General features: G+C 35.1%; 2 protein-coding genes across 4 annotated transcripts in view; both read right to left on the reverse strand.

The window, feature by feature from the left end:
- LOC145246045 (armadillo-like helical domain-containing protein 3) overlaps positions 1–40308 on the reverse strand; it is a 148580-nt gene extending 108272 nt beyond the window's left edge. For both annotated transcript variants that reach the window (XM_080107884.1, XM_080107883.1), the window contains exons 1-3: positions 39909–40308; positions 23264–23421; positions 18232–18288 (exon numbers count right to left, since the gene is read on the reverse strand). In XM_080107884.1, the coding sequence (XP_079964010.1) occupies positions 18232–18288; positions 23264–23383 (177 nt within the window). In that variant the 5' untranslated portion in view covers positions 23384–23421; positions 39909–40308. The remainder of the gene's footprint in view (positions 1–18231; positions 18289–23263; positions 23422–39908) is intronic.
- Positions 40309–58528: 18220 nt separating this feature from the next.
- On the reverse strand, positions 58529–117750 carry LOC145246046 (uncharacterized). 2 transcript variants are annotated; one of them, XM_080107885.1, is made up of 2 exons: positions 116483–117750; positions 58529–60848 (listed from the first exon to the last, which is right to left on the reverse strand). In XM_080107885.1, exon 1 carries the CDS (start codon positions 117552–117554, stop codon positions 116493–116495), a length of 1062 nt encoding a protein of 353 aa, XP_079964011.1. In that variant the 5' UTR covers positions 117555–117750; the 3' UTR covers positions 58529–60848; positions 116483–116492. The 2 variants fall into 2 exon arrangements, with proteins under 2 accessions (XP_079964011.1, XP_079964012.1); XM_080107886.1 differs by lacking the exon at positions 116483–117750 and adding an exon at positions 84691–86216.
- Between the last annotated feature and the right edge of the window lie 26429 nt (positions 117751–144179).

Below are 144179 nucleotides of genomic sequence, written 5' to 3' on the forward strand. Positions count from 1 at the left end.
CTGACAAACACCGATAGATCCACTTGTAGCTACTTTTATACCCAAGCAGAAGGGAAGCTGGTTTTTAGCACATTCTGGACTTGTTCCACATATTGGTGCAGTGGGAAACACGTTCGGTTTAACTCTAAGTGCCCTCTATCAGGCATGAGCACCTCCTTTGGATTAGCAATACACATGAAAAAAATTTAATTACTAGAATAAAATAAAATACGCATCAAGTGTACTTGAAAACCAAATTACGCAATTTTATGAAAATAAACAAATATTTTACTTGTTTGAAATTTATGATTTAAATATATTTCGGAGTTAAACTCCATCCTCAGTATTCTGTTTGTTTCTTTTTTTTCTTCTTTTTTCTTGCCATGTTATAAAGTTGGAGAAAGAAAAGTCAGTAGTAAAGATCCACGCGTTGTCTCTTAGCGGTTTTATTTTGGAATGCAGGGAATGGTGCATTGGCTACGCAAGATTAACGCCAGAGGTGTGAGTTATATACCTCGAAAATATATTTAAATTATAAATTTCAAACAAGTAAAATATTTGTTTATTTTTGTAAAATTGCATTGTAATTTTGCTTTCAATCACACTTGATGCATATTTTATTTTATTCAAATTAAATCAACGCTTCTATAACTGAACTTACACCCTTGACGTAAATTACTAGACTTTTTAACCCATAAAAAAATTAGCAAAAGTTATAGTCTGTTAACTTATAATAAGTGCTTTAACCAAATTGATCATTAAATATATTTAAATCTATGCACAGTTTTCCATCAAATATTAGTCTGTAATAGACTTTAACGACGTATTGAACAAATATTATAATACTTAATTTTCTGCATCTTATAACGACAACGTCCAATACAGCATTTATAGCAAGATCAGCTCAGTAGTTTCCAACAAAAAGTAGAACTTACATACTAATCCTTATTAATCCTTAACTGTACATCGAACAGATACTACAATAGTTTGCTACACATTATTATAACAAAGATCTATGCAAAATTTGAGCCAGATCGACATTGACTCAGTAGTTACTGAGAAAAAGTTGAACTTGAAAAAGAAATCTCTATTAATCCCTAATTATGTATCAAACAGATACCACAATATTTAGTTTGCTGCACTTTATCATAACGGGTCATACAAAATTTCAGCGAGATCGATCCAGTAGTTTCCAAGAAAAAGTTGAACAGTTAGACAAAGAGAAATATAATATAGATATCTTAATAATGGCATATACAGAAAGAATTTGATGATCTAAAAAAAAAAAAAACTGATGCGAACAAAAGTAAAAGAAAATGCTTTAGTTCCAAACCAAAATATTTTCTCGAGTGACCTTAGTGTATCCAAGAACGTTTTCATTTTTTTTTTACATAGGAGACCACTCGAGGATAAGAGTTAATGGTTGTACATTAGTCAATGGGATTATAGCATAGTAATCGTAAGTAGTGGAAATTTGGTTAATTGGATTACTTAGGGGGACGGTTCATCCAGAACTTGTTTACATTGGACTTGATGACAATTAAATTGTAGTCAGCTGGAAATCAAGCAAACGGAAAATGGTTCTATAGGCATGCAGTTCTAAGAAAGAAGCTTTGTTCATGGAATCTACGTTTACATTTACGCACAGATAAAGAGTGGGGGAATTATTGATAGTGGTTTTGGCTAGACGAGTATTTTTTGTGAAAGTTTGTCGAGGGGGACCATAGACTGAAACTCAGACGAGCACTTGCCATGAAAATAATGCTAAAGCAGAGACAGGCTTGCAACGTCTCTTCTGTAGGAAAGAGGTTGCAAGGAAGAGAAAAGGGCATCCCCCACTAAGCTACAAAGTCTATTTGGAACTCTGTCAAGGCAGGATAAGCTACCTCTAGCAGCTCCTTTTTTTTTTTTTTTTTTTTTTTTTTAAAACAAAGGAGTCTCCATTTATCAAGGCCCAGAATCCACTCGAGGATAAGGGTTAATAAGCACACAGGGGTCAATGGGACAATGTCGTAGTAATTGTTAGTAGTGGAAATTTGGTAACTTGGATTATTTAAGGGAATGGCTCATCAAGAACTTGTTTACATTAGACTTGAAGACAACCATATTATACTTAGTTGGAAAGCAGGCAAATGGAAGAGAGTTCCACAGGTGTGCAGCTCTAAAAAAAGAAACAAGAAACTTTGTTCATGGAATCTACGTTTCAGATAAAAATATGTGGGGAAAATTGTTGACAGTGGTTTCAGCTAGATGAATGTTTCTCGTGAAAGTTTGATGAGGGAGGAGCATAGATTGGAGTTCAGACAAGCACTGGCCATGAAAATAAAGATAAAGGCTTGCAATGTCTATTCTTTGAAAAAGAGGTTGCAGGGAAGAGGAAAGGGCATCCCCCACTAGGCTACTAAGTCTGTTTTGAACTCTGTCAAGGCAGGATAAAATCTTTCTAGCAGCTCCTGGCCAGATGTGTCAACAGTACTCCATCCTTGGACGTACCTGGCTTATATAGGTAGAAAATTGCATCAGCAGTGAGATATCTAATAGATCAGTAGAAGGATCCCACCATTTTCCCAGTGACCTTGGCAACCGATTTTCAGATCAGGACTAATGCTCAAGCCCAGGATATGGAGTCTCCTCAAGATGAGAGCCATTCATTTCAATTGATGCCAGATGGGGATCAGAACACTGATGATATAAAAACAAAAGCTTGGTTTTAGATGCATTAAAAGTAACCAGCCACCTCTTTCCCCACTGTATCACATGCTCAAGATCAGAGGAGAGAGAATCAGAGAGAACTTGGTCATTTATGGCCTTTGATGTACTGCCATAGATGATAGTGTCATTTAGTATAAATGTCTACAAATGATCTAAGGATGTGATTTGGAAAATTATTGATGTAGATTAGGAAAAGAGTTGGGCTCAGGATGGTTCCCTGAGGAACACCAGCATTAATACTGTGAGCTTCTGATTTCTGCTAATCAATCACTACTCTTATGAACCTATCAGAGAGAAATGATTTAATAATTGAGAAGACATTTCCACCTATACTGTAACAGGAGATCTTGTGAAGTAAACCTTTATGCTATACTCTATCAAAGGCCTTTGATATGTCAAGAGCAACTGCCCTAGAAAGGAAGCCTCTGTCAAGAGATTCGCTAATCCTATGAGATATAACCGTAAGCACATCTGATGTAGATCTAGCAGAATGGAAACCACATTGTATGTCACTAAGAAGTTTATTTTTGCTGAGGTTGTTGACTATTTCTCTATTTAACAGATTCTAGCAACTTACTCATGATGTATAGGAGACTTATTGGTCTGTACTGAGAGGGAGATGAGCGATCACCTGAATTCTTAAATACAGATGAGGTTTTCCAGGGTGACGGGAAGTAATTCTCCTTAAGATAACGCTTAAACAGCTTTGTAAATATGGGAGCTAGTTCTGGTTGAAGCTTTTTTAGCACTATAATAGGAATGCCGTCAGGGCCAGTTGCTTTACTGGAATCAAGGTTTTTGATTAGCTTGGCAACATCACGCACAGATATTTGTATGTCGCATAGAAATTTTTCTGATACAGAAGGAAATATTGGGGGGTTGGTAGCCTTGGTCGCATAGGGTAGAATTAGCTGCAAAGTTCTTGGCAAAGAGTTACTTCAGGTCCACTGATAATAGTTGGGATAGAGCACACGCTTCTGTTCAGGATTCTGTTCGCTATTTGCCAAAACTGATGGAACCAAGCCACTGCTTTGGACTTGACGGACTGAGCATACAACTCTCTTGTGTTCTTTATTATACATTTTTATCTGCTTATTTATAATGTGTGCTTATTAACAACTAACTAGTCTTCAACACAAAACATGTAAGTTCTTTCATTTAGTGAAAAAAAATTAAAAGCAAATCTCACGGACATAGTTGTGAAAAGCATACAAAAAAATAAAGTAACTTTCTTTATAAACAAGTGCTTGCTATAAAAAAACATAGCTCAAGTTCATAAAGATGGCGACTATGTTTTTTCAACAATTTTCATTTTGTTGTTTCATGTAACTTGTTATGACTTGTTTTTATTATTTCGATATTTATGAAGAGATAATACGATGCTAAAATAATAACATTATTAAGAAATCTATTCTTAATATGGGGATGGAATGGGATTGGTGTTTTATAATTATTCTGTACTTTTACTTAACAATTAAATCAACAAAAGACACTGTAAAACTTGAATTTAACTTAAAAATACTATCAGAAAATAGCACAGTACCTTTCTTGCATAAGCAGAATTATTCCTTTTAAAAACATGGTTTTAATAAATGAAAAGGTTAAAAACAATGTAAAAACTCATTTCACTAAAGAATTTCTTTGGCTGAAATAGGAATTCCACTTATTTATTTGGTGTAAATAAACTTTGTTGAAAAGAAAACCGAGCCTATATCTCGGTTCTTTCATTTTACTTAAAATCCTTCGATGCATATGTAATCGATTGTTAAGAAAAAGCGTTGAAGAGAAAGATGTTTACTTGCCCCACCACCACTCAAATAATATGACATATGTACCTCAAAGAATTGATGATTTAAAAAAATCGTAAACTTCCTTGCATATGTAATCTATATAGCTATAAAAGAGAAAATGTGTGTGTGTGAGGACACTTCTCAACCTATATACTCAACAAATTTTTGATTTACAGACTTGAATAGAATATTCAGACATGTGAAAAACTTTTTAATTGGTTTCATTCGGAAAAAATGACTGATAATTGAAAAATTGGTACATGGGCATAGTCAGATTTTTATCTGTTTGTCAACTGTTTCACGACTGTGCATGCGCGGTTGAGAAACAGGTTCGTTATGTTAAGGATAAGTAGGTTTAAAAATACATTTAAAGATCCTGTCAAGCTGGTGTAATGGTTATTGTACTGGCTTCACTGTTTTTAGGTTTTGATTCCGATCTCAGCTCAAGTATTATTTTTTACTTATAGAAGTGAACTCTTTAGAAAGAAATAATACTTGCAGTTTTGACATTGTTTTTAACCTTTTCATTTATTAAAACCATGTTTTCAAAAGAAATAATTCTGCTTATGCAAGAAAGGTATTGTGCTATTTTCTGATAGTATTTTTAAGTTAAATTCAAGTTTTACAGTATCTTTTGTTGATTTAATTGTTAAGTAAAAGTACAGAATAATTATAAAACACCAATCCCATTCCATCCCCATATTAAGAATAGATTTCTTAATAATGTTATTATTTTAGCATCGTATCTTCTCTTCATAAATATCAAAATAATAAAAACAAGTCATAACAAGTTACATGAAACAACAAAATGAAAATTGTTGAAAAAACATAGTCGCCATCTTTATGAACTTGAGCTATGTTTTTTTATAGCAAGCACTTGTTTATAAAGAAAGTTACTTTATTTTTCTGTATGCTTTTCACAACTATGTCCGTGAGACTTGCTTTTAATATAATTAATATAATCATAAATATAAATAATAATGATAAAAATAAATATAATCATGTTAGTAGTAGCAAAAAAATCTGTAAAAACTTTGTAAAAATCTTTTATCATAGACAATCTGACTGTTCAACAGATCTGGCTTGTTAGGACTTCAGATATATCATTCTTCAGTGCAAGGACCCGAATGTATATTCATATAAGTTGTACCACTAGTTATATAGGGTTCGAAAAAGAGTCTCCAAACTAAATTAGGGATAGTTTTCTCAGTGCTACGGACATCTCCAAAGAAGACCCCAAACATCGGTACATATGCTTTAGAGTAGCCCTTTCAACACAGCATTTATATTTGCCCTCTACCATCCCCATCATGATGGAGTAGCTATCTTTGAGAACATTGTTATACAAATTGATAATACCTTGTCTGCTCATATCCCAGCTATCATTCACATCTATAATAATGTTGAATGGCTAGACCACTCAAACACGACAAATGATGATGGGAGGTTCTGTCATGATTTCTCCCTTGCTTATGACTTGACACAGATTATTAACGAACCCACTCTGGTACTCTAACGGTATACTCGGAACTGCGCTCATACTGAGTTCTGTCTACGCTAGGATCGTTTTATCACTCAGTTGTTTTAGTAATGATAAAAGCAAAGTATAACAAAACCTCATCGAACAGTATATAGATAGTCAATGGCCGACTGGAACGATTTCTGAATGTTCATATCGAGCCTACCCCTACACAATGTTTAAAACGAAAGTATCCAATATAGTATCCGACTTAACTGTCAGCATAGACAGCTATATATTCTCCAAAACCTTTCAACAGGAACCAAGCAGCCAATCATGGTACACCCCTGAATGTGCTGCCGCCATCATAGATAGAAACTACATTAATTGTTTTAAACGTAATAGATGTTTTGAAACTAGATTGGCCTTAAAACTGCCAACACTCACGACCAAAGGATTATAGAAAATGCAAGACAGTAAAATGCTCAGTCTATCAAGTTCAACGTAGAATAATACAAACTTGACTCCCAGGAGTTTTCGCAAATAACAAGATCTTGAACAGATGCATATCCTCTATCCTAATCATCATCAATGGGTCTGAGGTGATTTTGTCAGTATCTGACAAAGACAAACTCTTTGCCAAGAACTTTGCAGCAAACTCAAACCTATGCTATCAGAACTACCTACCTCCCAAATTTCCTCCCAAGACCAAAAATAATCAGTGCGACATCTACATATCTGTTTTTTAATTTGCCATGCTAATCAAAAATCTTCATGCCAGCAAAGCAACTAATCCTGACAATATTTCAGTAATAGTACTCAAAAAGCTGCGACTGGAACTAGCACTCATGCTTGCAAAGCTGTTCAATTGATGCCTAAAAGAGAAATACTTCCCAACAACTTGGAAAATCTCATTTGTCTATCCAGTATTTAAAAATACTGAAGATTGGTCTTCTGCATCTCAGTACAGACCTTGAGCATATGGTGCAATGTGGCAAAAGGTAACTAGTTAATTTTAATGAATTTAAAACCAAGCTTCTACCGTTTCACCACCCATGCTTTGAGCCCCACTTGGGCCCCAATTGATATAAATGGCTCTCGTCTCAAAGAAGCACCCCACTTCTAGAACTAACCGTCACTCCAGACCAAAAATGAAAGACTTATATCAAATCTATTGCCCAGGTTGCTGGAAAAATTGTTGTATCATTCTACCGCTCCAGAATGTATCTAACTCCCGACTCAATTCTCTACCTGTAAAATAGCCAAATACAAATAAAATAGAGTACTATTGCCACATCTGGAGTGGAGCTGCTCGGGGCACCCTATTCTGCCTTGATAGAGTCCAAAATCAGCTTCGAAACCTAGTAGAAATGTCCTTTTCTGCAACCTCTTTCCCACAGAAGAAATATTGTGAGCCCGTCTCTGCTCTACCATTATTTTCATGTTAAGTACTCATTTGCGCTTCAATTTATAGGCCCCCCCTCTCCTCCCCCCGGTGAAACTTTCACGAAAATCACTCATCTAGCTAGAACGACCATCAACAGTTTCTCCCAACTCTCTATCTGTATTTAAATCTAAACGCAGATTCTGAGAACAAAGCTTCTTTCCTAGAACTGCCCGCCTGTGGCACTCTGTTGCATTGGCCTGCTTTCCAGCTGACTACAACATGACTATCTTCAAGTTCAATATAAACAAGTTCTTGTTGAGCCATCCCCTTCAATAATCAAATTCTACCTAATATCTACCACTAACGATCACTATGCTGTTGTCTCAATTACTACTGTACACTCATTAACTCTTATCCTCAAGTGGCCTTCAAGTCTTGATAAGTGGTGAATCCCTTGTAAAAATGAAAAATATTGGCTAATCCCCAAGCTCTGACCCATAGCTACAACGTTGCATCCCTACGCTTGTTTTATAAGTACTTTAATGGAATGTGTTCTGATGAACTCATAGCACTTGTTCCCTCTTGACCTTCACACTCTCAACCAACCCGACAAGCAGCAAAATTCCACTCCTTCATTGTTCTTTCACAGGAACCCCTCACTCAATTCACTGTCCCATGAGGCTGGAAAGCCTTCTACTCTAATAGATTCTTTCCTCGAACTGTAAGATTTTGGAATTCCCTCTGTTTCCTGCTTTCTTAACTGTACTCTTATATAAAAGTTTAAGTGCAATATGAACAGACGTCTCATTATTCAACTTCCTACAATTCCCTATTAGATACAATTCCAAATAGTAGCCCTTACAACCAAGAGGCAATACACCGTTTAAGGTGAAAAGATTTTAAAAAAATAATAAAAAAAAATAATTAGCTGTTGCTAAACCATCTCACAAGCTTTGAAAATTGATTTGAATCAGCTGGTTAGATTGCATGATTTATGACAAATGTCCTATCGGCTTACAGTCATGAGACTTAATGATTAAGAATGATAAATGCAGGTGTGGTGGAAAGGATACAGATTGATCGCTCACATCTATCATTTACTTATAATGGTCTCCTTATGTCAATAAAAAAGACAATGTTAGATCAACAAAAAAAAAGAGATCAAATTTTTTTTTTAAGAACATGTTAGAGCAGGAATTCCAAACCTAAACTTTTATTTTCATTTATATAATTATAAAACTTTGAGGACTGTTCGACCGCCCTTGCTTGTATCTTGTCTATATAAAACATTGTTGTCACAGAAACCAGTTTGCATTTCATAAAATTCACACTATTTTCCACAGTTCAACCATATTAGAGTGCAAATAAACTTCAATCTTTGCATAATTTGTAGACATCGTTTCATTCATGAAACTATGTTTTGTTATGTTTTGGTGTTATCTGCTAGTACTCAAATCATATTTTATTTTTACTTTTGAAATCATAACTATATATTGGATGTAATATAACATGAAATTATTGACTATGATAATAAATACAAAATTTGTATGAATTAAAACATATTTAAGTGTATTTTATGACCAGGTAACGCAAGGTACCCTTGCTAGTTATATCTAAAACTTCTAACATGAGCATATAGATCTTTGCAAAATATTAACAATGATACTAAATTTATTTTAGTAATGCCTAAATTATCCACCAAATTATAACCGTTCAAACATGGTTGAAAATTTGTAAATTTATCATCTTGTGTGCTATCAGTTCACAAATCCATTTCCACAGGGTGTAATTAAAAATACAGGTTTTGAGCACAAGTAAAATCCTTGTATTATGTCATCTTGTGGTAAATTAAAATTAAAGAATTGAAACAATAATCTATACTCCTATAATTTTTTTTTGTTTTGTGTGTACTAGCATTTCAGCCCGGCGTTGTCTGGGTGTTTGGAGGTGTATGTTGAGCAAAAAAAAAAAGCGCGGTTAATTTTTTTTTTAACTTTGACCCCTAATATGACCCCTTAACACTTATTGTTTTGGGCTCAAATCAAGTTATTAAGTTAGATCCATGTCCAAAGAACCTATATCTAAAATTTCAAGTTTTTAGACAAAAAATTGGCGTAGAAGTTTGGTAGAGTTTTCAAAGGTTAAATTGTTGAGCTTTGACTCCTTACTTTCTGGCTGAAAACCGATTACAAAGATTTTCCCAAATCTCAGTACCCTATATATCAAATTTCGAGTCTGTAGACTGAAAATTGACAGATATTGTGTAGGGAAATGTACACAGACAGACACACACACAGACACTTTTACTTTTATAGATATATAGATCGATATTCATATTAAAAACTCTTTTTTCTATTTATTTAAAAATGAAATACAATTTTGCTGTATAAGGGTTATGGAATTGCATTCATCTGCAAAAGATCTAGCTAATTTGCATATTCTTTAAACATTCATTTTAATTAATTCTCTATTATTTTTTTTTATTTTCTTATGGGATGATCATCCTTAGTTAACTATTACGTGTAATTCTATTCATGCAGATATTCTACATGATTTATACTTGCGTAATATTTGTGTAAAAAGGTTATAGCAAACACAAACCTCTTTCTATATATATTTATATATGCATATATATATGTATATGTTTAAAAAATTTTGCCTACCAAACTCCTGTCAATTTTTGGTCTACGGACATGAAACTTAATATATAGGGTATTCGAACCCATGTGAAACTTTATATTTGGGCTTTACTTGGGGAAAATCGGTACAAAAGAGTGAAAATTAAAAAAACTGGAATTTGCCAAGTGAAAGTCAAATGATGGCATTACAAACATGCATGCGTAACGTAATAGCTATTGGTTCATGTTTTAATTTTTAGCCTTGCAACAAACTTGTCTTCAAAGCTCAGGAATTAATGTCAAAGGAAAAAGTAAATCGTAAGCTAAATGTTTTGGTTTCGATTCCTGGTGGTGACGCACAAGTCATTCTTTTTTAACTCCTCAAATCATGTATTGGGTCGAATATAATATAATAATAAATATGAAATCTGCATTAATCAAAATATCATATTTAAGCGTCTTTTACAACCGGGCAATGCCAGGTGGCCCACTAGTTAATAGATAAAGTCAATCAAAACATTGGGCCAACCCATTACCTTTCAGAAAACAAAAAAACATACAAAAATGACGCATGGAAGCAAACTTTGTTCATATAAAATTCATTGCAACAACTTTTCACTGAATCTTTATAATAATGATACATAGTAATATAGAGATCAAGTTAGGTTTTCTTTTAATGGTAAATAAATAACTGAAATTGTAATAACTGGTTAGAACATATGCACTGCTTAAGTACTGAATAATTATGCCTACAGCTTAGGATCAGTAGGTATGGAATGATTTGCTAATAATGTTAAACTATCTGGTAGATAATTATAAAATGGAATAACACACAAACAAGTTGTAATATTGGGAAGATACTTGGAAATTAAAGTTGAACATATTGACACTCATGGGATTAGTTTTCTGAATTTTTAAGATGAGGATTGATTATTTATGATATGGAGTATTCAGACTACTGTTTTCATCTTGAGTGTTATTTGCACAATGTTTCCGACAATGCAACCTCCAATCTTCTTCAGGTGTATCTTGTTGAACTCGAAAATCTTGCTGTCAAACTCAGGAATCTGCACGGAATTTCAAACAGAACTCATTTAATTCACAGGAGTAGCATGCTCTCGTTCTGCTGGCCATAACTGGGTAAAAGTCTCAAGTAATTTGCAATTGTATTCTTAGCATAAACTGCACTGACGATTGACCTTTCAACCTCCAAAAGAGTTTCACTTAGAACTGAATTTTACCTAATACTTTATCCATTATGCCACAGGTTTGGTGAATAAAATGAAAGAGATTAATATATGAATGTTTACACTTAACACAGCAGCTGTCACTTGAATTCGACTATCAAGCCATACCTAGGGTTAAATTTAAACAAAATAAGATACAATCTCAACATAAACACAAACTATAACCTACAGGTGCAGTTCAAACAAATTCACAGTGCGCCACACACAAAGACATCTGTTGACTGCCAGTCAATTAGTCTTGTAGCAAAAGGATTATCAAGTTCTTTTTCATGATTTTGTCCAGATTAAAATAGGTGTTGGACCACTGATCATTGGAAAATTAGTGTTGTGCATGTACTACATATTGTATTCAGGAATATTAAAATCGAATTTATACTAAACAACAGTATATTGTATTTATTTGCTTCCCCACCAAAGCAAATTAGGCACAAAGCCGTTTTTAATGTGGGGTAAAAACCAGCTCCCTTAAAAGTAGGCAAAAAGGGGGCACTCTGGTTACCAAAAATAATAATTGTCCCAGTATAAAGGGTTTCCCCTCCATTGACTGGGACAAATTATCTTAAGTGCAGCATCTGCAGAACAGGGTATTTATTTGCTCCCCCACCGAGCAAATTAGGAACAAGGCCGATTTTTAATGTGAGGAGTGAAGGGGAAATGGGGACCAACTCCCCGGGGAGTAGGGGAGCTGGATAGTGACAATTGGTATGAAGGGTTGCCCCTACATTGACCAAGGTCTTATATGTGGGATTGCCCCCACATATGGTCTTTGCTTGCAGTATCTGCCGGAACAGATACTACACTTTGAGATATTAAATCCTTTATTCATGTTAAAAATATATTGAAAATCAACAATGAACAAAAAACTTAGGCACATGGCCAACTAAAAAGGGGGGGGGGAGATTGTGGGTGTCGTTGGTCATCCTTGTCAATCCAGAACTAAACAAAATTAAAAGTTTCTCCCAGCTAGTATCTTTCACCATAATACCGCATTCACCCTTTCATACTGGGGGGACATCCTACTTAACTCCCAATTTTTAAAACATTTTTTATTGACGTGTAAAAAAAAAAAAAGATAACAATAAAAATGGTACAATAATTCATTTGTGTAGAGGGCGGGGGAAAAAAAGGTGGGGGGTGATTAGTAGGACCCTCCCAACCCCGTCTAGTTGATAGACTGCCCGTTCCACTAGGTTTGTAAAAGGAACTTGGCTTCTGCGGGTCAGTCTCTAAGTGAGGATGCCCTCTAGATGGTGGTGAATGGAGAAAAGAAAATTTTGTGGGTAAGGAATGGGGGTTAGTTTTTATTTCTTTCTCTCAAAGATGAGTGAAATTTAGAGGAGGGGGTGAAAACAAAAATTGCAAGAAGGAGGGGGTGGGGATCTTGGAGGCTTCCTAATCAGAGAGGGATGGAACACACACTCAGCTAGCTGAGAGGCTATTTGTTAAATTTTACTTTACGGAACTGAGCGTTCCACACCTAGGCGAGGAGCACGTATTCAAATTTGGCTCCTCTTCATACACACAGACTTGCTACATGTATCCATCTTCTGTCAAATGCCGCGCGATGCAGCCTTCTTCTATCACATCTGATCTTCACCCATAGTTGGTGTTTAAAGAAAGCGATCAGATCCTGATCAGAAAAAGACAACACCCCCCAGCAACCTTGCAGACGCGACGTCCAAATCACCATTCTCGCCACGGCCAGGATTGTAACGTAGACCATTTGTCTTTCCCGGTCCCACGGTGGCCTCACATTGTCCACGACATTGGATACGGTAATTGGGCGAGGATGCTCAGGATCGATGCGAGCCGTCACCTCACTGACATATGACCAGTACCGACGGAGTTTGCGGCAATTGAAGAAAGCATGATCAGTCGTTTCCACAGCCGTTGTCCCACAACGGGGACAATCAGGCGACTCCAAAAACCCAGAACTGCATTGTACGTTGTTGAGTGGAAGTGCATTTCAGGCCAATCGCCAGGTCAGAGAGAACTCCGAATTGTTCATATGACTCAAACCTGGCACCTAGCTCCACGCGGAGCAGAATTCACTCTGCTGCCAAGCCAAACGCGTGCATAGCGGGTCGTCGGCAGCCCCCTTCACTAGATCCCTGCGGAGTTCCCTACGGGTAGCAGTCACAAGGTCGCTAGACCTTGGTAGTCGTTTTAGCGCGGCTCAGCACTCTTTCATGTAGGCAGATTCTCCCCGTGGCCTGCGACGGCTCTCAATAAAAGGGTCAAGAATGAGGTCGGGGAGACGGCAGTAACCACGGGGTGCCACGGTTGGTCATCTTGCATATAGTGGCTCAAGAAGGCCAGCCTCTCAGCGTCTCGATGACACTTCAAGCCTTCCTCACACGGATGTTGAATACAGACCTGTCTGCTCACCCAGTGTCTTCCTCTGTCCCAAAGAAGCGAGGACAAGAGTTCAACAAGAGCTGTTAGGTGTTGTGCAGGCAGGGGAAGTACGGCCAGTTGGTAAAGGATGAGAGGAAAGACGTAAGTGGCACACGCCTCAGCTCTACCCTTTAAAGAAAGTTTCCTAGGAAGCCACGAATTGACTGCAGCCTCCACCTTTGACTGTACCTCCAACCAATTTTTATCAAGCTGGAGACCCGGTCCGAACCACACGCCGAGGATCCGAACCGGGCCATCTGTCCAGCTGAAGGGCACCGGGAGGTTGGCGTTGCCACTCCAGGCACCCAACCGCAGTCCTACCGACTTGCTGCGGTTTATCTGGGTCCCTGTAATTCTTTCATACTGAGCGAGCGCCTCCGACACGATCTCGATGTCTTTGAAGCTAGACACAAGACCGTGACATCATCGGAGAACGCGAATACCTTGGCAGCTGAGCCACCGGGTATTACAATTCCGTGCAGGGCCGAATTTGTCTCCCCACGTCTCAGTAGATACTACACTTTGATCCCGGCCCGAAGGCCAAGTACTAAACAACAGTATATACAAAACATATATGGAGAATGTGACCTGTGGGAGTTAGTTTTGATGAGATATTTAAAGCAAATAATTATATTTGGTTTATTGTAGGAAAATTATTATTTCAAGAGACCCAGGTATCTATCTAAATGAACAGATGTGAAAGTTATTTTTCATTTATCACATCTATATTATCATCAAAACAGTTTACTGCTATTTAAATCAATAAAAAAACATATTTTTAAATATTGTACGTTATAGTACTCTAGAAGTGTAAGCCATTTTGAGTTTCAGATGGTTCGCCGTTACACACAAGTCCTGGTAGGTGACTTGTTTGTAGTAGACAGTTCCACAGAACAAAATATTTTTACTGTGTCGAAACCCGGGAAAAGAACATGTGAAATTGCTCCAAAAAAGGTTTAATATTTATGAAGCAATTCTGGTTTCTGATTGGTTGGTAGCAGAACGTGAATTAATTTGATTCGTCAGTTCTTAGCAGCATCGTTAATAAATAGAATCGTCCGACTGTTTGGGATCATACCCCATTAACATGTCCAAAATATTGCAACAAGTACAAACAAAAAAAACTTAACTGAATGCCTAATTTGCATAAATATTCTTTTAATCAGTTCATAATAAATTAATGTTTGTGTTATTCATTTATAATTTTATTGTCCTATTTTATTTCTCTCTATATATGTATGAAATAATTTTGTCAATATAAAAAGCAATTAATTAAAGTTATTTGAAAAAAAAGAATTTTTAAAAAATGAAAGAGTTCCCCGTATCCCCTACATAAACAAATCATTACTCAGGCGAATTGATTTCTCTATTTATTGTATTATGACTATATTTAAAAGAGAGATGGGGTGCCTGGCATTACCCGGTCATAAAAAAAAAATACGAAAAAGTAAAATCTGCTTAAATATAATATTTTAATTTATAAAAAAAAATTATGACTAGGGTGTCATCAGCCAGAATGGAAACCGAAAGCAAAATTTGTATGCAATAAAAGCAGATAGATAGACAGACATATTGAGTTTTTCTGGTCGTGAAGTAATAAATAGAAGAAATGGAGGGTAGAGTTGGTAAGTACACTTTAATTTGAAAAACAAAAGATACAGTTAAAAATATGGAACGTGATTATTGGGCAGTTCGAAAAAGTTCAAAATAAACGTTTTTATAGTTATCATGGTAAGGCTATCCAATGATAGAAAAAAACTAAACAGAAACAAAAAAAAAAGATGCGTGCCGGACGCGAACTCGCAAAAGAGAAGTCCATAAGCGAGTATGTTATTCACCAATGTTATTACTCGTTAGTCTATTATATAAAGAAAAGTCAGTTATTAGTGTGTATGTCCAGCTAAAAGTAAGAAAATAAAAAATGGACCACCATGAATATGGTACCAACTGAAAGAACAAGGATCCAGATGTATAATCTATATATCTATAAAAATGAAAATGTGTGTGTGTGTGTGTGTGTGTGTGTGTGTGTGTGTGTGTGTGTGTGTGTGTACATTTCCCTATCAAATAACTCACTTTTCAGTTTAGAAACTCGAGATTTCACATATGGGGTACTGAGATTTAGGAAAATCTTTTTAATCTGTTTTCGGCCAGAAATTTGGCTGTTAAGGGGGCATACTTCAATGATTTGACCTTTGAAAACTCTACCAAACACCATCAATTTTGGGTCTAAACACTTGAAATTTTAAATGTAGGTTACTTGGACATAGATCAAACTTTTTCATTTGATTTGAGCCCAAAAACTAAATGTCAAGGGTTAAAATGGAGGTCAAAGTTTAAAAAAAAATTTACCTCTGCAGTCTCTACTGAATTACTCAGCCAATTTCTGGTTTAAACATTTGAAATTTTACATAAAGAGTATTCAGAGATAGAGCAAACTTTTTAATTGGTTTGGGTCGAAAATTTGAGCTGCCGAGGGGTCAAAATTCAAAAGATTTGACCTTTGCGGTGTTTAGCAAACCAATTTTGGGTCTAAACATTTAAAATTTATAACGGGTATTCAGACATGCAAGAAGCATTTTAATCAGTTTGGGGGCGAAAATTTGACTTCCAAAAGGTCAAAGTTGAAAGAGATGACCTTTACAGATTGAAATTTTAGATGAAGGTAAGTAATATGGACATTTATTTTGATTTCACACCAAAATAATAAATGTTAAGGGGTCAAAATTAGGGTCCAATTTATAAAGAAAATAACCTCTGTGGTCTCTATGAAATGACTAAAATTATTTTGGTCTAAACATTTGAAATCTTACATAAAGTATATTCACATGTAGGGCAAGTTATGAACAGTATATAAGGGCCCGAGCAAAGCCAGGATGAACTGCTCGTATGTAAAAAAATTTTTTAAATCAATTCTTTTAGGTACATATGTCATTTTATTTGACAGGTGGGGGCAAGTAAAAATTTTGTCTTCAACACTTTTTCTTAACGATTACAATCATGAATGCTTTTCATTCCTACCTTCATTTTAAAAACATAAATTTGCAACTTCATAACGTCGTTTTGATGTTAACCAAATGGATAGCATGTTCACTTACAGTGTTCACTTTTGAGGTTCGCGCCCAGTACGGGTACTTTTTTCTTTTTCTTTTAACTAGCATGGGTGCCAGGCATTGCACGGGTGTTTTGGAGATGTAAAAGAAAAGAAAAACTTTTGGTAGGCAGGTATGTTCGAACCCAAAGCCTTGAGGCGAAGGCAGAAAAGAAAGTGATAGCCTGATAACTTACCTCGACGCTACGAGGGTTGAAATTAAAAAGTTAAGTGAATGAGTTCACACATGTGCGTAAATTTAATGAGGTCAAACATAACGCCATAGGGGAATGAAATCCCGCACTTAACTTTGGCTGTGAGGCAGTTTTTTGGTTTTGTTTCCCCAAGATGTTCGATAGTTAAAAAATGGCGGCCGACTATCTCTTTCATATGGTAAGTTTGGAAAAATGAGTTAAAAATAAAAAACTAGTCAAAATACTGTTAAAACCCGCTGAATATATATCTGCCTATGTCACAGTAACATGTATTGAGCGAGTTTCTAACAGTATTTTGTATAGTTTTTTATTTATAACTCATTTTCCCAAACTTATCAGCTCAAAGAGAGAGTCGGCCACCATTTTAAATTTTCCAATACATCGGTAAACACTGTTTTTCGAGCTGAATAAACGTGTTACATTAAATATAAACACTAAAAACATATCCAGTTAGGTAGAAAAGTAACTTATCTTGCCTTTGATAACATTTATTTGTTATATATTTGTTTTTTGACAACTTTTTCAAATTTATGTGTATAGTAATACAAAAGAGATCTTCATACATCTTTTGATTTGGAAAAAACATTTGTGGCTGTTCGCAGTAAAACATTGTTTTAATTCGTTGTTCAAAACTAATGCAATGAATAAAAGTGCATGCAAGCTATATATCTACAAAAGTTTATTTTGTTTTTTTAACCATTTTAAGCGTTTTTTTCGTCCGTGTGTATTACTATATTATATAAAGGTCAGTGTGAGTATGTCCAGCTAAAAGTCCAAACTACAAAACAAGCATACACAAAGTTGGTATATTCTTGATGAATAATATGTAAAATTTAGAAAAAAAATTATTCATTATTTGACTCCAAACTTGTGCAAATTTGTTTGGGGCATATATAAACCAGTATATATGCATTGTTGTCATCAGATTATTTGTAGACAAAATCAGATTTTGATGTCAGTTTATAACAACGTTTATTAATCAGACAGTAATAGCCACAGAGAAAATCCAACACTAAAGTACCAGGTTGTGTGTATATATAAGATTGACAGATAGAGAGCTTGTCTCTTTACACCTAGCTACACTGTGCGAGAAAATTCCTTCTCTCCTGGAATTCATATTATTCCTGTTTTACTGAGCTCACCTTCAACTCCTAAATGTCATTCAAACTTTTCTAATCAAATAATGGCCTTCTGTTATATAATAGCTCTTGCTGAATGGGTCAGACAGCTGAGCATTGGCTATTACAGTTTTCAAACATTCACATCAAAAAAATTGATCAAAGTTTTAATTTAAAATCTAATACTTTAAAATGGGAAGCAAAACACAAAAACTTACCTTTAAGAGAAATAATTCATCCCAAAAGTTTGCATTACCAGTGGAAGGGTCTTCTCCCTGAATAAGAGAAAAATCACACTGAGAAAACAGTCAAAATTTTATAAAAAAATAATTAGATTAGTAGGTGGTGTAATAGTTACAAGTACAAAATGGGGGATGTTCAACTTCATGAAAGGATCGTCTGAAAGAAGGGGAAGGGAGGTACAGTTGCCAATCATTACTGAAGTCATCATCATAATAATTATTATATAGACATTATCTTCTTTCTTTTTCTAAAGCTAGGGTCCAATGATTTCTGCCAATTTGCAATCCTAATCTCCAAGTTTATCAGCCTTGTTGGTCGATTCTGTTAAAATTCTATTGTTGAAAATCTTGGTTGATACCTTGCATCCAATTTTTCTTTGTTTTATGACAAAAGGTAATCTACCCATAAACATTGATATGATTCACCATAGTCATAGCCCCCATAATTATGACATGTATTTCTGCAACTTGTTTTTGCTAAATCACTTTTTGTTAATTATACCACTGTTTGTTTTGCTTAATACCAGCCTGCAATACTACTTACTGTGATCATCCCATCTTCCTCCAGTCTTCCATACCAAGATTCATGCATTTTTATAGCCAAATCAACATAGCCAATAGATAGTGAGGAGCTTAAAACCTGATGAAACCCAAGAGAGTCACACCAGCGTCAAATATAACAAGACGTGCCCCACCGAGAGGAGGTTGACTGGTATATGAGTTTGTTTTAGGCTTTTTGATCACGTAACACCCCAAAAGTTTTTCTAGTCATCCAGAACAACTCTCACAGCGCAACAGCTTGGCCTTGATCATCTACACAGTAACAGGGTTCATTGGTCACTTCAGCTTTCTTTGTTCTCTTCTTCCGGGTGTCCATGGGTGATGTAATTGATCATCTGTAGTCTAAAGGTAACAAAACATGATTAGGTTAATTTCCATGTACCATCACTTGGACTTAGGGTTAGCCGCTGCAACTAAAGGCATATATATTACTCTATACAGGAATCAAGAAAAGCACCAAAGAAGCCATTGATAAGTTTCTACAACTATAGGTTATAGTAACACAGGTCAACGATCTAATTACAAGTCAATTATAATACAATGGTATAAAAAAGTGTAAATGTGTGTATGGATGTTTGAATTGTGACGCCCAAAGACTATCCAAAGAAATACCCTTTTTATTTTTTGTAAAACTCAATAGTGATGGGATAATGACAGACACAAACATGTGAGTTTGTTTCTTCTTTCTTTTTAATGTTGTCACCAAGTCTGCAGATATGGGGATACGGGGAAGACCTTTGTCAATGATAGTATCAAAGCGATGAATGCCCAGCAGCAGAGGGTTTTAGCAAGCCACAATTCTATTTTTGTGTAAGTACCATATATAACAAAAGTACTCAGCTTGCGAGAGAGAAGAGTTGACGGCAGTATTCAACATTGGCATATATTTCTAAACAACTTTTTCACATCCATCTCTCGAAATACATTGTTTTCTTAGCAAAACAATGTTAGTATCACGATATCATTATCAATCCAAAATCTGCTAACTGAAGCCATTTTTCTATGGTTTTGTTTACATCATTGACCAAATAAATAGAGTCAGAAAGACAATCGAGAACTGCCCGGGCTTAGCTCTATTATAACCGTTAATAATGTAAAATTTGACTACCATAGGTGGTTGGGTCACACGCTGATCAAACTTTGCTATATTCAACCTGAAAAAAAAGCTGATATGCGAGGTCTGATCAGATTCAACATTGCATATTTAACTGATCATGGCTTTGTCATTTAAGTGAAGATTGCCAAGTGAAAACTGGGTAGAAAATCATCATCATCATCATCATATCCACTTTATCATGTTGATTCTCTTAGTCAGGGGCCGGATGCTTTCTGGGAGGCTGAAATCCCAGTGTCCAATCTTTACCATTAACCTGAAGTATAGCTGGTAACAGAATCCCCCCCCCCCGAGAAAAAAAAAATGCACCAACACACACGTAGAAACATGATAGATTTAACACAAAAAAAAAGGAGCTGCTAGAAGCAGCTTATTCTGCCTTGACAGAGTTCAAAATAAACTTCATAGCTTAATGGGGGATGCCCTTTTCTCTTACCTGCAACCTCTCTCCTACAGAAAAGACGTTGCAAGCCTGTCTTTGTTTTATCGTTATTTTCATGGCAAGTTCAGACCAGCTTTGCTTGGGCTCTATGCACTGTTCATAACTTTATGTGCATATATATATATTAAAATGTTTGACTTATGTCCAGGTACCCTACATCTAAAATTTCAAGTGTTGAGATACAAAATTGGCAGAGGAGTTTGGTAGAGTCTGCAATGGTCAACTCTTTCAACTTTGACCTCTTGGCAGCCAAATTTTCACCCAAAAACTGTTTAAAAAGCTTGCAGCATGTCTGAATACCCTTTATGTAAAATTTCAAACGTTTAGACACAAAATTGGCTGAATAGTTTGCTAGACACCACAAAGGTCAAATCTTTTGAACTTTGACTATTTGGTAGACAAATTTTTGGCCAAAAACCGATTAAAAAGCTTGCTCTATGTCTAAATACACTTTATGTGAAATTTCAAATGTTTAGACCAAAAATTGGCTGAGAGATCAAATTTTTTTTAACTTTGACCCTAATTTTGACCCTGAACATTTACTGTTTGCTGAAATCAAGTTAAAAAGTTTAATCCATGTCCAAGAAACCTCCATCTAAAATTTTAAGTGGTTAGACCCAAAATTCATGAAGGAGTTTGGTAGAGTTTTCAAAGATCAAATCGTTGAACTTTGACCCCTTGACAGCCAAATTTCTGGCTGAAAAACGATTAAAAAGATTTTCCCAAATATTAATACTCTTCATGTCAAATCTCGAGTCTGTAGACTGAAAATTGAGAGAGTAATTTGGTAGGGAAATGTAGACACACAGACAATTTCACTTTTATAGATAGATAGATAGATAGACATACTTAAACTATACGAAATACATGTTAAAATATTTCATAGTTTTAGGATTGAGTTATGTTGGAACAAATCTTCTTTTAATATTCTACTGAACTGTAATTTGCAATTAACTCGGCAAGTGACACATCTCTTATTAAATGTCTGTTGATCACACTGACACTGTTCACTCTGGTTGACACCCTTCTCCCCTCTCATTTTATATGCTATCACTCTCATTTCCATCTCTCTCTATTTGTATTAACAGTCAAAGGTAATAAAACTATGAAATTAAAGATTGAAACAGTATATTATTAACAAAAGAAAATATCATCATCAGTAATAATACTATTTAACCAATGACCGGAGAAGGGAACAGACAAAAAAGAAATGGGGGATATCTAGTAAAGAGAAAGAGACTAATTTTATATCACATCTGTATCTTTTAACATTTAAATGGCTTTGCAAGCTCACTTTTTCCTGATTTAAACAATCTAACCTGAGCTACTCAATAGGTGACTCAACAAGTTACATTTTCGCCAGTAAATCATCATCATCATTATTATTATTAGGTGATGGTGGTTAAGTGGTTAATGATATGAACTGATAACCTGGATGTGTCAAGTGCAAAACTTAAACACAAAACCTTGACAGTATTATGTTGTCTCCTTAACCAATATCAAACATGGCGACTTCTACATATGAAGAAGTTTGGCAGTTACATTAACCGAAACGTTGCGCAAATAACATTCAAGATGAAAACATTAGTCTGATTAATACAAATAAATCAATTTTTCACAGTTTTGTCAAATAGAATAGGAACCACAGGGCTCTACATTGTGAGTGAAACAGTCGCATTTGCGATTGATTTTTCGAAGTGGCGATTGTTGTTTTTTTTTCACCAACAATCTTCCAAAGCTCATTACTGAGTGAAAACTTTTTTGCAACTTTTTTTTTTTAATAAATCAAGCAAAGTCAAACTATTTAAACAATAAAAGGTTTAATAGAACAATAATACTCTTTTTTTTTAATGAAGTTTGTTCAAAAAAATGTCTGAAGAAATGTAGATCTTTATAACTTTCTAATCTCAACATAAAATTCAATGCATATTTAGAATTACACTTATTAAAAAAATCAGAAAAATCTTTATGATGTATGAACTCGTCATGGAACGAAGGTGTCATATTCCAAAATTCATGTGGATTTGGCTAGTAACTTTTCTATTTGGCTAGTAAACAAAAATATTTAGTTGTTAAAGGTCAACTTAAGACAAATTTATCCATAGAGCCCTGAATCATAAGAATTTAGTAACACAAAAATATAAGACAGCAAGACAAGTTGGTTCAGCTGGCAGGCACTGACTATACAGAGAGAACTGATTTCTGGAGTTCCATCTTATCTTTAGCTATGCTATGGAAGTGATGTTGGTCAAGTGGTTGATGATATGGACTGTCGACCTGGGTGCACCAAGTTCGAATCTAGTTTGTTCCACAGAAACACTTTCATTTAAAGATGTTGGCACCTATCATGTGATCCGTCCCGTAAGTACTTAATGTCTTTTTAGAAAGATATCAGCAAAATGAATGCCGACAATACTCATCTGATTTATACGAAATGAATGATGCTCAACAACAAAAATCATCATCATCATGAAATAAACAGTACATATTATTGTGGTTGTTTATTGGACCACAAAACAGTATCAAAAAAAAATAAATAAATAAATTTGGATTATTTAAACTCTTATTCTCATCGTAGTTATCAATTTAACGTTTAAGTCGATCTTTAGGTGAATATTTTTAAACTTGAAAACCTTTATGTCAAAGTAAAAACCCTGGGTGGAATTTCAAATTGAACCCTTTATTTAATCCATCAAAGTAGACTGTTCATGTTGTCAGCCATGACTTGGTAGAAGTGTTAACTATTATATTATTATCACCTGCAGCAAGAATTGAACCTTCAACCTTTAAAAAGATTTTCACTTAAAAATGACTGTTTATCAACAGCTTTTAAAAATTTAGCCACATGTGGTAGTTTATCCAAAACTGAAAAGCAAAAAATAATTGTTTACCTGAAAAAATGCTTCATAGATCTGAACAAATTTCTCCTTTAGTGGAATCTTGTTTGAAGAGCCCCTTCGCAACAAGACAGACGTTGTTCGTTCTTTCATAGCAGATGGCTCTTGTGCCATGGTCTTACAGAAAAGAGGTCATCACAAAAAAAAAATCCCTGAAACAAAAATAAAATGCAGTTAATGTCAGCATATTAAAACTGAACCGTACTGTTCTTTTTACTTTCATTTCATAATTTACTAGCCTGGATGCCCGGGGTTGCCCAGATGTTTGGAGGTTGCGTTGAGCAAAAAAAAAAAAAGAAGGAAAGCGGTAGCAGGCAGGCTCGAACCAATACCATGAAGGAGGAAAAGAACGTAAAAAAAACAGTACATCTTTGCCATTGTGTCCATTGCCAAACCGGAAGTGGCAATGGTTTAAATTAAGGCGAGTCAATTGAAAAGAGGGATGACTTGAAAATATCAATGAAAAAAGCAACCCCTCCCTGTAGAAAAGTGCCCAATTGAGGGTGAAGAAATTAATGTTTTTAGCCAATTTTTCGATATTTGTAGTCCGAAGGGTCGAGCTTCAAAATGATACTGATTTCGTGAAAATCTGTTGCCTTTGTCGAAAGTTTTAGACATACATACATTTAAACAGACAGGTGAGATTTATAGTATAGACTAGCCTGGGTACCTAGTATTGCCCAGGTGTTTGGAGGTGTGTGTTGAGAAAAAAAAAAAAAAAAGTCAGCAACCCATAATGCAAAGGAGGAAAAGAATGTGAAAAAAAAAAAAAAATGTGATGCAAAACCAGAAGTGACGTAGCTTTAAATTTAAGGCTAGACAATCAAAAAGAGGGGATGACTTTTGAAAATTTCGGCAAAAAAAGCGACCCCTCCTGGTAGAAAAGTGCCCAGTTGAGGGTAAAGGAATAGATGTTTTTGGCCATTTGTCATCCAAAGGGTCGAGCTTCAAAATAATACCGATCTCATGAAAATCTGTCGCCTCTGTTGAAAGTTTTAGGCAGATATACAAACATACATACATACATACATTTAAACAGACAGGTGAGATTTATATTTATAGATGTATCTGAAATACGACTTGTTTGCCTGCAAAAGGATAATATTTGGATTATGAATAAACGTTCAAGAGATTTTGTGTCCCATCTAACAAGAGTAAAAAAATCAACTATTTATTTGTTTCTTTCCAATTTTATCAACAGTGTTACATATTATGAACCCTACATCATTAGTGATTAAATTAGAAAAATTTTGACAAAAGTCATATTTAGTGAAGGTCATAATAACCTTAATATGCAAACAGAATCATTCCTAGAGACAGGTGACATAAATTTGAGGCAGAAGGTAAAATGCTATAAAAGTAAACAGAGACAATGAAGAATGATATTACGCTTTTAAGCCGAGATGAAAACTCAGATTTTCATCACAGTCTCTCTGGGAAGCTGTGCGAACAAGATACCATCAACAATATAGGAAACTTATCATCTAAAGTGCCTGTCTGTCTGCATCATTCATTTCAGTAAGTTAAAAAATTAATGTTAAGAAGAACACAATTAGCTAAGATAGCATTAATCTTTCTCTCTCATAAGTCTATTCTCTTCAAATAAAACCTTGAAAACTTAGCGAACGTCTCCTTGTGTTTTTCTCCATGAAAAGAATTTTATTTGTTTTCGTCAAAGAGATGAGACGATCAATGGCTACTCATCAAACAATGACAAAGAAAATAAAAAGACTTCATATGAACACGATGCACGTATGCTTTATTTGTTATCGAAAATATTACAAAAGTAAAAAGAATTTACAAAAGATTTGGAGCTCAGAATATAACATTTCTATTCACCTGAAGCAAGACAACTTTCCACAAAAACCTAAAAGGTTACTGTGAATTAAGGGGCAAAGTAAGCAAGGAGTTGTGTAATGATATTTATTCACATTACATTTGAATTTTTGCATGTTGGTATAGGCAGAGAAATGGAGTAGAGAAGGAATTTAAAAAGCAAGCAGTTTGAGGAAATTAAATTATTAGAGTAAAAAACTATCCTGCTTCCGGGGCCCTATATACTGAAAGGGTGATTAATAAACGTCAACAAAATTTTCACAGAGTAACGCAATATGATCTGTCTAGTGTCAGTTCTTGACAACAAATTTATGATCAACATTAGTCTTCTTTGGATCAAGATCACAGTGTAGTATCTGTTCTGATGCTACACTTCACTTTTTCTATACTTACTCAGTGGAGAAGAAATCCTTCATGACTGAGACAATTTTTATTTTTGTTCCTTTCCAGAGTACCTCTTTGTGGGAGCTGAATTTTCCCCACATTAAAAACCGACCTCATGTCCAACTCTGCCCTAATTGAGAGGCAAGTAAATAGGAACAATCACCCAAAAAAACTGTTAAGAAATTTGAGATGATCCAGTCAATGGTGTAATTTAAAAGTACTGGCAAAAAAAGCAATGTTACATACCAATGATTAAATTAGTTGAGTGGGTGACCAGGTTTCATTTCCATACAGCATTACACTTCTTCCCATGATCAATAGTGGTAGCTAATGGCAAAAGCTTCTTGAAGTTAACTATCTATTCCTAACTTTTGTAATCACCCTACTACCTGCTCCACTCTTTGCTTCAATAGTATCACCAAGGTGACAAAAGGATAATTAATCATATGTCATCAATATTTGTACTTTTCAGAGATATCTACAGTCAATCATAAAGATTGGAGTGTATTTCATATATTACACCTACTGTCTGATGTAAATTGACAAACTAATGTCTCAGTTTTCAATACATTATGAAAATAATCTAGAATGGACGTTTACAATCAATTTCATCTACAGGGTGACTGAAAAAAAATCTACCCACAGAAAAAAAAGATAGATTTTAAAGAAAATGAAAAGGATAATGAGAAAATGCATTAACAGAATCATTTAGAAGTATATTCAGAACCAAAGTAACATACCAAAGTTCAAAATAGACACCTTTTGTTTTGATCATTTCCTTAAAATAATTTGTCACTAAAACATAAGAACATCACACCACTTCCTTATCTAACTTGGCCCAAAACAGAACAAACAGCTACGTTCAATGAGTTCAGATTGAGACACGTTCAAGTTGAAACATAGTTTTTAAGATGAACGAGATTGCAAAGTCCATACAATTGATGTTGAGACTTGAGAGCAGTCATATTACTTTGTCCTAAAAGCCTTGAAAGTGGTTTGTACATCAACTTTGAGTCACATTAGTCACGTGAACTGGCAGTTCCTCTTTAATGAAGATGAAATAAGTTCCAAGTGATTCATTGAGCCAAGGAAGGACTTTATTCTGCAACATATTCAAATAAATTTGGTTGTTGAGTTTGATTCCTTCATCAATGACAACCAAAGCAGACCAAATCATGACAAAAGTAGGCTTTTGGTGTTTCAAATGGCTCTTAACATTTACAGACAAGTCCACAGAGCTACGAGCATAAACTATAACTCTGCCTGTTTGTCAAAGTCTTAATCAGATCATCTTCACGCCGGACCAAATGAAAACCTTGTCTTGAGAATGTTTGATCTCCTACAACATTCGTGTGTTGTTCAGCCATTTTTTTCATTGAAGTCTCTGAAATTAGCTGTCTAAATTGTTTTTTGTATGAAGTTAACTTTAGATCCTCCATTAGCTTTTGCATTGCAGACTTTGAAATAATCCTCTATTTTTAAATTCTTCTAGCACATCTTTTCAGAATTCGGTCAATCCGCTTTTTCACTGCAAAAATAACACTTTTGATGCAAATTAACTGCTTTCTTACTGGAATTGGTTTACTTGAGGTTGTGCATGACTGTTCATGTTGTTTCCAGATATTGTAAGCAGTTTTGCAACACATGTTGAACTATTTGACAATATCCTTTGTTACAAACAGCCACTTCGACATCAAATACTGTTTTATTATTATGTTGGTAGTATAGAGTAGGTATTTGATTGGCATGTTCTGACTGAACGAGAATCCACCAAAACCCAGTATTAAAATCAGTCTGGAGAGATTCTCTTTCCTTGGCTGAGGACGGAGAGAGTGACGTGTGATGGCGGAACAGTTACTACACTGCGATCCGATCTCGGAAGCAGAAAAAAAAAACACTACGGATTTCATCACCCACGGAGAGAGAGAGAAATAGAGAACGAGGGAGTTGAAAAACGTTCAATCGACGTTAGCACCAAACACCTCCCACATCCTCCAATATGAAGGCAAGTGGCAGGTCATCCTTTAATCAGCGTACGTGGTGACCTCGTTGCCCCAAGAAGCAGAATAAGGAAAGAACAGAATTTTGTCAATTCTATTTTTAGAATCAAGGGGCGAAAAAAATAAAGGAAAAAATAATTCTCTCGTGTACGGGTAGTTTTGACCAAAAGTCCGACCGTGTAAAACGTGTTTCTGGATAACCAAAGCGATATGTCACATTTCCGAAGTTGGCAAAGATGGAGAAAAAAAAGATATCTAAATTAATCCCTCGATAAAGCTATTCTGGATAACCTAAAACGGATGCCGACAGGCATGTTTAAAAAAAAAAAAGAAACAAATCAAAAATATCTGCGAAGTCATCGTTTGGAAGTTATGTCTCCCACGCGGAACTGAAATGTGTCGCACGGCGTTGAAAGCCTGGATTTGGTGATTGAAACTTTCTTCCCTCACAGGAGAATTTATTTGGATTAACTGTAGCCACTGCAAATTGTCAAAAGAAAAGAATTGAATTGTAAGTACAAAAAAAAAAACTTTACTTTCTTTCTTTGTCGAGCTGGAGATCGGACTTTTCCTCGTGTGGACCGGTTGCTGCCGTATACCTTTTGTCTTTCTGTTATAGGATTCTCTTTCAGTTAGTATGTTAAAAATATTCCCCAACCCCATTAGCTTTGAATATATTTGTTTTTGTTAAATCTTTCTTTCCCCTTATCATTAATAAATTTAGTTTTATATGATTTGAAAGTGTTTATTTCGTTATCTCTGGCAAATCTTATTGTGTTTGATTTTTGTGTTTATTTTGTATCCGCCTGTCTCACAGAAAATAATTGTTGTTTCAAACCTTTTTTGTATAAAAAAGGGAAATTGAACCCAATCTGGGACCTATGAACATACCCCTAATGCATAAGATTTATCTGCTTATGATAAGCATTTGCTATCCATAAATGCCCATCCATACCCCTGTGTTTGCATTTTATTGTTATATTTAAATATTGCCCCGGCCTGGCCCGTATGTAATACCTTGCTGCTTACGCCAGCACTCTTGAGGGCAAAACTCTGATCACACTTCACCTTGTAAACCATAACTTCTCAAATATCTGGAGTAAACGCATGAAAAGTTGGGTGAACATTGTTAGGTATACGAGGATTAAAATCGTAAAATATCAACGAAACACAACGTAGCATCAGGTCAATAATGCGGTTTAGAAATGATAAATCTTTTTAGGCCACCCCGTATTATTCAATCAAAGCTTTTGTTAAGTAGTCCTGATTACAAACTCATATTTTCATGTATGGTATAAATTAACCTGCTAGCAATAAACTATTCCCTTCTCAAAGAGAAGGTAAAGTCTGGGAGGGTGGACCACCTGAACAGAACTATACCTAAACACCAAAGGCACTGTCAGACTTAATGTTGAGAAAGTATCCCAACTGAAATGAAAAACACCTGTCCAAGCTGTGCCAGAGAATAAATGAAGACTTCAGCTTATAAATTCAAATAAATCTTTAAAAATAACTTGGTTCAAATATAATTTTGTATTTACAAAAGATTGTTGGTGATAAACGAAAAACAATTTGGGCACAAATAGGTTGAAATAAGCATTTTAATATGAATTCAAGATTTCAAATATTCGTTTTATGCCTTATTTTTCAATTTAAAGAAATAGGATTTGCACATTTTGCATTCAAACTGTTCAGATGAATTTTTGAAGTTAATAAATATTCATGTCATAATAAAAGGTTTCTCAGTCTGTGGAAAATGTGTATAATCATAAAAATTGTACAAAGTCGATTGACATAGGATTTGTTTTTTGTTAATGAAACACGAATATTGTAAATGTATTGTTTATTTTTTTTTACTTATTGATCTGTGAGGTTAATTTAAAAATAAATGTGACCTACCTTTTATTGAGGAATCAATAACAGCTGTGTATTAAAATTAGTGTTCTTATATATTGAGTTTATATTTTTTTGTTTTAATGTTTGTTGTTGTTGTTGTTATATATATATTAGTGGAAATGGTAATTAATAAAAACTGAAGAAAGTGCTCAATACTGTTGTAGAGCAAATATGCGTTTTATTTTTTATTACCGTATCTTTCTGTTAAGCTACATTATTGTTTCAGCTACTTGGCCGTTTTTTTGGCCGTCTGTAGCTTCCTCAGACTTTTACAGAAATGTTCGTTATTATGGGATGAAAGAGTGAATGAGGTCAGGGGGGGGGCGAGGAGGGCGGAAGAAAGAGTCTGTAAAAGTCTGAGGAAGCTACAGATGGCCAAAAAAACGGCTGGGTAGCTGAAACAATAATGTAACTTAACAGAAAGATACGGTAATAAAAAATAAAACGTATATATATATATATATATATATATATATATATATATATATATATATATATATATATATATATATATTCATCTGAAACAAGACACTTTACCATATAGATGTAAGGGGCTTCTATTTATTTTTGTTTTAAAAAATGTTTTTATATTTCTTTTTTTAAGTTGTTTATTTTTATCAATGGATCAAAAGTGATTTTCTCAATATTTAATAAAGCCAAACAAATTTGCATAAAATTTCATCTCTTGCAATCAGGGCTGTTTACCTACTTTATTTCCCTGATGACTGAAAACATTTTGAACAATATCCATATACCTGTCTGGGATTTTGACAAAGTTATCAAGAACCTTGATACCAGGTCCTGACAATATTCCAATTGTAGTGATTAAAAATCTGCAAGTGAAACTACCTCCTATTCTTTACAAAGCTGTTCAATCATTGCTTAACAGAGAAAAGCTTCCGATCACCTTAGAAAACTTCATCAGATTGCTTAGTATTTAAAAATACTGGAGGTCGGTCTTCTGCATCTCAGTACAGAAAAATCAGTCTGTGTATCATAAATATGTTATACATGATAAATAAAGTTGTCAGCTACCTCAGCAAAAACAATCTACTCCGTGACAAACATTATAGATTTCATCTTGCAAGATTAACAGCTGATATGCTGATTATAATATCACACAGGATCAGTGAATCTATTGATGGGGGTTTTATTTCTAGAGCAATAGCTCATGATATACCAATGGCTTTTGATAGGGTTTGGCAGAAATGTTTGCTTCAAAAGCTTATTAGCTATGTAATATCTGTTTATAAATGCAGTATTTGATGGACAGAACTTGAAGCACATTGTATCAATGCTGACATGCATGTACCGATTACCAAATTGGCTGATTACCAATTAATCGGCCAAATTGTCAAAGGCAGATTAATAGGTTTTCTAATTCCGATTTATCAGCAAAATTTGTTGTCACAAATGATACTAATATTAATTAAATTATATTGTAAATGAAGACATGTTTACTCCCTTTTTTGCTTGCCCGTGAAAATTTATCAAAGAGACATGCATTGTCCACACCATATTATCAAATAGCAAGCTGTTAACATGCAGACTTTTACAACTGTACTGAATTTTAGGCAAATAGATGTAAGTATATGGAAAATTTTTCCTCCTTTCTCTTCCTATCGAATTAACATTATTTTTTTGTAGTTTAAATCACTGTCAAAGAAAATTATTATTTCATCTTTCAGTTTTCATGTTGTACAGTAAATTGCGACGATGTGCGAACTGAAAATAAATTATTCTTCATCAGTCATACTCTTATTCTTCATTTTCGGACTTCTGCTACCATTACATATATATGTTTTATTTTTCTGGTTTAGATAATGTATGTTTTATTGAGATAAATTACTAATTTAATATCAGACGTAAGTAGTTTAAGTATATAAAAATTTAACTAAATATTAACAACCTTCAACCTTTATGGCAATCAGTTTCTGCTGGAAATATTTTGATGTCAATCCCAACTGCTTGCAAGTTATGTCAAACCATCACGTCAAAGGGTGGCAAATCAGCAAAAACTTTTACAATGACTAGTATGTTAAATCATCATAAAAAGGTTCATTCAAAAGAAGCAAAAGTTGCAAATAAGAAAAGGAAGCACAAGGAATATTCAAGGTCAGACATTCTAGGAACAAATGGTAGCAACTATGAGCCTCCAGCAGAAACAATATTAGCCAAAAAGAAAGCTTGAGATATTAATGACCATAAGTCACAAGAAACCCGTTATCTGAAAGGATTGTTGTTCATATTAAATCATATACTGTAACATTTGACATTGGATTTATTAGGCTTGTTGCAAAAAGTACTTCACTGCAAAATTATTTTCCATATATTTACAAAAATAAAGCAAAAATTCAACTGTCTCTTGCTAAAATTAGCAGCATTTCATGGACTACAGACATTTAGATAGCTACAACAGATAATGTTCTTTTTTTGAGTTCAACAGGCCATTGTCTTTCAAATGATTTTGAACAGTGCAGAGTTGTGCTTAGAGTTGTTCCATTCCCTGATACACAAACAGATAAAGAATAAGTGAAGAATTGCACAATGTTCTTGATTAGTATAAAATATTTAATAAAGTTTTTTTTTTAGTTTTTCAGGATTCAAAAGCAAATATGGTTGCTGGTGTCAGAGAATATGATTTAGAATAGCTATAATACGTAACTCAGGCTGTGAAAATAATCATTACGTCTAACAAAAATAGTCTCTCACTTTAATTGCTTTCTATTAGCAATTAGCAAATTAACTGAAATACAGAATCAGCTTAATTTAGACAAACAAACTCATTCAAGATGTGACTACATGGTGGAATTCAACATATTATATGCTGAAAATAAATTAAGAACAATGAAAAGCTCTTGTGATGTGCACTGTTGATAAGATCCTTAACTTGACAACTTACCAATGGGGACTTGTTCAAAAAAATATCTAGTTCCTGTGTCCAATTTTTTTTTTTTTAACAAATGAATCACCACTTATCAAGGCCTGGAGGCCACTCGAGGATTAGGGTTAATGGGTGTACATTAGTCATTGTGAATATAGGGTAGTAAACATAAGTAGTGGGAATTTTGTAAATTGGATTCCTTAGGGAGATGGTTCATCAAGAACTTGTTTACGTTGGACTTGAAAACAATCAGATTGTAGTCAGCTGGAAAGCAGTCAAATGGAAGAGAATTCCACAAGTGTGCAGTTCTAAGAAAGAAACTTTGTTCATGGAATTTGCATTTAGGTTTAGGCACAGATAAAGAGTGGGGGGAAATTGGTGATAGTGGTTTTGGCTAGACGAGTGTTTTTCGTGAAAGTTTGGTGAGAGGGGACCATAGATTGAAGTTCAGATGAGTACTTATTATGAAAATAACAATAAAGCAGAGACAGGCTCGCAACGTCTCTTCTGTGAGAAAGAGATTGCAGGGAAGAGAAAAGGGCATCTCCCACTAAGCTACAAAGTTTATTTTGTCAAGACAGGATAAGCTGCTTCTAGCAGCTCCTGCCCAGATGTGGCAACAGAACTCCATTGTTGGCTGTACCTGGCTTTTATAAAGGTAGAAAATTGCATCAGGAGTGAGATATCTACTGGAGCCGTAGAAGGATCCCACCATTTTCCCAGCAATCTTGGCAACTGACTTGATGTACGTATTCCATGTTCAGATCGGGAGTAAAGGTCAAGCCCAGAAGTTTGTCAAAACATGAAGTCTTCCAAGACGAGAGCTATTCATTTCAATTGATGACAGATGGGTATCAGAGCATTGATGATGTAAAGATAGAAGCTTGGTTTTAGATGTATTAAAAGTAACCAGCCACTTTTTTCCCCATTATACTACATGCTCAAGATCAAAGGAGGGAGAATCAGAGAGAACTTGGTTGTTTACAGTCTTTGATGCGCTACCATTATTGGTAGTGTCGTCAGCAAAAATGTCTATGAATGATGTAAGGATGTGGTTTGGAAGATCATCGATGTAGATCAGAAAGACAGTTGGGCCCAGGGTGGACCTCAGCATTAATATTGACAGTTTCTGAGTTCTGCCTATCAACCACTACTCTTATGAACCTATCAGAGAAAAATGATTTAATAATTGAGAAAACATTTCCAGCTATACCATAGCTGGAGATCTTGTGAAGTAGATCTTTATGCCATACCTTATCAAAGGCCTTAGATATGTCAAGAGCAATTACTCTAGAGAGGAAGCCTCCGTCGAAAAATTTGCTAATCCTATGAGATATAACTGTAAGTATGTCTGCTGTAGATTTAGCAGGACGGAAACCATATTGCATATCACTAAGAAGGTTATTTTTGCTGAGACGGTTGACTACTTCTCTATTCAGCACAGATTCCAGCAGCTTACTCATGATGCATAGGAGATTTATTGGTCTATACTGAGAGGGAGATGAGCGATCACCTGAATTCTTAAATACAAGGCATACTGATGAGATTTTCCAAGGTGTTGGGAAGCATATCTCCTTAGGCCAATGCTTAAATAACTTTGTAAGTATGAGTGCTAGTTCTGGTTGAAGCTTTTTGAGCACTATAATTGGAATGCCGTCAGGGCCAGTTGTTTTACTGGAATCAAGGTTTTTGATTAGCTTGGCAACATCACGTACAGATATTTGTACGTTGCAGAGCGTGTTTTCAGATACACAAGGAAATACTGGGGGTTGGCGGCCTTCATCGTAAAGGGTAGAATTAGCTGCAAAGATCTTGGCAAAGAGTTTGGCTTTGTTTGACGCTGACAAGATTACCTCCAGTCCATTGATGATTGTTCGGATAGAGCACACGCTTCTGTTCAGGATTCTGTTTGCTATTTGCCGAAACTGATGGGAACCAAGCCGCTGCTCAGCTACCTTGGACTTGACGGACTGAGCATACAACTCTCCCGCCTTCTTTATTACTTTTTTTACAGTGGTTGCTAGCTGTCCTGGAAGCAGTTTTAATCTCAGTATATCTATTACGTTGGAAGCAATAGAAAAGGTGATTTCTGTGTGCACTGGCAGCAGCACATTCTGGAGAGAACTACGGCTGGCTGTTAGGTTTTTGCTGGAACTTTTTGAGGGTATAAAATGGTCTATACTTATAATTAACCATTCCGCCAGGTCTGGTACTATAGAGGACATATCCTTTTTAAACATGGAATGCAAAGGTAGATCTGATATAAACGTATGGAAGCTATCCCAGTTAGCCATAGAGTATCGATATACCATACAATGGAGAGATACGTTTGAGGACCTATTACATTTTGTTTTTATCTCAACTAATACAACAGAGTGGTTGGAAGATCCCAGTGGAGACAGAAAGGAAGATGAAATCACCAAAGAAACAAGTCACAGAACATCAATTATATCAATGAAAGCTACAAATTTAGCTCTGAGGTTATTTCTGTCCAAAGTTGTTCAATCTAATTCTAGTATTTCTGACTTTAGCAGAATCCTTCTTACAATTCTTGAACAATTCAGGTTATCAATGGAAAGAAGATTTTCATCCTATCTAAATATACTTTTAACTAACGATAATGAAGCAGGATCAGTAGGATACATTACCCTGCTGAAGATGAAAAAGCACGAACATGTGTAAATTACAACATTGCAACTTTGGAACCAACCGACAAAAAAGTAACGAGTAAAAATGTCGCAAAAGATGCTTTCATCACTCTTAGTATAAGAAGATAATAGGAAGTAAAGGTACAATCATTTCTAATTCAATTTCAGCCTTCATTTTCGAGGTGTGAAAAATGAACATTGCATCATTTATAATAGCACTGATGGAAATTTTTTAAAGTATCATCGAATAAAACTCAATTAAACGACAGTAAATATGAACATTCAATATAATTCTATACATAACGATTATTATGCATATTTTTTAAAAACAATTCCAGCTGCAACTTACTTCATTATAAGCCAATAAAAATGCTGATATGTTCAATTTTGATGGCGGAAATAAAGTATCAAATATCATAAACACATACGTATTTCAAAATCACATATCACAAAAACTATAAAAAGACACAGATCTGGAATATTGCATGCCGAATCAATACACATTGTAGAATGCTATATCCGAATGTCAGCTCTTTACACCATGTATTTCTTAAATAGTACCCTCAAGAAAATGTAATAATTTTAAGTAACGTTTTTTCACTTTGTTTATCATGGCGATGTAATTAAGTAAACATGAATGGTCAACATCGATTTAACTTTGATAAAAAGAACTACTGATTATCAATGACAATTCGTATTTTCTTGCGATTCTGTTGAATTCTTTACTTAGCACTAGTCAATTTGAGGTGGTTCCCTTAACTCCTTCCCTAGTCAAACACACACAGAGAAAAAAACTATATAGATATAGATAGATATTTGAAAATAGATATTTCCAACCACGTGACACATTTTGTCTCTGTTCCCGGCCGCCTGATTTGATAATAAAAAGTTAGACTTGAACATTTTACGAAAGCTGGTGGTAAAATCTCAGATGAAGACCATCATTAGTGATGATTTTTGTTGATTTAAAGAAAACACAGTAACCAACATCTACGACTGTCTTGTGGTACAAAACAATGATGAACTAGCAAAAATAAAGAATTAATCGACAGATCATCTTTGGATCATTCATCATGGGTTTGATCTACCAATAGGATCAAGTTTAACTTTTATGTCTTTGTTCTAATCATTACATTTCATATATGGAATCGTTCAAGCTTAATAGATCACCTAACAAGTTTAATGCGCCAATGATTAGAAACTAAATGCGTTTATGTAATAGAAAACAAGGAGGCCATACAATATTGCTTCTCATATTGTGAAACCTGGCCAGCACAGGTTGACGACATGCACCGCATCAAAAAAAATGATATAAGAATTCTGTGTAATGGATATGGAATGTAAGTCTTAAAGATAAGTTCAAATCTGATGACCTCTGGACAATATAGGGAGATATATGCAGAACAGAATGCTTCTATGATGTGAAAACATTGAAAGAACAGATTAGTTTCCGGATTAGTAGATGAGAGTTCCAACAGATATCAGAGTACGACAAAATACATCTAAAGAAGGTTGGGGGTTATACCAGCCAAAATGTGAACAGTTGTCCGAATAATCTAAATAATACACAAATTTTTTGATTTTAATATATGTTCAATTAATCTTTTATATAAATCTCACCTATCTGTTTGTTTGTATGTATGTATGTATGCCTGCCTAAAACTTTCGACAGAGGTAACAGATTTTCACGAGATCAATATCATTTTGAAGCTCGACACTTTAGACAACAAATATTGAAAAATTAGCCAAAAACATTATTTCTTCCACCCCGGACACAGTCCCACTTCTTACGAAATAAACCTTTTTGTTGTTTTGTTTTAAAAACAGATGTTGGTTAATTATTCTATGCTTTTGTGTTTCAAATTAATATTTTATTAAGGGTTTTGTGCACTGACGCATATAAACTTCCTAAACAGTCAGCCAGCCATATGACTCTTTTTCTTTTTTCAGTGTGTAGAATTACATTTATTTTGAAAATATACAGAAAAATCTTTGTGTTAGTAATTGATCCGCGCTATTTTTTGATATCTGTTTTTATTAAATTGTAAGGTTAAAGTACAGAATAGGTACAAAACACTCTCTCCTCCTCATGTTAAGAATGCTTTTCTAAATAATAATGTTATTTCAGCACGGATCAATAAGTGCACTAGTACCAAAATCTTTAAGTGTATGTACTAGTCATGGAACGAAGATGTCATATTCCAAGAATCACATAAATTGATAAAGCAGTTTGTCTTTTTATTGACGAAAGTCAACTTTTACGAGTTTTAGCAATTAAGTATCTTTGGCAGTCATTGATGATCTCTTACTCATAGAAAAATAGAAAAATTTTATTATTCGAATTAAGTTGTCCGCCCTTGAATTTAAATGCATCCTAGACAAATATGGCAAGTGGCTGCTCTCTTATCCGGAACATCATAAAATTTGATTTTAAATAAATAAAAAAAATTTTTTTACATGGGGTAACCACTTATCAAGGCCCGACGGCCACTCAGGGATAAGGGTTATTGCATGTACAGTAATCAAGGAGATAGTATTGTAGTTATCATTAGTATTGGGGGTTTTGATAGTGTGTCTTACCTAAGGGGGTGGTTTGTCAGGAGTTTGTTTATGTTGGACTTGAAGATGTCCAAGTTGTAGTCAGGTGGGAAACAGGCAAGCGGCAGAGAGTTCCACTGGCGTGCAGTTCTAAGAAAGGCTTTACTCATGGAATCTACGTTTGGATTTAGGCACAGATAAAGAGTGGGGAAAATTATTGACAGTAGTTTCAGACAGACGGGTGTTTCTCGTGAAAGATTGACGAGGGGGGGGGAGAACGAGGGATTGGAGCTCAGACGAGCACCTGATCAATTTGCATTTTTTTTTAATATGAAATCCTCGTTCCGTGATGGGTACGTACGTCATAAAGATTTTTTGGTACTTATGCATGCACTCATTGAACCATACTGAAATAACGTTATCATTTAGAAAGCCATTCTTAACATGGAGAGAGGAGGGTGTTTTGTAACTATACTGTACTTTCACCTAACAAAAAAAAGGTATCATAAAACTTTAATTTAAATTGAAAATACTATTTAATTTAAATAGTATTTTCAATTTAAATTAAATAGTATTTAAAAATAGTTCGGTTTAATAAGTGCGCAAGCACCGATTTTTCTACATTTTCTATATATTGCTTTTTTTCTTTTTTCAAAATAAGTGTAAGGTACCTGTACAGTTTAATCAAGACATTAAAAAAATGAAAATATCGAAAAAAGGTTATATTGTACATATCCGTTTTGAACTGAAGATCTTCGAAAAACATTTTTCACTTAATTTGATCGAGTACTTTTTTGTTTTTGTTTTTTTTTACAGCGGAAAAACACGTTTTTATGACAGCACGTTGAAGGCAGACATCTTGGATTTTTTTAAATTTTTAAATTTTTGTTTGGATTTTAGAAACGCCGACAGTCCCTCTCCATCTTTTAATACAAGCTTTTCTTCCTAAAAATCGAACCTTTTGCTCGTTATAATAACAAATTGTTTTTTCGCTGTAAAAAAAAAAAATTACTTGATGAAATTAAGTGAAATTTTTTTGGAGAACTTCATTCCATAACAGATACGTATAATTTAAACTTTTTTCGGTACTAGTGCAGAGAGTGATCCGGACGTAAATAATAACTTTATTATTCAAAAAGCCATTCTTAACATGGGGAGGGGAGGGTGTTTTGTACCTATTCTATACTTCAACCTTACAATTCATTAAAAAATATATCATAAAGCTTTAATTAAACTTGGAAATACGATTTAAAAAACAGCGCGGATCGGATCACTCTCTGCACTAGCCCCCTTTTTTCGATAATGTTTTGATTAAACTGTACAAGTACGAAGTGCAATTCTAAATAAGTACCCTTTCTTAATTGTTGGTGCTAATGCACTTACTGATCCGCGCTATTTTTTAATCGTATTTCCAAGTTTAATTAAAGTTTTATATGTTTTATAATTCAATTGTGAGGTTAAAGTACAGAATAGGTACAAAACACCCTCCCCTCCCCATGTTAAGAATGGCTTTTTTTAAATAATAACGTTGGTATTTCAGCACGGATCAATAAGTGCATGAGTACCCAATTTTTTATTATATTGAACCAATTGCTAAATAGACAGTGGGCGGTCATGGAAAGGGTTTATTCAAAAAGTAAGGTAACTTTGAATGATGTCATTATTCTGTAGACAAAAGTTGACAAAAACCGTCAGAAATTCTTCTTTTGTGGAATGAGGTATGCTTCGGTGCCCCGTCTCACACATTATCGCCTACCCTCTGTAGTGTAGGCGGGGCCTACACCGGCCCTACCGAAGAATGACGATGGGTCCATTATTCTCAGCTGTTTTGGGCGTCAACTAGAGTGTCCACCTCTGGGGAGGGAGATGGATCCTCACCTTCGGCCTTGTGCCACATCCTGCTGCAGCCTGAAGCTAATAAATACCGACTCTTCTTTTTTTGATGCTCCGGGCAACGCCGGACGACCTTGCTAACAGTATATTATTTAACATATAACAGTATATTATTTAACGTATAAAGGTAAGTCACGTAGTCACGACAAAACACGCACGCGAGGTGATCACACATTTTTATTAATATACAAATGATACATACATATATTTTCTAAAAAAAAAAAAATTATAAAAACAGTTTCTTTTTATTGATTTAAAAAATAAAACTATGGCGTTTGAAAAGTGGGGGATCAATTTTCAACGCATTTGTTTATTGATTTAACCCCCCACTTTATAGACACCTGTCATCTACTTTTTTTTTTCCAAAAATAAATATTGTGAGATAATCAACACAGGTCACATTCATCTAAAACTGGATAATTTATAAATTAAATTTTAAATTGTGAATTTAAAATTTAATTTGTCAACAATAAACTTTCATTTTAATACATTTAATGACACGCAAGCTTTTTTTTCTTTGGACATTGTTGTTATATATTATCATTGAATAATAATCTTACCTTTTATTGCGGTTATCTACGGCAAGTTTATTTCGCTCGTCTACGTTGACATTTTCCTCCCTATTACCGAGATTTAAAAAGCAAAACTCCTTTAAAATATTTTTTATGTGGGGGGAAATATTTAAACTTCATAAAAATTTATAAGTTTATCAACGATAAATCGTCGTAATAACGACGCCAGACAAAACAAGTCGAAAAAGAAAAAAAAATACGAATGTGCGGCTTAAAAATCGAAACTTCCGGTGAAGAAAAAAATGTATAAAATATAAAACATTTGTCGAAATAAAAACAGATGCATATTATTTCAACTATTTATTCACTGATTTCGGATTAAAACAAAATAAGAAAGCTGATGATTAATTTACAAACGGAGATGCTCTCTGCCACAAGCGAAAATGTCGACTGCTGTAACTGGTTATCTGCCTCTGCCTAGTTATATGAATGGGTCCCTACATCTAACAGCTGTGATGCCTGCCTCGCCCTGAAATAAAACTGCCATTTTGTTCTACTAATAAATTTCTTTAATAAGCGTGAAATACCATAGTTCCCAATCTGGGAGTAAGTTAACTTTTAAAAACAAACTTATTCCACACACACACACACACACACACACACACACACACACACATATATATATATATATATATATATATATATATATATATATATATATAGAGAGAGAGAGAGAGAGAGAGAGAGAAAATTAGTGTTTCATGCTTATTCAATCATCTGTGTAGGAAGTGATAATTATTACTGCTGGTCAGGAAATTGTAGCCTAGTCTCAAAGTCAACCTTGGTTTTGTAGGCACACACACACACACACACACACACACACACACACACACACACACACACACACACTTTTAAGGACTTTAAATATTTCCATTTCCTTTTATCTATATTTTTCTCCACAAAAATCCTTTTTCACTCCCAAGAAAAAACTTTCCGACTGTTTTTTTTTTTTTTCAAGGAAAATGCATTGTTTCTGATGAGGTGTTTAGTGGGCTTCCACTATTCAACAAAACATGACTAAGACATACTTCATGAAAAAATGAATAGAATACTATGAGACTAAATTAAATACATTTTCTGGTTTGAGAATAATAACTAACGATATATACAAGTTTTGATTGAATATTTAAAAGAAAAATATCAGTCAAGATTTAGAGCCCCCCCCCCCCTTCCTCTTCCCTGTCCTCTTTCTCCTACCCGAAATCATCAGCCCCCACCTATATTAATGTGGACCGATATCTAAGAAACTATCTATAGACACGACCTCCTAAAAGGACTGGATTTGTTGGCGACGTATAGCAAATTTATTTATTTGTATTCCTTGTCATCATAATTTGCCATGACTTTTCAAAAACTTATTTTTTTATATATATATCTGAGCCCTTTAACTATGCAAATTTAGATCCCTCTCTAAGCTTTCTATCTTTTTTTTTTTTTTTTTTTTTTTACAAGGGTGTCACCACTTATCAAGGCCCAGAGGCCACTCGAGGATAAGGGTTAATAGGTATACATTAGTCATTGTGATTTTAGCATAGTAAACAGTGGGAATTTTGAAACTTGGATTACTTAGGGGGACGATTCAATTAGAACTTGTTCACATTGGACTTTTTCTTTTTTTTCATAGGTATCAACTCATTATCAAGGCCAAGAGGCCACTCAAGGATAAGGGTTAAAGAGTGTACAGTAGAAATTGGACAATATAATAATCATTAGTAATGAAAATTTGTTAAATTTGATAACTTATATGGAACGGCTCATCAAGAACTTATTTACGTTAGACTTGAACACAACCATATTGTAGTCAGCCGGAAAGCAGGAAAACGGAAGACAATTCCACAGGCGTGCAGTTCTAATAAAAAAGCTTTGTTTATGGAATCTACGTTTAGGTTTAGGCACAGATAAAGAGTGGGGGGAATTATTGATAGTGTTTACAGCTAGACGAGTGTTTCTTGTGAAAGTTTTGCGTTCATGAGAAGGGGATCTATCTCAAAACTTCTTTTTCAAAATACTAGTTATGAACTTTACTAAGTATAAAACAGTTTTCTTCTTTTTGTTTTTTTCAAAGAAGAGTAAAAAAGGGATTGTGGGTGCATTTTCGGCTGCCCAGAAACTCTTGCTTCCTTTATTTTGTCACTCAGTTCTCATGAAAAGGGGGGGGGCAAATGTTATATACTTGGTCGGCAGTTTTATACGAACATTAGCTAGACATTACTAAATACAGGATGTCCAAAAAGTCACTGAAGGGTTTTGAACTTAATTAGATTTTTTTATTTTTCACTAGCCTGGGTGCCCAGCATTGCGCGAGTGTTTGGAGGTCTGTGTTGAGCAAAACAATAAAAAAAAGTGGTAGTAGACAGGTAGGCTCGAACCTGTACTGCGAAGGAGGAAAAAAATGTGAAAAAAAAAATTGACATCTTTGCTGTTGCGCCCATCGCTAAACTGGAAGTTACATAGGTTTAAATAAAGGCTAGGCAATCGAAAAGAGGGGATGACTTTCGAAAATATCAACAAAAAAAGCGATCCCTTCCTGCAGAAAAGTGCCCAGTTAAGGGGGAAGGAATTAATGTTTTTGGCTAATTTTTTGATATTTGTCGTCCAAAGGGCTGAGCTTAAAAATTATATTGATCTCGTGAAAATCCGTTGCCTCTGTCAAAATTTTAGGCAGACATACATACATACATACATATACACATACATGCATGCATACATACATACATACATACATACATACATACATACATACATACATACATTTAAGCAGACAGGTGAGATTTATATTATAGATGACATCTTTCTGTAATGTTAACACAATTATACTAAGACATTGGAAAAAAATTTTTTTGTAAAAAAATGCAAAATTCAAACAATTTTTATTTATGAAAAATAATGTCTTTTAAATGTTGCCCATTTTCAGCTTCGCATATTTGTGCTCTTTCCAAAACATTATTCATGACAGATTGCTGATTCTTTGGATTGCTATTTTACTCCCGTATTTCGTTCTTAATGATTTCTTTCAATTCTTACAAGGTTTGGGGTTTGACGTTTTGAGGTCTGCTAGCACGTGGAATGAAATAAGAGAGTTAAATCGCAATTCAGAGATTCTGCAATCTGTGATGAATAATGTTTTGTAAAGAGCACAAATATGCGAATCTGAAAATTAAAAAGACATTATTTTTCATAAATAAAGATTGTTTGAATTTTGTATTTATTTTTTTAATTTTCCAATGTCTTAGTAAGATTGTGTTAAAATTACACAAAAATATCCTCAAAAATAAAGAATCTATTTAAGTTCAAAACCGCTCAGTGACTTTTTGGCCACCCTGTATTGTTTCCATTCTGTTCTTGTTGTCATATTACTAAGAAGGATGCTGGAGGTAAACGTTTTCCTGCAGAGCTGCTCAATCGATGTCTGAAGATGCAATTCTCTACATGCTTATATAAGTAGAGAATTGCATTCACAGTGCAATATCTACTGGATTGGTAGAATGATCCTAAATACTTTGGAAAATCTCAATGTACTGACCATCGGTCTTCTGCATCTTAGTACAGTCTAATGAAACTTCAGTGTGCCATGAGTAAGTTGCTTGAATCCATGCCATATAGAGAAATTGCCAACCCTCTCAGAAAAAAACAACTTACACAGTTACAAGCAATATGTTTTTTGACCTGCGAGATCTACAGCTGATGTACTGACTGTAATTTTACATAGGATCAGTGAATTAATCAATGGGAATTTCCTCTCAAGTGCAATAGCTTTTAACAGGTTTGTATTACTATACACAGATTAAAAAAGTTGTCAAAAAACAAATATATAACAAATAAATGTTATCAAAGGCAAGATAAGTTACTTTTCTACCTAACTGGATAATTTTTTAGTGTTTTTATTTAATGTACATGTTTATTCAGCTTGAAAACCATACAGTGTTTACCGATGTATTGGAAAAGTGAAATGGCGCCAGACTCTCTGTTGAACACGGTAAGTTTGAGAAAATGAGTTAAAAGTAAAACCTATACAAAATACTGTTATAGCCCCCCACCCCTGATTATTTGTCAGTCTATGTCACAGTAACATATACTAAGCGAGTTTCTAACAATATTAGAAGAGGCAAGTACTGCACCTTTATTCTGTTGCCGAGGTAGCTACTAGCACAGAACTTCCCGCTGGCTTGTTTCCCTGACTCTGAGGTCAATACCCTGCAATGTGGCCCAACTTTCCATAGTTCTAGCACCTTACTCTAGATAACCCCTTACAATCTTTTATAAAGTGCAGTCCTCAACATCTGAAATACTGAATACTAGTTACTCCTTTATTTCTCTGATTATTGCTTTGTGCACTCGCTGCCACTGTTTAAGTCTCTCAAATTCTTTTGCTGACTAAAAGCCGTGTCTTTGGTATTAGTTTGTAGATGTCCATTCTCTCTACGTAGAGTAATTGTTGTTGTGCTACAGATACATCATCTGGAAATCCCATGATGAAAGCAAGTTTGACTGCATGATCCAGCCCTATCTTTAGGCATCCTGCTAGTCCAGCCAATCTTTTGATTGCATTGGCATAAACATCACCTGACTCTCCTGCCTACTTGAATCGCTTTAGTTTTTTATGTGCTTCAAAAGGTTCTTTGGTGAATGTCATCACTAGTTTCATTTCTGCATCTAACTGATCTTCTTTGCTCATCTCAAGGTAGAGAGCCAGCACATCTCCATGGAAAAAGAGGGGGAATAAGACTCGCAAGGTCTTACACTTTCTTTAGCTTAGCTACTAATTGTACCTTTTTGATACACGCAATCACATCACCTTCTCCACTTAAAGGTGGTATCATATCTTTTCCCAATCTCAGTTGTACTGAGATCATGACTCTTTAAGCCGAAATAGCTTGTGGTTAAAATAATCAAATGTTAAAGCTGACACACTGCTGCTAAAAACTTGCTACACCAAATCTCAATGCTCTGCTGTCAAAATTCAATTCAAAATCTCGACAGTCTGTTATTGAAAACTTAACTCCAAATCTCAACAGTCTATTGTCAAAATTAAACTCTATAACACAACACTCTGCTGAAACACTTGCTACTCTGACATCCAAATCCAAAATCAAACTGTCTCTGAAAAACCAGGCTTTTTATATCCAACCAGAAGCATCTCATTTGCATGACAATATCACAATCATATAAAGAGAAAAGGCGGCCATTTTTTTTTTTTCATTCTTTTTGTCTACATGGAACCCTGTAGAATTCACATAAACAGGTTTGTACTAATTTTTAAGTGCTTGATAACAAAAATGCAACTCATTTTGCATTTGGTAGTATTTTAGACCACACAATGGATAACAATAACAAAAGCAGCAAAAACATTTAGGAAAACCCTTGAATGCAGAGACTAAGTGCTAACCGGAAACATAGAAACTGCTAAAATAGTGGAACACAAATAAACACCATAAAGAAATATTTGACTTGTTTGAAATTTATAACAAATATATTTCGGAGGTAGACTCCATCTTCAGTGTATTGTTTTGTTTCTTTTTTTCTTTTTCTTTTTCCTTGCCATATTGTAAATTTGGAGCAAGAAGTCTGTTTGCATAGAGCTATGCGTTGTATCTAGCGGTTGTATTTTGAAATGTTTGAACTGTGCGTAGGTAACACGAGAATAACATCAAGAATGAGAGTTCATATAGAAACGTTGTTTTAATTTGAATAAAATAAAATACGCATCAAGTGCACTTGAAAGCCAAATCACAACGTAATATTAGGAAAATAAACAAATATTTTACTTGTCTGAAATTTATCACAAATATATTTCAGAAGTATACTCCATCTTCAGTGTGTTGTTTTGTTTCTTTTTTTTCTTTTTCCTCTTCCTTGGTTTCAAAGCGCACTTGATGTGTATTTTATTTTATTCAAATTAAAACAACGTTTGTATTGGACTATCATTCTTGACATTATTCTCGCGTTACCTTGTCCATTTACAAACTCGTGTAAACACGGGTTACCTTCTCCAGTTACAAATGCGTCCAGCTACAAACTCATTACCTTGTTCAGTTACAAACGCGTTACCTTGTCCAGTTACAAACTTGTGTAAACACACAGATCTATAAAAACATTGTTCAAAATTGTGTTGTGCCAATCATACGGAATTCAAGTTTCGATAAGGCTACAGTATATAATACACATGTATATAATCAAATAACATTTAAAATAACACCATAATGTGGGGTAAATACCGTAACCAGGGTCCGGAAAAACATGGTATCCCATACCATAACCTGAAAAACATTATCCTAGAGCCACCGTATCCCAGGGGTCTACTGTAGAACTTTCATTGTTTTACAGGAAACTACTAAAGGATCAGCATCCAGCATCTCAAACTGAAAGTTTTCCAGCATTACAACCGTTGAATATCACGCTGGTCTTGGTAACATTCACCCTCAGAACTCCACGTTCCTTATCTTTTCTCCAAGTCTTCAACTTAACAAGTAGACTTTTCATTGTTTTACATGCAAGTACTAAACGATCAGCATCCCGAGAATGTATACAAGCATTTTTGGACGCTTTTTAGAGATAAAATGTATTTAAATAAGTATTTATAGCTAATCAATATTTTTGTCATGTGTCACAGAAAATATGCCACAAATAATTTACAGTGACCAATAATAAATTCACAGGAAAAATGCTACAGTTAATTTATAATCGCAAGAAACACATGTTACAAATAATTCATAGTAGCTAGTAATAAAGTCACAAAAGTACTCCAAATGGTTTATAGTGGCCAGTAATAAAATCACAGAAAATATGTTATAATTAATTTCAATTAATTAGTGTACCAGTTCTAGGCAATGTTGAGTTGTTCCCCTTGATTTTACCAGGAAAAGAGTCAGAGAGTATTTAGAAACCATGAACGTTTTCCACAAGTGTTGCAGAATGAAGAATATCTGGATTCTTTCAATCTATATTCCTGATTTTTTTTTTAAGTTAGAGTAGAAACTAATGTCTTCTCATGGTTTTGCTGGACTTTATAAATATTAGCTGTAAATAAATTGGTTTCAGTCGCGTTGATTATTTGTTTTGATGAAAAGTATGTTATAAATGCATGTTTAATAAATAGGCTGCAAAATAAAATTTACCTTGTATTCAAACAGATCATTAATTACACACAGTTTCCTAGTTGTTAAGTTACTTAAGGTTGCACCAGCTGCGTTTTGATGCCAGGCTTTTATGCATTAATTTTGTAGACTAGGCTGAGTTATTGATTTATCATACCTTTCTCTTTATTAGGTAGACTAGAGTGGCATGTTTAGTCACAAGAACTGTCAGGATTCTATTGTGTGCTTTTATAGTTACCAAATCTCAGATATAGTTGGGATCTAAAAACCGGCAAAACTTCGCGGTTTCGATATCCCACAAAAGCCCTGGCGTATTCTCTCATTTTTTCACGGTGATTATTCGTGTTAACGACAGCTGCCTTCCTCTTCAGCCTTTTTCTTGTTAGCCCCGCTTCCTTCAAAAGTATGCAAACGGAGGTTTGATTCGGGGTAAATCCAAATTTTTCTTCAAACTTTGTTTGAATCCCTTTTTGAGTTAACGACTGGTCTTCATTAATAATATTTTTAACCTTGTTTACCAAGTCAGGATGCTGTGTTGTAGGTCGCCCTGATTTTCCATAATTCTCAGAATAAGAGGAATCTGGATTTTCTCTTATCTTTGAAACTCCTTTATACACAGTAGACTTGATCTGTCCTATCATCTGCATAATTTCCGTTGCAGGTACATTTTGCCCAACAAGCCTTTTTATTAACTCAAAAAGAGATTCATTCATCATTACTCTGGGTTTTTTGTCAGCAGAACCATCATTCATATTGTTCTCCATACCTTGATTTGATTCTACCATTAAGGGTAAAATTTAAAAATAATTTTTTTTTATATCTGAAAAAGTCTTTATATTTTTTAATAAAGTCTCTTGATTTTTGAATAAAGTCTTTATATTTTTGAATAAAGTCTTTTGATTTTTGAATAAAGTATTTATATTTTTGAATAAAGTCTCTTGATTTTTGAATAAAGTCTCTTGATTTTTGAATAACCCTGTAAAAGGAATGACATATTCTATTTTAGCAAGAGTTAACAATTCTGCAGAGGTGACAAGAGAGACAGTTGTTTCCTGGTTCACTGCTGTGTTCAGCAATGACTGATATATAATGAAATGGAAATAACAGAATTTTAAGAAATAAAGTATATCTTTTATAAAAAAAAAAGACAAGAAAATCTCTTGTTAATTTTTTATCAAGTCATACCATTCTTCAGTTGCAGAATTCAACAATTCCTCAATTCCTTGTCCCTGAATTCAGGAGAATTAATAATTAATGATCAATGTTAATCAAAGCTAATATCGCCTGAATGAAGTAATTCTACTTTCAATAGGTCTTGGGGATTTATTCACAAAAAAAGAATTAGGATCATTGACAAAATATTAATCCAAACAAATAAACTTTGTGATTATAGCATAGAATAAGTGCCAGATAGTTACGATGGTGTCTATGACAAAGATTCTACCCAAAGACTCTCCTGAGTCACAATAGTGTTAAATAATTAAAATTATTGATACCAACCCTTCATTTTTATATAGTAGAATAAATAATGCCTGTGACTCGGTATTAAGCTACCATTAATCAATATCTTGACCATAAGGGGTTATTTTAAACATTGGAAGTGACGATGTTACATAGGTTCGTCCATAAATCTGTTGAAAGTAGCAGCAGCTGTAAATGTTGTTCTTCTGATAGACAAAAGCTCAAATCAGCAGTTTCTTTCAAATAATCAAAACACAAGAAATATTTAGTCCCACAATCTTGTGCACACTATAACCCTGAAAACACAGTTTTCTTTCTTTTCTATATTCGGTATTATCAATCAGAGTTAAGACATGTGCAAGCAAGAAATTAAATCTAGGTTCTTTGAGGTCAGAGCCCCTCAACAAATGCAATGAAAGACACACAAAGTTTGATACCCTCAGGAAAACTCAAACAAACACTCATAAAACACACATACACAGTTCTTACATACATTCTCTCCCTAAAAAGCACTAATATACACATATATCTCATTTATACACATGTAAACGTACATGGCACTAGGTTAAAGGAATATTTCTGTTGCACCTGGGTTTATAGAGCAGGTGTGACATATTTGTTTTCTCTGGTTCTGGCTAGTTTTCCTACAAGCTGAAGTTTGCCTTGGCATCATTTTGATCACCTAAAACTGTCCTGAATCATCACCTGCTTCTTTGTTGGGAATGAGGTAAGATCCAGTTCGGTCTTGCAAGGTGCATCTTCCTAGAGATTACCTCCTTTGCAAGGAGTAGTCTCCTGAAATACCACTACCGGGGAATACTGACAGGTCTGTTCTTGGCTATTTTCGTACTAGAGTGCCCTCTTGGGCGAGTTGAATACCCCTTCATGTTAAACTAAATTCATATCTAATCTTACTGCAGTAAAATAGCAGGTAAATAGAGGGTTTTGTTCCTTTATGATATTCACCTTCTCAGATTAAATTAAAGCTTTTCAGGCATTGTTTGAAAATTCGAACAAGCTTGATAGAGGTGAATATCTCACCTTTGTAAAATGTTTTGATATGAATACACCAAATCTCATCTCTTCTAATTGCTAGTAGACTCAAAAATATTAATCTTTTATCCCTATCTCTTGTCAATCTCTAATTACAACAGACAGTTCAAAATCCACAGCATTCAGAATGCAAACCATAAAGTCTTCAACTAACTTGATCAACAGCTGAACGATACAGCAATGCATGATGGTGAAGTGCCGCATTTCGGCATCATGGTGGCACTGAACATAAATAAAAGAATGAATTAATGTTTTTACCAACCCAAAAGGCACTTCTAAACTGATGCCAGGCCAGAGATGTCTAATCATTATCAAAGCATTCTAATCCAGGTTCCCAAGACCAGATTGAATGTAGCTCTCTCCATCGCCAAACCAAGCATTTCAATCTTAACATCTGAGAAGTGTCTCTTCTCTATGACACTATGTAATTCTCTTTTGAACAACAACTGAGTATCAGAGAGACTGTCTTTCTTCCATAAAAGAAATTTCAGGTCCCGATGACACTTGCAATAAAAGGAGTGCATGCCTTCCCCTCATCCAAATGCACACATTTTAAGGTCAAAAAGGCATTCTTAGTGCCTTCTTTCGAAAATCCACCGTTTGACTCACCAGGAGTAGAGATTTTAACCAGGTAAAATAGTCGTAGCATGTGTTGATAAGTCTCAATACCTTCTGAACATTGATGGAGCCATCCTGGGACAAGTCGCCAACATCAAGGAGGAAATTTAGTTCGGCTATGCTACATAGGGATGGGTGGATTTTATCTCTCAACCGATACCCATTTGTTTTTTTTTCTTCTATTTTGATTTTGCAGGAAGAAGAAGGAAAGATTCATTTTGGGTCCTCAGCAGATTTTAATGATTTCCTTTGGCTTTGTTACTTTAGGAACTACCATTTGTTCATTTTGACTTGACGTCCCCTGGGGACTTTTGGGGCTAAATGGGGGTGGGGTGGGAGGATGCTGAACATAGTCATTTTTTTATGCCTCGTTCACTGTGCACTCACTGGGCACCATGCATGCTTCACTTGTTTACTGTGTTTTAACAGTACAGTGAACTAACAAACAAAATTATATAGAAATCAGTTAGGTACAACCTTTCAGAAAGTTTTATAAAAATCCAAGGCTTCAATTTTTTTATCATCAATTAGTTATTGAAAAAAGTACGGACAGACGAATGTACGAACGGACGAATGGATAAGGGTGAATTTACAGGTCCACCCTCCTTTTGTCGGGGAACCAATAAATGAACTTTTCATTGTGATAAATAAAAAAAACAAAACAATTCCATGAATTTATCATGAATCAGACAAGATCAAATATTCAAAACATTAGAAATGCATTATACTCACCATGTTATTTTGACACAACTTCCTTGTTAATTAAAAGAATAAATAAGTACATTAATACTATACTAATATACATATTCGATTAAATGAACACTATCAGCAAACAGTTCAACATGCTGCTTAAAAAGTAAATAAATAGACATGTCACCGTGGTGGATAACAAAACCACTTTAATGTTACATGTTTGTCTTTTGCTTCATTTCCTATTAAATTCTTTTATAGAACTTTGATGTCTTTAGCTTTTTGGGATGCAGCTAGCACTTTATTCATTATGTGTTTTAAAGCATAGGTTCCTGCTGCTACCACTATACCTAGTTTTGTCAGTGCTTTTCACCGCAACTTACTCGCGAAACCAACTTCTACAGGGTGTAGAATTGAAAGACAGGTTCACTTATATGTAGCAGGAAAATGGTGCCTGCTTTTGTTAAGTAGAAAGATTGTCGCATGGTCCCCAAGAAATGAGTACATAAAATTCGCCGAAATAGCTTGAAGTGTTGAAATAAATGTTTTAACTCGGCGAATAAAAATTTTTTTTTAAATACGTCGCTTGTACTAATGTGTACAAAAAATAACTAATAGCTTCCCTTGATTTCTCAATTCTTCTTCTTTTTTGACGTCGTTGTTGCTGTCACAAAATCATGATTACATTTCCTTCTCTTTTCCTTGTACTGGACATATTCCGGGTTCGAATGACGGTGGTTCTTGTACACATCATTTTGTAACCACAGTATTGTTAGTTCCGCTACAGTACATTTATTTACAGAATGGATACAGGTGTAATGTTATGCAGTTCATTACCGAAAAGGTATAAGAAAACACTACTTGCGTTTTTGCCTTAAGATTCCTTTACGAGAGTTCAAATGTGTTTTGTGTGGGTGCAAAACAGGAGAGTAGTTTCGACACGATCTGCATGGTCTGAGGTTTGAGGAAGAAAGAAGATAACGATATGAACTAGATGTGGAAGTAGGCTGTATCACCACCTTGTGGCAAAGAATGGCATTGCTAGAATTAAAGGGCGATAATTGTTATTACCTTAAAGTCACAAGTTTGTATTCGTATGTTCACTTGCATGTGGAACTCGTTTCCCATATATATAAAACGCTTTTAGTATGCTTGTAGAAAAGAGGGTTAGCATCAATACTGGCAGGTTCCCCTTGCTTCCTTTGCCTTTCTCAAGCATTGTGTTAGAACTGCCATGTGCTCCAGGTAGCTTAACATACGGGCGACTTTGTCTTTCTGGACTGATGTATCAATATAGTCATTTTCAAGAATGATATTTGAAAGAAAGCTTGTGGCATTTTTTAGGTTCTCCTCATAGAGGATGAAAGATGAGTAGCTAACCCACCTTGCTTTTTTTTCTGCCATTCCAGAATGCAATTGTGTCCAGTGATAAAACAAACGACGTTGGACATATTATCCATACCAAATATGGTTGGATTATACAAGGGATTGTAAATTTATTTAATGATTCTAAGTGGGACATCTTTTGGAAGGGGGGATAAATCTGCAGAACCATGATAAAAAATGGCTGATATTTGTTTAGTATTGTGACATTTTATTATTCTAAAGCAAAAACTAAGTTTTGCATATATATATATATATATATATATATATATATATATATATATATATATATATATATATATATACTAGTAAAAGTACCCGTCGTTGACTGGGTTCAAAAGCAGCCTACAGAAAATGGACTCTGATTTATGAAAGTATGATAGGTTATGAAAAGAAAGGGTTGTAAAGAGATAGCTTCGAATTTGGGGGTATCAAAACCAAAGCAAAATATGATGAAAGTAAAAATAAAATAGATAAACCCCATAATTTATTATACCATAACTGTTCACATTCAAACACTTATCACAATATTCTGTGGATCTATATAAAAAAACCTTGTTAAACTTTGTGACATATTTCCATTCTATGGAGGTCAGGTGCAAACGAACACCCCATATTTTTATTATACCATATTTCTTCAAACTGAAACATAATTATCAAAGTATACTTACGCAGATAGATATGAAAAGTCTTTATTAAAGTTTGTGCCTATATCCATTCTATGGAGGCCAGGCGCGAACACAGACCCCACAATTTTATTATACCATCCCTATTTAAGTTGAAACATACTTATCAAAGTATTATTATGTACATCTATATCAAAAACACTTGTAAACGTATTTTTTTTAATTTTTACAATTTTTTATTTCCATACTTTGTGGACTAGGCACGAACACAGACCCCACAATTTTAATGAACCATCGTTCTGCCAGATCAAACATATCCATTTCCGTGTCTCGATACATCTTCTATCATTATATGTAATCAGTTTTTTAAAATAGTCAACCATATAGGAGCCTATTCGTTACCAGACACATACACGCACACACATTCAGCTGTATATATATATATATATATATATATATATATATATATATATATATATATATATATATATATATAAAATCAGTGAGAGAGACGTTGAAGTAAGTTGTTTATTAGATGCTCCTATAAAAGTAGAATATTTGATATTTTCTTTTATTGTTTAATCATGGCGACATTGCCATCTATAATATAATTTCACCTGTTTGTTTAAATGTATATATGTATGTATGGATGTATGCCTAAAAATAAAATAAAAAAAGAAAAAAAAAGAAAGAAAAGTCCTATTGGCGATGGCTGTCCATATAAACAGGAACAGAAGATATTATGCTAAACGACACCCACTCCAGCTCTGATGCTGGAATGTGAGAACACTTATTGACAATGGTAAAAGACTAGAACGGAAGACTGCAATTTTGACTAAGGAATTGCAAAGATACAATATAGACATTGCTGCACTCTCTGAGACACGTTTCGCAGGTGAGGATCAACTGGTTGAGCGCGAGTCGGGCTACACGATCTTCTGGTCTGGTAGAGCTGAAAAGGAGAGGCGTGAGGCTGGTGTTGGTTTTGCAGTTAAGAACTCCTTAATTGACAAGATCGAACAGCCAGTAGCCATAAATGACCGTGCAATGACATTGAGAATGCCCCTTGCTGCTGGTCGTTATATGAATTTTCTTTTTGTCTATGCGCCGACTCTTACTTTGCCTCAAGACGATATTACGTCCTTTTATCATATGCTTAGATCTGTTATCACCGGTTTGCCAAGCGCTGAGAGTTTGGTGGTTCTTGGTGACTTGTGTGCGCCAAATAAAAAACAAATGGTGGTCTAACCTCTCCAGGGAGATACAGACTGCCTACGATCATAGAGATGTCAAGACATTCTACACTTTGCTTCATCAGGCTTATGGTCCGAAATCCTCTTCAACTACACCACTCCTGGCGAAGGACGGGAAAACCTTGCTGAAAACCTCAGATGAAATTAAGCATCGATGGCATGAACACTTTCATGATCTTTTTCATAACCCATCCAATGTTGATGTTGCTGCAATAGAAAGTATCCCTCAATGTTCCTTTTGTCTGGAACTTGATGTTGAACCGACTCTTGTGGAAACAGTTGACTGCATAAAACAGATAAACTCGAACAAAGCCCCTGGGCTGGATGGCATCCCTGTTGAGCTGCTGATACATGGTGGTGTCAATGTACATTGTGTGGTCCACTCTTTGATACTGTCAGTATGGCAGGGTGACCCGGTTGCCCAAGATTGGGTAGATGCCATCTTGGTTATGTTGTACAAAGGAAAGGGTACAAGATCTGATTGTGGAAATTATCGAGGTATCTCGCTGCTGAGTGCGGTTGGAAAGGTGTTTGCACGGCTCTTGCTAAACCGATTGGAAAAGTATGTATGTCCTAATATCCTTCCAGAATCCCAGTCTTGTTTTAGAGGTGGGCGAGGAACTGTGGATATGGTGTTTTCTGCTAGACAGCTCTTGGAAAAATGTATTGAACAGCGTATGCCTCTTTGCCAGGTGTTTGTGGACTTAACCAAGGTGTTTGACACAGTCAACCGTGAGGCTCTCTGGAAAGTGCTGGAAAAATTTGGCTGTGCACCTGCTTTTACAGACAAGTTCAAGCAACTTCAGCATAGTATGAAAGATCGCGTCAACTTCAATGGTCAGCTTTTGGAAGAATTCCCCATTGATAATGGTGTGAAGCAGGGTGATATAGCTGCACCAACATTGTTTTCGCTCTATTTGACTGCTGTGCTCTGGTATGGTTTCCACGATTGTGATATGGGTGTTTATATTAGATTCCGAACGACTGGAAAGATGTTCAACCTCAGAAGATTCCAAGCCAAAACACTTGTTAGTGATGAACTTGTTAGGGAACTGTTGTATGCTGATGATGCTAACCTGGTAACACACTCCCCAGTAGATATGCAACTAGTGATGGATCTCTTTACAAATGCTTGTACCTGCTTCGGACTGACAGTTAGCATCAGGAAAACTAAAGTTATGTACACTTCCGCTCCCAATGATCTGTATGTGGAACCTGATATCTTCGTCTGTGGAAAGCGCCTTGAAGTCGTAAAAAATTTTGTCTACCTTGGGAGTGCCTTATCAAATGATGGCACTCTTAATGCGGAAATAAGACAGAGAATCAGCAAGGCATCTAATGCTTTTGGAAAGCTACAAGATAGCGTCTGGTCTGACGGTGATCTGACTCTGACAACTAAAATTTCAGTATATCAAGCATGTGTAGTACCATCCCTACTCTACGCATCTGAAACTTGGACCTTGTACCGGACATATATAGAATTGCTCGAGAGGTTTCATCAGCACTGCCTTAGACACATTCTTGGTTTAAAGTGGTATAGCTTTGTCCCTGATACATATGTCTTAAAAAAGGCCAAAACAACCAGTATTGCTACCATTGTTATTAAGAACCAGTTGCATTGGGTGGGTCATCTCATCCGGTTTGAAGACTATCGTCTCCCAAAACAATTGTCCTATGGTGAGCTCTTTCTTGGAAAAAGACCCCAGCACAAGCCCAAAAAGCGTTTTCGTGATAGCATCAAGGAGAGTCTGGTGAGCTTTCATATTCCTGTTGGCAGTTGGGAGTCCCTAGCGTATGATCGCAAGCAGTGGAGGGGTGCAGAACATTATGAAGCAGCCAAAATAGACCGAGAGAAGCTTAAGAGAGCATGTAGGAAATGCCAAACCTTGCTGCCCAACCATGGAGATCTCTGGATCTGTAAGGTGTGTGATCGGGCTCTGTTGTCGAAGGCAGGTTTTGTTAATCACATGAAAGTCCACGATAATACAGGTTCCGCTGCTGTTAGTCTCATACAAATCAGTGAGCGTTTTCAGTGTCATGTCTGCTTGAGGGTGTGCAAGTCGCTGGCAGGGCGAAAAAGTCATATTCGGGCACATGGACTTTTAGTGACTGAGGGAGTGGCTCTCGTCTGACAAGACGTTGCAATCATCATCATGCCTAAAATTTTCGTATGTATGTACACTCGTGAGCAAAAAAAATGAGCCAAACAAATTTTATACATTTTATTGCACTAAAAGCTATATTGAACAAAGAACAATTGAACAAGGAAACTTAAACGAGACTAATAACACAGAACAAGACATTTACTTTAATAAATGCTTAGGATGGAATCTCATTCCCTTTTGATTTCTTTAAAAGATCAATCCTTTTAGACATGCTCTCAACCAAAGTGGAACACTGTGAAGAGGAAATGCTATTCCATTCGCTTTGCACAGCTTCCTAAAGTTTGTCATTGTTCGAAAAGGTTCTTCCATCCAATGCATGAGATATTATGGACCAAATATTCTCGATTGGGTTTAAATTGGGGCCTTGACCTGGCCAAAATATCACTTTAATTGAATTATCAGAAAACCATTTATTGTGACTTTAGCAGTGTGTGCAGGGGCACTATCGTGTTGAAAAATAATGTTCTGAGATATTCCCAGCTTCTGGATATTTGGTAACAGTCCTGTTTCTAATATTCGAATGTATTCCTTTGAATTGATTGACTTCTCACATCTAATAAGTTCCCAAACTCCTACTGCAGTAAAAGTTCCCCATACCATTATTTCTCCATTCCCGTGTCGTTTTCATGCAACTTGGTAATCTTTCTCCAGTTCTTCGATTGCACCAACTGGGAGCATTGGGAGCATCAATAACAAGACAAAAATCTTGATTCATCTGACCAGAAAACATTCCTGAACCAGTCTGTATCTTTCTTGCAATAATACGAAAAAAATCTCTTTCTATCGTTGATGTTCTTCTTAGATAAATATGGCGTCTTTGCACACCTTTTAGAAGAAAATCCAATTTCTTTCATTGGTTTAGATATTGTATATCTAGAAAGAGAATTTCCAGCCCCTATTTTGAATTCTTTGCTATGGTCAACATAAGATTTCTTTCAATCCTTCAAAACAGTTAATTTAAGCCTGTGGTCGTCCTTTAAAGTGAATGCTCTAGGGCGACCAGATCCAGATTTCCTTTTTATCAAGCATTCGACTTCGAACCTTTGGCCAATATGCTTCACTACAGAAAGAGATGTTTTCACTTTTTCTTTTCTTAAAATATCAAAAATCTACTTGTAAGTCATTTTGGACTGTCTTAATCCTGCAATTCGGTTTATCATATCCTCGCCAAGATGCAGTCCTACCATATTTAGGATTAATTTTTCCACTTATAATAATAATGATCTGCAAAATAGAAATTTTCAGTTAAAATTAACAAAAATGCATGGAAAAATATTGAAAAATCGATTTCTTCCTTTTTTCACTCTTGGCCCATTTTTTTTGTTCCCGAGTGTATGTATGTATGTATGTATGTATGTATGTATGTCTGCCTAAAGGCAGACATACATACATACATACATACATATATCCAAAGGGCGAATGAACTCTTTTCTGGGTCAACGGCCAACTAGCACCGTGTATATTTGTGTTTGTGTATATGTGTATTGGGGTGGAGAGGGCTCCCGTAAGCCATGGTGAAGGCAACCTTTCTAGGAGAAGCAAATCTCTGATTTAAAAAACCATAAAGCGGAAGACCAGTACCCGCATTAAGCTGGTCTGCAGTTTAATTTGTTTCTGGCTATCTTGCTCTTGCTTGTTGCTGGATCTCAAAATTTTGAACCGAGAGAGAGACTTAGCTGTTGTACAAAGCTAAGACTCTGTAACATCATCTTTGTATAGATACTCCCTCAGGCATTTGGGCTCATGAATTTTAAATGTCTGAGGGAGTGGCACTCGTCTGACAAGACGTTGCAATCATCATGTCTGCCTAAAACTTTCAACAGAGGCGACGAGTTTTCACAAGATCGGTATCACTTTGAAGCTCGACCCTTCGGATGACAAATATCGAAAAATTGGCCAAAAACATTACTTCCTTCACCCTCAACTGGGCACTTTTCTACAGGGAGGGTCGCTTTTTTGCCGATATTTTCAAAAGTCATCCCCTCTTTTCGATTGTCTAATCTTAATTTAAACCTATGTCACTTCTGGTTTGATGATGGGCGCACCAGCAAAGACGTCATTTTTTTTTTTTCACTTTCTTTTCCTCCTTCGCGGTACGGGTTCGAGCCTGCCTGCCTACTAACACTTTTTTTAGGGGGGGGCTCAACACACATCTCTAAACACCCGGGGAGTGCCAGGCACCCAGGCTAGTGTCATATAATTTAGAAAGTTGGAATATAAAGAGAAAAATGCAATGACAAAGACATAGCAACAATAAAATAATGGTTATGTTTACATTTATACATTCATTTATTTCTTGTAGAGAAGTTTTGTCAAGGCAAACGTAAGAGCAACATAATACAATATAATACATAAAAGGAGATGAAGATTACAGACGTAATTACTAATGAAAGTGTTCACATTAAAAGTATCTAAACACAATCAACTTAAATATGGACTGCCAGGGTAAACAAATTATAGAGAATGCATGTAAAGTAAATAAAACTCATTTTGATCTTATCTAGTAACGATTCTAAAACGAATTCTGTGACCAGTAGAAAAGGTCCATGATGAGATGAATAATCTTTCTGGACGTTTCATCTAAACTGGGATCAGAAGTGAGATTTGACTAAATAACACCAGCAATGTGTAAACAATGTAAAAATGTAGAACTAAGTGGAAACACATCAATTTTGTATGAAGTCTATTGCTAGAAAGAGAACAAACCTTGCTTTCAGTCCTGAGCATGCATGGTCTAGGATTTTTAATATCTTTCATAAATGAAGAGTTCATTCTCTAGTTGCTCAGTATGATTCAGAAGAGATAATTGAATATAGTTCAAGGGGAATAACTCTTAACAGCTAAATGAGCTGACACTGTCCTATGAGAAGTTTCATCCATCGGTCTGTCTGTTTATTTGTTGAAGAAAAAGAATAATTGATAAAAATGCCTGATATGTTAAGTATTTGTGACATTTTATTATTCAAAAGTACTATCCATTTAAATTTTAAGTTTCTATTACATATTTATATATTCTTACGTAACACATATGACAACCCAGGCCCCTCCTCATACAAAAACATTAAATACAAAAACCAATGATGTTGATTAGTAAAATCCAAAAATATTGTGATTCTGAATTGATTTGATTCTTGTATCCGTGAAAATCCTCCACTTGCATTGCTGTTTTTTTTTCTTTTTTCATTTTGTTGGGGTTATACAAGTTAACTCAAATTAAATGCCACCCATAAAATCGTCAATAAAATTCACAGTCCTTTCTACAATTCTACCATATATAATACAAATAAACTTCAGTCTATGTCTGACTTGTACACCAAAGTATAATAATGAATCTTCAACAGTCTTTGTTTCATTACCGTTCAAGGATAAGCACACTTGGATATGATATTCAAAATTGTCAATAATTCTCATGTACTCCTTCATTAACACTACCTTGATTTTGATTGTGGTAGCCCCTTCAGTTCAAGAATATTTTAACTAGTAATGGGACGATTCCAATATTTTCCCGATTCCAATAGAATTACTGATTCCATGCTAAATTACCGATTCCGATTCTTTATAAATCACTAATTATTTAACTATAAAATTGTTATTTTCCCAGATTTTCATAAAACACATGTTAAATATGCAGATATTTTCCTAAACGTTAAAATACACTTGTAGAGAGTGATCTATCGATTTTAGCTTTATTGGTAATTTAAAATCAATAAACATTTATTATTTTATCATTATTACCAGCAATCGAAGATTTTGCTTTAAACAAAATCAAATAAAAAAGAAAATTAAAAGAATCGTTTTGGCATCGGAAAATAGGCATCAATTTTTCTGATTCCGACATCCCCAAATTTTTCGATTCCTGATTCTGATTCTGCTTAATCGTCCCAACACTAATTTTAACCCTAACTCAACATTTTCTTTGAGATAACACCATAGACAAAAGTTTAGAGAGTTAAGATCTAGTGACTGTGAATTCCATTTAACATCACACCTAATAATGAGACAATCACCAAATTTTCCTCGATGCCATTTCAATGGGTTATTTGAAGTGTAGGAATTGACCCATCCTGTTAAAACCATTGTTAATTAAACATCTACCCAAAGTTGCCTAAAATATTTTAATGACCACTCAGTACTGATTGTTTCTGATCGTACATTCTCATCATCAAATCAGACCCCATACTTTGATATTGTAATCCATGCAATTAGCTTAACAGAGTGCAGCAGCATTTGCAGACAATATTCAACTGCATTCTTTGAATTCTCATGTGCACACAACAGAAAATGATCTTTATCAATGCACAAATGCACATTTGGTGTATACTATTGGATGTTTCTAAAACAAAGACTGTTGGGGTTTTATATGAAACTTAGTGGACAAGTCAAAGAGAGACGGAAGTTTACTTATACCAAATAAAGTTGGGTAGCAGAAAGGATTTTGGAGTTTATTAATGATTCAATGGGTGGCGTTTTGGTGGAGGCTCACCGTATGCAAAATGTTCAGGTTGCATGGTTTCAGTAGAATCACACAGAGCTTGTTTATTTAGCAGGTCACCAGTTTTTCAGTTTATTTTCTTCTCTGGGGAACCTAGAAGAAAAACAAAAAATATTTCCAGCATGAAGGAAACAGAACAGAATAAAAACAAATCAATCGTAATGTTTCTTGATCTATACATATAAATAAAAATAACACAGAACAAGAACTATCCATTTACACCCTCTATTTTATTTATGAAAATCGAACTTTGATACTTATAGATGATCGAAGTCTATATGATATTCCTGGTGTTTCTGTCTGCCTGATATTTGGTGAGGGAATTGAACAACAACAACAACAACAACAACAACAACAACAACACTATACAAACGTCTGCTCAGTATCTTCAAAGTTATTTTCATTGAACCATGTCGAGTTATCTCCCCTGAATTTGGTAACAATAGAATGCACTTTTAAATTATAAAATAGAAAGAAAAAAAAAAACACGCTTTCAGCATATACAAGATCTGAAAACGAGGTTTATCCGCTTTTTAGCAGTGAGCTTTGAGCTTAGTGGACGTGGTTCTCCTAACCCTATATATTTAAATGTTTTTCATGACGTCATAGTTATGAGTCCAAACTATCATTCACAGATAGATATTTAACTGTGGTCCTCTGAGTGATTTCAGCATTGCTTCTTTTCTACTAGTCACGGATTAACATAATATCAAAGTAAATTGCATTTACTTTACTTTGCACAAATTATTGTTATTCAGAACAATTAAAACGGATTTTTTTTTTCAATATTCAATTTCAGAAACAAAATATAGATTAGCGTGTATTTTGGGTGATTAAAAAGCCTTATTGAAACAAATGTTAAGTGACTAAATGAAAAATGGAATATATGATTTTCAAATTCAAGATTGTGCTAATATTATGCCCCCTAAAAATATTTAAAATACTCTAAAGTATGATTTTTTCATATAACTAAATTAAACTAAATACAGCCAACATTATGATCCATTATGTCTAGTAAATGTGTTCTAAATGTATTTTCGGTTAATTAGTTTGTAGAGTGAAAAGAACAAAATCGTATTTACTTTACATAAACCACAAATTCTTTATAATTCGTTTGCCCTAGCAATTCATGTTTATCATTTATATATGTGTAAGGATTATTAACATGGACACTTTCATTAGTAATTATGTCTGTTATTTTCATTCCCTTTTTATGTAACATTGGGAGAGGGCGCCATTCTTTTCTTTGAATTACTCCACTTACTCTTGATCCACACCTTATAATGTAGTCTGTCAGCAAGGAAGTATCAAGTACGATTTTCTGAGGATTGAACCCTGGTCTCTTGAATCATTAATAAACATCTAAACATTATGCCAAATATATATATATATATATATATATATATATATATATATATATATATATATATATATATATATATATATATATATATATATATATATACACATATATTTATACATATACACATATATTTATATATATATATGCACACATATATTTATATATATACATATATTTATATATATACATATATTTATATATGCATATATATACACATATATTTATATATATACACACATATATTTATATATATATACACATATATTCATATATATATACATACATATATATATACATATATTTATATATATGTATACATATATTTATATATATATATATATATATATATATATATATATATATATATATATATATAGAGAGAGAGAGAGAGAGAGAGAGGGAGAGAGAGAGAGAGAGAGAGAGAGAGTTTATCTCAAAGGATAAGGATGAGTCAGTTTCTGTAGAAAATCCTTAGTGTGAGAGCTCAATGCGAAACAGAGTATGCATAATGGTTAAGTGAAAGAACACAACACAAACTAAACCGATTCTCATTATAAATTTATTTCAACTCCAAAACAGGCCTTTTCTAACGAGCTGGCCTATTCAGATTAGCATCTGGTTTCCACATCCGGTGAGGTATTACTCTGACACTTTTTCCTGTCCTGAAAGAGTATAAAATCAACTTAGAAATTTAGCATAGGATTATCTCTTTCTATTCTTGCAACCCTTTTCTCACAGAAGAGACGTTGTTAGTCTTTCTCGACTCTAGCATTATTTTCATGCTCAACCAAACCTCAATATCTGGTTTCACTCGGTAAAACATTCACAGCAAAACTCCTCTACCTTCACCCACTGAAAAGAATTTTCCTTTGTTTTTCTGTGTACCTGAAACTAAACATAATTTCCATGAACAAACTTCCTTTCCTAGAACTTCCCATCTGTGGACTATAATACCACATGACTGCTTACCACCTGAATACAAAATATTCATTTTTAAATTTAATGTTAATAAATTCTTGTCAAGCCAAACAATTTAAGAATCAAGTTCTGGCCATTTCAGCCACCGTTTCCAACACTATCAAAGTGTTGTTCATCGCCAATTGACAATTTCATTAATATTTATCCTTGAGTAGCTTTGGAGCCTCGATAAGCTGCAGTACAGAAAAAGAAAAAGTACAGATCAACATATGACGAAAATGAATGACCAATCAGATTTCTTTTATGTAGTTTATTTTTGGTTAGAAAGCTATTCTGGTCAATGGAGTAAGGGAATTCTTTACTCTATATATGACTAGACTTCTATCCTCTTTAAAAAATGGACAAAAGTTATAGCCTGTTGACTTCGAATTAGTGCTTTATTCCAAATTGATAGTTGAATATGGTAAAATTTGTGCTCATTTTTTCATTGAATGCAAATCCCTATTAATTAGTATTAATTCCTATTAAGCCCGAGCTGTGCATTGAACTAATCCCACAATAATTCGTTCGCTGTACCTCATCATAATAATTATCCATACGAAATTTCAGCCAGATCGGCACAATAGATTCTGAGAAAAAGTGAAACTGGAAGACAGACAAACCGACTAAGAGAAATATGATATTGATAAATATTCTTTTAGTTTCATGTACGATGTTCGCAGTGCAAACATCAACTTATTTTATTACTTTTATATACTTGTTATAATATTATACATAAATGAATCACATTTTCATTTCCATTGCAAATTGTTGTAATCTGCATCAGTAGGTTTACTACACGCTAAGAAAGAAGACCACATATGCAAGGTGCTCGACTGAGCTCTAGTCTTTGGTTTATTCATGGAAGGCATTCATAGCAGGTGCTCATCTTCTCTATGACAACGAAAAACGTTTTTCCTTTCTCCATGTGTCTTTGCATCATACTGAATTTTCAAGGTTTTTGCATTTGTGGAACACATTACCATGGCACTGCTTCCCTACTGATTACAGCTTAATCGTTTTCAAATCCAATATCAACAAATTTTAGTCACAGTACAGCCCATAACTAATCCAATCATGCATGCCATTGTTAGAACTCCCATAGTGTTCTTCATCTTTCAACTGGCAATCATTGTCATCTCATTAACGCTTATCCTCCCGTGATGGTATTTTAAAAAAATAAAGCTACTATCTGTGGCGCACATTACCACAGAACTGCTTCCCTGATCACAACTTGGTCGTCTTTAAATCCAATGTCAAACACGTCTCATCAGAGACTGAGTTCTTGCAATTGATCAATGTTAGTACTGACATAGTGTTCCTCATCTTTCAGCTGGCATTCATTCATGTCTCCTTAATTCTTATCTTCGAGTGGTTCTTGACCTTGATAAGCGGTCACTCCAACAGCAAAAAAAAAAAAAAAAAAAAAAAAAAGCAAAAGTTTGATCGTGAATAATGTTAATAATTTCTATCTTCTCAATGATTATAGTAGAAGTTTTCTGCTTTTAATGATGTTTGAAATGTTAAAGGCAAAATATTTGTTTAGTTGAAAGCTTTATTGACTTTGTTTAATGGACAAATCATCTTTGAATAAACACGAACGAAACAGCTGTCACACGGCATCCTGACTTTTTCCCAAAGTCAATGATTATCAGTTTGGACTGTTTATTGCTCCAGCCTGAGGTTGCCAACCAGTGGTCCTCAGGCCACTACTTTTTTATTACCGTTTTATCTGCTTAGTTACACATGTTTTGGTTACCGAATTGTATCAACGATCCAGTAACTTTATCAGACTTTACAGAAACTAACTAAGCAGATAAAACGGTAATAAAAAATATATATTTACTCTGCGATACTATTAAGCACTTTCTTCAGGTGTTTACTAATTACCACTTTTGCTATATATATATATATATATATATATATATATATATATATATATATATATATTCAGATTAAATATGTTTTTAACTCATTTCAAAGTGTTTTTTAACATGTTTTATTAACTGTTTGTTCGTCTTATAAGCTCTATCTCCTATTTGGTTTTATTGAGCTTTTACATCTGGCTGAGATAACTTTATAAATATTAATTCTTTAATATTTATAATATGCTCCCAGGTCCACTCTGACCTGGAGTGGTAGTACCTGTTAGGGTTCCAACTATGGGTTAAATAGAAACCAACTTGAAAATTACAAATATATTCTATTAAAAAAAATTTTCTTCAAAATCACTGGATTCAGCATTTAAATAACCTGAAAAGGGTTGATATGCCATAAAACAAAAACAACCAACCAACTCCTTAATATATTCAGTCATGGATATGCAGACGACTATATAAAGGTTAACTAATTTATATATTTTTTGAGAAACCAACATTCATTAATTAATTATTAATATTTTATGATTTCTTATTGAATGATTAGATTTATTTATCTATTACGTTCAGTTCTATTGATGCATATTTTCTACATTGTGCATGATTGCATAACATTTAGAATGCAAATGTTCTAGCCTACTTTTTCTATTCAAAAATTATTAAAACAAACTTCTTAATATTACCCAGTCATAAATATGCAAGCAACTACATGAAGGTTAACTAATTTGCATATTTTTTTTTTATTATCATTACATTTTCACCCCAAATAAGGCACATTGCCACTTTGGTGTAGGGGGCTACTATCAGGGACATAAGCTACTGGGGTACTATGTAGGGAGTTGGGCAGCAAGATGTCGGTTAATGTTACACTTGAACTTCTGCGTGTCAGTACAGTTGGAGAAGTTGGAATTCCAAAGTCTAGCGGTTCTGGGAAAGAAACTACTGAAATAAAAAGCTCTCTTACATCTAGGGATCTCTACTGTGTAGGAGTGGGATTTAGCTGCTTGTCGGTTTGTCGAAGGTGTTTACGTCATGGGGACACAGGTGCTTGAAGTTTGTCAGAGCATTTACCATTACTTGTAGAACAGGCAGAGGGATGCAACATTTCGTCAGTGGGACAGAGGCTGAAGCTTAGATGACAGTTCAGGACTTATCAGGTTGGAGACTCTTTTTTGGACCTTGTCCAGGAGCGAGAGACTAGTAGCAGATGCACCAGCCCAAATATGACAACAATACTCCATACATGGGTGAATGGTGACCTTATAGTGATACAGGATACTTTCGGGCATTAGCAGCTTTCTAGCATGGTAAAGAGAGCCTACCTTCTTCGCAGCAGTCCTGGCAATGCTCTCAATGTAATTGTTCTAACTCATTTTTGCTGTGAACGTTTGGCTGAGGAGTTTAAAAGAAGTACTTTCAGATAATTTCAGAATATTTCTTTTAAAAACAAGTGTTAATTAATTACTTATTCATTTTTATGGGTTCTTATTAGATAATTGGTTTCATATGACTATTATGCTGAATTCTCTACATGTTTTCTAAATTCTGCATAACTGTGTAGAATTTAAGATGAAAACGTTTCAGAACATGAAAATATTTATATATATATAAATATATATATATATATATATATATATAATTGACCTTGTTGGTGTGTGTGCAAAAAGTCTCCACCAAACTCCTCTTGGAATATGTGATCTACAGAGTTGAAATTTGATATATAGGATATTTGGACACAGTACACTTTAGATTAGATTTTAGCTGATAAAAATTGCTGATAAGATGTCAAAATTGAAAACAAAGCAGTTAATCTTGGCAGGAGTAATCGACTAAACTTGTTTACATGCACAAATCTATATTCATAAGTTAAACAACCTCATTTTTTTTAGCTATTTATTATATGTATAAATATGACTCAGGCTAAGGAATCAGGCTGGAGAGTTGTATGTTTTGGTTTCGATTCTAACTGATGGCATCTACATTTTTTTTACTTTTGAAATCATTACTATGTATTAGGTACAATATAATAATCGATAAAGAATCGGCTCTATAATAATAAAAATGTAATCTGCATGAATTAAAATATAATATCTAAGCGTATTTTATGACTAGGCAAATTTGCGCGCGCGTCTGTGTGTGTGTGTGTGTGTGTGTGTGTGTGTGTGTGTGTGTGTGTGTGTGTTGGAATTCTTTGCACCTTTTAAAAATATATGAAAAAAAAACAAAAAACTTTTAATCCCAAGTTTAAAATCTTGTGCTTGTAAGTCAATTAATTTTTATGAGGTGCATGGATTACACCTTATAAAATAATCAATTAGTCGAACATGTAGCACAGGATAAATAAGAAAACCTCTTTTAAAACCTAACAACAAATGTTTATTTTGGCAGTCGAAAGTTGAACTGCATCCGAATGCAAAAGAGAAAGGTAGGAAGTTAGTTGGGTGTGTAGGTCAAGTAGCAGTACTTTGGGATGTCCCATGTTATCCTCAGTAAAAATTGTGTATGTTGGAATGTCCAGTAGACGAGAGAGAAAGGAGAGAGTTCTGTCTTTGTTGCTGGCTGTGTTCTCTGTCCTGGCTGTCTGTGACTCCTAAAGGGGCTAAAAAGCAGTTCCTTGAGGGACAGATGGAATCAGTGTGTTCTGCCAACCAGCTGGTCAGTGTGTGGACAAATCATTTGACGGGGGTGGAGGTTGGTTGATTCGTGAGAAAAAATAAATCTTTTATTTTATTTGTGACTGATACAAATCTCTTGTAATCATTGCATTAGTTTGATTCCAATATTATTGTAGGAATCATCAGTTGTTTACCATAAAACTTTTTGAGGATTTAAAAATAAAACCGTATTTTATCTCATAGCCCCACAGCAGTGTTGATCAAACACCTCCCTTAATTAAAAAAAAAAAAAACCAAGAACAAAAACTTTCCGGATAATGGATTTAGTTTTTATTCTCCAAATTAATTTTACCTGAACTTCATAATGGTAAATCTCATTGGCTGGTGTGATCAAGTGGAAGTTATCTTTTGTGGTTATGTTCTGCCAGTAGATAACCTTTGGTATGAAACAGCACATTCTGGCCACAATTTATTTTACAGTTCAGTGGAATTACTTTCCTATACCATTCCCAGCTCGGGTATACAAGCAAGGATATCTTGAGTTTACACTCCGCTCATTTGTAAACATTCTAAATTCTTTGCTATGGAAGGCTGTGTCATTATTTATGATTAGTTCATGCGGTGAATCACACTAAAAAAAAAAATACCAATACCATTTGATGAATCATGTTTGCTAAGTCCTGCATTGTCAACTGTCTCCACACAAAAAACTCCGATGGGTCACAATCTGTGATTATTAGGAAATGGTAAACAATGTCAATTCTCAAACTCTGCTAGTTACTGCTCACCTTCTGTTCTCTCTTTTCTCATCGGTTTTGTATTCCCTAGCCGTCTGCATAGTCGACTTAATTGTTGCTTTCACTATCCCTGAGCAAACTCTTCTAGCAAAATAAGTGTTATGTCACATTCCTGGGTGCCCACTGCTTTTTAAATGGCTATGATTTAGACAGTGCCTAGCTCAGCTACATGTACCGAACTGGTCAGGGGCTTAAGTCCCCTTTCTTTCTTCATTGTATTGAACGGCCTAGACATCTCAGTCTATAGAAAACTAACAAACAAAATATCTCATACATTTCTACACACACACTACAATCACAGAATAAAATCTGGAATACTTACAAGCTCGTTTCCTCAGAGATTTCAGAGTTTGTAGCCCACTGTAAGGGTGCCTGCACGTGAAATTTTTGTAGCAAGAGTTCCGCAATCTCCAGCCGCACCCCTCCTGAGTCAGCATTGTTAAATACTAGTCGCAAGTGGAGGTTCAGGTCGACTGGAAACAAATGCCGAGGTAAGCAGAAAGCACATACAGTGCCTAGAATTCCAAAATGGTTACCCATCTGGTACTAGCCAGGCTCAACGTTGCTTAACTTCAGTGATCTGACGAGAATTTGTGTGCTAATGTAATTATACAGCATAATCGCATTGACACACCGGTTCTCATCAAATCACTGAAGTTAAGCAACGTTGAGTATGGTTAGTTCCAGATGGGTGACCATTTGGGAATTCTAGTTGCTGTATGTGCTCTCCGCTTATCTCGGCATTTGTTTTCAGTCATCCTTTACATACACTTCACTTGCCACTATGTTGACTCAGGAGAGGTGTGGTTAGAGATTATGCACTTCCTGCCACAAAAATTTCACATGCAGGCACCCCTTCATAAGTATCCATAGTCTGTAAAAGACTAAAGAAGCCTGTTTTTTTTTTGTTTTTTGTTGTTTTTTTAATGAAGAAACCTACGTTAAGAGCAAATACCATCACTTTTTCATTCACAACGAAATGCCAAGCCTTTAATATTCAAAACAGGAAACAGAATAACATCACACAAATTACCTATCTTCACAGCGCCACCAGCACAAATTACACAGAAACATTGATAAAAAATAATTCTGATATAGTTCTCATTACTAATCTCATACCTACTTTCTTATAAAAACAATGAAACCTAGCCTAAAAATTGTAACGTCAACGGCAAAAACAATTAAAAATTTACTCAACATTAAACTCTATTCCATCTACTTTCTGATAACATTTCTTCCTTAGCAGACATAGAATAAAATATCCCTCATGTCCGATGTTTTATACCGGAGAGACAACCAAAATACCAAATCCCACATATATGAACACAAAAATCCTACTAACGTACTAGTTATACACAGGAACACTTTTACTGACAAACTGCATCCTCCTCAAGACTGAATCCTCTTCCATGCCACAAATGCATCGAAAGTGCTTTGAATCTTGTTTCATTACCATCAAATGTAAATCTTAGGCTTGGCTCTTATTTATTAATCAAACACCTGATAAAACTGGCACTCAAAGAATGTAATCGTACCTTGCCACTGCATACTAAAACTCTGATCTACATATTGTTTTACTGCATTTCATTGATATTTTCATTTTCCTTTTCTTTTTTTTCACATTATTTTTTCCCATTTAACATCTTTTTATCACAGATCGGTTATAATTCAATTCTTACACACGTGACAAAAGCATCTGATTTTGCATCTTCTTCCTTACATTTTGCCAAATTCCTTGTTTGAGTTTTTCTTCATGTGTTTAATTTAATTTTTCCTCATATAACCGCACTGATGAGCTGTAAACAGCAAAACAGTATTGCCCATGGATGACAATATTTACCCCTTTGTTGGTAAAGTTATTGTAAGGAAATAGATGATGGACTACTACGCTTGAAGCATTTTTTTTCATTAGATAAAAACTGATCAGAGCCCTCAGGCTCGCTAAAAGATTTTTTACATGCGTTAACATCGAGATTTCTGTTACTTTTGGCAGGTGCTGGATAATGGCACAGGGATAGACTCTCAGCTCCCCAGTCGAGTTTCAGTCTCAGTTTAAAGCACTTGCTTGTCTAACCACACTGATGAACTTAAAACAGCAAAACAGTACTGTGTGTGGATGACTATATATATATATATATATATATATATATATATGTATATTAAATTTGGCCTTGATTCTTTCTAAAGCTTTATTTTCACCTTCAGATCACCTTTGAAAGAGTCTTCATGCAAGTTGCAATTTTATACCCGGTTCGTTTTTATTATTTTTTACATCTCCTACATTTTTTCACTCATTGTTTTTTTTTTTAAAGGACATGTACATTTTTGCAATTTATGACTATAATAAATTGCAGTTTCATTTAATACCGTAATCAGCAAATTCTAACATTGCTACAAATATAATTTGCTGATTTCTTTCTGTCCTCTGATTAGAAGAATAGCAAGAATAGCATTCTTTGAAACTCTGCGGAATAAGGTCTTTGTAAATTGTTTTTTGGAGTATTCAGTCAAACAATAAATTTGATTGTAAATTTCAACTTACACTTTTAATTTCTTTTCTCTTATAATAAGCTCTGTTATCTATTGTGTGTGTATTGAGCTTTTTATTTGGTTGGGATTAAAATATCTATAATATAAAGCTGAACATCTGTGAGTATATCTGGTCACGAATAGGCTCCTATGTGGTTGACTATTATAGAAAACTGATCACATATAATGATAGAAGATGTATCGAGACACAGGAATGGGTATGTTTGATCTAGCATAATGATGATCCATTAAAATTGTGGGGTCTGCGTACGCGCCTGGTCCACAAAGTATGGAAATAAAAAATTAAACAATAAAAAAAAACGTTTACAAGTGTTTTTTGATATAGATGTACATAATAATACTTTGATAAGTATGTTTTAACTTAAATAGGGATGGTATAATAAAATTGTGGGGTCTGCGTTCGCGCCTGGCCTCCATAGAATGGAAATAGGCACAAACTTTAATAAAGACTTTTCATATCTATCTGCGTAAGTATACTTTGATAATCATGTTTCAGTTTGAAGAAATATGGTATAATAAAATTATGGGGTGTTCGTTTGCACCTGACCTCCATAGAATGGAAATATGTCACAAAGTTTAACAAGTATTTTTAATATAGATCCACAGAATATTGTGATAAGTGTTTGAATGTGAACAGTTATGGTATAATAAATTATGGGGTTTATCTATTTTATTTTTACTTTCATCATATTTTGCTTTGGTTTTGATGCCCCCAAATTCGAAGCTATCTCTTTACAGCACTTCCTTTTCATAACCTATCATACTTTCATAAATCAGAGTCCATTTTCTGTAGGCTGTTTTTGAACCCAGTCAACGACGGGTACTTTTGCTAGTCTATATATAGATACTTATTTATTATTATTTTTTAAAACAGTAATCTATGGACACGGGTGTTTCGGAGCCCTACTCCTCATCAGCATAGCTTGACTGTTGGTAGGATTCGAACCTTGGGCCTTATGTATTTCAGTCCAGCGCCCTAATAAAAAATATGTCCAAATAAAAAATGGGTGACTTTCTAAGAAACACCAGTTCTCCGAGGTGAAGACATTAACCTTATATCATTATATAGTTTATCATTGTTTATATATGGTAAATTTGATTTCACTATATATATATATATATATATATATATATATATATATATATATATATATATATATATATATAAAATTACAATTTAAATAACTCAAAATCTCATTTCAGTCTGACTTGATAATCTCTTTCTACCTAAAACGAACTAAGGAATGTCCCACTACAAAATTCAAAGCAAAAATTAGAGAGAGAATGACGTTTTTATATTTGGAGATTGCATACGGATTTCAGTTTCTTTCATCATTTTTTATTGCTTTCTCAAATTTCTAATCACCTTCCCCTTGAAGAAAAAGAAATTTTTAAGTGGGCAGTGAAAAAATATAAAACTCAGGAGGCTGCAAGCCCATTACTGAAAGCACTAAATAAAATTAAGGAAACCTCCAGAGCACGAATAAAACCATACTTTTAACCTCCATCCTACCAGAGAAATTATTTTTGAAGTGATCATTGAAAAAAAATAAAATAAGATTCACGAAGCCTCCAGAACGCTACTTGTAGAGGGTGGAGCACGTTAGTCGTTCTTGTAGTGAGTGAATAGTGCCTGCTTTTGTTATATAGAGGAATAAAAAGATTGTAGTTGCATGCTTCTCTAGACAAGAAATGAGTACACAAAATAATTACAACCGAAGTACATTTAAAGAAGCATCAAAATAAACACGCCAAAACGTGTGTGCTTACATTGCAGCTAGACAAGAAAGAATCTGTGTTCCCATCGGCGGCTCGATATAGAAAGAAGTGGAACAGAAAGTTGGACAAGTGCCACCTGTTGACTAAAACAGAAATAACGACAAGGGCAGGTAATCGGTGTGTAATTTAAATTGTGTGCGTGTGTATGATCTGTGTAAATATGTATCAGTTCATAAAGGTATATGCCCATATTACTTCCCCTCCAGTTAGCCGAAAGTTAAGGAGAAAAAAGGTTGCGTCAGGAAAAAAATATCAACAAAGTGAGTTCAAAGCTTGTGTAACTGTGTGGAAGGTCATACGACGATGTTGTGAATCGTAAGTGTGAGTGATTGCGATTGTAGACTGTATTTTTGCAGAGTCTAGGAAGCGTATGCAAGTGGACTGGACATTGACTGAGTTTGATTGAAGTTAGTTTGCATTGGTCGCAAGTGAATCTGCAAGGAATAGATCCGTTTGTAGAAAAGCGAGTTGTCAAGACTAGCACTACAGTGATAGCGCCAGGAAATGGGTCCATTCGTACAAAGGCATGGTGTCAACATTGTTCATATGATCGGTGTAACCAGTGGGCTGATTGGATTGTGAATGAGTTTCGTAGCATGCATTTTTGCAGCTTAACTCATGTTTGACTGGAGTAACTTTTGTCAGTGAGGTCGTTGCGAGTTCCAAGAGTTTACAGTGCTTGATGAGTGTCTTTATAATTTTGCTTGTTGTGTTTGTTGCCAGAAAGGGTAGATATGCTACAAGATATTGGTGTAAAGGGTTGATATGCTGTAGCATGTCGTTATAAAGGTTTGATATGCTGTAACATGTTGCTGAGCTTGACTTTCTTTAAAATTTTAAATATGAAGTCGGTGTTGTTGAGATGATGTATCATGCATGAAATAACACGAGTCACGCATATGGCATATTGTTCGTTCAAGTACTATTGGTTGAATCGGTTTTAGTAGTGGTGGACGTATGTTTTCTTTTCTTTCCTCTAGCTTCCAGCTAACTAGGGAGGAGTACTATGGGAACCGGGTTCCCTATGCAAACAAACACATGGACACAAACTGATAACTTTAAGGTAACCATGATTACCGCCCTTTAACTCTGGTAATACCATTCCTTGCCACAAGAGGGCAATAAAATCTACTTTCACATCTGGTTTATGTCATCTCTCTCTTTCTCCCTGGGTTTCACAGCATGTAGATGTGATGAAAAACAACCGCCAAACTGCCATTCGAACTCTCATCAAAGACTTTTGAGACAAACATGCAAGTAACGTCACTTATCATCTTAGCTATGAACTGTACGACTCTCTTCTTGCATCAATACTGTAAATAAATTTACTTTGGCTGTAATTATAATATCGGCCTATTTTGTGTACTCATTTCTTGTCTAGAGGAACATGTGACTATAATATTTTTATTCCTCTTCTTAACAAAAGCGGGCACTATTTGCCCACCGGAAGGATGGCTAACGTGCTCCATCCTCAACATACTGAAAACACTAAATAAAATTAAGGAAACCTCCAGAGAACTCCAATTGTAACGATACTGAGAATTTTAATCAGAAACCATTGTTCCCTCAAAGCAGTATGACCATTGCAATTTGAAGCAAAGGTCACACTTACAGTAAAACATTGTAAGCAAGTATTGACAAAAACAAACTTCTTGAAAGACAATTGAAAACCTTTGAGAGACTCCATTGCCTAAAAGTAAAAGATTAATACAGGCTAATGGCTAATCAAGCTCTTCCTCCTAACTATTTTTAGTGATAGTTTTATATAAACATAGTCCGTGGCCAAAAAATGAAAGTCTCCAGACTTTATTATAATCGAACTCTAATAGAAAATGATGCTGAGACTTCCGCTGAGTTAAAGTTTTAAAAGGAGTATTGGAGTACTCACCTTTTCTTCAGATGCTGCACTTTAATTTCTTGTTCTCTGTCAGTGGAGGAGAAATCCTTCACGACTGAGACAATTTTTATTTTTGTTCCTTTTCTCCACGTTAAAAAGCGACCCTGGTGTCTAACTCTGTCCCGTGGGGAGGCATTGTAAATAGGAACAATGAACTTAACTATAAAGACGGTGTTATGTATGGTTATGCCAACTTGGCAATGAGACAATCACACTCTTTATTTGTTGTGTGTTCTTTTTTTTCAATACATTTTTTTTTCATTAAATTTCCACTTACTAACGATCACTACAATATTATCCCATTGACTACTGTACACTCATAAACCTTTATCCTCGAATGGCCTCTGGGCCTTGATAAGTGGTGGCTCCTATGTACAAAAAAAAAACAACAAAAAGAAATACTGAGTTGTTTCTTACCAGTTCACAAGAATATTCCTAGTGAAATTTTATATTGGCTTTCTCTTACAATTAGGCAGATTTATTTGCTAATATCACCATAGTAATGCTTTTTTTTCTTTATTCGGTAATATCTTGTGTAGTATTTGGCCAGGACAAGTATCAAGGGAAAGGTCTATCAGGAATATGTATGATTATTGACGTGAAGCCTGGCCGCTTAGGATTGAAGATATGCATTGCATTGAGAGAAATGATATGAGAGTGATGCAATGTGTTATATGAGTCTTAAAGACAGGCTTAGATGACAGAGCAAGATTAAATATGAACAGTATAAGAAGATATGCACACAAGAGGAGACTTTGTTCATTTAGTATGTAATCGCCAGGCAACGCCAGGTAGAAAGCATTATTCACCTATCTATCTCTCTTTTTATCTATATATTTAGCGAAATAACAAAGTTGAATCTTGGGAAATGATAATGAGTGAGCATTGCAGGTGCAGAAGGGTCAAAGGGTCATGCTGTGACATGAATCAAACTTTGTGACCGATCAAGTTGCACCAGGGGGAGGTGCGAATAGGGACTGGATCTGACATGTCAGGGGTTCCGGTTTTGAGTAACAGTTAATTTTAGTAGGTATCTATTTGCTTCCCCACGAAAGCAAATGTGACACAAAGTCGTTTTTAATGTGGGGGGAAACCCTGCTCCCCTAAAACAAGAGCAAAAAGGAGGCATTCTGGCAGTATCGAAAAGTAGTAATTGTTTCAGTATGAAGGGTTTCCCCTACATTGACCAAGGACCAATTAACTTACGTGAAGCATAAGAACAGATACTACACTTTGAGATATAACACTTTGATCTTGACCCGAAGGGCAAGAAAGGAAAACGGCAAGCCTAATTGGATTCAAGATATCAAAGAGACAAGTTGTGTTAAAGCGAGTCTCCCCATAAGGGTGAGTCTCCCCATAAGGGTGAGTCTCCCCATAAGGGTGTGACGAGTTCCAAATGGAACCACAAGCCAAAGATCGCCATTCGCTCCAGTTTGCTGCGACAAAAAATCCTGTGAGTGAATAGAAAATATATAAAAACAACCTTTCGTGTTGAGTTCATGTCTTGCATGCGTCTTTGATTGTAATGGAATCAGCTTCATTCATAGAAGGTATATCGTCATGTATATTTGTATGATATGTCCTGACACTCACACACACCCACATCTAGAGACTAGACGAGCATGTCGTTAAAATAAACATTAACAAGACGATCACAGGCCTGATAAATAAAACCTTTAAATAAAGAAGTTAGAGAACGAATACACAAACAAATAGACAAGTAACAGACCTTTTAAAAATACATGATATAAAACATTTGGTCACATTAAAGAATGGATGAGAGTTTTAAGGTTAGTAGATGGAGAACAGCTAAGTTGCAGATTCAGTTTACAGGTGAAGGCCAAAGAAAACATGAGAGGAAGTGAGAAAGAGGGATAAATAAAGTCCTGGGCTGAGGTAGGTTAGTTTGGAAGTCAATTTCTAAAAGCCGTCCAACAGATGTCAGCATGTAAAACCGATGTTAAACCGATGATGATAATGATGATTTTGGCTCATGATAAAAAAATGGCCGATATAATACATAATTCACATCGCATCGAGGATGTAGCCCTGGAACAAGTTGATTGAGATGTTTATGGGGATCTTTAGCAAGAAAACATTTGCATCTAATTCTAAGCAAGTTGTCTCAGCTGTGACATGTATCAGTGATGATCGATCAGCAGGCAGGTGAGCTATTAAACGCAGGGAAGCATTTGTCTGCAACCACAAATGACGGGCCAAAAACATTACCTGGTAATGTTTTCATAATAGCTATAATATACAGACTTTTTGATCTTGAAGTGTTTTTTTTAGCTCTTTACAGCAAATGGCTTTATGTCTTGTCTAGAGCGATTTCTGTAAAAAGAAATTGTTATACCTAAGAAAATAGGGGGGGGCAATGATTAAGAATATGTTGGCTACTTATGGTACAGTGATACACATGGCACAATGAAAAAAAATCATTGATTCACCATCAGCTCCAAACGATAGTCGTTTAGAAGTTGATGGTTCAGTTCTTATTACAGCCAATAACTCAAAATAATATAATATTTAATACTATTACCAGGTCATTGTTGATAGAAGCTCATAACGTTCAAATTTTCAAAGTTTTCAAGTTGTATGCTAACTAGCAATTCTACATTATTTTATTCTAAAGAAAAAAACCTTATTATGGAATGAGGAAATACTCGTTTGTATTCTGTATTCCTTGTTTTTGAAGAGTAAATTTTGTAAACGTTAATTTGCATAATATAATTCTGCTCAAACATTTTAGTTTAGATAATTACAGGTTGTTGATGATTTTGTTCATCTTTAGAAGTATCTGCCTCTTTCCTGCCTTCTTTTTCAGTTCTCTATACTTTTTATTTATTTTTTTTCACTCCAGATATTCTTTATTTTTACTGTTTTCACTTTGCCGCCATCCCATTCTACTATTATATAAAATTTGGATTCATCGGACTACTGTTCTCAGCTTGAGTGTGATTTTCACAACGTTTTCAGAACCCTTTATTTACTTCGCAGGGGTAGCATACTCTTGTTTCATCAACCATAACTGAATAGAGATCCTAAAAAAAAAAAAGTAATTCACAATTGTATTTTCAAGTACTCTAACCACTTGCGGACATGTGGCACAGAGGTTAGAATACTTGGAAAAATGAATTGTAAAAAGCGATATTCTCCTGAAGGTTGAAAGTTCAATCCTCAGTATGGGCGACCGAAAAATACAATTGCAACTTACTTAGGACCTCTATTCAGTCATGGCTGATGGAACAAGAGCATGCTACCCTCGTGAAGTAAATAAAGGGTTTCGCTCGAAATTACATCCAAATTCCCGAGTTCGACAGAAACATTCCCGAGTTTGACAAGATACACCAACGTTTGTGAAAATCACACTCAAGGTGAAAACAGTAGCCAGATGAATCCAAATAATACGAGTAACCAATCCTCATCTCAAAACTTCAAAAACTACATATTATGTAAAAGGAACTTTGTGTGTGTGTGTGTGTGTGAGTTCGTTCTCTAAGGCCTCAAAAACGACTGGGTCGATTATTATGAAAGTTCACGCAAAAATACCTATCAGTGCTCTTAGATAGGCTTTGTAACCTAATGTCTTCAATAATCGATAATCCGAAAAAAATCTAATGAAAGCATGAGCGATTTTGACCAAAGTTAGCACCTTATACAGCCGAAGATTACAAGAGCATTTGATAAGTTTTATTACCTCACAAGCAGAAAGGCTCTGCATATAAAATCAACAGTAGGATCTTTGATATGACAGAGATGCGTTCGAAATGAATGTTTCCGGTTAGAGTACAATTGAACCACAATACTTGACTTTTGCATTTTAAACTTTAATTCAAGCCATTATATAAAAAAGAAATTTCTAAAATCAACAGTAGGTTCTCTAAAGTGCAATGTAGATTACAATGTACTGTGAACTATGTCACTGCGAAGAGACATGTGAAGCTTCCTCTTGGTGAACTGAGATGCATTCTAAACTAGAGCATGCAATCGATTTGAATGAATAATAGGCAATTTCACCGATTTCGAACACAATAAAAATTTGGAAGTGCGAAACATTCATTAATCATCATTCGAAATCGCCTGTTCTTTTTATCATCACATTTTTTTCAATTATCGTTTATCGATACTTATCGAAGACCTTCTGATACAAAAACTATTTAATAACACTGTCAGATACATAAAATACATTTAAAATTTCATATAAATCAGCAGAGTACATAGGGAACGAACTCACACACACACATGCACGCACACACGCACGCACACACACACACACACACACACACACACACACACACACACACACACACACACACACACACACACACAAAGTTTCTTTTATTCTATAACAGTAAACAGATAGATAGATTATATATATATCTATATATCCATAAAAATGAAAGTGTCTGTATGTGTGCGTGTGTGTCTGTGTGTGTGTGTGTGTGTGTTTCTTTCTGAGTACATTTCCCTACACAATAACTCTATCAAATTTCAGTCTACAGACTCGAAATTTGATATACAGGGTATTGAGATTTGGGAAAATCTTTGTAATCGGTTTTCGGACAGAAATTTGGCTGTTAAGGGGTCAAAGTAAAACGATTTGACGTTTGAGAACTCTACCAAACTCCTCCGACAATTTTAGGTCTGAACACTTGAAATGTTAGATATAGGTTCTTTGGACATGAATCTAACTTAATAACTTGATTTGAGTCCAAAACAATAAGTGTTAAGGGGTCATAATAGGAGTCAAAGTTAAGAAAATTGACCGCTTTTTTTTTTTGCTCATCATACACCTCCAAACACCCAGGCAACGCCCGGCTGTAATACTAGTATATATATATATATATATATATATATATATATATATATATATAATATAATTTTACATCTTATAATTAAAATTCTGTGTTTTAAGTTTTTTAACTCCAACTTTTAAAGAGTTCCTACCTAAAATAAAAATCCATTATTCATTGAACATTTGAATAGTCAAGTCGCTGCCTGATGATATCTGTTGTTTGATTGAAACAAGTGGCTGTTTGTAGCAGCGGGATGTGAGCATGTTTACATAACAATAAACAAGTATATATATATATATATATATATATATATATATATATATATATATATATATATATATATTATAGTATAGTATAATATACACAAAACCGGAAGTGATGTAGGTTTAAATTAAGGCTAGTCAATCCAAAAGAGAGGATGGATTTCGAGAACATCGGCGAAAAAGCGCCCAGGTGAAGGTGAAGTGATTAATGTTTTTAGTCAATTTTTCCGTAGTTGTCGTCTGAAGGGTCGGCTTCACAACGATACCGATCTTGTGAAAAACCGTCACCTGTCAAAAGTTTTAGGCAGACAAACATACAGACATATATACATACGTTTAAAAAAACAGGTGAGATTTATATTATAGATTATATTGAACGCAATATATAGTAATGATTTAAAAGGTTTTTAAAAAAATAATAAAGACTCGTGCGCCACCACCGAGAATCGAAACCAAAACCTTTAGATTACGACTTATTTTTGCCTTTGTCGCTAATGACTGTGCCATGACTACATATTTACTACAAGGCTAAAAATTAAAAAATTAACCAATAGCTACTACGTTATGCGTTCATAATAGCGGCATTTGACCTTCACCTAGCAAATTTCATTTTTTTTAATTTTCATACTTTTGCACCGATTTTTCGGGGCTAAAACCCAAATATAAGGTTTCGCATGGATTCAAATACCTTATATATGAAGTTTCATGTCTGTAGACCAAAACCTCTAGGAGGAGTTTGGTAGGCAAAATTGTTTAAACAAAAATATATACGTATACTTAAATATATATGGAAACAATTTTGTGTTTACTATAAACTTTTTACGCAAATATTATGCAAGTATAAATCATTTAGAACATCTGCATTAATATAATTACACATAATAGTTAACTAAAGATGATCATCCGATAAGAAAAGCGAAGAAAGTAATAGGAAATTAATTAAAATGACTGTTTAAAAGAATATGCAAATGAGATTGATCTTCTGCTAGTGAATGCAATTCTACGCCCCATACATAACAAAATTGTATTATCTTTGTAAATAAATAGAGAAAGGGATTTTAATATGAATATCAATACATACGCTTGAAAAAAGAATTTATAGGAGTATAGATAGATAGATAGACTAGCATTTCAGCCCGGCGTTGCCCGGGTGTTTGGATGTGTATGTTGAGCAAAAAAAAAAAAGTGGTAGTAGGAAGGCAGGCTCAAACCCGTACCGCGAAGGAGGAACAGAACGGGGAAAAAAAAACCTAACGTCTTCACGGTTACGACCACTGCCAAACATGAAGTGACTCATGTTTAAATTAAGGCTAGACAATCGAAAGGAGAGGATGACTTTCAAAAATATTGGCAAAAAACGACCCACCCCTGTAGAAAAGTTCCCAGTTGAAGGTGAAGATGTTAATGTTTTTAGCCAATTTTTCGATATTTGTCCTCTGAAAGGTCGGACTTTAAAACTATACTGATCTGTCGAAAGTTTTAGGAAGACATACATACATACATTTATATATTTTTAACTAAAAATTTTCGACCCAAAGCGATGAAAATGCTTGCCCTACCTCTGAATACTCTTTATGTAAAATTTCAAATGTTTAGACCAGAAATTTTCTGAGTAATTTCGTAGAGACCGTAGAAGTCAAATTTTATTTAACTTTGACCCTTATTATGACCCCTTAACATTTATCGTCATGGGCTCAAATCAAGTTATTAAGTTAGATCCATGTCCAAGGAACCTATATCTAAAATTTCAAGTGTTTAAACCCAAAATTGTCAGAGGAGTTTGGTAGAGTTCTCAAAGGTCTTAACAGCCAAATTTCTGTCCGAAAACCGATTACAAAGATTTTCCCAAATCTCAGTACTCTGTATATCAAATTTTGAGTCTGTAGACTTAAAATTGACAGAGTTATTGCGAAGGGAAATGTACACAGACAGACAGACACACAGACACTTTCAGGTTTATAGATATATAGATAGATAGACTAATGGATTAAATAAAAATATATACGTATACATAAATATATATGGAAACAATTTTGTGTTTACTGTAAACTTTTTACGCAAATATTATGCAAGTATAAATCATGTAGAATATCTGCATGAATATAATCACACGTAATAATTAACTCCAGATGATCATCTCATAAGAAAACAGAAAAAACTAATAGGGAATTAATTAAAATGAATGTTTAAAAGAATATTAAAATTAGCTAGATCTTTTGCTAGTGAATGCATTTCCACAACCCATGTATAAGAAAATTGTATTTTCTTTTTGAATAAATAGAAAAGAGAGATTTTAATATGAATATCAATACACACAAAGGAAAAACGAATTTATAGGAGTATAGATAGATAGATAGATAGATATATAGATAGAGAATTATTTACAGTTCATAAATATTTTTAATATCACTAACACCACCACCGAGACAGTAGACCGGTGAACATGACAACGTAACGTCACTCCCTGGTCAACTTGTGGGTATAGACAGCTTCCGGTATTCAACCACATGGTCACGCTATAGGCATAAAAAATATGGCTACTGATTGTGTTACCAATTGTCCATGGCTACCAATATGTATTACTGATTGTTCATGTATGTTCTAAAGAGAAAGAGCAATTATCCATTATGATAATAATTATTATAATTGCACATTTGGAATAATTTTAATCTAACAAAATATAGTAAGTGAACTCGTGTTTGAACTTTTATTTTTCTCGGAGAAAGTCGAATATTTCATTTTATTTATTTATTTATTTTTTTTACTGAAAAACAAACAATTTTTATATAATATTTTTCAGCCCGCTCTTTTAATAATAAATAAAACTTTTCACTGAGTATTTCCAAATCTTTTAAAGTTAGTATTTTTCACAGCAGTTTTTTTTTCTTTACGATCGGTGAATTTTCAATATTTTAGCACCGTTCGTAATTTATTTCTTTGAAATATATTTAAAACTTCAAGTTTTTGTTTTTATAACACTTTGATTTTTGAAGCGATTACACGTTTTAAAGTGAGTAAAACTACTAAAAAAACCTTTCCAAATAGGTAGAAGAGTAACTCATCTTGCCTTTGATAACATTTATTTGTGATATATTTGTTTTTTTGACAACTTTTCCAAATCTATGTGTATAATAATACAACCCCCTAAAAACATATCTTTTGCCTTTGATAACATTTATTTGTTCTATGTTTGTTTTTTGACAACTTTTTCGAATCTATGTGTACGGTAATACAAACCCAAAATTTAATTTAACTTGAAAATAATATTTAAAATACACGTGTGGACACTGCACAAGCACCCTTATTATTATCATAGTACTAATAGTAAGAATAATGAAAAACTGGTGTAGATGACATCGACTGGCACAACACCACACCAACTAGTTGTGAAGGGTCAGGGAGGATGGAAAGACTGAGGTGGGAGAGCACTGACCAAATCTCCTCTGGAAGTGTGCAGTTAAAATCTGGTACCTTGGGGAGGCATTTTGTCACCCAAACCTCAAGAAACACCAATGGCCCGATGTCAACGAAAAATCAGTGACAACGGCTGTTGCAATAACATGCAATCATCTACACAAGTGGTCAAAAGATGCAAAACACTGTAAATCTGGGGAGACTTGTTGTCACTTAGTCTCCAGGGAACACCACAGGTTACGGCCAGTGATGATGGCCTGTAAGATAACTAATACGCTCTGCATTTTGATGAAAAACACGGGGGGAAAAATGGACATAGAAGAACAGAAAACCAAAACTTTAAATATAATTACTGTATTTAAAAGTAATAGCTATTTAAATATTTCAACATATAATCTTGTGGGCAAAATTCAGCTTCCCAATCAGGGGTGCTCTGGATAGGAACAAAAATAATCTCAGTCATGAAAGATTTCTCCTCCACCAACCGAGGACAGAAAAGGTAAAGTGTAGCATCAAAACAGATACTACACTGTGATCTTGTTCCGAAGGCCAAAAGATATTTGTGTTTAATGTTTCTTTAATTGTTTGTTCCCTAAATTCATAATTCAGTTTTATCAGTATTAAATTTTATATTGCTTTAAAATTACTTAATTTTACATAGATAATATTTATATTTTATATTGAATAAAGTTCAGTTTAAGTATTAATCGAACTGTGTACCTTTTTCTTTTTAAAAATGTTTTATTTCTCTTTTTCAAATGGCCCTCATATAGTACTGACAGTCTGACAAATCTTACCTACATTGCCTGGAGACACTTTTCAGTTAACAGGCCTTCTTCTTACTCTCAGTGGCCGTGCTAACACTCACCAGTATGATTGAACTCTACCGCTGGCAAATCAATTCGAACTGTGGATCTGAATATCTCGATAAAGCCAAGACAGGCTCGCAAAGTCTCTTTTGTGAGAAAGAGGTTGCAGGGAAGAGAAAAAGGCATCCCCCATTAGGCTACAAAGTCTATTTTAAACTCTGTCAAAGCAGGATAAGTCCTTTCTAGCAGCTCCTGCCCAGATGTGGCAATAGTACTCCATCCTTGGACATACCTGACTTTTATATAGATAGACTTTGGCAACAGATGTGATGTACGTGTTCCATTTCAGATCAGAAGTAAAGGTCAAACCCAGTAGCTTGTCAAAACATAGAGCCTCTCCAAGACGAGAGCGATTCATTTTAATTGATGCCAGATGGGGATCAGAAGCCGTCATAATTACATATATTGCGATTTACATAGTAAAGACTGGCCCTTCTATTTTTAGTTCGTTGTTGTTTTGGGGGATAGAGACAAGTAGAACAATTCAATTGTTTACGTAAAACCGTTTACTTAAATGCTACGAGGAAGTTATCTCTCTTACACTAAGTATCGCACTCTACAGAAAGGAAGAGAATTAGTGAGAAGGTACAAAGAGATAGATAAATAGATAGATAGATATATATAGAGAGAGAGAGACAGACAGACAGACAGACAGACAGACAGAAGACAGAAAGCGATAGAGAGAGATAGATAGATAGATAGATAGATAGAGAGAGAGAGATTATATATTAAAGAAATATTTACACGTTTACCTCAAGTATTAGCAATTCTCAAACGTAAATGTCTCTGTAATCGTGCCTTTGTAGACTAAATTTTCCTTACAGAATGTTCTTCGGGGTTGCTGTTTCACAAAAGGGTAGATATGTTCAAGTTTCGTACACGGGACGTTAATATGCCATCTAGTTACCGCTTCGTACCGATGGGAATAAGTATTTGTAATACAACTGCTGATGTCATATTTCTTTCTCAAGAATTCTTCCATCTGCAAAGGGCAATTAAGGTATGCACCCTCGAACGGACGGGGGCGTAATGGAAATACGAATGTAAGTTTGTACGAAGTGCCCCTTTCACCATGAGTAGTGTCGTATAAATGTGTTTTATTGTTATTCCAGAAGAAAATGTCGATGTAGGGCCACCGGAAAGTACGTCCTTGGATGTTGGTCGAGAGATTCTGATGAAAGAATTTCCATTGAAAATCTATCCTGGTAAATATTTGAAAACCTGGGGATTTCGCACCTACTTGTGCTAGGAGTTCCTTCTGGGATCCGTTTATATACACGTCGACATCATCATCCCATGGTATCAATCCGTGGTGCCGGTACGATCCTATCAAAGAGCCGTCTTGCAAAAAGTAAGTGATATTGTTTTGCGTACAAAGGTCAATAAACTTTTGAAACAGATACAAAAATAAGATTTTATCTGTTTCACTAATAGTTGGCCTGAAAATAGTTTCCAAGGGAAATTTGTCAATTGGCCCATCCCAGCTGATGGGACGTATAACTCCGATGTTCTTTTTTTTAATTCTTACTGTGCGGTTGAGACGAAGTTGTTTGAAAACCGTGTAATTCGGTCGATTGGTAAAATCTTCCTCGATAAGAAGTTTGCCGTCCAAAACGATCCGGAATTTTAAGTTACCGAAAGTTGCTTTATCTATACCTTTAATATTTAAAGAGCGCTGCAGAGAAAGCATAAGGAAATCGCTACTTAACCAAATGGTGCAACAGATAGAAAATAAAAGAACTATTAAGCACGTCATGAAAGTAAATGTCTTTTTCATTCGTTTCATCGTGAAATTATAAAAATTATCAGAAAAGAAATAATAGAACAATGATCAAACCGTCTATAACTTCGTACGTCGGCAGCTGTTCACGGCAAAGGAAAGGAAGTTTTCTTGCAATTTTATCTTTATGCAAATTAGTCTTATCATTTAGAACAATCATGAACCCCTTTGTTTTTTGTTTTTTTTTGTTTTTTAATCACTAATAAAAAGAGAAGTATTTCGATCAACGAATCCAGTGTAATTTTTATCAGATAAAAATCACAGATTGTTTCCGAATCGTATCTTTGAGTGGATCGGGTTTATAAGAATCCGTTTTTCCTTTGTATTTCCTTGAAGAAAACGACAGAACCATCGCTAGAAACAACATCGGAAAACAACGTTCTTTTTTTCCCCAGAAGTTTAGATTTCTTCGTTTGTTCCATCGTAAATTGCAGATTTTCGACCATACACTTCTCCACTCCACGTGTTGTCAAGAAAATATAGTTAGCTCCACCCTCGTGTAAATTTAACTTGTCATGCTGACTAAATGGATCGATCTGACTGGTTAATTTACATTGAATAATTTATTCAAACGTTTATAAGTTTTCTCATGTTTGTACTATTAATCTTTTCATGCGCAATATATATATATATATATATATATATATATATATATATATATATATATATATATATATATATATATATATATACTAGCAGGTCGCGCGGCATTGCTCAGCCGTAAAATACGCTTAAATATGATATTTTGATTAATGCAGATTTCGTATTTATTATTATATTATATTGGACCCAATATATAGTAATGATTTTTAAAAAATGACTCGTGCACCACCACTGAGAATCGAAACCAAAACCTTTAGCTTATGATTATTTTTTTCCTCTGCCGTTAATTACTGAACTATGACGACATGTTTGCTTCACGGCTAAAAATTAAAACATGAACTGATAGCTACTACGTTATGCATGCATATTCGTAATGCCAGCATTAGACCTTCACTTGGCAAATTTCATTTTTTTAATTAATTTTCACCATTTTGTACCGATTTTTCAGGCTAAAATCCAAATATAAAGTTCCGCATAGATTCAAATACCTTATATATGAAGTGTCTGTAGACCAAAGACTCTAGGAGGAGTTTGATAGGCAAAAATTTCAAACAAAAATATATACGTATACATATATACATACATATATGGAAAGAGTTTTGTGTTTACTCGTTCGGTACAAAAGAATCGTAGGAGCCAAGGAAGATGGCCCAGTTTGTTTCGGACCAGATCTCCAACTAAAAAAGAATTGGTCGGAGATATGGTCAAAGGTGAAGACTGCTGTTAACTCATGGCTTCCTCAAAACTTTCTCTAAAGGGTAGAGCCAAGGCATGCGCAATGTACATCTTCTCTCTCATCCTTTACCAACTGGCCGCACTTTCTCTGCCTGCACAACATGTAAAAGCTCTTGTCAAACTCTTGTCATCCCTTCTTTGGAACGAGGAAAACACTGGGTGTGCAGACAGGTCTGTATTCAATGTCCATGTGAGGGAGGCTTGAGAATGCCAGACTTGAAATGTCATCAACATGCCAAGAGGCTGGCTTTCCTGAGCCGCTACCTTCAAGAAGATCAACTGTGGCACCCCACGGTTACTACTGCCTTTCCTGACGTCATTCTCGACCCCTCTATCGAGAGCTGTCACAGACCATGGGGAAAATCTAGCCTTCCTAAAAGAGTAGCGAGCGGCACTAAAATGACTAGCAATATCCAGCGACCTTGAGACTGCTATCCTAGTGAGGGGAGAGGCTGCCGATGACTCACTATGTATGTGTTTCGGTTGGCAGCAGAATGAGATCTGCTCTGAGTAGAGTTGAGCACCAGGTTCGAGTCATCTGAACAATTCGTTCTTTCTGACCTAGCGATTGGCCCAAAATGCACTCCCCCTCAACAACATACAATGCAGTTCTGTTTTTTTGGAGTCGTCTGTTTGTCCCTGTTGTGAAACAACGGCTGTAAAAATGACTGATCAAGCATTCTTTGATTGATGTAAACTCCGCCAGTACTAGTCATATGTCAGCAAGGTGACAACTTGCATGAATCCTAAGCCTCCTCGCCCAATTGACAACGTGAGGCTGCCATGGAACTGGGAAAGACAAATGGTCTACATTACTATCCTGGCTGTGGCGAGAATGGTGATTCGGATGTCACGACTGCAAGGTGGTCGAGTGTGTTGTCTTTTTCTGATCAGGATCTGATCACTTTCTTTAAACACCAACTACAGGTAAAGATCAGATATGATAGAAAAAGGCTGCATTGTGCTGTATTTGAAAGAAGATGGATACATATAGCAAGTCTGTGTATACAAAAAAGGAGCCAGATGTGAAGCATGCAGGTACCCGTGATCTAACTTTTAGCCTCTTAGCTAGCCAAGTGAGTACTCCATCCCTCCCCGACTAGGAAGCCTCTAAGACACTCCTAATTGAAATTTTTCTTTTTGTCCCCGCCTCCTGAATTTCGCCCATCTTGGAAAGAAAGAAATCAATCACTAACATCCCCCCTTCACCCACCAATTTTTCTTTTCTCCCTTGCATCCCATCTAGAGGCCCTCCCTTCTCACTTAGAGACTGTTTCACAGGACCTCAGGTTCCTTTACAAACCGAACTGAAATGAGCGGCCAATCAATTAGACGGGGTTGAGAGGATCTTACTAATCATATTTTTATTTTTTCTTCCTCGCCCTCAACACAAATGAATTATTGTATCATTATTGCTATCTTTTTTGTTTTTACACATTAATAAAAAATATTTTAAACAATTGGGTTCTAAGTAGAACCCCCCCCCCCGTATGAAAAAGTGAATACGGTATTTTGGTGAAAGAGGATACTAGCTAAGAGAGCCTTTTTGTTTAGTTTTAGAGTGACAAGGATGACTAATGACCCTCATTTTGAGTTGGCCTTGTGCCTAAGATTTTTTGTTCATGTTGAATTTTTATTGTATTTTAACCTGAATAAAAGATTTGATGCCTCAAAGTGTAGTATCTGTTCTGATGCTACACTCAAGTTAATTTGTCCTTGGTCAATGGAGGGGAAACCCTCTATATTGAGATAATAATTATTTTTAGTCCCTACCAGAGTACCCCTTTTGCCCTTCTTTTGGAGAGCTGGTTTCCCCCTCATTAAAAACGACCTTGTATCACATTTTGCTTTCATGGGGAAGCAAATAAATACCAATAAAAAAACCCTGGCCCATGGAACAAGATCAAAGTGTAATATCTGTTCTCAGATAGTGCACTTTTGTCTAGCTTGGACCTTTTCTATTTATCTGCTTCTTTGGCTCTGCTAGAGTTAACATTTCCCTTTGACTGATCCCATTCTTTGGGAGTTAAGTCTAGGGACCTACTAATTATTTTTCGTTTTCTATTTCTTTCAGGTCACTCTTTCTCTCAGTAGAACTTAAGCAGCTGGCAGGTTCAGGGAAGCCCAAGTACCCGTAATTCAGTGACGGTCTCCTCGCTGTGAATCAGCTGGTTCCTGCTAAGGATTGGAGCATCATGGAAAGGACTTCTCGGTTCTTTTCAGAGAGGGTTGTGTTTTCTGTTGTGGGGGTTGCCACACCCAGTGGCGTCCTAGTTGGGTCGATTGCGGTGGTTGCTACACCCGGTGCGCCCCAGTCTCCATTTGGTCTGATGTGTCTGTATCGAGGGCCGCCGCCTTGCTCTCAGCTTTCATTTGGGGCTTGCTACACCCTGTGACACCCTATGATCTGTATTGAGGTTCCCCGGTAAGATCTCAAAATCTGTTGTGAAGATTGCCACATGGCACCCCAAAGTCCATTGTAAGGGCCGCCACTATATCCAAAAAGTCTGGATTTCGCCAGGTGGCACCCCACTGTCTGCATCAAGGTCCCCCAGTATGCCCTCAAAAGCCGCAAATCCGACCGGACTGAGCTCAGGCTCTAATGTCTATATTGTAAATATGGACGTTGGAGTAAGCCAAGCAAAAGAACAAGTGCTGACCGTGAGCATTGTCCTGAATACTCCAGCACTAAAGTGCCCAGACACTGTGACTCCTGGTAGTGCCATCCCCAGGAGTGTCGAAGATGATAGGCCAGTTGGTAGAAGTGATCCAGATTGCTGGATTTGCTTGCCCACTGGTCGAAGGGTTTCAACTGTCAGTCCTCCTGCTCAGCATATATAATTAAAGCTGCCCCAGGTGTGGTGGAATGATTAGCGAGAAGAATAGCATTGCAAGTTACCACCAACACTAAGAAGAAAGTATTGACTGGGGTCAAAAAGGAAACCATAGCGAATTAAAGATACCCGCCACCTATATCTGCTAGTGTAGGCTAAGGAGGCTGGGCCCCCTTCCCCACTCCTAAAGTAGAAAGAGATGATCATCTCTTCGGTTCAGTCCCCCCCAAACATCCAACCCACTGCGGAATTGATAATCCTTTCCCTCTTTGATTCTTCCCCAGCCGGCATATGTTCTCTGTACCGAGAAAAGCCAGAGTCTGAGAGCAGTAGGAGCAGTCTCGGCTTCACCCGTTAGACGAGTAAAAACTAGAAAGCTCCCCTTCCTTCCAGGGTACCAGATTTGTGAGGTCGATCCTCACCATGTGGCTGCCAGCATCAGACTGAGGCAGCATGGGCTGTTGCATCCATTGCAACTCCCTGCTAATGTCCACGGGAAAGAAGTGGAAAATCCCCCCAATTACCCAAACGCCCTCTTATTGACAACATTCATCTGCCACACCAGAGTTGGGTGCACCAAGACGTTCTCAAATACAGTCAGAGTGGCCAGGGGGCAATATCGAGATTCAAATTAGTGGAAGAGGGGCACGACAACCTCAACCAACTGGCAGGATGCTGTTAAGGGAGGGTCCCTATTTATATCCCCCCCCCTAGTTTTATAGGGCCCTTAAACTCACTTCCCTGCTGGACGTCGGTGAACTGGCTTGAGATGGACGGGTTATGTCTGAATTGCTCACAAGCAATCTCAGGTAGTCTTGTGGCATCTTATCCCTATAGACTTCAGGCCGGTGGTTGACAATACAAGGATTATATTTAGGGGAACATTCACAAGCCGATAGAGGCGATAGAGGAAAAGATCCTGTCTTTTATCACTTTCGACCTCTGGGAAAACCGTCTCAGGGGTCTGAAAAAGGAGGAGATGGCAGAGCTCCTTCAAAAGCTGAATGTAAGTGCCAAGTACATACATCAGAAGAGCTTTGCAATGTGGAACAGGCTGCTCCCCAATGAAGACGACGTGGTGAGACCCTCATGCAGGAAGCTTAAATGCGGGGGAGTCAAGCTGCTCCCAGAGTACCAGGGTAGCAGAAGATCCCAGGTACAGATTTTCAATGCTCCATCCAACCTACACACAGCACTATAGGGGTCCTTCCTTATCCAGTTCATGAAGGTAGAACAGGTGAACCCGGCATGCTCCAAAAACAGTGTCCACCTAGGCAGCTACACAGTTACAATGAGGTTGAGAAGAGAGGGTTTCTTAGGCATGCGGGCAGCCATAACTTTCTATGATAGTGGTTGTTGAGGGTCGACGCCCTCATTGTTGGTTTTGTCAGAAACAAGGCCACACGGCAAAGAACTGCCCAAAAAAGCTCCAAGCCAATCAATGCCACAAGTGAACACAGCACCAGCAGCAAAAACTACCACTGAAGTCAAGAAGTCGCCGACTCAAGCCCCAGAGTCGACAAAATCCAGTGAAGAGACTAGTGCAGTATGGTGGTGAGGAATAAACAGAAGAATGCATCCATCCCACTGCAACCTCACCACCTACTCAACAGCAGTAGTGGCAACAACAGTCGCCGCCCAATGACAGCAATAGCAACAACAGCAGCAACAGCAACAGCAGCAGCAGCAGCAGCAGCAGCGAGAGCAACAGTAACAGCAGCAACAACATCAGCAGGAGCATATGCAGCAAGAGCAGCAACAACAACTTCAGCAGCAGCAACATCATCATCATCAGCAGCAGCAAGAGGTGTCAGCACTATGGAGGATACCACACCAACATCCTCCAACGGGGGTAAAGGGAAGCTTCTGGACTTCCCATCTGAGTTAGAAGAAGAAGCAGTGTCTGAGGGAGAGGTTAAGACTAACAGCTCGGCTAGGGCGGGGAACAAAGACAAGAGGGGGAGGAAAAAGCATAAGAAGAGCAGAGATGAGGCCCTTGCCCACCTCCTCCGGAAGACAACAAAGACTTTGAAGGTGGAGAAACCTCAGCCCTCAAACACCTCTCAAGCTGAGAAGACCACCCTGCCTCCTACTACAACTCCCCAAGACTCTTTAGACACTCCTTCCAAGGATAGACCTCCGAACAAAAAGCTAGAGCCAGAGAGACCTAAACCCACCCCTCCAGTCCATATGGAATGGACAAAGAAACTTCCGTTTCTGCTGGGTGACAAGTTACATGAGATGGACCCTCTGCAAAACTACCTAGACTTTAAGGGCAAGCAGAAGGTGTCTTGTCTGGGGCGGGAGATGTGGACGTGGCATGCTAGTGTGTCTTCCCATCTGAGCACTTACCTGAATCGGATGTTAGTCAGAAAAGGTGATGTAAACTTCCTATCTTGCCTTACATTCCACGCTTTAGGACATTTGGCCATCTGAACTTAAGTGCTAGGCCTAAACTAGCCGGATACTGAAAGTTTAAAAGCTCTTTGCTGGAGCTAGAAGACTTCCAGCAGAATTCAGCTAATTCAGCGGGCACTAGTGGGGGTGGTAATGGGAAGTAAGTGTTTTGTTAGCACTAAGACTAAGATTAGACGCCTCTGTGTCCAGTACAGCCAACACCTCACTCAAGATAGGGCTAAGGCAAAGGAGCGTGTAGACAATAGGCTGACCCAGGCAGTGGCTAAGGGGATCCTCTAGAGATAGCACTAGCTAAGGACGACCTTCACTACTTGGCTAGTGACTGGTATGAAGGTCAAATAGTTATAGTTAGGTTAATGAAATATTCTTATGAGGCTCTGAACATTGATGCAGTTGAGCATAAAGCTGCTGTACATCAGATGGGTACAATCAGAAAGTAAATGACCTGGAAGGACATACCCTCATATTAATGCGGGAGATCTGTGAAGGGTTTCAGGAGCATTTATCGGAGTGCTTCACCCAACTACTCAGACTCAGGGTCAAGGAGTTTGGCAGCTATTTGGCTGACTCGCCCCTGCCTGATGGCAGCTTGAGCGGCTAGCTGTGATGGTCCTGACATGGAGCCTGAAATCATTACTGCATGGAAGCAAGTCAGCTACAAGTATCCAGAACTTGATGGTCTTCCCTATGAATTCTAGTTGAGGCTGTCACCCATGTTGGTCCTTATTCTGAAGGATGTGTTCAACCATTGGTTTGCTCAGGACTCCATTCTCGGGCAGGTGACCAAGGGTGTGATCACATTGCTGAAGAAAGATCAATGGCATGGTGGGAAGGAAATCTAGATGACTTTTGGGCTTTGACTCTGCTAAACACAGAGTTGAAGGTTTTAGACAAAAATTCTTGCAAATCGCCTGCAAGTCATCATCATTGACTTGATCGAACTGGACCAGAGCTGTGAAGGGAAGATCGACTGAAGATGATCTGTAGTTGCACCTTTTTTTCTTTGATTACAGGTCTTCCCTCACTCACACCAATTTCCCCCTTCCTAATATTTTCTATCCTCATCCTCTAGTACATAACCCTAATTCCAACTAGAGACCGTCTTGCTTGTTTTCAGTTTCCCGGAAAACACTGGGTGATCTAATACTTAGATTAGGGTCAGGAGGGGCCATACTAACGTACCTCAAATGGGCATTTTATTTGTTTCAATCTGTTTTGGGTTTTATTAGCTTTTCTCCACTTCCCACCACAAACTTTCTAATAAATATCATTTCAAATTTAAAGACTTTTTTAAAAATGAACTTTTTTCAACTTATCATCACATTTATTATCACATATTTATTTAAAAAAAAAAATGTTGTCATACACATACACGCATATACTTCTTGTATATAAAACGATAGGGTATTTTGTTAAGTAGGTTTAACTCCACGGAGTAAATGTGGTATTGTGGTAAATGGTGCCAGTCAAGAGTAATCTCCAAAGTTTCATAGATAGAGCCCTGCACCCATCCCCATCCCCAATTCCTTGTAGGGCTTCATGCCTAAGTTTTCTGATTTGTAACTTTTTACTTTTGATTGTGAGACATAAATTGTAACTTTTTACACATTAATAAACTATATATACAAGATCAAAGTGTAGTATCTGATCCGATGCTACACTTAAGTTAATTTGTTCTTGGTCAATGGAAGGGAAACCCTCTATACTGAGACAATTATTAGTTTTAGTCCCTACCAGAGTGCCCCTTTTGTTCTTCTTTGGGGAGCTGGTCCCCCCCCCCATTAAAAGCGACCTTGTGTCACGTTTGGCTTTCGTGGGAAAGCATATAAATACCAATAGAAAAAAAGTATTTTTAATATAAATATAAATACACACAAAAAAAAAATTATAGGAGCATAGATATCTATTCCCCCCCCCAAAAAAAAACCTCTGTTTGGCCTTGATGGAGGGGAGAATAAAACTTACTGCTATGGTCTCAATTGATCTGAAATAATAGCAACGGAAGACTTGATTCTAAATATTTCTCATGTTATATGTCCTCTCTTTGGGAAATAGGGTACGGTTATGAATATTTTCAGCATCAAATAATCCTTATACACTGTGAAATTTACTTTATGTATGAAAACAAAAGAGTGAGAATATAACATATGAGAAATATTTGGAATCAAGTCTCCCTTTGCTATTATTTCAGATCATTTGAAACCATAGCAGCAAGTTTTAGTCTCTTCTCCATCAACGTCAAAGGTTTTGGGGTAATATCAGATATTTAGTAATTCATATGCAAAACTAGGAAAACAAATGACTATGATTGAAATATTGATAAAAGTGCAGTATCTTTCCACTCACAAAAAATCCTTTAAAATTACTATTAGAATAGGATTCCGAGGGTGCTGAAAACGAAGTATAACAGTCAAAATTCCAGGAAACGAGTAGTTTCCAAGATGTGAAGAAATTATAGTTTTAAAAAGTGGGGATCACTTTTCTATATTAATTTAATGTAAAATGAACACCCACCTTTTGTCGGGGAGGTGAGGAGGGCGTCTCTTATTTTTTTAGGGGTACTGTTTATTTGGTAATTGTGGTCTGTAATTCTTTATGTTATAAATGGTGGGCATTGTTGTATAGGCAAGCGTGCACATATTTTTGCTTACTACCCAGAAAAATAATTATTTGCGGAAAATTTAAATGTGATATTAATGTTCAGCACACTCGAAAACCTATAGAAAACAAGTTTTTAAGGTAGGTTTTGTGTTAATCTACCAGTCCACAATACCCCCCTCCGAATAACAACCCCCAAAACGTGGCCATAAAATAGGTGCTCATTTTTCGGTAAATTAATATGGAAAAATGATCCCCCACTTTTTGAAACACTAATATGTGACCTTAAGGCCAAATGTCATGTAGCCTACTACAAAATTCAGGTCAGCTTTCCAACGAGCCTTTATTTGTTAAATTCTGATCAATAGTCACCAAGATTTCGGACTTATAAAATTGCCAAAAAGGTGGTATATCTATATACATATATACTAGCTGTACCCGGCCATGCGTTGCTGTGGCTCAGATTGTTTAAATAGAAAACAAACAAAAAACAAAAAAAAAAAAGGAAAAAATGTATGTTTTTTATAAAAAAGAATTAGTGTGACAACTTTTTTTTTCATTATTAAAACTAGCAGAACCTGTTAACCGATGTAGCCCAGTGGAAGCATGACCCCGATCTCATAGAAAATTAAAGTAGAGTTATTGTTAGTGATTTAAAATGCATAATGTAGGGCTTTATATCACGAAAACTACTTGTATCCGCCAAATGTGAGTGAGATATTCTTAACTAGTATAGTGGAAAACCAATAAAAGTCGTCATTTAAGCGCGTGGGTGGATCTAAGGTAAAAAATAAAGTACAATTGTTGTTGTTGTCGTCCAATGTTAAAGACGGCTTTCGGAATATACACCCCAACATCTTCATGTTAAGTATGTCTATCAGAATAAACACCCCAACATCTTCATGTTAAGAACGGCTTTCGGAATGGTCCCTCGCTACATTGTCATGTTATGAACGGCTTTTGGAATAGATACCCCATCTTGTGAGTGGGGGGGGGTGAGTTGTCAAAATATTTGTTCCAAATTAAACCTCGATAATTACAGCCAGGTTCCCCACGCACAAATACTATGAACAAAAAGGGAGAAAAGCTGTCATTTTAAAGAAAAGTGTGTCTGTAATTGGTCTATAATCAAACACCTGCATAAAATATTGGGGCGTCAACTTAATTCTAAGCGGTTTATGCCTAAAACAAAAACTAAACAATAGTATGCGTAAATATTAATGTTATGTTTCACGGTTTTGTGTGTTTGTTTTTTTGGGGGAGGGGGAGTGATATCTGTAAATATTATGTTAATGCATACATAGGTATAGAAAGAAATATGAATAAGAATAAAAAAGGAAAGGTCTCGTCATAAAACAAAAGAAAAGAAAAATCAAAAGTAGCATCTTTGTCATTTCGATAATGAGATTCGAAATCGAAAAACAAAAAACAATGCTATCCGTAAATGTTATGATTTTGTTTCAGGGATTGTTTGTTTGTAGGGGAGGTAGTTGCATAGTGATACATAAATTCCTGATTATGATCGGTTAATATTTTTGTATTCGGTTTAATATTTATAAAATGATAACTTCATGTAGAGAGAGCCGCAATATTTATAACGGTCAGGCACGTTCATTTTTGTAATAAGCTATGTATTCTGGAATAATCGATTTTTCAGCTCTCAACCAATGAGAATTGCTGGAATTTTAGAAGGGAGAAATTATTATTTTCGATTCGGGAAATAGGAAAATAACTGTATGTTCATGAGCGTATGATCCAGTTACGAAGGGTGCCAGAGCAATATAGTTATAATGTGTATATTTCTTCCCGGTGATGATTGGGGGCAGTGTGAGAACTTTAGATTTAGAGGGAAAAATAAGAACTATTTCGTCTAAAGATGTTGAAATTGTGATGATGTTGCTCCTAGGAGGAAATGTAAGATTTTATTATAACGATTTAATGTATCTAAAAATATCGTTCGAAAGTTACATAAGATAGTGTCTAATATTCTAGACAATAAATTTGTATGTGGCATATGTTGTTGCAAACCTACGGTATTTTTGTCTACAGAGGAATTTCTGCAATCAAAATATAATATAAGAAACTAGCATTTCAGCCCGGCGTTGCCCGGGTGTTTGGCGGTGTATGGTGAGCAAAAAAACAAAAAGTGGTAGTAGGAAGGCAGGCTGGAAACCGTACTGCTAAGGAGGAAAAGAATGGGAAAAACGTGACGTCTTTGGTGTTACAACCATCATCAAACCCAAATTGACGTAGGTTTAAATTAAGGCTAGACAATCGAAAAGAGGGGATGATTTTCGACAATATCGGTGAAAAAAGCGACCCCTCTATGTAGAAAAGTGCCCAGTTGAGGGTGAAGAAATTGATGCTTTTAGCCAATTTTTCGATATTTGTCGCCTGAAAGGTCGAGCTTAAAAACGATACTGATCTTGTGAAAATCCATCGCCTCTGTCGAAAGTTTTAGGCAGATATGCAAACATACATATATTTATATATTCGTAGCTCAAATTTTTCGACCCAAACGGATTAAAAAGCTTGCCCTATCTCTGAATACCCTGTATGTAAAATTTCAAATGTTTAGACCAGAAATTGTCAGAGTAATTTGGTAGAGACCGCAGAGGTCAATTTTTTTTAAAACTTTGACCTCTATTATAATCCCTTAACAATCCCTTAACATTTATTGTTTTGGGCTCAAATCAAGTTATTAATTAGATCCATGTCTACGGAACCTATATCTAAAATTTCAATTGTTTATACCCAAAATTCGCGGAGGAGTTTCGTAGAGTTCTCAAAGGTCAAATCGTTGAACTTAACAGACAAATTTCTGGCCGAAAACGGATTACAAATATTTTCCCTAATTTCAGTACCCTGTATATCAAATTTCGAGCCTGTAGACTTAAAATTGACAAAGTTATTGCGTAATGAAATGTACACAGACAGACAGACATACACTTTGACTTTTATAGATATATAGGGATTCTTATTTTCGCACCTGTTTTTTGATAGAAAGTAGTGCATTCAAATTTAAATAATGATAATATTTGTAAGCATTTTGATTCCTCCTCGGTATTGAAATTCGGAAATCGAAAAAATGATTTTCAAGTGTAAGCAATTGTATCTATTGAATAGCCATGTCACATTAATATAAATAGCGGAAATCTCTCTCTCTCTCTCTCTTTCTTTCTCTCTCTCTCTCTCTCCTCCTATAAATTCGTTTTTCTTTTGTGTCTATTGATATTCATATTAAAAACCTTCTTTTCTCTTAGTATTTATTTGCTTTCCCACCAAAGTAAAATGTGACATGAGGTCGTTTTTAATGTGGGGTTAAACCAGCCCCCCCCCCCAAAAGGCAAAATGGGGCACTCTGGTTGGGACCAAAAATAATAATTGCCCCAGTATAGAGGGTTTCTCCTCCAATGAGCGGGACAAACTACCTTAAGTGCAGTAAACACAAAATTGTTTCCATATATATTTATGTATCTATATACTCCTATAAATTCGTGTTTCTATTGTGTGTATTGATATTCATATTAAACCCCTCTTTTCTATTTATTTAAAAAGAAAGTACAATTTTCTTATATATGGCTTGTGGAAGTGCATTCACTAGCAAAACATCTAGCTAATTTGCATATTCTTTTAACCATTCATTTTAATTACTTCCCTATTTGTTTTTTCGGTTTTCTTATGGAATGATCATCTTTAGTTAACTATTACGTGTAATTATATCCATGCAGATATTATACATGATTTATACTTGCATAATATTTGCGTAAAAGTTTACAGTAAACACAAAATTGTTTCCATATATATTTATGTATACGTATATATTTTTGTTTAATCTTTCTTTCTATCTATCTATCTATCTATCTATCTATCTATCTATCTATCTGTAAAAGTGAACGTGTCTGTGTATCTGTGTGTCTGTCTTTCTGTGTGTGTACATTTCATTACGCAATAACTTAGTCAATTTTAAGTCTATATGCTCGAAATTTGATATACAGGGCACTGAGATTAGGGAAAATCTTTGTAATCCATTTTCGGCCAGAAATCTAGCGGTTAAGGGGTCAAAGTTCAACGATTTGGCTTTTGAGAACTCTACCAAACTCCTCCGCGAATTTTGGGTATAAACGCTTGGAATTTTAGATATAGGTTCCTCGGACATGGATCTAATTAATAACTTGATTTGAGCCCAAAACAATAAATGTTAAGGGGTTATAATAGAGATCAAAGTTAAAAAAAAATTGACCTCTGCGGTCTCTACCAAATTACACAGACAATTTCTGGTCTAAACATTTGAAATTTTACATACAGGGTATTCAGAGATAGGGCTAGCTTTTTAATCGGGTTGGGTCGAAAATTTGAGCTACCAATCTATAAATGTATGTATGTATGTATGTATGTATGTGTTTCAATGACTAATTAATCTATGTATCTATAAAAGTGAACGTGTCTGTGTGTCTGCGTGTGTGTAAGTCTGTGTCACTGTCTGAAATTCCCTACGCAATAACTCTGTCAATTTTTAGTCTACAGACTCGAAATTTGATATACAGGATACTGAGACTTGGGAAAATCTTTGTGATTGGTTTTCGGCCAGAAATTTAGCTGTTGAGTGGTCAAAGATCAACGATTTTACCTTTGAGAACTCTACCAAACTCTTCCAAAATTTTGTGTCTAAACATTTGAAATTTTAGATATAGGTTCCTTGGACATGGATCTAACTTAATAACTTGATTTGACCCCAAAATAATAAATGTTAAGGGGTCATAATAGGGGTCAAATTAAAAAAAATTGACCTTTTTTTTGTTTGCTCAGCATACATCTCAAAACAACCGGGCAACGCCGGGCACCCATGCTAGTTAATCAATAAATTAATCAATTAGGGTTCAATGAGAATTACATGTGCCGATCTATGCAAGTACAATAAAGATTAAATGATAAAAAGAAAAAAAAGCGTGTAAAACAATAAAAAATAGATGATAAACGTAAAAATAAGGTAAATTGAAATAAAAATAGAAGTTGTAGGTTGACACATCGAGTCTTGCCAGATCACCGAAGTTAAGCAACGTTGCCCCTGGCCAGTACCAGATGGTTGACCATTTGGGAAGGCTGGGCACTGTATGTATCTTCTGGGAAGGTTGGGTGTGGGGCCAGCACCCTCACCCCGAAAAAAAAAGAACTTGCTATAAAAGCATTTACAAAAGTTGTAGATGGCTTATGCCCCTCCAGGGACTCAAGCCTATGGATGGATGGATGGATGGATGAATGGATGGAGGTGAATGATGAAAAGGGATGCTGACTAGTGTTAAGCTGGTGTTATATGGTAACGGGTAACTTTGGTATATGTAGGATATATTATAGTAAAGGTAGAAAGAATATGGATGGGGGTTAAAGCAAAAGTATAGCAAAATTCAAAGGAATATACTGACAGGAAAATAAAATACATGCAAAGTATAAATAAACATTATAGCAATATTCATAATAACAATACTAATATTATTAATATAGTAAGAATTAGTAATAATAATACTATAATAACAATAATAAAATAACAAAATGGTAAGACTAAAAGTAGTGATGATAAGGTCCCTTGAAATATAAAGAATATATAAAGAAAAGAAATTAAAATAGTGCCAAAAATATTTATAATATGATTAGAAGGGATAACACTATATAAGGAAAGGGTGCTGGTTTGGTAGAGGTGTATGTTTCTGCACAATAAACGGAGAGAATGAATGAAAAAGCAAGTGAAACGTGCATGGTCCCCCGTGAGTGCACAATGAACGAGCCATAAAAAAATGACGAAGTTCAGCATTTGTCCTCCCCTCATTTAGCCCCCAAAGTCCCCAGGGGACGTCAAATCTTGGTGAAAAGGAACAAAGTGCAGTTTTAGGCCTTAACAGTGTAAATTTTAGTTCTATACCATGTAAAAACAGAAATGACTAAGTCCATTATTTGCTTGACCACCCCCGCCTCCAATTTAGTTCCAAAAGTCCCCAAGGCCTTAACATATTTAAATTTGAGTACAGCATCACGCAAAACTGCTAAACAGACATATACAGCAAATTTTGGACAAATATGGTAAAATAGTCCTAAAAATGGAGAGTTTTTATTAGCCCAAAAAGCGCTCCTGGGGCACACCCAAGAATTATCACGAACATAGACAAACAAAATTATATAGAAATCAGTTAGTTACAACTTTTCAGGAACTTTTATAAAAATCCAAGGCATCAACTTTTTTTTTAATAAGTACAAAAGTGCAAATTTTAGCCATTTTAACCCGGACGGCAACCGGAGTTTTTTTTTTTTTCGGAAAATCCGTTCTGTTACTTTTTTACTTTTTTAATGTTTGTGCAAAATTTCAAAAAATTCCGAGGCGTAGTTATTGAGCAAAGTGCAGACAGACGAACGGACAAGGGTGAATTTACAGGTCCACCTTCCTTTAGTTGGGGAACCAAAAATGATTTAAATTAAAGGAAAAGAAAAATGCGTACTCATATATTAGATATAATAAAGGAAAAATATTAAAAGTTCAAGCATGCCAATAAGTGCAGGTAGAGATTTGGGTTGTGTTAAAGAATGGATATCGATGTAGTCGACCGCAGGCGTCAAAATATATAGGTTCACAATGTAGCAGATCAGTCTTTAGTGTGATGTATGAATATCAATTTTTATATTTAGTGAGTAAAAAACGTATCTACGTAGTTGGTAGTAGAGTGTTCATGTAATTAAATATATTATCAATGTTATAAAGTAGTAAAGGGTTCGCTTATAGCAGCACAGAACTTGCGAACTTAGATTAGGATTATCTTCTTGTATTATATTTTCCTCTTACCAATATTATGCTGGGTTCCTAGAAATGACATCAAATAGTAGCCCCTTACGTCCAAGTGACGATATTCTTTTTAAGGGGTGAACATGAGTAAAAAAAAAAAAGAATGTGAAAGATTGTATATAATAAATTCCATAGCTAAACAACGTCGCAGTTCACAAGAGCCATGACAGTCTGAAAATCCTCTCACAAGTCGCTCGCTTGGTTAGCATTGCTGGATGGCATCGTCCTTTCGAGTTAAAACTCCTACTTGTGAGACATTGACTTGGGGTTATTAGCTGGTTGGATGACCGCGTCCCTTGTTGAGACGAAGTAGGTTAATTTCACAGTCGGATTTCGGCGCGGTTTGCTTGATCTGTGTTGGTTAATAGAAATTCTTGTGTGCAGGGCGTTTGCTCAGTTAGTAGAGTGCCTGCCTTGCATGCAAGAGGCTCGGGTTTCGAATCCTGAGTTCGTATGTGTCTAACTGATGAGCCCAAATGAGGGCAAAACTCGAGTCTTGGACTTCCGGTTCGTTGACTGTCATGGCTCTTGTGAACTGCGACGTTGTTTGGCTGTGGAATTTATTATATATATATGTATATATATATGTATATATATATATTTATGTGTGTATATGTATATATATGTATATTTGTATATATATATATATATATGTATATACATATATATATATGTATATATGTATATATATATAAATATTGAAAAATTATTGCTAGGATACTATTATTACCTACAGACACTTGTGTTTCATTCTTTTCGAGAATCAACAGTGCAGGGTGCCAAGATTACTGCCGGTCAGGAGATTCGAACCCGGCCATGAAGCCATCTTCGACAACATAAGGAAGGAACAAAGCAGCTCGGGTAACTTTTACCGTATTGATATTGTTATGGCTCGTATATATATGTTTTGTCTGTTATTTTTTAGGAATATATTGAAAGAAGTAAATGGATTCTAGTATCTACGGCCTAGTATTTCTCTAAATGCTTTTCAAAAGTCAACTCCTTTATACTGTGCGTATATATGGAAAGAGAGAGAGAGAGAGAGAGAGAGAGAGAAAGAGCGAGAGAGCGAGATATGTTAAAGAAATACTTACGTCTCTTGTACTAGCAGTTCTCAAACGTAAATGTGTTCGTTATCTTGCCTTTGTGTACCAAAGTTTCCGTACATATTTTTTTTTGAGATTTCTTAACAAAAGGATAGATACGTTCAAGTTTAGTGCACGGGACAATTTTATGCCAACTGTTTGACGATTCGTACCGATGGGAATATGTATTCGTTTTACATTTTGTTATGTCGTATTTCTTTTTCAAGAATTCCTTCGTTCGAAATGGGCAATTCAGGTAAGCGCCCTCGAATGGACGGGACCGTAAAGGAAATACGGATGTACGTTTATAAGAATGGCCTATGCCACCATGTGTACTGTCGTAAAAAAGAGTTTTTGTGGTCTTATAAAAGAAAATGTCGATGTAGGGCCACCGAAAGTGGCTTACTTTGGTCGAAAGGTTCTGGTGAAAGAATTTCCATTGAAAATTCTTCTCAGTATATATTTGAAAACCTGGAACTTTCGAAGCTACATGTGCTAGGAGATTCTTCTGGGATCCATTTACATACACGTCGACATCATCATCCCATGGTATCAATCCGTGGTGCCGGTACGATCCTATTAAAGAGCCGTCTTGCAAAAGGTAAGTGATATTGTTTCGCGTACAAAGGTCAATAAACTTTTGAAACAGGTACAAAAATAATATTTTGTCTGTTTGACTAATAGTTGGTCTGAAAATAGTTTCCAAGCGAAATTTGTTAGCTGGCCCATCCCAGCTGATGGGACGTATAACTCCGATGTTCTTTTTTTTTACTCTTACTGTGCGGTTGAGACGAAGTTGTTTGAAAACCGTGTAATTCGGTCGATTGGTAAAATCTTCCTCGATAAAAAGTTTGCCGTCCAAAACAATCCGGAATTTCGAGTAACCAGAATTTGCTTTATTTGTCTCCTTAATTTTTAAAGAGCTCTGCAGAGAAGCGGATTTTTGTGTCCAAATGTGTTTTAAAGAATGCAACTTAGAAAGCATACGGAAATTTTTATCCAACCAGACGCTGAGAGTAATCGCAAATAAAAGAAGTGTGAAGCACACCATAAAAATAAATGTTTTTTTCGTTGGTTTCATGGTAGAATTACGGAAATTCTCAGAATCAAATGATAACAAAATGGCTAAAGTAAATATTCTTTCACACGTTTTCTTTTCAGCTTCAGCTTTATATAAAGTATACTTATCTTGTTGGATTCATGTACCACACCACCGGACAACTATGATTTCCTTTGCGTTTTTTCATCGAATATTAATACAAAAATGTAACGTTAGTTTACTTGATCGATTTATGCAACACAATGCTCGTCTGATGAAATCACAGAGCGTATCTGAATTGTATTTCTAGATCGATTAGATTCATCAAAAATCGTTATGTCTTCTTGAGATTGAACCGCCAAGACAATTGAAGGCGGGGTTTAATGATTCTTCATTCAAGAGACATTGTACAAGAAAACGATACAACGATCTCTTGCTTTGTCCCATTAAAATTCTTCCTTATTTATCTTATATATAATGTATAATGCTTTAAAAATATTAAAAATTACGAGAGACACAAGGCTATTCTGCAAAGAGAACCAAGGCAGATGAAAAACACTTGGTGGTCTAACATATCATCGGAAATACAGTTTGCTCTTGACAGAAAAGATTAAAAAATAATGTTTGAGCTTTTTCATCAGGTATTTAGCCTCGTTAGTTCCTTTGAAGTTAAAAGATAATATGTCACTCATCAAGGACCCTTCCAAAATTTTGGAGCGCTGCCAGGAATACTTCCCGGACTCTTTTATAATCCATCTGTTGTTGATGAGGTCGTGATTGAAGGTTTACCTCAATTAGAGATAAAGCACTCAATGGATAACATTCCAACAATGGAGGAAGTGGATAAGAGTGTGACACACATCAAAATTGGAAAAGCACTTACCTGTGAAGCTCATGAAATCTGGTCGTATGTAAGTGACATTTGCCCTCATTGTGCAGAACTAGATAGAAACCATTCCACAAGACTGGATCAATGGAATTCTCATGCCTCTATACAAGAATAAAGAATAAGAATGAGTCTGTTACAATTTCCGTGAAATTACTTTTCTTGGGTTTGTTGGTAAAGTTCTTGCGTGAGGTTTATTAAATCTGCCCATTGGTGGTATCCGAAAGTCAGTGCAACTTTAGATCAGGAAGAGGCTGTATGGATATGATATTTTCCGCTCGCCAGGTACAAGAGAAATGTATTGAGGAACGAGTGCCCTTGTATCAGGTCTTTGTGAACATCACAACAGCGTTCAACACAGTTAATAGAGATGCTTTGTGGAGCGTGCTTGGTAAGCTTGGTTGTTCGCCGAAATTTGTTTAGGGAATTTAATCGGAATATGAAAGCAAGAGTTGCATTCAATGGTCAGCTCTCAGATGAAATATCTATTGACAATTGTGTAAAGCAAGAAGATATTCCTGCCCGACTATTTTTTTTCTATCTATTTTGTGGTTCTGTTGAGGTATGCATTCTCAAGTTGTGACGTAGGTGTTCTGTTACACTTCAGGACATTTGGAAACGTTTTAAACCTTAGGAGATTCAATGCAAAATCAAAAGTGTTCCAAGATCTGATCGAGGAACTTCTTTATGCAGATGATGCAGACTTTCTCGCTCAGAGTATGACATGCAGGTGATGATGGGCAACGTTTTACGAGCCTGTGATGCATTCGGGCTCAGCTTGAAAAAACTAAGGTGATGTCCTCCCCCCCCCCGGAGAGGAGTACATTGAGCCAAATCTTAGTTAATTGTACTAGGCTTGAAGTTGTGGATGTTTTTGTCTATCTTGAAAGTGTATAATCCAGGGATGGCTCCTTGGATGCTGAGATATACGCGCGCATTCAAAAGGCTTCTGTTGCATTTAGAAAACTGGGGAAGAGGGTGTGGAGAGATCGTGGACTCACCATTAGGATCAATGTGGATGTGTATATTGCGTGTGTTGTGACAGAGCTTCTACATGCTGCAGAAAGATGGACGACCCACCAGAAACACATTAAGGTTCTAGAACACTTCCATCATAAGTGTCTGAAAAGAATTTTGGAAATGACACGACAAATGCACATACCGAACACAGCGATACTAGAAAAAGTATGGTGCCCAAGCCCTGAAACAATGGTTACTACAGCGCAGTTGCGCTGGGTAGGTCACATTGTACGTATGGGTGATGATCATCTGCCAAAAGCGATTCTTCTATGGAGAACTTGCAAGTGGTATACGTCCACAACATAAGCCCAGAAAGCGCCACAAGGATGGCCTCAAAAGTATTTTGAGGATATAGATATTGATACCGACACCTGGGAAGAAATTGCGGTTGATCGTGGCGCTTGGTGGAAATTGGTAAAAACTGGCTGTGGTTCTCTTCAGATTAAGATGATGGAGAGTGCAAAGCTGGAAAGGGCACTTCGGAGAGGAGATCTGGAATTTTTGCCAGAGAACCATGCAAATTGGATCTGTGTAGTCGCGTTCTCCTTTCAAAGGTATGTGAGGATCCTGAAGTCTCACAATAACAGACCATCCTCTTTTAATGTAAAACAGCGACCTCATAGCTCAGTGTGTGGTCAGGTATGCAGCTCTGCATCTGAACTGAGAAGACACATGGTTGCACACAGAGACAATATTATTTAACCGGATCCAATCAACCCAGTTAAGCCATTGAACTTGGTGTGTCACGTATGTCATCGTCCCTGTAAGTCGGCTGCAGGCCTTCAAAGTCACCCGAGGTCACATAAGAGGATACTTAATAAAGTACATGAATCTTGAGACGGCAATCATATGTGAAGATGCTGCAATTATCATATAATGCTTGTATCTTTGACGTGTTTACCTAATAATGCTTGTTCATTTGTTAGCAGAATGCCCAATCGGATTGGGTGAAGAAAAATGTGTTTCGTTGGGTCAGACTTTAAGCTCCGTTTATATTGTTTGAAATAAAACAGTAAGTAGTTTGAAACGTAAGTAACTATTAAAAAACAATAAATTAAAAGCCAAATTTTATACTAGTCATATTCTGTCATTACACACACATATATATATATATATATATATATATATATATATATATAACTACTTCATTTACTGACATAAAATTAATATACGAAAGTATAAACTCATGCGTAAACTTTAAGTATTTACTTCAAAAGTGCTCAATACGTAGATAGAGCTAGTTAGTAAGTTATAAAATGTATCTGGCGATTAAGCTACACTGAATATTCCGCGTTTCATCCATTCTAGGACTCTTCAGGCTTATGCGCGAATTTTGTGGTTGTCTGTCGTTTTTATAACGCACCGTATATTGAGATTATAGTTAGCCAATCAGCTTTCTAGTATCCACCGCGCCCTTCCTATCAGCCAATGAACATGCACTTACCGGACAAAGGCCTATTTGACCCCCCTCTCTCTCTCTCTCTCTCTCTCTCTCTCTCTCTATCTCTCTCTCTCTATATATATATATATATATATATTCGCCTGTTATCAGTTATCTCTATATTAATAGGATAGTGTGTGTGACTGTCGTTTAATTGTTATGGACTCCCGTTTCTTATAATAAATAATTTTACACAGAATTCTTCATCAGTTTTGGTTTCGGTTTCGATTATAGCAGATGGTACATAAGTCATTTATTTTTTATAAATAATTTTATCAAAAATTCTTTATAAATTTTGGTTTCGGTTTCGATTCTGAAGGAACTCAAGTTATATATATATATATATATATATATATATATATATATATATATATATATATATATATATATATATAATATAAAGCTGAACGTTTGTGTGTGTATCTGGTCACGAATATTTTTTTTTTACATAGGCATCACCACATTATCAAGGCCAAGAGGCCACTCAAGGATAAGGGTTAAAGAGTGTAAAGTAGAAATTGGACAATATAATAATCATTAGTAATGAAAATTTGGTAACTTTGATAACTTATATGGAACGGCTCATCAAGAACTTATTTACGTTAGACTTGAACACAACCATATTGTAGTCAGCCGGAAAGCAGGAAAACGGAAGACAATTCCACAGGCGTGCAGTTCTAAGAAAGAAGCTTTGTTCATGGAATCTACGTTTAGGTTTAGGCACAGATAAAGAGTGGGGGGAATTATTGATAGTGTTTACAGCTAGACGAGTGTTTCTTGTGAAAGTTTGGCGAGGGGGGACCATAGATTGAAGCTCAGTCGAACACTTTCCATGAAAATAACGATACATCAGAGACAAACTCGCAACATCTCTTCTGTGAGATAGAGGTTGCAAGGAGGAGAAAAGGACATCTCCTACGAGGCTACGAAGTCTATTTTGAACTCTATCAAGGCAGGCCAAGACCTTTCTAGCAGCTCCTGCCCAGATGTGGCAACAATATTCCATCCTTGGACGTACCTGGCTCTTATATAGATAGAGAATAGCATCAGCAGTGAGATATTTACCGGATCGATAGAGAGATCGCACCATTTTTCCAGCGGCCTTGGCAACAGATTTGATGCACGTGTTCCATTTAAGATCAGGAGTAATGGTCAAGCCCAGAAGCTTGTCAAAACTTGAGGCCTCCTGAAGACGAGATTCATTCATTTAAATTGATGCCAGATGTGGATTAGAATGTTGATGATGTAAAGAGAGAAGCTTGGTTTTAGATGCATTAAAAGTAACCAGCTACTCCTTTCCCCATTGTACTACGTGCTCAAGATCAGAGGAGAGAGAATTGGAGAGAACTTGGTCGTTTACTGTCTTAGGTGTGCTACCATACATGGTAGTGTCGTCAGCATAAATGTCTACAAATGATGTAAGGATGTGATGTGGAAGATCATTAATGTAGATCAGGAAAAGAGTTGGGCCCAGGATGAGCCCCTGAGGGACACCGGCATTAATACTGTGAGCTTCTGATTTTTGCCCCTCAACTACTACTCTTATGAACCTATCAGAAAGAAATGATTTAATAATTGAGAAGACTTTTCGAGCTCTACCATAGCTAGCGATCTTATGAAGTAAACCTTTATGCCATAAAATTAAGAATAGCCTCCTATATGGTTGACTATTTTAGAAAACTGATCACACATAATGATAGGAGATGTATCGAGACACAGGAATGGGTATGTTTGATCTGGCATAATGAGGATTCATTAAAATTGTGGGGTCTGCGTACGCGCCTGGCCCACAAGGTATGGAAATAAAAAATTGAAAAATTAAAAAAAAAGTTTACATGTGTTTTTGATACAGATGTACATAATAATACTTTGATAAATATTTTTAAATTAAATATGGATGGTATAATAAAATTGTGAGGTCTGCTTTCGCGCCTGACCTCCATAGAATGGAAATAGGCACAAACTTTAATAAAGACTTTTCATATCTATCTGCATAAGTATACTTTTACTTTGATAATTATGTTTCAGTTTGAAGAAATATGGTATAATAAAATTATGGGGTGTTCGTTCGCGCCTGATCTCCATAGAATGGTAATATGTTACAAAGTTTAACAAGTTTTTTTTTTAATATAGATCCACAGAATATTGTGATAAGTGTTTCAGTATGAACCTGTATGGTATAATAAATTATGGGGTTTATCTATCTTATTTTTACTTTCATATTTTGCTTTGGTTTTGATACTATCTCTTTACAACCCTTCTTTTTCATAACCCATCATACTTTCATAAATCAGAGTCCATTTTCTGTAGGCTGTTTTTGAACCGAGTCAACGACGGATACTTTTGCTAGTATATATATATATATATATATATATTATATATATATGTATTTATATATATATTTCTGTATATATTTATATATATATATTCTTATATGTATATTTATATACTTTAACGTCACAATGGGGGCGGATAGTGCACAAGTAACATACCTTTAGGTCGTTATACACTCAATGAACTATATAAAAGATTCCAGGACTAAGAGGAGGACTATACCGTGATGATACATTATTCTATTTGAACTCAACAAATAGGTTATTTGAAAAAAAAATTAAACAATTCTTCAGTAAACTGAACCTAGATATAACAATAAATCCAAACCACAAATGTGTAAACTTCTTAGACATAACCCTAAATCTAGACAACAACTCCTATGAACCCTACCATAAACCCAACCAAACCTTATTCTTCATAGATCAGAAGTCCAACCATCCGAATAGTATGAAAAAAGCACTTATACCTAGCATCTCAAAAAGAATATCCAAAATATCACAAAATGAAGAATTATTCAATAAAAATAAGGAATATTATAACCAAGCCTTAGCTAGATCAGGATATAAAGAACAAATTATATTTGTTAAGGAAACTCAAAACAATAACATAGGTACAGAAAGAACAATAAACAATGCAAATGTAATATCTTACTACATGTCGACGAGGAAATATAAAAAAGGAAAAAAAAGAGCAAAAACAAATGAAAAAATAAAACATACAATAAACACGAAAAAGAAAAAAAAATGAAAAGATAAACCATAATAAAACTGAAGTTAAAAAGAAAAATAGATGGAAGAGCCAGACGTGGTTCAATCCACCGTTCAGCCACCATATAAAAAATAACATCCCAAGGGAATTTTACCAAATTATAGAAAAAAATTTCCCGCAAGATAGTAAACTAAGTAAGATAATTAATAAAACCACTGTTAAGTTATCCTACTCAACGTCTGCTAACTTAACAAATACCATAATTGGCTCAAATAACACAAAATTAAACGAATTTTTGAAAAACAGAGATAGGACAGAAAATTAATCTAACAATGTAAAAGAATGTAACTGCAGGGACCCTAATGAATGTCCAATGAGGGGAAACTGTTTAACTTCAAACATAGTATTCAAATGTGAAGTTATAACAAATAATGAAACTAAAGTGTATCTGGGGAGCACCGGAACTTGCTTTAAGGACATATATCGTAATCACCTAGCATCGTTTAAAAATGAAACTGAGAAAGAAAAGAACACCAAAAATAACGAAAACAACAACAATGTAAATAAAAATGAAAACAACGGTAAAAAGGATCATAACAGTAGTGACAACCACAACTACTATAACGAAAATAGAAACAGAACCAATAGTAATAACGAAAACAATCGGAAAAAAAGAGAAAAACTCAACCACTTTAGCAGTATGGATTAAGGAATTAAAGGAAAATAAAACTGAATATAAATAAAGATGGTCAATAATTGATAAGGCAGGAAAAATATAAACCTAGCAAATCGAAAAGATGCAACCTATGTATATTAGAATCTTACCATATACTAATATCAAAAGAAAAATTATTAAACAAAAGACTAGATGGAATCCACGGGTGTTTGCACAGAAACAAATATTTAATTTCACGCAGTACAGCAGATTAAAAAAAAAATGCAAGAGATGTAATCCTAGATAAAAATGATACCACGAGAGTGAACCTCCTCTGCATCGGGTAATATAATACAAAAAACAATATTAAAATAAACACGCATAAATATAAGAATAAAATTATATAATTGGAAAAAAACAAATAGGAAAAACAGGGAAAATTAAAACAAAAAAAATAATTAAAAAATAAAAATACGAAAGTACGGGTTAAAACGGAAAACTACCTTTACATAACACCAAGATTGGCTGTGGAAATATTTTACCCGAATACGATGTCCAGCATGTTAAAAATATACCATTTGTTGCAAAAATCTAATAAACATCTGAAGAAGTTGGTGGGGACAGGATATAAACGAAGGTTATAAAAAGAAAACGTGAGTCTTTGAATTTTCAACAAAATTTTACACTATATATATATATATATATATATATAATATATATATAATATATATATATTATATATATATTATATATATATATAATATATATATATATATATATATATATAAGTTTTTGTTTCGGTTTCGATTCAAACTGATGCACGCAAGTCTAATGGATATATATATATATATATACATATATATATATATATATATATATATATATATATATATATATATATATATCTTTTGAAATAGGAACTTTATAATATATAAAAATCATAGAAATTTTACTCTATAATGATATATGAGAAATCTACAAGAATTAAAATATATTTAAGCATAATTTACGACCGGGCTACACATTTAATACATTTTAAAACTTCATCTTTCATTATTTATTTTCGAGAATAATATCTGCTGTAAAATTAAACCAACATTTTTTTTTTGGGGGGGGGGGAGGCCAAATTTAACTAAAACTTTCTTAATCAGCATAGTCGAAAACCTACAAAAGTCGTTATTTTAAAGAAAATTGTGGAACTGGACCTAATGTAAAAATTTACCAAAAAGTTATCCGCGCATGTAAATTAAAAATGTTTGTAAGTCAGTAAATAAATTAGAAATGTTATCCGCGCATGCGTTAGCCTTTGTAAGGGAGCGGCTATTAAAAACTGTGACAGTGTAACTCAACGCCCAAGGAGTACCAAAGACAGGATTCCAGTCCGTCTAAATTAAAATCGGTTGATTTTTGGTGTTCTTGACATATAAAACGCAGGTTGTTCGAATCACAAGCCCAAATATCACAAGAATAGAAAATCGGTAGGAGCAATTGTCGTGTCAAGACATCATTAATAAAAACCCCAATGCTGACATTCTTTCCATCTTATTACTTCTTATCCTCGAATGAATTTTGATTTGATAAGTTGAAACAAAAAATAAAAATGACATTAAATAAAATATATAAATAAATAACAATAAATAACAATAAAAAAACAAAACAAGCGAAGCATGCATGGTCCCCCGTGAGCGCACAGTGAACGAGCCATCAAAAAATGGCTATGTCCAGCACCCCCCCCTTAGCCCAAAAGATTTCCGGGGGACGTACAAATCTTGATGAAAATAAACAAACGGTGCAGTTTTAGGCCTTAACATATGTAAATTTCAGTTCGGATCCATACAAAAAAAAAAAAAAAAAAATGACTAAGCCCATCATTTGCTCCCCCCCATTTAGCCCCCCAAATCCCCAAGGCCTTAACATATTTAAATTTGAGTTTAGCACCATGCAAAACTGCTAAATAGACATACACAGAAAATTTTGGACAAATATGGTAAAATAGTCCCAAAAATGAAGTGTTTTAATTAGCCCTAAAAGAGCCCCTGGTGCACACCCAAGAGTTATCACGAAGTATAATAGACAAGAAAAATTATATAGAAATCAGTTAGTTACAATTTTTCAGAAATTTTTTTTTTATATATAAAGATCCAAGGCATCAATTTTTTTTAATAAGCACAAAAGTGCAAATTTTAGCCATTTTAACACGAAAGGCATCCCTACGAGGGCAACCGGAGTTTTTTTTTTCTTTCGAAAATCCGTTCTGTTAATTATTAGTCATATCATGTTTAATGTTTGCGCAAAATTAAAAAAAAAAAAATCCAAGGCATAGTTATTGAGAAAAGTGCGGACAGACGAACGGACAAGGGTGAATTTACAGGTCCACCCTCCTTTAGTTGGGGGACCAAAAATGATTTAAATTAAAGGAAAAGAAAAATGCGTACTCATATATTAGATATAATAAAGGAAAATATTAAAAGTTCAAGCATGCCAATAAGTGCAGGTAGCGATTTGGGTTGTGTTAAAGAATGGATCTCGATGTAGTCGACACCAGGCGTCAAAATATATAGGTTCACAATGTAGCAGATCAGTCTTTAGTTTGGTGTATGAATATTAATTTGTATATTTAGTGAGTAAAAAACGTATCTACGTAGTTGGTAATAGAGTGTTCATGTAATTCAATATATTATCAATGTTATGAAGTAGTAAAGGGTTCGCTTATAGCAGCACAAAACTTGCGGATTTAGATTGGTTGGTTGGTTGTTTTTGTTTTACGGCATATCAACCCTTTTCGGGTTATTTAATGCCGAATCCAAAGATTTTGAAGAAAATTTTTTTTAATAGATATATTTGTTGTTTTCACGTCGGTTTCTATTTAACCCATAGTTGGGACCCTAACAGGTACTACCACTCCGGGTCAGATGGTAATTAAAGGGTGGCGCCACACTCCCCAAAGCCCAAAAGCTGGGGCCTCACCACTGGATATACTTTAAGGTCATTTCAAGGACCCCCATTAAGGGACTTTTACCCTCTGCAGGGGTGCAGTCGGCGTATTCTAATGCCCCACCGACAGGGCCGGATTTAGATTGGGATTATCTTCTTGTATTATATTTTCCTCTTACCAATGTTATGCTGGGTTCCTAGGAATGACATCAAATAGTAGCCCCTTACGTCCAAGTGGCGATATTCTTTTTAAGGGGTGAACATGAGTAAAAAAAGAAAAGAAAAAAGAAGATTAACCTTGAGTTGTCGCCATCGTCGTTGGCTTTGACTCGTGTCCGAGTATTAGCTCCCGTCGTTTGTCATTATTTTCCTATATTTGGGGTGGATATTTGTGCATGAAATGACGTGTCCTATCCAGCGGAGGCGGTGATGGATGATGGTGGTCTCAACGCTGGTCAATGAGTTTCGTTCTAGAATTTCAGTATTGGTGGTGTGGTTCTCTAAAGGGATTTTAGTATGCTTTAAGCGTTCCAGATTTTTTATATCGCTTCTATACAACATTCGCATGCGCATAGGAGCGTTGAGAAGACTACTACCCGGAACACCATTATTTTGGTAGCCATCGATAATGCGTGGTTGTTGAATACACGGCAGTAGTAGTCAGGAAAATAATATCCAGGCTTTTTGATATATTTAGCCTCGCCGCTGCATTATGAAATTCAGAAATAAATCTTTCATTTGAACTGTTGAAATCGGACCCGTAAACGAAGTTTTTAGGAATCAGCAGAAACTTAAAAATACCTTAAAGCACTGGCGTAGCTAGGGGGGGGGGGAGGCGCCCCGGGCGGCACACCTGAGGTGGCGGCATTTTGAGAGGGTAAAAATAGAAAGTAGAAAAAATAAATAAAAATAAACAAAAGCTAACAAAAATTATGAAATTTTATACCAAAAAGGTTGTAAAAAATCGGAATTTTGGGGGGTATCGGAATCAGAAAAAATGTGTCCCTATTTTCTGAGCGTCAGGAGGGCGGCATGGGGTCGGCATGGAGGCGGCATTTTGAGATGGTAAAAGGGGAAAGTCGAAAAAAATGCTAACAAATTCATACTTAAAGGGGAACTTTCATATAAATTTTTATCGAATAGGTGCGAAAAGGAAGTTGGATATTTGGGTGTATATATCCCGACATCAAGAGGAAATAACATTAGATGCGAAAGTTTGAATTCATTAATTTTATTACTGTGCAATTCATGAGGCTAAGACTTTGAAAGTATCAAACGTTTGTTTTTGTAGCATACTTTTTATAACTCCTTGTAAACTTTACAATTGCTAGCTGGGGGATCGGATCACCCTGAGCAACCCCCACCATCTACTTAAAACCAAAGGAAAACAGATAAAATCTCAAATGAATAAAAAATATTAAAAATCAGTTTTCATATTTTAATTTTAATTTAATTGAATTAAGAAAAATTAGATACCGTAGAACTAATTTTCGCAAGGTATGAAAATTAAGCAACTACAGAATAAATGTTAACTTAATAATAATGGACCAGTTTTCCTACCTAGCAAGAAATGAACGAATGTTCCACGGAAGAATTTTCCATGGACGAATTTTCCGGTCATCCAAATGCGGGGGGGGGGCAAATTTTACTACTACGGCAAAAGGTTTAGCTACGCCACTGCCTTAAAGTGTATATTAATATATATAAATATGTTAACATTTACAAGAAAATGACGATTGAACTCTTTAATCCCCTTATATATATATATATATATATATATATATATATATATATATATATATATATACACGCACACACTATAATAATTAAATACCAACAGACACTAGTGTTTCATCAATGCAGGGTGCCACGATTAACGCCAGTCGAGAGATTTGAACCCTGGCAACAGAAGTCATGTCTGGCTTCATTACCAAAGACCCGAATCATTCGGCTACCGACAACCGCGAGAGATACAGTTGAAAGTGCTCAACAACAAGAAAAAAATTTCTTACAGGGGCTGACACACACACACACACACAAACTCATATATATATGATTATTACTAGAGAAATATTACCTACATACACTAGTGTTTCATTCTTTTCAAAATCAACAGTGCAGGGTGTTACGATTACAGCTTGCCAGGAGATTCGAATCCCGCCATGAAGCAATCTTTGACAACACTAGGAAGGTACACACGATCAGGGCCAACTTTAACCGCGAGAAATAAAGTTGAAATTTAAACATTTAGGTTTAAATGTCGAGACGTCCGGAGGTGCGTTTCCCCGTCTATATGGCTCTTTAGCGGAACTAAATTTTCGCGAGATCGGAAGCCGTGACACACAGTTACTACAGTATTGACATTGTTATGGCTCATATATATATATATATATATATATATATATATATATATATATATATATATATATATATGTGTGTGTGTGTGTGTGTGTTTTATCTGTTATTGTTTAGGAATATAGAAAGAAGTAAATGAATTCTAGTATCTATTTCTCTAAATGCTTTGCAAAAGTCAACTCCTTTACACTATGCATATATATGGAATGATAGAGAGAGAGAGAGAGAGAGAGAGAGAGAGAGTGAAAGGGAGGAAGAGAGAGATTATGAGATGTTAAAGAACTACTTACGCCTTTTGTTCTAGCAGTTCTCAAAGGTAAATGTGTTCGTTATCTTGCCTTTGTGTACCAAAGTTTCCGTACATATTTTTTTTTGAGATTTCTTAACAAAAGGATAGATACGTTCAAGTTTGGTGCATGGGACAATTTTATGCCAACTGTTTGACGATTCGTACCGATGGGAATATGTATTCGTTTTACATTTTGTTATGTCGTATTTCTTTTTCAAGAATTCCTTCGTTCGAAATGGGCAATTCAGGTAAGCGCCCTCGAATGGACGGGGCCGTAAAGGAAATACGGATGTACGTTTATAAGAATGGCCTATGCCACCATGTGTATTGTCGTAAAAAAGAGTTTTTGTGGTCTTATAAAAGAAAATGTCGATGTAGGGCCACCGAAAGTGGCTTACTTTGGTCGAGAGGTTCTGGTGAAAGAATTTCCATTGAAAATTCTTCTCAGTATATATTTGAAAACCTGGAACTTTCGAAGCTACATGTGCTAGGAGATTCTTCTGGGATCCATTTACATACACGTCGACATCATCATCCCATGGTATCAATCCGTGGTGCCGGTACGATCCTATTAAAGAGCCGGCTTGCAAAAGGTAAGTGATATTGTTTCCCGTACAAAGGTCAATAAACTTTTGAAACAGGTACAAAAATAATATTTTGTCTGTTTGACTAATAGTTGGTCTGAAAATAGTTTTCAAGCGAAATTTGTCGGCTGGCCCATCCCAGCTGATGGGACGTATAACTCCGATGTTCTTTTTTTTTACTCTTACTGTGCGGGTGAGACGAAGTTGTTTGAAAACCGTGTAATTCGGTCGATTGGTAAAATCTTCCTCGATAAGAAGTTTGCCGTCCAAAACAATCCGAAATTTCGAGTCAGCGGAAGTCGCTTTAGCTGCCCTCGTAATGTTTAAAGAGCTCTGCAGAGAAGCAACTTTTTGTATCCAAATGCGTTTTAAAGACTGCAACTTAGAAATCATACGAGAATCGTTATTATACCAAACGCTGAGACTAATAGCAAATAAAAGAATTGTAAAGCACATCATAAAAATACATGTTCTTTTCGTTAGTTTCATCGTAGAATTATGGAATTATGACCAAAGTAACTGTTCGTTCACACTTCGCTAAATGTTTGTTTTAAACTTTAGCTTTATATAAAGTATACTTTTTCAGTTGAATTCAGGAATGACACCATCTAACAACTATGCAACATAATGCTCACCAGATGAAATCACAGAGCGTATCTGAATTGTATTTCTTGATCGATTGGGTTCATCAAAAGCCGTTGTTTGTTTGTTTTTGAGATTGAACAATAAGGACAATTGAAGGTTGGGCTTATTAATAGTGATTTATTCAAGGGACATCGTACAAGAAAACGATAGGATCATCTCTTGCTCAGTCCCATTAAACTCCTCCCATATATATATATATATATATATATATATATATATATATATATATATATATATATATATATACATATATATATATATGTTTGTAACTTACCTAATAATGCTTGTTTATGTGTTAGCTGAATGCCGAGTCTGATTGGTTGAAAAAAATGTGTCTCCTTGGGTCACGCTTTGATTGTTTGTATTGTTTGAATTTTAAAGTTAGTAGTTTAAAACATAAGGTCAAATTAAACAAAAAAATTATTTAAAAAACAAAATTTAATAGCTCTTATATAGACAGAGAATGGCATCAGCAGTGAGACACCTATTGAATCATTAGAAAGATCCCACTATTTTTCCAGCGGCCTTGGCAACAAATTTAATATACGTATTCCATTATGGACCATAAGTAAAGGTCAAGCCCCAAAACTTGTCAAATCATGACGCATCCCCAAGACGAGAGCCATTCATTTCAATTGATGCTATATGGGGATCAGAACGTTGATGATGTAAAGATGGAAGTTGGTTCTAAGTGCATTAGTGTTCAGTTATATCGTATTAATACTTGTAGTGATATTTCCTTTCGATTATAAGAGACTGTACCAATCGTTTAGTTTATAGTTAGTTTTTTTACATTTGACAGGTTATAAACAAACACACAGAAAGAAGAAAGTAACAGCTTAAACATTATACCGAGACTGCTTCATTGATAGCTAAAACATGGTCGTCTTCAAATCTAATGTCAACAAACACTTGTCATAAATCTCATATATAATCAAACTTTCTTCATTCTATTAAAAATTTTCAATCCTCTAATAATATTATTTATCTTTAAACTGACTGTTTTACTTTTATGTACGAAAAATTAAGGCACAACAAATGCACGATAAATCATGACAGCTACACCTGATGATTCTCTATTCGTGCGATATTTAGGCACAACAAATCAAAACAAGGAAAATGGTCCCTTATGTTTTTTCCGTTAAAAAGTTTTGTAAAGAATAAACACGTTTTTTTTTCAGACCTATTGTATGGGTCCGTATCGCCATCATATCAGGCTACTGGATTCAATTATATCAGTTGACTACAGCAGATCCTCAGCCTCCATTGGTGGAACAAGGTGCCCCATTTAGAAACTCGCAAGAGAGCTTGTGTTGTCCCTCTAGAGTCATTTTTTATCCGTTGTTAGCTTTGATAATTTGGTCACGTCATCAGGATGCCCTCAAACAGACTACCTCGAACAGTTCTGTTCGGTCAGCTTACCCATGGCCAATGAAATGTCGGCTGCCTGAGGAAAGGCTACATAGACTGCATCAAGCTCACCCTCAAGCGCTGAAATATCGCCTTCAATCGTTTGGAGATTTTGGCAGTGGACATAGACACTTTACATGTGATATCAGGATGGCCTTCTTCAACAACGAGCATGAGAGCAGCTACGGAGCTTCGCACATTGAGACACAGACAAGTGGCAGCCACTCACCATCAAAACCCAAATCTTGTGCTCTATCTGTGCAAAGCAGTGTAGTTTATGCACCTGGCTTCTCAGTCATTAATGGAGTCAGAGTGTCAATTAAAAAAATGATGAAGAACACAGCGTTATGGACATGGATGGACTACCCTAACAAATCTAAAACAAGAGTCGGTAAGAGGAACTGTTGTGCCTTGTTTTACATGATTAATAAAAGCTTATTACTGATATTCTTTCCATATTATTACTTACTTACTATTAGAGTAATAAGATGGCAAGAATATCAGTAATAAGACAACCATCAATGCATCAATGTTATTATTTTTCGTAAGACGGGGGGGGGGCGATAATGTGGGTTAAAATTATGAAAACTGATTGTCGAAATTAGTAACATATCCAAGAATGCATAAAAATAACGCAATGTGAGTTAAGTGATTGGTCTGTTTGTAATGAAATAATAAGCCCAGGCAATTTATCAGTTTCTGTAGGTTATCAACAATATTTTCAATGTTAACTTCTGGGAATGACGCCACAGTTGTAGTGATGAGTAGAAAGACACATGATTATGTTGCTTTTTAACGTGCTCTGGAGTTCTCTATGAATTAACAAACACTTTACTTTTGGGGTGGGGCTGAAGAGAGTAATGTCAATTTTGGGGTGGTGCAATCTTCCACAATGTCATATTCCAAATATATGGAATAACTATGGAATCATATTCCGGAAATGACATCGTTTCTCTTACTAATGTGTTGTTGGCGGTTGAGGTAGTAAGGGGGGGGAGAACTTTATTATATTGAAAATTGTGGTAAAGTAAAAGTTGCCTAATGATAATTCGCACCAAGGCATTTATGTAATTATTTGGAAAACCTGTTGAGTTATGATCCATAAATTATACCATTTCACTTAAAATAATGCTGTCAGTTGTAGGGAGGGAAAGAACACAGTTATGTGGAATTTTGTTGTGAAGCAAGGGTTGCCTAATCACAAAGCTTCTCAACATATTTGTTTATTTATTTGTAAAGACGGCTGAGTAATCTTCTGAAAATTACGTCTTTTTTCCAAAAAAATTTGATTATCGGTAGTAGGGAAAAATGAAACAGAGTAATGTGGAATTTGATAATGAAGCAAAGGTTGTCTAATCACTTAACTTTGTCAATGTATTTATGCATTAATTTTAAAATCCTGCTAAGGCATTTTCCAAAAATGAGAATTTATCTTCCAATAATTATGCCAATAGTGAGGGAGGAAAGAAACGCAGTAATGTTGAAATTTATGATGAAGCAAGGGTTGCGAACTCATTAACCAGCACAATATATTTATGTACTAATTTGGAAATCCTAATAATCCATCGTCTAAAAATGATTTCAATTTTCTTAAAATCATGGTAGCCTTGGTAGAAAGAGAAATTATTTAATATATGTTGTACGATACATTTTGAGAGTATGTTAAATTGTTTCATATATGTATATAAATTAACCGTCCGAAGGAAGGTAAACATATTTTAAATATGTGTTGTAAATTACCCGTCCCAAAAAGGTAAAATTATTTCATATACATTCTGTAAATTACCTGCCCTAGGGAAGGCACAATTATTTCATATGTTTAATAGCCGTCCTAGGGTAGGTAAAATATTATTTTGCTCGAAATAGCAAATGATACATACACATTAAAAATTCCTCTCTCCATAGAATAACAATTATATTCAAAATCAACTTCAATTTTCTCATTGTTTATATCGTCCCGAGAAACGACGGGTAGCCCAGCTAGTACATAAGAAAGGAAAAATATATAAAGTTAAAAAATGCCAATAAGTGCAGGTAGAGATTTGGGTTGTGTTAAAGAATGGATCTCGATGTAGTTGACCCCAGGCGTCAAAATAAATACGTTCACAATGTAGCAGATCAGTCTTTAGTGTGATGTATGAATATCAATTTGTATATTTAGTGATTAAAAACGTCCTTAAGTAGTTGGTAATAGAGTGTTCATGTAATTAAATATATTCTCAATGTGATAGAGTGGGGTAGGATTCGCTTATAACAGCACAGAACTTGCGGCCTTAGATTGGGATAATCTTCTTGTATTATATTTTCCTCTTACCAATATTATGCTGGGTTCGGCGATAAGATTTCTTGTTAATCTTTCCTAGACATGGCCCCAAATAGTAGCCCCTTACGTCCAAGTGGCGATATGCTTTGTAAGGGGTGAAGATGAGAAAAAAAAAGATAAACCTTGAGTCGTCGTCGTCGTCGTCGTGGTCGTTGGTTCCCACTCATGTACGAGTATTGGCCCCCGTCGTTAGTCACTATTCTCCTATCTTTGGGGTGGATACTTGTGCATGAAATGACATGTCCTACCCTGTAAAGCGGTAATGGATGATGGTGGTCTGAATACTGGTCAATGAATTTCGTTCTAGCATTTCAGTATTGGTGGTGTGACTCTCAAAGGGGATATATATATATATATAATATATATATATATATATATATATATATATATATATATATAATTTAAAAGACCACAAACACAGCTTTAATATTAACCCTACTATTAGACTCATTTGCCCCTCGAAATCAGATATAGGACTGGTTAGTAAAAACATATTAGATAGAATTATCCCCAAAATTAAATCCATAATAAAATACCCACTATGGCAATCTTCCAACCAAGTAATCGACTGGTTTTCTAACATTCAAAATAAAAATAACATTAAATTTCTTTCTTTTGACATTGGATCATATTACCAATCTATATCACCTATCCTACTTAATAAATCTCTATTAATGGCACGAAAATTAACTAATATAACTCAAGACGAAATTAAACTAATACTTATAGCTAGAGAGTCTTTAATAACATTTGATAATAAATATTGGACCAGGCAAAATACCCCTAAACACTTCAACATTTTAATGGGATCGACAGATTCAACTCAGGTCACTGATCTAGTTGGCCTTTTCCTTTTAAATGAAATACATTGTATACTCCATAAACAATTCAAACTTGAAGGAGGGCTATATAGAGATGATGCACTTTTCATAACGAATTCTATTAATAAAAATTATGAAAAAGCAATTAAAGCTCTACATAAATTATTTAAAAATTATGGACTTAGTATAAAAATCGACCCTAATAAAAAAATTGTTAATTTCTTAGACATAACCTTAAATCTTGAGAATTCCACCTTTGAACCCTATCATGAACCTAACCAATCACTACTATATGTCCACAATCAATCAAACCACCCTAAATCAATATTAAAATCAATAGTTCCCAATATCGCTTTAAGAATTTCTAGACTGTCTTCTACTAAATCCATATTTACCAAAAATGAAAAATATTATGAGGCCCTTAAAAACTCTGGATATAATTCACAAATTAAATTCACAAATGAAAATGATAGAAACATAAACTGCATTGAAAATAAACCTATTAAGAGCGTAATAACATATAATATGGCAATGTCTTCCCGTATACGAGCTAAAAAAATAACCAAGAGACAAAAAAAGATTAAACCAAACCACAAATATTAGATAATAATACAAATAAACAGCAAACCAAAACCCGTAAACGTAAGAATAGACACAAGGAGATCCTATGGTTCAACCCCCATATTCCAAAAACCTAGAAACAAACATAGTCAGAGAATTTTTTAAAATATTAGATAAGAACTTTAAAGCCCCCCATAGATATAATAAAATTTTCAATAAGAACACAATTAAAGTCTCTTACTCTACTATTCCTAATCTTCATCAGAAAATAATTAGCTCTAATAATAAGAAAATTAATAAACTACAAAATACAACTATACAAAATACATCGGACTGTAACGGTAGAAGAAAAAATAAATGTCCCCTACAAGGCTCATGTAAAATTAAAAATGTAATCTATAGCTGCACAGTATCAATAACTCCAAATCTACATGAACCTATTACCAGCCATAACTCAACTACCAGATTAAATAATAACACCAACTTAAATCAATCTACCGATCAATTACTAATCAAACCACCATATAATAATCCAACAACAGACCTAACGGAAAATAATCACAACAAGCAAGAGGTAATATATTTTCGTTCCACATCTGGCCTAATAAAACATAGAATTTCAACGCACAAACATTCTTTTAAAAATAACTCTCTGTCAAACCAAACTACTCTATCCAACTATATTTGGCAACTAAAAAACAGCAATATTTCTTTCAACTTAAAATGGCAAATAATTGAGACTTGCAAATCATATAAACCAGGAGATAAATTTTGTGCACTATGTACAAAAGAGACCCTAAAAATTTAAAAAAATGAAGATATAAAAAATACAACCAAACTATTAAATTCAAGACAGGAGCTTATGACATGTAGTCATAAACGTTGGTTTAAATTTAATAAATATAAACCACCTTAAATCATTAAAAATTACTTATTAGTAAAAATAGATTACAATTATTATTTTTTTTTAATAAATTAAGTTAGACTAATTATCTCCCTTACACCCTTCAAATAAATAAAGTAAAGAAAACATGACAATTATCTCCCCTTAAAATATGTAATAGTAATATTCCATATATATAAACCGTAGCGTCTTTAAATAAAAAAATACGCTAACGGAAACAATTTATTGCACGAGCGTCCCCCCCTTTTAAAATTCATCATTCAATAAGATAAAAATCTATAGCAAACATCTAAATGACTATTTTAACCACAGTTCCTGATTTCAAAAAACGAAAAATTAAAAGGTAAATATCTCTATATATTTTTAAAGCAAATTTATTATGTAAATTCAAAAATATATATTTTTCTTATTTCTATCTCTAACCCATATTAATTTTCTCATAAATTTTAAATCCAGACCTTTTATTTCAATTTTTTCAGATTCATCTGCCTTACTTTTAATGCTAGGTTTATTTATGGTGTCTTTTAAATTCAATAAAAACCCTTCAAAATTTGATGATGAGGAGACCTTGCTTATCAAAAATCTATATATAATTATTGTACATAACTTGATGTATACCACAATAAAAAGCATTGTTTTCCGAAACGATCGTACAGATAACTGATTTTGTTGTTGTTCCTTCTTATGAAACGGATTTTTAATTTAATTATAATTTGATTTTTAAATTTTAAATTATCAATTACATTACTTAATATATATATATATATATATATATATATACACACACACACACACACACACACATATATATATATATATATATATATATATATATATATATATATATATATATATATACTAAAATAATTAAATACCCACAAACAGTAGTGTTTTATCAATGCAGGGTGTCACGATTAACGCCAGTCGAGAGATTTGAACTCTGGCAACAGAAGTCATGTATGCCTTCATTACCGAAGACCCGAACCATTCGGCTACCGACAACCGCGAGAGATACAGTTGCAATTTAAACATTTATTCTTATTAAAATATTTTAACGTAAGCCAGAGTGATCTAATTATTATATGACGATCTACGCATATGAGCTAAGTTGACCGGCTTATCGCAACTGAAAGTGCTCAATAACAAGAAAAAAGTTTCTTACAGGGGCTGACACACACACGCACACACGCACACACATGTATATATATATATATATATATATATATATATACATGATTATTAATAGAGTAATATTCTTACCTGCAGACACTAGTGTTTCATTCTTTTTGAAATTCACAGTGCAGGGTGTTACGATTACCGCCTGCCAGGAGATTCGAATCCGGCCATGAAGCTATCTTTGACAACATTAGGAAAGAAGAAATACCAAAGCCATCTTAAACCGCGGGAAATAAAGTTGAAATTTAAACATTTAGTTTTAAATGTGGAGACGTCCGGGAGTGCGTTTCCCCGTCTATATGACTCTTTAGCGTGACTGAATTTTCGCGAAATCGGAAGCCGTGACACACAGTTACTACTGTATTTACATTGTTATGGCTTATATATATATATGTTTTTTTTTCTGTTTTTTTAGGAATATATTGAAAGAAGTAAATGAATTCTAGTATTTACAGCCTAGTATTTCTCTAAATGCTTTTCAAAAGTCAACTACTTTATACTGTGCGTATATATGGAAAGAGAGAGAGAGAAAGAGAGAGATAGATAGATAGAGAGAGAGAGAGTGAGAGAGAGAGAGAGAGAGAGAGAGAGAGAGAGAGAGGGAGAGAGATCATGAGATGTTAAAGAAATACTTACGCCTTTTGTACTAGCAGTTCTCAAACGTAAATGTGTTCGTTATCTTGCCTTTGTGTACCAAAGTTTCCGTACATAAATTATTTGGAGATTTCTTAACAAAAGGATGGATACGTTCAAGTTTGGTGCATGGGACAATTTTATGCCAACTGTTGAACGATTCGTACACATGGGAATATGTATTCGTTTTACATTTTGTTACGTCAAATTTCTTTCTCAAAACGTCCTTCGTTCGAAATGGGCAATTCAGGTAAGCGCCCTCGAATGGACGGGGCCGTAAAGGAAATACGGATGTACGTTTATAAGTATGGCCTATGCCACCATGTGTATTGTCGTAAAAAAGAGTTTTTGTGGTCTTATAAAAGAAAATGTCGATGTAGGGCCACCGAAAGTGGTTTACTTTGATCGAGAGGTTCTGGTGAAAGAATTTCCATTGAAAATTCTTCTTAGTATATATTTGAAAACCTGGGGATTTCGCAGCTACATGTGCTAGGAGATTCTTCTGGGATGCCTTTACATACACGTCGACATCATCATCCCACGGTACCAATCCGTGGTGCCGGTACGATCCTATCAAAGAGCCGTCATGCAAAAGGTAGGTGATATTGTTTCGGATACAAAGGTCAATGAACTTTTGAAAAAGGTACAAAAGTAATATTTTATCTGTTTGACTAATAGTTGGTCTGAAAATAGTTTCCAAGCGAAATTTGTTAATTCGCCCATCCCAGCTGATGGGACGTATAACTCCGATGTTCTTTTTTTTTACTCTTACTGTGCGGTTGAGACGAAGTTGTTTGAAAACCGTGTAATTCGGTCGATTGGTAAAATCTTCCTCGATAACAAGTTTGCCATCCAAAACGATCCGGAATTTCGAGTCACCAGAAGTTGTTTTAGCTGCCGTTGTAATGTGTAAAAGGGCTATTCAGGGAAGCAACTTTTTGTGTCCAACTGCGTTTTAAAGAATGAAACTTAGAAATCATACGGGAATCGTTATCATACCAAACGCTGAGACTAATAGCAAATAAAAGAATTGTAAAGCACACCATAAAAATAAATGTTCTTTTCGTTAGTTTCATCGTGGAATTATGGAATTATGACCAAAGTAACTGTTCGTTCACACTTCGCTAAATGTTTGTTTTAAGCTTCAGCTTTATATAAAGTATACTTTTTCAGTTGAATTCAGGTATCACACCATCTAAAACTATGCAACATAATGCTCACCCGATGAAATGACAGAGCGTATCTTACAATTGTATTAGATCGATTGGGTTCATCAAAAGCCGTTGTTTGTTTGTTTTTGAGATTGAAACATAAGGACAATTGAAGGTGGGACTTATTAATAGTTATTTATTCAAGGGACATTGTACAAGAAAACGATAGGACCATCTCTTGCTCAGTCCCATTAAACTCCTCCCTTATATATATATATATATATATATATATATATATATATATATATATATATATATATATATATATATATATATATATAATGTTTGTAACTTACCTGATAATGCTTGTTCATGTGTTAGCTGAATGCCCAGTCTGATTGGTTGAAGAAAAATGTGTCTCCTTGTGTCACGCTTTGATTGTTTGTATTGTTTGAATTTAAAAAAAGTTAGTAGTTTGAAACGTAAGGTCAAATTAAAAAAAAAATAATTAAAAAACAAAATTCAATACTCGTCATTTTCTCTCCGCTCTCTCTTCTTCAGTTTTTTTACATGAGTATCACCACTTATTAAGGCCCAAAGAGCACTCGAGGATAAGTTTTAAGAGTGTACAGTAGTCAATTGAAAAATAAAGTAATTGTTAGTAATGGAAATTCGGTAAATTTGTTAACTTAAGTGGAACGGCTCATCAAAAGCTTGTTTACGCTGAAGACAACCAGATTGTAATCAGATGGACAGCAGGAAAATGGGAGACAGTTCCACAGGCGTGCAGTCCCAAGAATGAAGCTTGTTTCACGGAATCTACGTTTAGGTTAAGGCACAGATAAAGGGTGCGGAGAATTATTGATAGTGTTTTCAGGTAGACTAGTGTTTCTTATGAAAGTTTGGCGAGGGGGGACCATAGATAAGAGCTCAGTCGAGCACTTGCCATGTAAATAACGATAAATCAAAGACAAACTCGCAACATCTCTTCTGTGAGATAGAGGTTGCAGAGAAGAGAAAAGGGACATATCCTACGCGGCTAATAAATCTATTTTGAACTCTATCAAGGCAGGACAATCCTATCTAGCAGCTCCTGCCCAAATGTAGCAACAGTACTCTATCCTTGGACGTACCTAGCTTTTATATAGACAGAGAATTGCATCAGCTGTGAGACACCTACAGGATCGATAGAAGGATCCACCATTTTTCCAGCGGTCTGGGCAAAAAAATTAATATACGTGTTCCATTTCAGACCAGGAGTAAAAGTCAAGCCCAGAAACTTGTCAAAACATGAAGCATCCCCAAGACGAGAGCCATTCATTTCAATTGATGCCAGATGGGGATCAAAACGTTGATTATGTAAAGATAGAAGCTTGGTTCTATATACATTACTTATCAGTTATATCGTATTAATACTTGTAGTGATATTTCCTTTTGATTACAAGAGACTGTATCAATCGTTTAACTTATAGTTACATTTTTTTTACATTTGACGGGTTATAAACAAACACACAGAAAGACAGAGAGAGAGAGAGAGAGAGAGAGAGAGAGAGAGAGAGAGAGAGAGAGAGAGAGAGAGAGAGAGAGAGATTAGTAATAGGCACTGTATAAAATAATAATCCGAATACAGAGAAATATTTTAATATATATTTTCCGTGATCAAATTATGTAGAGAAAATCTTTAGAGAATAACATTTGCTTGACTCAGCTTTAACATTATAACGAGACTGCTTCATTGATAGCTAAAACATGGCCACCTTCAAATCTAATGTCAACAAACACTTGTCATAAATCCCATATATAATCAAACTTTCTTCATTCTATTAATAATGTTCAATCCTCTAATAATATTATTCATCTATAAACTGACTGTTTTACTTTTATGTACGACAAATTAAGGCACAACAAATGTACGATAAATCATGACAGTTACACCTGATGATTCTCTATTCGTGTGATATTTAGGCACAACAAATCAAAGCAAGGAAAATGTAAAGAATAAACACGTTTTTTTTTCAGACCTATTGTATGGGTCCGTATCGTGGAACAGAACCGCGCAAGAGAGCGTGTGTTTTCCCTCTAGAGTCATTTTTTATCCGTTGTCAGCTTTGATAATTTGGTCACGTCATCGGGATGCCCTCAAACAGACTACCTCGAACAGTTCTGGCTGCCTGAAGAAAGGCTACATAAACTGCATCAAGCTCACCCTCAAGCGGTGAAATATCGCCTTCAATCGTTTGGAGATTTTGGCAGTGGACAGAGACACTTCACATGTGATAGAAGGATGTCCTTCTTCAACAACGAGCATGAGAGCAGCTACGGAGCTTCGCACATTGAGACACAGACAAGTGGCTGCCACTCACCATCAAAACCCAAATCTTGTATTGCTGTGCTTTATCTATGCAAAGCAGTGTAGATCATGTGTCTGGCTTCTCAGTCATTAATGGAGCCAGGGTGTCAATTAAAAAAATGATGAAGAAGACAGCGTTATCCACATGGATGGACTACCCTAACTAAGCTAAAACAAGAGTCGGTAAGAAGAACTGTTGTGCCTTGTTTTACATGATTAATAAAAACTTATTACTGATATTCTTTCCATATTATTACTTACTTACTATTAGAGTTATAAGATGGAAAGAATATCAGTAATAAGACAACCATCAATGCATCAATGTTATTATTTTTCGTAAGAGGGGGGGAGCGATAATGTGGGTTAAAATTATGAAAACTGATTGTCGAAATTTGTAACATATCTAAGAATGTATAAAAATAATGCAATGTGAGTTAATTGATTGGTCTGTTTGTAATGAAATAATAAGCCCAGACAATTTATCAGTTTCTGTAGGTGATCAACAATATTTTTCTGAATTTTCAATGTTAACTTCTGCGAATGACGTCACAGTTTTGGTGGTGAGTAGAAAGACCTATGATTATGTTGCTTTTGAACGTGCTCTGGAGTTCTCTATGAATTAACGAACCTTCAGTTTTGGGGTGGGGCTGGAGAGAGTAATATCCATTTTGGGGTAACTATGCAATCTCCCACAATGTCATATTCCAAAAATATGGAATAACTATGGAATCATATTCCAGAAATTACATCGTTTCTCTTACTAATGTGTTGTTAGCGGTTGTGGTAGTAAGGGGGGAGAACTATATTATATTGAAAATTGTGGTAAAGTAAAAGTTGCCAAATGATAATTCGCATATTGATTATGTAATTATTTGGAAAACCTGCTGAGCTATGGTCAAAAAATGATATCATTTCACTTAAAATAATGCTGTCAGTAGTAGGGAGGGAATGAACACAGTAATGTGGAATTTTTAAGTGAAGCAAGGGTTGCATAATCATAAGGCTTCTCAACATATTTGTTTATTGGTTTGTAAAGCCGGCTGAGTAATCTTCTGAAAATTATGTCTTTTTTCTAAAGGATTTTGACTGTCGGTAGTGGTTAAAAAATGAAACAGAGTAATGTGGAATTTTATAATGAAGCAAGGATTGTCTAATCACTTCACTTTGTCAATGTATTTATGCATTAATTTTAAAATCCTGCTGAGACATCTTCCAAAAATGACAATTTATCTTATAATAATAGTGCCGATAGTGAGGGAGGAAAGAAACGCAGTAATGTTGAAATTTATGATGAAGCAAGGGCTGCGAACTCATAATAATACTTTGATAAGTATGTTTTAACTTAAATAGGGATGGTATGATAAAATTATGGGGTCTGCGTTCGCGCCTGACCTCCATAGAATGGAAATAGACACAAACTTTAATAAAGACTTTTCATATCTATCAGCGTAAGTATACTTTGATAATTATGTTTCAGTTTGAAGAAATATGGTTTATTAAAATTATGGGGTGTTTGTTCGCGCCTGACCTCCATAGAATGGAAATATGTCACAAAGTTTTACAAGGTTTTTTAATATAGATCAACAGAATATTACGATAAATGTTTTAGTGTGAACAGGTATGGTATAATAAATTATTTTTACTTTCATCATATTTTGCTTTGGTTTTGATACCCCCAACTTCGAAGTATTCTCTTTAAAATCCTTCCTTTTCATAACCTATCATACTTTCATAAATCAGAGTCCATTTTCTGTATGTATATATATATACTAGACTAGCCGTGACCCATTGGGTCAGTATGTTATATGTTATATTAGCTATGGAATTCATGTATGAGCGTGACACCTGTGACGTACAGAAAATACTTTTTTTTGACATAACAGAAACATTTCTATAAAAGTGTATTAAAATGAAAAAAGGATATAGATAGATTTTTATGACTCGTTGTGTTTATTATAATCGATTATTTAAAAAAAATACTGTTACTGAATTATAAGTAGTTGGCCATACTTATAGGTAAATGTACACTGAACAGATACCATAATACTTATTATAGTTAAATTCAAATTTTGATATATCTGCTTTTTTTACATCGTTCATTTCTGTATTACGTTTAAGTTATTTTAAACCCCACTCATCCCATGTTAAATAATAATTTCGAAATAATAACGTTAATATTTCAGCGTCCCAATTGTTCTTTTTTTTTTAATTATCCAAATAATTGTTAATACTGTCTGCTTTTGTTTTACATCGTTCATTTCTGTATTACGTTTAAGTTATTTTAAACCCCACTCTTCCCATGTTAAATAATAACTTCGAAATAATAACGTTAATATTTCAGTGCGCAGGTTATGCGCGCATGCGCAATCGGATGTCGTAAACCGGAAAGTGAGTTATATACATCGTTACAAGGTCATTTGAGTTTTATAATTATATAGATAGATATGTAGATATTAAAATTTTTAAGTTATGCGAACAACATTCCACACATTATTGTAGAAATACAGACTAAATTAATGCGCAGAGTTTGCGAAAAGTAGTTCTCTAGATTACATCATATATGCTTGAGCAGCAGGGGCCATACAGCTGAAATTTAATTTAAGTTATAAATGCCAAAATGAATATTTAGCATAAACCAAATATGTGTGTGATATAAAAAAATTGTGATTTATTTTAAAGTTCGCTGTCTCTAAAAACACCCTATGTATACATTATTGTATGGCGGTAGCATATTAGATGAAAAGTCAATGAAACTTCGTCCTTATACAATCGTGCCTAATAACAAATAGATCTGTATTTTATAATTTTCTTTATTTATACAAACATCATTGGCTACATATGTGCATACATGTTTCAGTTGTGATGTCCGTAAATAATTGAGGGTCATAAGGCTACTAGTGTCAACTTCTTTAGTTGCCCGAATAATGCTGGATTTCGAAATAAATAACAGCTGAAACCTATACGCACATATGTAGTCATTATTGTTTGTATAAATAAAGAAAATTATACAATACAGCGTTACTGGTTAGTGGGTACTATTTTACAAACAATGTATTAAAAAAAGAATTATACTATGTATATATTTCTTGCAGTAATAACAATATCTACGGTCAAGTATTTCTTTAAATGCTATGCGAAAGTCAACTCTTTTACACTGTGCGTATATATGAACAAAGACAGAGAGAGAGAGAGAGAGAGAGAGAGAGAGAGAGAGAGAGTGAGAGAAGAAGAGATAAAGAAAACGATAAAGTATGTGTGTGCGTGTGTGTGTGTGTGTGTGTGTGTGTGTGTGTGAGAGAGAGAGAGAGAGAGAAAGAGATTATGAGAAGTCAAAGAAATACTTACGTTTCTTGTACTAGCCATGAAGCCATCTTTGACAACATAAGGAAGGAACAAACCAACTCGGCTAACTTTAACCGTATTGATATTGTTATGGCTGATATATATATGTTTTGTCTGTTATTTTTTAGGAATATATTGAAAGAAGTAAATGGATTCTAGTATCTACGGCCTAGTATTTCTCTAAATGCTTTACAAAAGTCAACTCCTTTATACTGTGCGTATATATGGAAAGAGAGAGAGAGAGAGAGAGAGAGAGAGAGAGAGAGAGAGAGAGAGAGAGAGAAAGAGCGAGAGAGCGAGATATGTTAAAGAAATACTTACGTCTCTTGTACTAGCAGTTCTCAAACGTAAATGTGTTCGTTATCTTGCCTTTGTATACCAAAATTTCAGTACATAATGTTTTCTGAGATTTCTTAACAAAAGGAGAGACACGTTCAAGTTTGGTACATGGAACAATTTTATGCCAACTGTTTGACGATTCGTACCGATGGGAATATGTATTCGTTTTACATTTTGTTATGTCGTGGTATTTTCTCAAGTATTCCCTCGTTCGAAATGGGCAATTCAGGAAAGCGCCCTCGAATGGACGGAGCCGTAATGGAAATACGAATTTAAGTTCATGCGTATGGCCTATGCCACCATGTGTACTGTCGTAAAAAAGAGTTTTTGTGGTATTATAAAAGAAGATGTCAATGTAGGGCCACCGAAAGTAGAGTACTTTGGTCGAGAGGTTCTGGTGAAAGAATTTCCATTGAAAATCTTTTTCAGTATATATTTGAAAACCTGGAACTTTCGCAGCTACAAGTGCTAGGAGATTCTTCTGGGATCCCTTAATGTACACGTCGACATCATCGTCCCACGGTATCATTCCGTGGTGCTGGTACGACCCCCTTAAAGTGCCACTTTGCAAAAAGTAAGTGATATTGTTTTGCGTACAAAGATCAATAAACTTTTGAAAAAGGTACAAAAGTAAGATTTTATCTGTTTCACTAATAGTTGGCCTGAAAATAGTTTCCAAGGGAAATTTGTCAATTGGCCCATCCCAGCTGATGGGACGTATGACTCCGATATTCTCTTTGTTAACTCTTACTGTGCGGTTGAGACGAAGTTGTTTGAAAACCGTGTAATTCGGTCGATTGGTAAAATCTTCCTCGATAAAAAGTTTGCCGTCCAAAACAATCCGGAATTTCGAGTCACCGGAAGTCGCTTTAGCTGCCCTCGTAATGTTTAAAGAGCTATGCAGAGAAGTAACTTTTTGTATCCAAATGCGTTTTAAAGACTGCAACTTAGAAATCATACGGGAATCGTTATTATACCAAACCTTGCGACGAATAGCAAATAAAAGAATTGTAAAGCACATCATAAAAATACATGTTCTCTTCGTTAGTTTCATCGTAGAATTATGGAATTATGACCAAAGTAACTGTTCGTTCACACTTCACTAAATGTTTGTTTTAAGCTTTAGCTTTATATAAAGTATACTTTTTCAGTTGAATTCAGGTATCACACCATCTAACAACTATGCAACATAAAGCTCACCGGATGAAATCACAGAGCGTATCTGAATTGTATTTCTAGATCGATTGGGTTCATCAAAAGCCTTTGTTTGGTTGTCTTTGAAATCGAACCATCAGGACAATTGAAGGTTGGGCTTATTAATAGTGATTTATTCAAGGGACATTGTACAAGAAAACGATAGGACCATTAAACTCCTCCCTTATATATATATATGCTTGTAACTTACCTAATAATGCTTGTTCATGTGTCAGCTGAATGCCCAGTCTGATTGGTTGAAGAAAAAATGTGTCTCTTTGTGTCACGCTTTGATTGTTTGTATTGTTTTAATTTAAAAAAGTTAGTAGTTGGAAACGTAAGGTCAAATTAAACAAAAAAATTATTTAAAAAACAAAATTCAATACTCGTCATTTTCTGTCCGCTTTCTCTTCTTCAGTATTTTTTTTTAAATGAGTATCACCACTTATCAAGGCCCGAAGACTACCCGAGGATAAGTTTTAAGAATGTACAGTAGTCAATTGAACAATATAGTAATTGTTAGTAATGGAAATTCGGTAAATTTATTAACTGAAGTGGAACGGCTCATCAAGAACTTGTTTACGTTGGACTTGAAGACAATCAGAATGTAGTCAGCTGGAGAGCAGCAAAACGGGAGACAGTTCCACAGGCGTGCAGTTCCAAGAAAGAAGCTTTTTTCGTGGAATCTACGTTTAGATTCAGTCACAGATAAAGAGTGGGGGGAATTATTGATAGTGTTTTACGATAGACGAGTGTTTCGAATGAAAGTTTGGCGAGAGGGACCATAGATTGAAGCTCAGTCGAGCACTTGCCATGAAAATAACGATAAAGCAAAGACAAACTCGCAACATCTCTTCTGTGAGATAGAGGTGTCAGGGAAAAGAAAAGGACATCTACGAGGCTACGAAATCTATTTTGAACTCTGTCAAGGCAGGACAAGTCCTTTGTAGCCGCTACTGCCCAATTGTGACAACAGTACTCTATCTTTGGACGTACCTAGCTCTTATATAGATAGAGAATTGCATCAGCAGTGAGACACCTACTGGATCAATAGAAAGGTCCCACTATTTTTCCAGCGGCCGTGCCAACAAATTTAATATACGTGTTCAATTAGAGACCATAAGTAAAGGTCAAGCCCCTAAACTTGTCAAATCATGACGCATCCCCAAGACGAGAGCCATTCATTTCAATTGATGCCGGATGGGGATGAGAACGTTGATGATGTAAATATAGAAGCTTGGTTCTAGATTCATTAGTGATCAGTTATATCGTATTAATACTTGTAATGATATTTCCTTTCGATTATAAGAGACTGTACCAATCGTTTAGTTTATAGTTAGATATTTTGTACATTTGACGGGTTATACAACAAACACACAGAAAGACGGAAAGAGACAGCTTTAACATTATAACGAGACTGCTTCATTGATAGCTAAAACATGGTCGTCTTCAAATCTAATGTCAACAAACACTTGTCATAAATCCCATATATAATCAAACTTTCTTCATTCTATTAATAATTTTCAATCCTCTAATAATATTATTTATCTTTAAGCTGACTGTTTTATTTTTATATACGACAAATTAAGGCACAACAAATGTACGATAAATCATGACAGTTACACCTGATGATTCTCTATTCGTGTGATATTTAAGCACAACAAATCAAAACAAGGAAAATGGTCCCTTATGTTTTTTCCGTTAAAAAGTTTTGTAAAGAATAAACACGCTTTTTTTCAGACCTATTGTATGGGTCCGTATCGCCATCATATCAGGCTACTGGAGTCAATTACATCAGTCGACTACAGCAGATCCTCGGCCTCCATTGGTGGAACAAGGTGCCCCATTCAGAAACTAGCAAGAGAGCTTGAGTTGCCCCTCTAAAGTCATTTTTTATCCGTTGTCAGCTTTGATAATTTGGTAACGTCATCGGGATGCCCTCAAACAGACTACCTCGAACAGTTCTGTTCAGTCAGCTTACCCATGGCCAATGAAATGTCGGCTGCATGAAGAAAGGCTACATAAACTGCATCAAGCTCACCCTCAAGCGCTGAAATATCGCCTTCAATCGTTTGGAGATTTTGGCAGTGGACAGAGACACTTCACATGTGATAGCAGGATGGCCTTCTTAAACAACGAGCATGAGAGTAGATTCTCAACAATATTATTCTGAATTTTTACTGTTTACTTCTGGAGATGACGTCACAGTTGTAGTGATGAGTAGAAAGACACGATTATGTTTCTTTTTAACGTGCTCTGGAGTTCTCTATGAATTAACAAACCTTTAGTTTTGGGGTGGGACTGGAGAGATTAATGTCCATTTTGGGGTGGTGCAATCTCTCACAATGTCATATTCCAAAAATATGGAATAACTATGGAATCATATTCCGGAAATGACATCGTTTCTCTTACTAATGTGTTGTTGGCGGTTGTGGTAGTAAGGGGGGAGAACTTTATTAATATTGAAAATTGTGGTAAAGTAAAAGTTGCCAAATGATAATTCGCATCAATGCATTTATGTAATTATTTGGAAAATCTGCTGAGTTATGGTCAAAAAATAATATCATTTCACTTAAAATGATGCTGTCAGTGGTAGGGAGGGAAAGAACACAGTAATGTGGAATTTTTAAGTGAAGCAAGGGTTGCCTAATCACAAAGCTTCTCAACATATTTGTTTATTTGTTTGTAAAGCCGGCTGAGTAATCTTCTGAAAATTATGTCTTTTCTTCAAAATATTTTGATTGCCGGTAGTGGTGAAAAAATGAAACAGAGTAATGTGGAATTTGATAATGAAGCAAGGGTTCTCTAATCACTTCACTTTGTCAATGTATTTATGCATTGATTTTAAAATACTGCTAAGATATCTTCCAAAAATGACGATTTATCTTACAATAATAGAGCCGATAGTGAGGGAGGAAACGCAGTAATGTTGAAATTTATGATGAAGCAAGGGTTGTGAACTCATAAGCCAACACAATGTATTTATGTATTAATTTAGAAATCCTAATGATACATCTTCTAAACATGATTTCAATTTTTTTAAAATCATAGTAGCCTTGGTGGAAAGAGAAATTATTTCATATATGTTGTAAATACCTGTTTAGAGTATGTTAAATTGTTTCATATATGTATATAAATTATCCGTCCGAAGATAGGTAAACATATATTAAATATGTGTTGTAAATTACACGTCCCAAAAAGTTAACATTATTTCATATACATTCTGTAAATTACCAGTCCTAGGGAAGGCACAATTATTTCATATGTGTAATAGCCGTCCTAGGGTAGGTAAAATATTCTTTTGCTCGAAATAGCAAATGATACATACACATTAAAAATTCCTCGCTCCATAGAATAACAATTATATTCAAAATCAACTAAAATTTTCTCATTGTTTATATGGTCCTGAGCAACGACGGGTAGCCGAGCTAGTACATAATAAAGGAAAAATGTATAAAGTTAAAAAATGCCAATAAGTGCAGGTACAGATTTGGATTGTGTTAAAAAATGGATCTCGGTGTAGTCGACCCCAGGCGTCAAAATATATAGGTTCACAATGTAGAAGATCAGTCTTTAGTTTGATGTATGAATATCAATTTGTATATTTAGTGAGTAAAAAGTTCCTAAGTAGTTGGTAATAGAGTGTTCATGTAATTAAATATATTATCAATGTGATAGAGTGATGTAGCGTTCGCTTATAACAGCACAGAACTTGCGGCATTCGATTGGGATAATCTTATTGTATTATATTTTCCTCTTACCAATATTATGCTGGGTTCGATGATAAGATTTCTTGTTAATCTTTTCTAGATATGGGCTCAAACAGTAGCCCCTTACGTCCAAGTGTTGATATGCTTTGTCACTGGTGAACATGAGTTAAAAAAAAAAGAAGATTAACCTTGAGTCATCATCGTCGTCGTCGTCGTCGTCGTCGTCCTTGCCCCCCCCCCTACACTCATGTCCAAGTATTGTCTCCCATCGTTTTTCACTATTCTCCTATCTTTGGGGTTGATACTTATGTATGAAATGACGTGTCCTACTCGGTGATGGATGGTGGTGGCCTCAACGCTGGTCAATGAAGTTCGGCTTAGGATTTCAATATTTGTAATGTGGCTCTCTCAGGAGATATTAGTATGCTTGAAGCGTTCCAAATTTTTTATATCGGTCTATACAGCGTCCACATGCGTACAGGTGCGTTGAGAAGACTACTGCCCGGAACACCATTATTTTGGTAGTCATCAATAATGTGTGGTTGTTGAATACACGACAGTAGTAGTCAGGAATAAATATCCATGCGTTTTGATACATTTAGCCTCGCCGCTGCATTATGAAATTCAGAAGTAAATTTTTCATTTGATCTGTTGAAATAGAACGCGTAAACGAAGTTTTTAGGAATCGGCAGAAACTTGAAAATTCCTTAAAGTTTACAGAAAACTGTTGACTGATATCGCCGCTGCATTATAAAATTTAAAAGTAAATCCTGCAGTGAATTAGTTGGGATAGAAAGCGTGTACGACGATTTTAGGAATCGGCCGAAACTTGAAAATATTTTTACATTAACAGGAAAATGACAATTGAACTATTTAATCTTCTTTTATATATATATATATATATATATATATATATATATATATATATATATATATATATATATATATATATATATATTGAAAAATTATTGCTAGGTTAATATTATTACCTACAGGAACTTGTGTTTCATTTTTTTCGAGAATCAACAGGGCAGGGTGTCAAGATTACCGCCGGTCAGGTGATTCGAAGCCGGCCATGAAGCCATCTTTGACAACATAAGGAAGGAACAAACCAACTCGGCTAACTTTAACCGTATTGATATTGTTATGGCTGATATATATATATGTTTTGTCTGTTATTTTTTAGGAATATATTGAAAGAAGTAAATGGATTCTAGTATCTACGGCCTAGTATTTCTCTAAATGCTTTACAAAAGTCAACTCCTTTATACTGTGCGTATATATAGAAAGAGAGAGAGAGAGAGAGAGAGAGAGAGAGAGAGAGAAAGAGCGAGAGAGCGAGATATGTTAAGGAAATACTTACGTCTCTTGTACTAGCAGTTCTCAAACGTAAATGTGTTCGTTATCTTGCCTCTGTGTACCAAAGTTTCCGTACATAATTTTTTCGGTGATTTCTTAACAAAAGGATGGATACGTTCAAGTTTGGTGCATGGGACAATTATATGCCAACTGTTGAACGATTCGTATCGATGGGAATATGTATTCGTTTTACATTTTGTTATGTCGTATTTCTTTTTCAATACTTCCTTCGTTCGAAATGGGCAATTCAGGTAAGCGCCCTCGAATGGACGGGGCCGTAAAGGAAATACGGCCTATGCCACCATGTGTATTGTCGTAAAACAAGTTTTTGTGGTATTATAAAAGAAGATGTCGATGTCGGGCCACCGAAAGTGGCTTACTTTGGTCGAGAGGTTCTGGTGAAAGAATTTCCATTGAAATTCTTCTCAGTATATATTTGAAAACCTGGAACTTTCTCACCTTCCTGTGCATGGAGTTCCTTCTGGGATCCCTTAATGTACACGTCGACATCATCGTCCCACGGTATAAAACCGTGGTGCCGGTACGATCCTAGCAAAGTGCCACCACACACAAAGTAAATGATATTGTTTCGCGCACAAAGATCAATAAACTTTTGAAAAAGGTACAAAAGTAATATTTTATCTGTTTGACTAATAGTTGGCCTGAAAATAACCCCCAAAGGAAATTTATCAGCTGGCCCATCCCAGCTGACGGGACGTATAACTCCGATGTTCTTTTTTTTAACTCTTATCGTGCGGTTGAGACGAAGTTGTTTGAAAACCGTGTAATTCGGTCGATTGGTAAAATCTTCCTCGATAAAAAGTTTGCCGTCCAAAACAATCCGGAATTTCGAGTAACCAGAATTTGCTTTATTTGTCTCCTTAATGTTTAAAGAGCTCTGCAGAGAAGCGGATTTTTGTGTCCAAATGTGTTTTAAAGAATGCAACTTAGAAAGCATACGGAAATCGTTATGCAACCAGACGCTGAGAGTAATCGCAAATAAAAGACATAGAAAATGGCTTTACCAATGATAGATAAATTAAAATAACGGTTTCAATTATGGATTATCGGGGGTATTCTGAGATAAAACTTAACTAAGATCACTCCAAGACTTATACACTAAAGTCCTGTAAATTTAAAAGCAAATCTGTTCAGCCGTTTCGGAGTCTATAAGGAACTCTCTTTCTCTCTCTCTCTTTCCCTCTCTCTTTCTCTCTCTCTCTGTCTCTCTCACTCTGCCTCTCTTATACACCCACAAAGTTGTATTTATATAATAATAGAGATAATTTTAATATATTTAGAATACACATCCAGGCAAAATTTGAGGTATATTTGAGTTAAATAGATTATATAGGTAAAAATATATTTATTAGAAGTAAATCTTATAGACATCAGGTAATAGTTGAAGTGGATATAATACGTACGGTTACACTGTAAATGTATAAAACTCGTCTATAAATATGGATTAATTTATATTGAAATTGTTTAAAATATAAAGGGTTAAATAAACAATATGATCAATAAATAATAAAATAAAACTACTGAATTAGAAAATAATAACATTTAATTCATTTAAAATTCATAAAATCTAAAGCATAAAATTGGATTATGCAATAGAAGACAACTCATATTCTGAAAGTAAGTTGCTTCCTTGGACGGAGACAATAATCAAATGTATTGGAAAAAATAGAAATCTCATGCGAATGAAAATAACTGGTTAATTAATTCTCATTAAATGGCAATAATATTAGTCTGATTAAGCGTAGAACTACACATATTAAAAACATTTATTAATGTAATAAATAAGATTACAGTTAACCAAATTTTAAATCTAACTAATCAACTATAGTTATAGTACAAAGATTAAATAATTTTTTTAATTAGTTTCGTATAAAATCAACCTAAATACGTTATCAATATTAAAAAATATAAAAAAATAAATATAAGCTAATTATAAATAATTAATTGCAAAAAGTTAAATAAGATTTTTTAAATATTAATTATGACTACAATTTATTAATATGTAGATTGAGTGTTGGCAACTCTACATTAAAATTCAAAGATGGGGTCACTAAAAGAAAACACGATTTTCAGATTTTGTCATCATGTCTATATTCCTTTATTTTCTTTTAAAGTTGATGAGTTCCTATTCGAGTAAGGGCGGGATAAATTAAAACACTAAAAATGATAATGATTCTGCACTCCGAAATAGATGCTGTCAAGAATTGAACATTTTAACATACTTAAAGAAATAAACAGTAGGATGAACAGCTTAGACCTTGTGTCATATATATATATATATATATATATATATATATATATATATATATATATATGTATGTATATATATATAATGTCAAGAAATATGAACTTTTCAGGAGGGGAGCACATATAGTTTTTGAACTTCGTGATTTGGTTTGTAGTAATAATTGTTATTGCTATGGAATAAGCTGATTTGCCTATTTTAGAAATACTAGACTTATTCAGAGACTTTGAATATACTTGCATCTAACACGTTCTTGGGTACGATTCGTGGCAGTTATGATCTCAGAATGTGTACATCTGAAACACGCTTTTGCTAATATACTTATTTCCATGAATTCGTCTTGATTATTAGTGGCATGCAAAGCTACAACACTGTTGACGAGGAATTCAAAAGTTACACTGATACTGGTGACGAAAGATTTGAGATTGACATTGCCACAACATTGTGGTAAAGATTCACGGATTACAATACGAAGCATTCACGGTGAGCATGTATTTTGATCTCTGATCTCGTCTGAATCACTAATTTGATCGAAAATGACCAGATGTAACCTTTTCAATGCAGTAGGACGCATTGCTTGCGCTAGTCAGTCTTTTCTTTGTGGACAATGCTTATTAGTTTCTCTTGCGTCAGGGTTGATATGCCGTCGTCTTGCTGATCGGTCGTCCACGGAGGAAAAATAACAGTAATTCACAAATTCGTCTCCTGGTAGGAAGGTACTCAGTGCACAGAGGAAAGGCAACAAAACTCAGCTTCTTCTAGTCTACTGATTAATTTTCAAACAAATATATATATATATATATATATATATCTTTTTATTTTTATTACCGTTATATCTGTTTAGTTACACATGTTTCGGTTATCTAATCATATTAACGATCTAGTAACTTCATCAGTCTTTACAAACACACACACACAAACACACACACACACACACACACACACACACACACACACACACACACACACACACACACACACATATATATATACAGTTCACAAATATTAGTTTTTAGGCCTTCCCTCTTTCTTTCTCTCTTTGTAATGCGGCATTAGTAATACAGGACATCGTGGAGAGGAGCATAAGTGATCACTCTCAACTGAATAACTCTCTGGCTGACTGAGTAATTATTAATAAATTTCGGTTCTGCACATGATTATATATTGCAGAGCAGGGTAACGTGGCGGTGTTTCCTCCAAACAAACAACCATGACAGCGTTACTTCCCTATGTCTAGATGGCTGTCCTCGAGATATAAGCATTCATTCTCCAATATATACATTCTCATTCTTCCTACCAGCTCACCGCATATGTTTTCGCTCAACCTTTAAAGTGACATTGTGTTGACGGATAAAACCCAACCCAAGATGAATATAGCACAATCATTTATTATTTTGTTATTTTCTCTCAGCAGGGATCGTTGTTGTCGCCTGGGCGCACAATATTTTATACAAGGTTATGCTTGCCCGTTTTTATAATGAAATTTAAGTTTTTGCTCCCTCTCTTAGGGAGCCCAACCGCCATTCGGGTCGGTCATGTCACATTCCATCCCCCTTGGACTCATGGCTTCCAGAGGATATGAATGAGTTCAACTTATCCACACAATCGCCTCCGCCTCAACTGACCTTTCACTCCACTACTATACCAGATGGTTCAATCGGCCACTTATCCACTATTAGTTCACCTGTCAAGAAAAGTTAGAACTCGAGTTCACAAACAATCCACCCCCCAAGTGATGGATTCCCTTTAGCTGGTCACCCGACCAGTCACATTCTTTGTCTTCATTAGAAGCCCAAAAGTTCAACAGTTAATAAAATGTTTTCTGTTTTTCAATAAAATATTAATTATTAGTTAATAAAATGTTTTCTTTTTTTCAATGCAATCTCAATTATTAGTTAATAAAATGTTCTCTTTTTTTTCAATACAATCTCAATTATTAGTCAATTCAAAAAATAAATATTTTTTCTTTTTAATCAATAAGATGTTCCTTCTCTTTGTTCGGGGTGGTCAGTCCCATCTCTTTATTGAGCTAGCCTATCTTTATCTCATCTTAACTGGTCATCACCGGAGCTCTTATCTGTCCATACACGGGTTACTCCTCTGCACAAAAGTAATAATAAAAAACAAAAACAGAAGAAGAAGGAGAAATCAACGTCACTCTCAGTGGCTCTGAAACTCATCGTTCCGACAGATTCTGACACGCGTGCGGCCTTCCCCTGTTCTCTTGTTGGCGGTAATTTGTTTTTCTTCAGGTCGAGCCACATTGGCTGCAGGTGGGTTTTGACTGGGGGGGGGGTCACTCCCGTCATCGGCACAAACAACCTTGAGGTGCCTTTCACTGTCTCTTATTCTCATTCACTTTCTCATACACCATACTACTGCCATTAAACTCACACCTAGCATTAGCAACATGTCCATCACCGCCCCCACCACTGTCAATTTATGGTAGTTAGCTCCCAACTCCTTGACTTCCAGACCTTTCAAACGGGTCCCTAATTCTCTCAGAGCTACCCTACTTACTTCTCAGAATGCCTTCGGTAAGCAAAATTGGGCCCGGGTTGGCGACTGGCAGTCCAGTGGATCCCATAGTGCGGTGAGGTTGCTCAGTTGCATGTTTACCCATTCCACCTTAGGTGATCTCAGCAGATACTGTTCCTCAGCCTTGTAATACGTGAGCAATCCCATACCCTTACCATAGGCCTCACATCCCTTATCTAATTCCACCATAGACAAAGGTGGCACCACCTTAATCCTACCGGCGGCTGCGTTGACGCCCACCCTGAATGATTCCAGCCTCCGTTAGGCGGCTATCAACCATGTACTCTCCGCCACTCCCACCGCCAATGGCAGCAACCTTTCTCCTGTGACCTCAACTCTACATACGTGATTTATCACCCTATCTCTTCCTTTTTAAATAGTCCCAACAAGCA

The sequence above is a fragment of the Euprymna scolopes genome, chromosome 23 (assembly GCF_053919585.1).
Source record: "Euprymna scolopes isolate OS-2025 chromosome 23, ASM5391958v1, whole genome shotgun sequence".
Classification (NCBI taxonomy): domain Eukaryota; kingdom Metazoa; phylum Mollusca; class Cephalopoda; order Sepiida; family Sepiolidae; genus Euprymna; species Euprymna scolopes.

What these genes read in the sequence shown, in the direction of transcription:
- LOC145246046 (XM_080107885.1), bottom strand. Translation starts at nt 117,554, where the DNA reads ATGAAACTAACGAAAAGAACATGTATTTTTATGATGTGCTTTACAATT.